This window comes from Strix uralensis, chromosome 11 (genome assembly GCF_047716275.1).
Source record: "Strix uralensis isolate ZFMK-TIS-50842 chromosome 11, bStrUra1, whole genome shotgun sequence".
In the NCBI taxonomy this organism is placed as follows: Eukaryota; Metazoa; Chordata; class Aves; order Strigiformes; family Strigidae; genus Strix; species Strix uralensis.
Genome location: NC_133982.1, coordinates 23,365,892 through 23,510,070, shown reverse-complemented (window position 1 = coordinate 23,510,070; position 144,179 = coordinate 23,365,892). Strand labels below are relative to the sequence as shown.

General features: G+C 40.6%; 4 protein-coding genes across 7 annotated transcripts; 3 read left to right on the top strand and 1 right to left on the bottom strand.

Annotated features, from left to right (window-relative positions):
* Positions 1 to 6,160: 6,160 nt before the first annotated feature.
* On the top strand, positions 6,161 to 42,826 carry LOC141948293 (tropomodulin-2). Of its 2 annotated transcripts, none has more exons than XM_074880550.1 (10): positions 6,161 to 6,230; positions 16,780 to 16,978; positions 18,722 to 18,878; positions 30,386 to 30,508; positions 32,740 to 32,826; positions 35,480 to 35,610; positions 36,227 to 36,334; positions 36,595 to 36,738; positions 37,065 to 37,209; positions 39,269 to 42,826. In XM_074880550.1, the coding sequence occupies exons 2-10, from the start codon at positions 16,853 to 16,855 to the stop codon at positions 39,301 to 39,303; spliced, it is 1,056 nt and encodes a 351-aa protein (XP_074736651.1). In that variant the 5' UTR covers positions 6,161 to 6,230; positions 16,780 to 16,852; the 3' UTR covers positions 39,304 to 42,826. The 2 variants fall into 2 exon arrangements, with proteins under 2 accessions (XP_074736651.1, XP_074736649.1); XM_074880548.1 differs by lacking the exon at positions 6,161 to 6,230 and adding an exon at positions 6,528 to 6,654.
* A 26,690-nt stretch (positions 42,827 to 69,516) lies between these two features.
* On the top strand, positions 69,517 to 82,794 carry LYSMD2 (LysM domain containing 2). Its single transcript, XM_074880947.1, has 3 exons — positions 69,517 to 69,859; positions 75,048 to 75,385; positions 82,020 to 82,794. The coding sequence occupies exons 1-3, from the start codon at positions 69,662 to 69,664 to the stop codon at positions 82,069 to 82,071; spliced, it is 588 nt and encodes a 195-aa protein (XP_074737048.1). The 5' UTR covers positions 69,517 to 69,661; the 3' UTR covers positions 82,072 to 82,794.
* A 2,834-nt stretch (positions 82,795 to 85,628) lies between these two features.
* On the bottom strand, positions 85,629 to 114,914 carry SCG3 (secretogranin III). Of its 3 annotated transcripts, none has more exons than XM_074880943.1 (12): positions 114,511 to 114,914; positions 113,774 to 113,826; positions 113,181 to 113,226; positions 112,871 to 113,086; positions 111,633 to 111,775; positions 110,282 to 110,443; positions 109,776 to 109,953; positions 107,748 to 107,864; positions 96,094 to 96,177; positions 95,351 to 95,479; positions 93,163 to 93,243; positions 85,629 to 88,926 (listed from the first exon to the last, which is right to left on the bottom strand). In XM_074880943.1, exons 1-12 carry the CDS (start codon positions 114,593 to 114,595, stop codon positions 88,808 to 88,810), a joined length of 1,413 nt encoding a protein of 470 aa, XP_074737044.1. In that variant the 5' UTR covers positions 114,596 to 114,914; the 3' UTR covers positions 85,629 to 88,807. The 3 variants fall into 3 exon arrangements, with proteins under 3 accessions (XP_074737044.1, XP_074737045.1, XP_074737046.1); XM_074880944.1 differs by having other exon boundaries at positions 93,175 to 93,243; XM_074880945.1 differs by lacking the exon at positions 110,282 to 110,443.
* A 5,210-nt stretch (positions 114,915 to 120,124) lies between these two features.
* AP4E1 (adaptor related protein complex 4 subunit epsilon 1) lies at positions 120,125 to 142,296 on the top strand. Its single transcript, XM_074880918.1, has 21 exons — positions 120,125 to 120,326; positions 120,834 to 120,905; positions 121,761 to 121,884; positions 124,035 to 124,108; positions 125,502 to 125,623; positions 126,446 to 126,605; positions 127,106 to 127,272; positions 127,895 to 127,968; positions 129,987 to 130,109; positions 130,199 to 130,308; positions 130,596 to 130,739; positions 132,176 to 132,284; positions 132,397 to 132,542; positions 133,268 to 133,570; positions 134,289 to 134,403; positions 135,786 to 135,921; positions 137,057 to 137,312; positions 138,062 to 138,637; positions 140,117 to 140,301; positions 141,114 to 141,271; positions 141,744 to 142,296. The coding sequence occupies exons 1-21, from the start codon at positions 120,165 to 120,167 to the stop codon at positions 141,902 to 141,904; spliced, it is 3,477 nt and encodes a 1,158-aa protein (XP_074737019.1). The 5' UTR covers positions 120,125 to 120,164; the 3' UTR covers positions 141,905 to 142,296.
* Positions 142,297 to 144,179: the final 1,883 nt, after the last annotated feature.

The following is a 144,179-nucleotide window of genomic DNA, read 5'->3' as shown; positions in this document are numbered from 1 at the left end:
GTAATATTGAGATACTGATTTGTTCAGAGTCACTGGAAACTCTGGTAGATTTGAGAAAAGAAACTGGGGGTGAAGTGTTGGCCCCACTGGCATCAATGTAAGTTCTGCTGTCTGCTTCAGTAGTGCCAAGATTTCATTTCTGTAAGATATATAGAGTATAAGGCACCATACGTAATCCATTTTATTTAATATAGGGTTTATTTAAAATGTGTAAAATTCTAGTAATTGATAATTAATACATAAAGATATTTTGCAAAGTCCTGGCTGTGCTGAAGTCACTAGTGAGGCTGTCATTAACTTTAATAGAGACAGAAATTCATCTGATAAATTATATTAAAAACAAAATTGTGCAAACTTAAAATGGAAGAGTCCAATATGTTGGGCTGAACCGTCTAAGTGCTTCGCTTCAAAGGATGAAACTCTCAATGTGTGCAAAGCAGGAGGCTGGGAGTGGTCAGTGAGTGATGGAGCTGGGCTTTTGACCAGTGTGAGATTCTCACTTGTTCAGCACTGGAGGCAAGAGACCCACAAAGCCACGCTGAGCCCTTCTGGCACCGAGCCTGCGGGTGAATGAAGAGACACTTTTATAACCCAAGAGCACTTTGGCAAATGCTCAGCAATAGATTCATAATCCTTCAGTCATTAGAAGGCTGGTGTTTTCCAAGCTGACAGACCGATGCGTGTATCAGAAGGCAAACATAATGTTCCTAAAAGGATTAGTAGAGGGATTTCTTTTTCAAAAGCTGAGATATAATTTAAGACAATCATACATTCATGAGGGAAGTGCTGCAAATACAAAACCTCAAAGGACATAGAAGACCTGGACAGGAGTGGAACTTCACAGAATCATCTAGGTTGGAAAAGACCTTGAAGCTCCTCCAGTCCAACCATTAACCTCACACTGACCGTTCCCAACTCCACCAGATCCCTCAGCGCTGGGTCAACCCGACTCTTCAACCCCTCCAGGGATGGGGACTCCACCGCTGCCCTGGGCAGCCCATTCCAACGCCCAACAACCCCTTCTGCAAAGAAATGCTTCCTAATATCCAGTCTAAACCTTCCCTGGCGCAACTTGAGGCCATTCCCTCTTGTCCTATCACTTGTTACTAGCTTAAAGGGACTCATCCCCCCCTCTCTGCACCCTCCTTTCAGGTAGTTGCAGAGGGTGATGAGGTCTCCCCTCAGCCTCCTCTTCTCCAGACTAAACCCCCCCAGTTCCCTCAGTTGCTCCCCATCAGACCTGTGCTCCAGACCCTGCACCAGCTCCGTTGCCCTTCTCTGGACATGCTCGAGTAATTCAATGTCCTTTTTGTAGTGAGGGGCCCAAAACTGAACACAGTAATCGAGGTGCGGCCTCACCAGTGCCGAGTACAGGGGTAAGATCCCTTCCCTGTCCCTGCTGGCCACGCTATTTCTGATACATGCCAGGATGCCATTGGCCTTCTTGGCCACCTGGGCACACTGCTGGCTCCTGTTCAGCCGGCTGTCAATCAACACCCCCCCCATCTGACTGGCAGCTCTCCAGCCACTGCTCCCCAAGCCTGTAGCGCTGCTGGGGGTTATGAAACAATGCATATGCAAAGCAAGAGCAGATACAACATGAAGCATCCTCACTGCCTTTCTCTGAGCTGTGTGTGGCAGGAAAGGAACATCCAAAGCCTCAGACATAATCCTAAACTGATTAAATCATAATATATTTACTTTCTACAGTGCTGGTGTGGTACAAATGAAGAACAGGGCTTGAATGTATGTGGCCTCAAACAGAAATATATCTTCCTGGCTGGGAAATTCCCACAGGATATAGACAGGAAGGATATTGTCAGTAAACTAGATGATAATAAAAAGCGATGCCTGGACCCTCTGTCCTATATAGTTTTTTTATGAGAGTGGCCAAACTCAGATTGAAACAAATTATGAGTGAGGAAATCATATTCCTTCCAGTGACAGCAAAGAGGATGTGGTTCAGTCCTGGTTCTCTTGAGACACAACCCTAATGCTTCGAGAACTTTGTGCTCTGACATGAAGGGTTAAGACGAGCCCATTCCCATGAGCTCGCTGGCTTACATAGCCTTTGGTGGGAGACCACAGCAGTAGCTACCTACATGTGTTTTGGAATTCTTCCTTCTTCTTGCAGATGGCTGCCTTGCCCAGGGCCAGCCTGCTGAGGCATGTCTGGAGATGAGCTCAAGCACCGACTGTCAGACTCGCAGCATTCTGAGCCCTATCTGCAGGAGCCCACACACTGTCCAACAGATTCTCTGCCCAGCATCTGGGACCACGCTGCACAGGGTTTTGCTCCTCAAGTGCACCGTTAAGACTGTTTAGATGTATCCAAAATGATCCAGTTCACTGTGAACTGGCTGTATAAAAGAAATAGGTGTCAAGAGAAATAGCCTATTGGTCAGCTGCAGAGGGCCTCTGTCTGACCTTGGGCCTCAGGCTCTTTAGGTAAAGAAGGAAATCCAACATTGAGCAGGCTGCCCTGCAGATCCATCCATGGAGAAAGAGGTGGAGCAGAAAGATCTTCACGATTAGCACTGTCTGTAAAGAGAGGACAGTTTCTGTTAGCTCTTGCTCCCTTCTGAGAAGCAAACCGCTTTAAACCAGACAGTTTAAAGGAGGAGGAGAGTTGGCCTGTGCCTCCAAAGCCTCCTTCTCATACCAGCACAGACAGCAGAGCTAGGGCGGGTGGACCAGCAACCGCATCTCAGCGGATGGAGCAGAAGTCATGTTGCCTGTACGCAGGAGTGGCTCCAGGGATCTAACCCGAGGCACGCTGTTGGACACGCTGCCTGGAGCAGAGCGGTGCTGCGTAGCTCTGTAAGTGGGGCGTAGAGGATGGTGAGCTGCTGGGGTCTGGTTCCAGGATCAGCAGTGGTCTTCCAGTGTCCTTGGGCAGTTCCTCTGACCTTTCAGCCTTCTGGAGCCCTGTGTTCCTGTCCCCGATGGCATGCCCACTGAGTGGGCCCCAGACTTAAAATATCCATCTGTTCAGTGCCTCACTTTCCACACCAGCAAAATGGAAATGGTGATTCAATTTGAGATCTAGCGCTGCAAATTAATTGGTACAGATGAGGTACTTATTATTACTGTTACTACCATGGCAAGTGCGTTGTCCAAGTCTAAATGCATTTCTTCAGGATTTAGAGTACTATGGATATAGAAAAGTCCACAGGGTTTGGGTGAAATAACAGATGGCTTGAAGTTACTGTTATTTAATGTATTACTGTACTCTGCCTTATTAAACAGTCCAAGAAAATCCTATTATCTGTCACACCAATGTAATTAAAAAATTCCAGCCTAAATATAGTTGGGATTTGACCACTTGAGATGCTGCTGGCCGGAATTTTAAGGCCTGAACCACTAGGCTCTTATAAACCAGGGATGACCACATAGCTCAGGTTTTTTTCAAACCTATTTCAGCATGTGTCACCACAAGTCAGTAATTTTACATGTGAACAAGTCAAATTTTATCTCAACCCTAGGTCTGAGATTTGCTGATCAGGCATTGAACCAAGGGGTTTTATATACAGGTCACTGAATTTGATCAACAGCTGGTCTTTAAGGGAAGAGATGAAAACATGCACAACACAGTAATCAAGACCAGATGCTTGTCTAAAAGACAAGCTCCAGCTCAAGCAGGAATTAATTAAGCAAAGTCTTACAAGCTGTTTTATAAGGAAAACAGATGAAAAGATCACAACAGCCCCTCTGCTTTTTTATTAAAAAAAGTAAAACAATTTAAAACAACTGACCGCATTTTGGCTACAAATAGCTCAGTGAAATAAAACTTGCTTTTGGATGCCCCAGTTAAAGATTTACTGGTGCAGCCTGCTGGCAGTAAGCTCACTTTAGGCTGTACTGGAAAAATGCCAAACCTCTACACTGCATTCACCATGCAGCAGCTCTGAGCCAAACCCTCACTGGTCAAAGGGAAGGCAGAGCCAGGAAATACTTTGTTTTGGGATCCACAGGCTCGCTCACTCTTGAAGATGCCCCTCAGAGGGGAGCAAAATTTTTTCTAGAGTAGTTGTCCCCACGTATATTGTATCCTTAGGATGTTAACTCCACCACTGCACTTCTTTCAACAAGTCAACTTAAAGACATAAATACATAAAAAGCTTAGGTGGGCAAAATGTTACGCAAGATTCCTGGCAGAGAAAAAGGACTATTTTGGAGCCTTCCCTGCACTTTTAGAAGTCTTTCAGGGTGTGAAGTCCTTCCTATACATTGGAAATACAGTCAGTCCAGGTAATCACAGTCATTTGATGTAAATGCATCGTAGCGGGCATATCCCACGCGACGGATACATCTTAGATTTGTGAATTGCATTGTATACTTTTGTCTTTCAATTTTGCAGTTTGGGAAGAATGAAAAATTGTTTAGAACACACACTCTGTACACAAGATTGAAGTCTGATACGGTTTACTTTGTGGGCTGTGATTTAAGTAGAATGTTACTCCTTAAATGTGGATATACTCTTCTGTACATCTGCATTTAATATTATTTATCATGTGTATTTTTGTCTGTCTGTCTCATGAATACAGGTGACCTGTATCTTTTCTTAGACAAAGACTGATCATGTTTCTATTTTTTGATTGCAAATTCTATGCATGAGGTAAAAGGAAGAAAGAAACATGAAACCACAGCCAAAGAAGAGAAGAAGCTTGACTGTAGCCAAACTCTGCGCTCCCTGCAGAGGTCTTAGATTGTTACGTTTGTAACAGAAACTAGTATGAAGTGACTGTCAGGAGATACAGGCAACTGCAAATGGCAGTCAGCATGGGAGGGGTTCTTCCCATTCATACCAACTGAGAAAGAGTTTCAACTTAACAAATACATTTTAAGGCATTACAGGAAAGTCTGAGTGAAAAGCTTGCAGAAGTTTATCAAAAAACAAACATCCCAACCTTGAATTTCTCTCTCTCTTTGTTGATGTTGTACATTTCCCTTTCCCAGTATTTGTATAATAATTCGAGTAACTCATTCCACCCCTGATCCTACAGACCAAGATTAAAACACCAAAAGAGGGTTTAATCCATGTTAAGAATTAAATCCACATTTCTCTGTCTCACGTCTGAATCAGCCCTGTTTGCAGTGAAGCTTCAACCCCAACCCCGAACCAACAGATTCATCTTCAGCCCGAGCCACCAAGATGCCGAGCAGCAGATTTCAAAGCAATTCAGTTCAGCTCCCCTGACAGTTCTGGTACTGAACAAGCAAAGCCACAGATACAAACCCTGTTTTCCCTGAATGCTTCAAGGCAGAGAGAGAGAGGGGGGAAGACAGTGGAATAAACACATCTGTTTCTTCTCCATTTCTGTTGATCTGATAGCATTTTGGATGTTTGGCAAAAGCTTTGTTAACTTACGGTTGAGTATCCGAGGTTTGAGGGAAGGAGGTTACAAGCAGATAACTGCAGCTTTGGAGCATCTTTGTGCATTCTGCACATTATTGTGGATACAGGTGTTTTCCTGAGCAGCAGTGGCAAAATGCCCGAGGTAACCCTTCAGTCCCTGATACTGGCCTGAGTTTTCTGCTGTAAGTCTTGCTAGAGATGCCTGAGGTGTTTGTCAGGGTATGGAGTGAAGCCGAAGGCATTGTATTTCCTAGTCGTACTTTTTTTTTTTCCATAGGAAAATTCATCTCTGGTGCAGCATCTGCTTCTTAACAAGGCAATGCCTTGTTTTCCTGCCAACACATCATGAAACTTAAAGACATTTTAATCACGGGAATAGCTTTTCTGCTGCTAGTGACTCATCACTTGGTGCTCAGAACCAGGGGACTCAGTTCAGCTAAAACAAGTACCTGCCCAGTGAAGGCAATCTGATGAATTAAATTATGGACATACTTGATTACAGGGGCACATTCAAATCGTATTCCGTGTTATGTACAATTTCAACCAACGGTTAACTGTAGTATAGAATAAAAGCACAAATATAAATTGAATTGTCAAAACTAAGTAGAAGACGAGAGGAAAAACATCAAAATGGTCTCAGGGACCAGCACCCTCCGCCCCGACGGGACGGGTCTTGGAGCAGGGGGATGCGCAAACGCCATCTGCGCCCAGCGCTGCCCGCCGCGGCCCTGCGCCCCCGCGCAGCGGGTGCCTGCGCAGCTGCTTAGAGGCGTGCACAGGGCAGGGGCGACGGCTGCAGCTGGCGGAGTTTCCAAGCCCCAGCGCTGCCTGTTTTCGGGGTTCACATAGAGAGGGGCTACACAGGGGAGGGGTAAGGCTGAGGCTGCGTCATGCCGAGCCAAGGGCCCGGGGGGGACAAACGCGGCTGGGGCGGGGGCGGTGGGATTTCACCTGCAGGCTCGGGGCAGCGGGATGGAAAGGGGGGAGGGAGGACAGGGGGGCCAGGGGGTGCCCAGGCCAGGTGAGGGCGGAGGGATGCTGCAGCTGGAGCTGGTGCTGGGGGGGGGCGCTGGGCGCTGGCTGCGGCTGCCGGTGCCCGCGGAGCCCGCGGCGGCTCCGGCGGCTGCCGGACTACGAGTCCCAGCGTGCCCAGCAGGGCAGGGGCCGCGGTGCGCAGCCGCCGCGCCGGGCACCCACCTGCCGCCGCCGGGCTCGGGGCGCGGAGGGGCGCGCAGGCGGCGCTGGGCTCGGGCGCGGAGGGGCGCGCAGGCGGCGAGGGCCGGCTCCGCGGCGGGGTAAGGCGGCGGGCCGGGGCCGGGCGGGCCGCCGGGACATCGCCCGCGGGCCCCGGGCGGGCGGCGGCTCCGCGGGGCTCCGCGCACGGCGGGGCGGGGCGGAGCGGAGCGGAGCGGGGCGGGCGGCGCATCCCCGGTGCGGAGCGCGGGGCGTCCATCCCCGCGGCGGCCGGGCAAGGGAGCGCGCAGCTGTCCCCGCCAGCGTGCGGGGACCGGCGGGGCTCGTCCGGGGCTCCCGCGGGGCGCGGAGCGCCTCTCCCCTCTCTGCCTTTGTGGTTTTAATAGCGCGTTTTGCAAGGGAGGGCGTAGGTATTTATTTCCATGGGCTAGCATCCTTTATGTCAGCCGTTAAATGACAGCAATTAGATGAAGCAATTTCATAAAATACGAGAGGAAGGTGTTTTTGTAAATGAAGTTGAGCCGTCTCTCCTTGGAGATCCCACGCCTTTTGTATGTCAGAAACACAGCAGGGCTGATGGAGGGTGGTTACGCTGCGCTGCCGTGGAGCAGGTCGGAATAAATGTACCAGTGACAGGTTCAGGAACGGGATGCGGATTTAGTAACATCCAGTAACATTTCCAAGCTCTCGATGAGCAAAACGTATCCTCAAAACCTGCACGTTGGCGTTAGGGTATCACACGTGCTTTATTTTGTCATCTTCTGATTACAAAATTATCAGGGTGGCCCTCTGCTAATTCAAGGGGGTTTGCTTTAATGGAAGCTTTGGGGAGTAAAAATCCACAGTCGATCAATGAGAAACGTGTAAAGAAATCTGAGGACTGTAACACTGCAAAATAAATGAAAACTGCTTAGATTTATGTGACCACCTTGAGCTTAGGAGTAACAAATTCATGAAAAAAACACTGTAACATCAATAATGATGAAACAAATTCAAAAATGTATCAATATCAATTTAAAATTAATTAGAAGAATTGATAATATTTTTATACCATGAATGATACACTGTGTAGATCTATGCTTCTGAAAACGTCTAGTAGAGGAAGTCTTCAGTAAGTTATGAAGTTCTGTATTTGTAGTACATAGGTGCAGTCTTTCAATTTCTTAGCATATGAAAGCTTTTCTTTAACTGATTATTCTCATAAATTGTCCTTGAACTTCCTCTGCTCTGCCCTCCACTTTCAGAGACAGGAACATGTAATGGGAAGGAAACACCTGGGACCATTTGGCCTAATACTGCAGGCATTGCATCCTCTAATTTCTTGCAAAGGATACAATTATTAGAAAAATGAACTCAAACTCAGGGATGTATGGAGGTGTCTCACTAAATTATACCGACAATATTATGATTTTTTCTGTGTTATTCTGCATTCATTTGCTATCTAGTAGACTGTGCCTTTGCTGTGGTGCTCTATGCTGAGCAGCTCTTAACTGGCTTCCACAATATATATATATTTAAATTTTTACCACTATGTAAAAAATGAAGAAGGTTATATCAGTAATTTTAGTGACTATGCCAACCTAAGTTCCATGTGTATCTTTTCTCCCATTCATCTAGTTTGGCTGGATTTGTCTGAATTTAGCCAGTAGCCTCTCTCATCTTGACAATCTAAATAATTCTGTTCAAAATGGTGCTCTTTGAGCTCTCATTGCATAACTTTTCTTCCTTCCCCAAATTATTATTTCCAGTATTTTACAACTTCTGGTAAGCAATGTTTATGCATTTCTGCTGTTATTAATCTGCTCTAGGTTTTTTTTATAGCATTCCTAAGTTATTGAATCTCATAGTTTGATGTCTTCCTGTGACCGAGGCTGTGGTAGCTGTGCAGGGTTTTGCATTGAGAGGCACCAGGTAGCATCCTGCAGCCACGTGTATTTGCACATGGTAGGTTAACACCGGGGTGAATGCATCTGTTCTCTTTACTGACCGTAGCCCACAAGTGCAGAGGTGGCTTCTGTTAAACAGTGGAGTTTCCTCATCATTATTTGGTGCCACAGAAATCTGTAAACTTATTTTTTAAGTCCTTCTTTATTAGGATTATTTCAAGAAACAGGTGGGTCTGAAGGTCCAGCTGCCATTCCAAAATAGGGAAATCTGAGAACAGCAGTGACAAAAAGGTAGCATGCCATTTGCTATCTGTTGGCAGCACAGGTGGAACAATGCTTTTGTTAATGTTACCCAGCATCCTTTTTTCCTATTGATGTTTCCAACATGTGAAAAACAAATACCAGTGTTCTCTTTTCCAGGGCTGGTCTGATCTGTTTTGTTGTAAAATTAAAAAGACTATTTCCAGGTACAATTCCTTCTTCTATCTATTGTTTTAGCTGTCAGGATGTGCACATCATGGATGGTTTCTGGCTTCGGTTTACAGCTAAGAAGCAAAAAAATGTAGGTAGTTAGTTATGATGGCTGTACGTTATAAGGAGAAAAAACAGTGTAGGAAAGATGCAAAAGGAGGTTTTTTTAGAAGTTATCTAACAGTGATCATTATTAAAGATCATAGTTGTGCAGTCAGTAGTACATGTTCATAACTCAGCCTTTGGTTCTCTCTCTCTGCTGTGTTTTCACTTGGTGTATATTGTTCGTTTAAAAGAGCCACTTAAATGAACGAGGCTGTTCATGGAAGAATGAATGCGTAGCCAAAGGAAAAGCCGTCCAACGCTTGATACTTGAAAGATGATTCAATTCCTTGTCTTGCCACAGACTTTCCATTTGACTTCAGACAAGGCATTCTTTCCTCTGACAGGACAGTGAAGCAGGGAGGCTTTTGTGTGGCCGATGGTGTTTAAGGCACCACAACAGCTGGTTCTGTGGAAATGTGATCAATCAGTGAGGATACCAGAACCTGGCCTTTGGCTTCCTAAGGATGCCTTTTTACAAAGTCCCAGATAATTCATACCCCAACATATGCTTTGTTTTGCATTGATGGTGACAAGAACTACAGTTCTTCACACAACACAGAATCTGGGATACTGAACTGGATGAAAACACCATCTTATAAATGTCACAGCTATTACTGTAATGTGCACGATACAGGAACTGATTCATCCATGTTCATCTGGGAACCACAGAGCCATGGGCTGCTGTGTCACAAGACAGGGAGCATGTATGCTCCGGGGTGGTGCTCACCAGGGGAGGTACAGCCTCTTGTTCTGAGGTAAATTAGCACCTATCTACTGCAGAATCAAACCTGCAGAGTCTAGTAGTTATTGGAAGAGGTTAAAATGTCATTTGGTGCCCACAGAAAATAATGAGTCCGTTTTCTTCCAGTTGCTGTCAAATGGGCACTTATACCACTGATCAGCATCATTACTGATGGTTCCAGTCAGTTGTGATATTAAGTCTTATCTGAGGGACCACCGGTACAGCTCAACACCAGGGTGTTTCTGTTCACGTCGGAGCGGGAGCCTACAGATGACCAATTGTGGGTGGAGCTGCCATTTCATATTCCATCTTGTCTGTATAAAAAGACTCTGCTCTCCAGGACGTTCAGCCTAGCACTTCACACCGCCCTCAGTTTTAGACAGTAACTATGTTATGTTTTCATTTTAGAAATGCTAATTAACCTTCCATAGACTTTCAAATAATCACTTAAGTTCTAAAGATGGAAGAAGCCTACCTTCTAGTTCCACAAAGTTACCAGTTGCAATGAGCAGAAATAGAAGATGGTTGCTTCGTTATTTTGTAACTAAACTTTACCCTCTAAAAGCAAGGGGGACTCTCTCCCTGCAGGGGACATGACAGACAGACAGGTCTCCCCGGTCTCTCCTATTTCCCATACTTGACGCATCACTGGAGTGTCAGAGCATCATACACAATCCCACTAATATCTGTAACACTGAGGTATGTTCTGTCGTCCTCTCCTGTAGGTAGGAAGTGAGTGATTTAAAGGTTGCTTTTTTAAGGTAAGACTGGCTTAAATCATCATATGGTCACTGTATAATTAGTGATAATTTTTGTGTGGAAACAATTCTAGTGGTTACGATCTAAAAATATGACGATACCCAGAAACAGGTTATAAATTCATCAGGCACTGTAAAGAAATCTACTTCCTTCCCAGGACTTAGTTTCATGTTTTAAATGATTATGAATAATACCACTAATGTTACTTTAGAAACAATCAGAAATTAGTTATTTTTTAGCTTTATAGTGCACCAGTGCGAGAAGCATTAATGTTTCATCGCCAGTGAAAAACCTTTCATGTTATCTGAATCAAAAGGAGTACATCCCTTTATATCTTCTATAAATAACAGTACATTCATATGGATAATTTTGCAATATACACGATGGTTATTTTCTTATAAAGGGCATGATAGAACTCCATTAAAGTGAATTGATGTCTCGCATTTTATTTGCATAGGAGTTGTCAATCCCTCGGTAAAGAAGCCAGCTGTGATGTAAACTACAGAGTGGCACAAGCATTACCAAGGTTCAGAAAGGCTCATCCAGTTATGAAGCGCAGTTTCTGATCACTGAATTATTATCCTAAAGGTTCAGGCCTAGTCTAATATTAGCACAACATAATTGTTTATTAGTCTCTATATGGGACTAAACCAGTTGCTTGGAACAGAACGTGAAATAACCCTACGTTAGCCTCGGAGAAAAACAGTGCTTTAAATATACAGGGATTTGTAGGGATTCTTTGCTACAGTATGACAAAGAATGACAAACTGGGCTGGGAATGGAAGAGGTTTGGCCACGTCATTACTTGCCCAGAGCCAGCCCTGAGCTCAGTGCCATGTGCAGCTGAGCATCTCCCCTGCCAGCCCCAGAGCCACCCTCACAAAGGACCTGGTTGTACAAACCTTTGAACAGGTTATTCGCTTTGTTCCACCAAGTGATCATGCTGTGTCCTGGATGGAAAGGGTTAGAAAAGGTGACTAAACTGGAGCAGTTCAGTGCTCCTTATGTCATGAGTTCTTCAGCTTTTTCAGGGAAACAGGCAGAGAAGTGGGGTGGTTCTAGAAGACCAAATCCTTTTCTACAGATCTCTCTTCCATTTTCTACTCATGTGTCTACTGTCTCTATCTACATCAGGACCTGTAGCTAATACCATTTTCATCATATACACAAAAGTATCAGTTTCACAATGCTTTGCTGTATGTTCCTGTCATACTCCTGTGCTGTGGTGGCCCTAATGCATCCTTTCTAGGTTTTCTGAGATTTCCGAACCTCCTAGTTCAAAGCCAAGAAGAAATTTTGTACCACAAAACATGATCTCTGAGTATACATCTCCCATATGTTCATGGTTAAAAAGTACATATTTGTCTTCTTTGAAGTATGAAAATAAAAAAGGAACCTTATTTATATGTCAAATAATGGAGTATTTATATCTTTTTTTTTTTTTTTTTTTTTTTTTAAGTCTAAGTTCTCAACAGCCCGGCCTTATTTTTCGTAGCAGTTCCTTGGCAGCAGAGAGGTCCCCTGTCTGGCATTGGATTAAGTGCATTGGTGGGACCACTCCATTGCCTGGACAGTGTGGGACAGTCACCTCCTTCTACTGAGCATCTGCTTGTGTTGCACAAACACTGCTCTTAATCAGAATGGCCCCAATCCTATTTATTTGGTCCAGTATCAATTTAACTTGAAATTTATTCCACCTGTTTCTTATTTTCATGTTTAGCTACTTGAGACTATTTAAAGAAAGGGGAGAATTTTTCCACATTTACAGATCAGTTACAACTGCTTTTCAAAATACAAATATCCACCACTGTGGATACAGAGATAGTTTAAAATAGATCATGCATCAGAATTTCCTTTCTAAACATCAGTTGCCATGATCTGGAAAAGTGAGAACAATTTCTCAAATCTCGTTATAAAAAAAGATTTTTTTTTTTCTATAAAAATGCGAAGAACTCTATTGGATTATTTCCCATTCAGCACATCTCTTTTTACATCATAAAAGCACATTGCCATGCAGCTTCATTCTTAGCTCGTACACACTATCAAAAGGTAGAAATTCAGATCATCTGTTTCACAGTATTCTCATCTCTACAGGACCCCAGAGACATTATATTTTTCTAGGTGTACAGCCTGTGTTTTAGACAGCATGAGCGATCTGATGTGCCTTTGCAGCTGCTGGTCCCTAGAAGGTTCTATAGTTCAGGTTCTTCCAACGCCTCTCAAGGGATCCAAGCAAATGCAAGTGGGACCTCTCTGACATCTAACGTTAATTCAGCAGAGGACTGATTCCATCTCAGAAAGAAACATCTGTATCAGCAGTAGAAAATTATGACAGTATTATGGTGTCAGCAGAAACTATAGCCTAGCTACTATAGAAAACCCTTTCAGTAGTGTATAAGGATTATAACCAAAAAGTACTTATGGAACACAGCAAAGTATAGAGGCGTTACATCACAGCGGGTGTTCACTACATAGAGAAATAATGATTTTATGCAAGCTGACTAGCGATACCCTTTTTGTCTTTGAAAACATGTTTTGAATCCTGATGTTGACAGGCATGGGTGAAAAAGCTGCCCCAAATAAAACAGAAATAGGTATTTCTTTCTTTAGAAGGAATCAAAGATAAAAATACAGCAACGGAGTCTTTGAAGCTCACTGCAAAACATCCATGCTCCACAAAGATTTAAAAGTAGCACACGGTTAGCAGAAATGCTGCCTCTTACAGTTCTGCACTGTCCTGAATCAGCACAGAGCTTACCTGTTGGGCACCTCACAGCGTGCTTTGCTGTGTAACGGTGGGTATTTGAGCCCATGGTAAACTGTGATGGTCCATATTGAAACTAAATGGGAAAAAAATAATGGGATTTGTGCTCCTCCATTCCTTACTCTCCTCGATCACTCTTCCTAGTAAGTTTGAAGGGAAACTCCATAGTCTTATCCATTCATTCAGCTTCCCTCGGTGTCCCTAATGTAGTGCAACATTCAACCTCTGCAGTTAGATTGAACACCTCCTTTCTACTGTGTGACACCTGATCTTCTTTTGTACGCTCAAAATAACAGTAGCTAGGCACTGTTGGTTAGTTGTGATTGCTTTTTTAACTGATTAAAGTTTTCATACAGTAATCATAACAAAGAAAATCCAGTAGATATGTAAAAAGTAAACAGTACATGCACACTCAGAAAAGACAAACCACAATAAGAAGCAGCACAGACAGCATATGGCCCTGTTTACATACACAAAATTAACAGTATAATAGCCAATTAGGAAGGTGGAGATTGTAATCACCACATCAGACAGCAATTTCCAGAGTATGTGAACTCAAGACTTCAGCATTTCCTTCCCAGACTGAATGATGCTGAACTGTTAGATTTATCTCGTTCCCCTGGTTTCCAATAATGTGATTGTGGTGAAAGGTCAATAGAGAGCATAAAGCCAGGACACGAACGATAGGCATTTCAACAGAGCTTTCTGTAGCCTGTACAGCAGGGTGCAAGCTCCAGAAAAGCTTTACTACTAACAGGGATTGTGGACAAAGAAATTCTCTAAGTGGTGTCTTCTGCTTTTGTTCAGTCACAGAAGAGTAGGATTTAGCTGTGAAAGGGAAAATATCGAGGGAATTTCTGTTGCAAATGTATGTGTGAAAGAAAAGCACGATTTCAAGCTCTTCCATGCACCACTAATCTAACAAGGGTTATCCAACATAGTGCTTTATGCCACGAGAGAACTTAGACTGATACATCTTTAATATCTGGGTTTATATTTCTCTTTGGGTATCCCTGTTGTGCATGGTCAAATCTCTTCCTGATAATGAAAAGGAAACCGGTACACTATTGAAAACTGTCACCTGTTGAAAAGTGTCTCCTGGCACATCTTCCCTTTATGGCTAATTCATGAAGATATCAGAAATGTCTGGTACACACAAATCATACTCTGCAATAATTGCCCATTAGCACCCGGATTCAACTTTACAAACCTTTTCACAAAAGCTGTTACATACATGGTCTTACTGCTGCCAGTAAAACCTGGTGGGAATCACGCAGTACCATGCGACCGAGGAAGAGGTACTGGTACCAGGCATCCTGCAAAACAGAAGTGCTGAGCCTCAGCCAGGGAAACTGTTATGTACTGTTACTAGTTACTTTTCCAACAATATTTAATTAACCTAACTTTGGAATTACATTTCTATCTTTTCCAAAGATGCAATTAAACTCTAACAAAATAACCATTTAAACTGTTAAGTAGAGTTTTAAAAAGCTCTAATCCCCTCAAAGAAGTTTTTCAGCCCAATTAATGACTGCTAGCTGAAATGTTATGTTTATAATGAGTTTATGCAAAGAAACTTAGAGAAAGCGCCTGATGCCTTATTACAGAAATGTACTGCAGCTGAATTTGGTTTTGAAGTTTAAACAAATATACTTATCACTTTTAAATAGAATGCTTTCGTTATTTAACAAGCAGTTTTGGTAACAGATTGTATCAATTAAATGTCTGTAGAACTAGTGTTCTCTTTAAGCACCAAGTACACAAAAACTTTAGCTCTTTTGGATTTTTTTTTGCCAAAATCTCTCTCACACTCATTGTATATGATAGAATTTTGATTAGATAAGAATTTTTCACAACTGCTGTAACCTTGTGAAACATCAGATGCTGACTAACTCCCTGAAAGAAACTCACAATTTAAAGAACAGTTGAATTCTACCATGACATTTGGAATGGCTTGACAATGATATTGTGCTATGAAAGCAGGGAGAACAACTAGAGCAGTAATAAGGAAAAAAAAGAGCATTTATAGGGGAAATAATGCTTTTTCTTGGAATAGGATGTTTAAGTGTTTCAAGTCAAGGCTTATCATGCCTTGCAGTATTCATAGAATTTCAGATTTTTCAAATTTGTTATTCTACTAATTATTCTCTTCCCTTTCTAGAAGTTGCTGATTTCTAGTCTCTTTGATGAATAGAAAAATGAGATATGTTTTAATATTTAGTATTTTAATAGTGAAACTCTAAGTAAATGCAACATTTTCATTTGGATTTTGAATAAAAGAAAAATAAAGATCAGGCTTCCAGCTGATATGAAGAGCAACAGAACCCACATGGATTTTGTTAGCTTATGACAACTAAGGACCTGGCCAAAGGAAATCAGAGTTTGGGTTGATACATAAGCCAGATGTAGGTGCCAGTTGGCTTGTTTCCGTATCAACCATAACTCTGAAATTTGTGAATGCAAAAACTCAGCTGTAAAACTGCACAGCTAGCTGTGTAATTCAGAGAGCTCTGGTGCTGCTGTGGGAAACAGGGCAGACCTGGGAGGGCCTGGAGGACAATTAAAGTCCCCAGCTAATGCTGTTTCTGATCATAGATTAATTCTCTTTCAGTCCATCCATTTACAGGCAGATCCTGACTCTAGAATTGGTTCTGGACAGGGAAAAAAAGCAAGTAAACACAGAAAGTCCTTCATTATCTGACAAATTATATGACAATTACTATTGTGGCCATGCATATGACACTTTCTTGTTACAGGTCAGTTGGGATCATCTAGCAAGGAACCACATTCAAGTTTTAAAACTTAAAGAGTTTGTGAAATACTAAGTCCATATTTTTTTTCATGACCGTGTTTAGAATGCTTGCAGGTGCTTCATGCAGCAGACTAATTCATAGATGATCTTTGGAGCTGTAGCATATCCTCACTGCAAGAATTCTTTTGATGATAAGTGCTATCATTTGTAGCCAGACATTTTGAAGTAAGACTACCAACCAGCATACTTTAAAGCTGCTTAGGTAACCAGAATGTACCAAAAAGCCAGCCAAGATGATGTGGGTAAACTTTCAGCCATCAGCAAAGCTGGGATAAGATAGAATACCTCAAGGCATAACATTTTGTTTCTTGTTTGTCAGCGTTGGACTGTTTTCTGTGACTCTACCACTTTCTTCTGCCTTTAGCCAAAAGAACAAGCAGGTACTGCTGTTTCTAAGCAAATTAAATAAACCAGATTTATCTCTATGGAAAAGGACAAATTCACAATATTTTTTCTTATCTATTTTTCAAAGCTTCACTTTGACACTGCACCCATGAGGTTCCCGAGTGTATAGTACCCCTCCTTGCTATTCCTTGGCTGCTGCACAGGCAGCCCCAGCACTTCCCACACCCCCTCAGCTCAGCCAGGACATCTTGCTGCTTTGTTTTCATTAGCAGCAATGAAATGCCGGCTTTTTAGGACTGTATCAGCTCAATGGAGAAACTCATAATGCTTTATTGTTAACAGCGAGTGAAGCCGCAAGAAGCTCAGTATTCCTGGATGGTTGAAATCTTGACAGTGGAGCAGTGCAGCAGGAGCCATGTCTCTGCCCTTCCGAAAAGAGTTGGAGAAATATAAGAATATCAATGAAGATGAAATACTCAGCAAACTCTCAGAGGATGAACTGAAACAGCTAGAGCATGTTCTTGATGACCTTGATCCTGAGGTTAGTGATGGGGGCCAGGGGGATCAGAGTTCAAAAGCTGCCTATTATAAATACCCCATACTGCAGCATTTTATATTTGTCTGTTACAGTAGAGGCAGCGTATCCCAAAGTATGAGCAGCTCAGCTAGGGGCATTTTGGGTTTATTCCTGCTGTGATGTGCTCCTGGCTTTTGTACCATGCCCTTTCTCCGTCCCTTGTCTATTTAGACATGAGCTTGTCTGCAATCTGAATCTTTAACCGTGTTTGTACGCTGCAGCACGATGAGTTTTTATGGCTGCTATTTCTGAGCACAGCAATAAACAAACAAACATAACGTGTGTTTGTGAAGATCAGATCTTCTGAACTTCTGAGATCTGTTGACTATGTCATTCAGCACAGATATTTTTAGCTGAAGAGAATATATTTAGGCACGATTAAGAAAAATAAGATTCAGCTACACAACTGTCATCTTCTAGAGAGCAAGGATAATTTGGATGTTAGAAGACACTCTCACAAAGAATTTAAAGATATCTGTCCTGGGAACCATTTGGTCCTACAATAACAAGGTTACAGTCACAAGATGCTGGATGAGAATTCTGACTGTACCTACCCCAAAACCTTCCAAACTGATGAAGGAATTTGAAAAACTGGCTGATAAACTGGCAGATAAAATCCATTCACTCTGGAGGCAAATTTGAAAAAGCACAATAGATTTATAGCTTCTAGTTTAATAGCACAAATTTACCTGGAAATTAAAGGTGGGCTTTACTGTTCTCTCCCTCCATGTTGCCACTTCTGTCACTACTACCACTTCTACAGTGCATTTTCAAGTATCTGGCATCTCAAATGGAGGCACAGAACATTAAAAACCCCACCAAAACAGGCCATGGTGCATATGTAGCCAGGCTAAATACGTGCAGTAAATTTGTAGCGCTCTGGGCACGTTTGTGCACGCACAGATAAGATGTCTAGTGACTTGAGTTCACTGGATGTGTTCAGAATTCACTGGATACTTGCCATGGATCAGATTTACTGTGTGTGTTCTGGCCAACGGTGAAGTGTTTCTGCAGTACTCTGGGGCATCTTCAACATGTTGGCTTTACTGCACATGCACTCCAAACTCCATGTACTTGTATTCCTCTCTGGGATTTCCTGGACTGAAATGTGGGAGCCTTATCCATCTCCCTATATTATGGGATGCAGATGCAATCACATGGTCACACAGCTACATGTTTAAAGTGGGGCTTCATCTGCTTGCTTCCCGCATAGTCTGAATAGCTGAAGTCCACATCATTCACCAATTACTTTCTGTGCGTGCCATTCATTTCTGAAGTCCTAGAGACATCTGCATTAGAATGAAAGGAATTTTTGAAAAAATGAAGAGAGAGAGAGAAAAATGGGGAGAGAAAAGAATAAATGAAGAAAATGTGTAGAAAACTTATCCTGGTCTATTTACCTGGACTCCAAACTCTGTGGTTACAATATGTGTAACACAAAGGGTTCTGATCTTGCTTAGTTCTTTGGTGCTGTGATTGTAAATATGGTTCATAAAAATATTGATGGGTGGTACAATCAAGAAGCCTGAAAGATATACTGGTTTTAATGGTTACACTTAGGTAACGTGTGTTACTGCTGTCACCAAAGAGCATTATGTGAAGTAACACGCAAAGAATGATTTCACTTAAAAAACAACATGGAAATGAAGTTTGGAACACTATATGAAATTGCTTCATCTCTGTTACATGCCTCCCTCTCTTTCACAGAATGCCTTGCTTCCAGCAGGATTTCGGCAAAAGGACCAGACCACTAAACCTGCCACAGGCCCTTTCGACAGAGAACGCCTGCTCTCGTACTTGGAGAAGCAAGCGCTTGAGCACAAAGACAGAGAAGACTTTGTACCATTTACAGGGGAAAAGAAAGGTACTGTCCATCTTCATGTCGGTGTTGAGTAATGGACTGCCTGGGCACAGGCATCCACTGCTGCCTGGCCTTTTTGTGAAATACGCTGGGACAGAAGAGGTGGAGGCTGTTACTGTGCAGAGTGAATCTCAGGAGTCAGATCTAGAGCTGTTGTAGCAGGAGATGAACTGGTGGTTTTATCTGCTGCATAGTGGTCTGTCTTGCTACCCTGGAGTTATACTGGCAGATTTAATCAGGCCTATTGGTGGGTATGGGAACACACAAATGCCAGTCCAGCAATGGGCTCAATCAGCAGCTCCCAGATCAGCAAATACCTCTATTTGCAGTCAAGGATGGGCAAAGGTGGCCTCACTAACCTCACTGGGACTATTCCCATGTTAAGCATTAGGCCCATGCAAGGGTACTGTAGTGGGGGAGGTGTTTAGGAGGAAATATATAAATGCTTTTATAAGTAAGTATTGCTACAACTGCTGTAAGTAATAGCTCAGGGAATACGCTTACAAAAAAATAAGTATTTTTCCACTTGTTTACTAGCGCATCTGGCAATGCTATTCATGCAGACAGTTTCTCTGCTTCCCCTTGTCCTACAGCTACAGGAACAAAAGGGAAAAACAGGAAAACCTAATTCTAATCATTCAAACATTGGTAGGATAACCTTAGGGCAGGAACAGTCATATTTTTAAGCAAACAGTGTCCCTTTAGCACCATTATCTCCTTTTCCTTGTTTATATACAGTGGATAAAAACGCCTACCTCAGGCCACTCCTTCGTTCAAGAAGGAACTTACTATGTCTGGGTCCATTTCTGGCCATCTAATGAATTTGCCATTATTTCAATGAGATCTGCTTAAGGGAAAGCAGATATTTCAAGAAAATCAAAGGCAGTGTTTTTTACTTTATGTGTCATTATCAAAGATACAAAATGTTATTTGCAGTCCAAGAGCTGTTACTATCATTTCATTGTGTTCTCAGTCTTTGAAACAATGGGTTTAGACAAAAGAGGCATTTTTCAGCTAGATCTGATTCATGTGTTATTTTATCATGCAGCATATTCTTTAACCTACTTTTTCCTCCATCGTAACTTGCACTTACTGCTATTCACAGGGTTGACTCTGAGCCCACTGAAATGTAGTGACACTGCAGTGATTCTGCTGGTAGCAGAAGTGATCAAGCACATACTGTAGAGAAAGGAAAGTATGGATTTATTACCAGTTGTTTCCAGTCTCCTACACACAACTGTGTTAGAGCAGCTACCACTTGCAGGTCTCTGCATATTTCTACCAACTCCTCCAGTCAGGTCTCACCTTACTCATAGTTACTGACTTAGGGCTAAGACTTTGCATTTTGCACTGTAGTCATGTCTAAGATCTCCAAACATGCTGAAACATAAGTACACAAAAAAACAGTCGTGCGTGGAATCGCATAGACCCATAGGACTAGCACTTGATCTGCACAAAACTAATCCCTGTATTGTCCCTGACAGTGTTATTGTACATACTGGCCTGTTTATTCTATTTCAGTTTTCTTTTGATGAGGCTAAAGCAGTATTATTCCTACGCTTGCTTCCAGACGCCCTTAAAGTGCTTATTAGTGCTGCTTATTCATTGCTGGTGTCTCCGGTGTGGAAATACCACTGCTTTACAAACACTAATAATCAACATTTCATTCTTCCCTCAGCACAGAATGACTTCAGCCATGCTAGCATTTAAAGCTATTGTTATTTTGGCTTTTGATTCACTGCGATCATTTACTTCAAAATTACAACTTTAAGAATTATCACAACTATGAGGTTATGACAGCATTTTAGGCTAAAGGAATTATCCTCTTAATTTCTCCCATTCCCTGTACACCACCAGTTCCTGACAAAATCCTTGGTATCAACTTTAGCAGATTAAGTCATATGAAAACAACCACATGTTCTGTGATTTCTGCAGTCAATTTACAATTATAATCTAAATGCAAAGAATTCTGCTAAATTTGCTATGAAGTCAAAGGCCAAATGTTGTGGAAATACCCTTTGTTTCTTTGTTAATATTAGAAATAACTCAATCTGAGATCTGATGAGGTCCAGTACCTTAACAATTGGGAACAGGATGGACTGCACAGTGTCATCTTTGTGCTGCTTTAAGGGAACTGGTTTTGAGAAAGAATCTCTTTATTCTGAGCTTGGCATTGGTACCTGAGTATCTCTTCTGCTGCCCCTGGCTTGCTTGGCAGGAGGTATCCTACAGAAAGACCACCAAATTTGAAGCACTGGGCTTTGCTGCCTCCTTTTCTTGTTCTCCTTCCCCCTTGCTCTGCATTGCAAAGACTTCATGCAGAATCTGAGCTTTATAAAACATATGACTGAAATCTCCATCTGCCAAAGGTACTGAAATCTTCCCATGAATCGTATGATAATCCTGCTAATTGGGTGAATCTGGTGAAATGTGATGAATGTTGCACAAAGGCCATGAGTGGCTGGCTCTGGATCCTAGAATCCATGCTTGTAACTGCAGCATTACTTATTTTGACACCCTCAATTGGAAAAACAATAACAGAATCACTGTATTAAAATATTAATTACTTGATTTGCATTTATGAGAAGATATTTTTCATGCAAGGAAATAAAGCAATCCTGCAAAGACATTTCCAAGATATGATACTGATACTACATGCTAGATTTAAAGTCACATTAATTGAATAATAATTAGTATTCTTCCAAGCTTAGTAATTAGTTCAGGATAAATAATTTACATTTCTAAAATGTGTCCTCAAAAGAAACTAAAGAAGGATATTTCTTGAGGAAAAGTTTATTCCTCATCTTCTGTATGCTGATGGTCTCTAAGGTGTATTTACAGATTGGTAAATATTTATAATATTATATATCCCTGTTGAATTATTTCTTTACGTTATAGCAGCACTGTAATCTAGCCATACTGTAAATAGCCTCAAATTAATTTTACACTAATTCTATAATTTAAAAATTTAGTTCTGGGGCAGCTCTAAAATGCATCCGGTTGCGTATAATTAGAAATGAGAGGTGTTGATGCCAATGTACCATTTGGCACTATTTACCACCTGAGAATATTTGTGTGTCAGTAGGATTAGAATATGTCAAGTGTTGTTTAAGCTTTTGCCAGTGTTTTGTATTTTGATATTTGTCTGCCACTGGGAAAGTATTTATTTTTTTCAAATTTAGGAAGTGGAATGCTTCTACCAAACGTTGAGCAACATTTCTACCAGTTCCTACATTTATTGTTCAAATCTGATACTGGCTTGAAAATTCAGTGATGAGCTGAAAATAAGGTGGCATTTAAAATATCCTCCTTCCAGAACAGTCTCTGCTACATCATTATTTTTTATCTACTGTCTCTGCCTCTTCTTTTTTGTTGTTAATGCCTTATTAGAGTTCTTGACCGAAAAGCAATACCAAACAGCTGCTGAAGGACACAATTCAGTTGCCTGCGTTGGTCTCTATATGCTGAACACAACCATAAGGTTTTGATTGTGCTAGAAAACAAGCCAAAACAAATTCCAGAGCTGACAGGGATATTCAGAGTGGTTAAAACACAGGAAATGTTAAATATGAGCTCAAGGTGGGGGGTTGATTGTGCAGGGAATTGCCTTGTTTTTGATTGTAATCGTGGTTTCGAGAAGTTGGAAATGTTTGGCAAAAAAAAAAAAATCAAACGTATGGCATGTATTAGGGTTTTGGCCCTCTGCCATATTTCAGCTTGTTAACGTACTACATTAATTACTATACAAAAGAAAGTTTTAAGCCTGTAGGGGATAGCTCTCACATTTCAATGAAAACGCAAGTTTCGCGCTGACCCAGGGCCAGAATGGTCACAGCCTGACAGGTGCACACCCAAACTGTCCACCAAGCAATTTTTCCAGACTGCTTTTACCCCCCATCCTCCCTAACACAAGTCAGGGATGAGGACTTCATTTGGATGTCCCCATGGTGAGCGTGTGCTCCCATTGTGGTATTCAAATGATCTAGTGGCCTTCAGGAACTGTTGTGCAACACAGCTGTTAATCGGCCATTCCCACAAACACAGGGTTTGTTATTAATGAGCAACGGAGGTATGGGGGGTTAGGGCTGATAATTGTAGCCATAGTGAGTGGCAGTTTGTGTTTATTTTATGTATTTTTGGATCAGTTCCTACTTAGGATAGATATTCTAGAAATCCTTATATAGAACCTGATGAACTACCAAAGTTACTTTTGACGCACTGCGTTCAACACAGATAGCTGGAACAGCCGGTTATCACACTTTGATCACTGTGAAGCCTTTTCTGTATAATTTTCAAGTTCAGGAATAAAAAGAAAAGGTGGAGAAAGTAAGGGGCAGTGCAGGCACAAAATATTAAAGAGCAACGTCAGCGCTGCATGTTTTCTCTCACTGAATGCAGTATGTACATCTGATCTTAGTTAAGATCCGAGTACTACTGTAATACAAACATAAACTATTAACAACATTTCTGTTCTTGCTTTGTTGCAGTGGTTCTCTTAACTAGATGATACTAATGAAACATAATTGAAAAAAGTTCTGTTGTGAAATATCATTCGATATGAAAAGTTGGCCATGCCATTTTTAATTGCTATGAGAATTGCTGTTTCAACCCTTCACCACTATCCCCGTTTTCTACAAGGTCTTCTGCTCCTTGCCAAATCATTTCATTTTGGATCTGATCCAGTTCTCATCAAAGTCATGGAAAAACTCCAGTGGATTGGGCTATTATTATTTGTGGCTGGAAAGGGAAAGGGAACATGCTGGTATGTGATTAAATGCTAACATTTTTAGCCAACTGATAAAAAGGAAAAGGAAGAAAATAAGGATGATTAAACCAGAGAACTTCTGGCCAAGCCCCTGTTTTCAGTTGCTCTGGCACAGACCATCTATCCTGCGTGTCACGCTGTGCCAAGCAGAGTATCAATACACACCACTAGTAATAACGACAGTCATTTGCAGAAGGTCAAAGTATTACAGTGGATGCTAATGAGTTCCAATTCCAGTTTCTCTGACACACTCTATTTAAAAAAGTTAGGGGCTAGTTTAGAGACACGATATCGTTCTTGGATTGACAAAGGCAGTCTTTTCACTCACAACGCTGAAATGGTTTGTTTAGATTTTTGCCACCTTCTTCCTGTTCTTCAAGGCTTAAGTTTAGAACCGAAGTTTGCCTCTTAAAGCATTGAAAGTGCTGCAGTTGCTGACAGTAATGCCTCTAGCCAGTGCCTTTCACTGCTTGCTTTTGTAAGACCCTGTTTTAGTTGCTTATGACTTTGCCAAACTCGCACAGTTCATGCTGAAATTTCCCATGCTGAGAGTCTGCCTCAGGCTGAATTTTTGGAAAGTGTCAGCAGAAAGGACTTAGCTGTTTCCAAGAAGAAGATTAGGAGAAAACACATTGTTTTAGCCATCTAGAGTAAATTTTTCCAGCTGTTTTTTTATGAGCTGCAGTGCCTCCATGCTTTGAAGAGGGGACTTGAAATGTGTGCCCTTTGCAATCTCAAGAGAAATACACTTGAATTTGGCATCTTCAAAATATTGTACTTGTATATCCAGTTTGTTATAGCGTTCTTGAAATAGTCCTCCTGCAGTGAGTATTAGTCATGTCCTCAGAGCTTCTGCCTGCATGTGCAGACAGCACATGTGACGGCACAGCAGTGCCCAGAGAGACCTGGCGTGGCTGGCTGGAGGGTGCGTGGGCTGTGCGGATGCTCTTTGGAATGGCTCATCTGAGGGGCCACTGTCACACCAGAACCACAGGCAGGAAGACTCTCTTCTGCTCTCACAGTGCTTCCCTCACTTTGTAAGGGCACTGTAAAAGGAGAAGAAAAGAGTAAACAGCCAACAGAGAGGCTAGTGCAGAGAGGTGGTGGGATTTGAGGAGCTGTATGAATATGTTCAGGATGAAGGACTAGATGTGGCAGCTCTGGGGAAAGGAGCTGTAGAAGAGAGCAGTGGTAAGGAAGAGAGGCCACAAGGAAAGGAGATGGTGGGAAGGGTCAGGACTCAAAGATGTGCAAAACCAGGAGACAGAGGAGATGGGAAAGGCACAGGGCAATGAGGAAAGGAACAGAGGAGAAGGATATGCGGCATGGGAGAAAAGAGGCCAGAGAGGAACATAACTAGTGTGACATCTGGCTCTGCCCAAGTTTCAAGGTTCTTTGAGAACCTGAGACCCAGCGGCACAGCTTGACAGCACAGCTTGACTCTCTTCCTCCTCTGCTGCCATTCCACATCAGACATAAGAGCTTTCTGCTCCGTTGGGGAAGCAGGTTAATCCAGGTGGTAATCCAGAGGACTGCTGTAGGACTGCGGGGATCCTAACTGTTGTGATAATCCATGTGAGGGTCTGATGAAATTCCAGGCTTCCTTCTGGTTTAAAGATTATAGGTTGGCTTTTGTCTATTTTTATTTGAGAAAGTATACTTTTCAGAGGAATACTTTAAAGGGTATCGCTATGGTGGCAGAATCACAGCACGCTGATCAAAGTCAAAGATGCCGGTGCAATTAACCTTACACCTTCTGTATATGCACAATAGATTTAATAACTTTGGAAAGCATAACTTTGCAACCTTACTATTCCATCATCATAATTTTTAAGGCATAGACTATGCAGACACTAATCCAAGAGTAACAGTACAGCAGCAATTATGATACTGCATTTTAATTACTGCTAGCTTTCAGCTTCACACTTGTTTGAACTTGGCCTGTTTTCTTTTTCATAATACAAATTTATTCCTGGTAAGAACCAATTTTGTAAGGAGGAGTTTAAGTAAGCCTCAAAAGAAAAGAATAGTGCAAATGGAAAAACTGAATCAGGTGCCTGTGATTTATGCAAGGCAGATTTCCAAGATTATTGAATTTCACTTCTAAGGTCAGTGTAGCATTCTGTAATTGAGAATAAACAGGCACTCACTGTAGCCAGTGATTCATTGAAAAGTAAGAAGTAGTAAGTGTAACCAGATATTTTCTTGAAAGTACAATAACACGAACTACAGTTTATAGGAAAAGAAAGTACATTACTGTTTTACAATTATGGCAGAAAATGCATTTGTATTATAAAATTAAGTGACTATCCTTAATAAAACTGATGCTAGATAAAAGGACATTTTTACAGCTAATACAAATGGGCTTATTTCCCATTGCTCAGTGCTTTGTTGAGTTTTGGCTTGTACAAGGTGGGAATTAATACTAAGTATTTATACTAAATAAAAATGGTGGCAATTTATATTTATTCACAAAAGTCTAATGACAGAAGGAGGAAAGCAGGGAGAAGACATACCAAAAATGATGTTCCAAATGCTGTAGACTATAAATGCAGATGAAATCCTCAAAATGTTTTTTAGATTGGACACACTAGTAAAATCCTATCAACTATGCTATTCAAATTCCCTTTTTTCCCCCTTAGATAACAATAAACAAATCAACTTACTTCAAGAAAATACACTTGAAGTGGTTCCCTGCTCAGTTAACACATTTTCCTGTAGATGTGCATATGTGGTTACGTAGTTAAGTATTATTGTATAAGGAGATGAAGTTAGGGATACATCTCTTCCTTGTTTTACTCTGACATTGCTTTTATGGGGGCGATTGCATAGTGCAGGAAATCAGAGCTTGCTGAAACCAAGTGGCAAAATTACATCTATGGTTTTATGACTGTACCTAGTGTATTTCTTCTTTTCATAGAATTTGTTTTCCTTTTATCTCACTCTGCATTACTATGTCTCTCTGTAGTCTTTTTTACTGAGTCCTTCTCTCCGGTTTTCAATGGATTTTTTCCCCAAGCCTCTTTTGAGTCAAACATGAACCATATCATATTTCAATTTGAATAGAAGTTTTGCAGTGTGTGTAAAGGAATAGGCCTGCTGCTAGACTGAGCCAGCACAAATCTCTACTCACTGCACTCACAGTCAGAAAGTCTCTGGGTTATAATAAGCTGCATCAGTTGTCATCCAGGTCACCCCAAGCACTTATCCCAGTTTCACAGAAAGAAGGGGAGAATTGCATTGATTTACCCTTAAAATTTCATATTCAAAGAAAGCACTTTGGATTCCAGATGTTTTGGGTTTCTATGCCCGTGAAAAAATAAAATTATATTTAATGCTTTCTTCTTTTTTACTGGAATTTAATTTTATTTTGCAGTTAAACATGAGAATATATTATTTTTGTACATAAATGTGGTTATCTGTGTTGTTAAAGTTTGATATGTATAAACATAACTTTTGTCACTGTGTTTTTCATTGGTGGAAAGATAAGCTATTACTATTAAGACTTAGCACAGAACACAAGCGTATTTTGGAGGCAAAATGTATCACAGCCAACATTAATTATACCACATGGAATGTTATAATAAAGTACCTTCTAAAATACAGTGTGAATGGAGAGAGCACCAAGAGCAGCAGCCTTTCTTCATAAATCTCACTTTAAAATCATAAAATGTCACTATTCTTTTAAGGCTTCTTCCAAATAATAAATTTTAAATTTAAACTGGACCACTAAAAGAAGCAAGCCACAATCCATATTTTATTTCATCAGTGAATTCCATGATGGCACTATGTAATGAATTTACAATGTATGGATGTGGAACTAGGAGGGACCTCCTGAATCTTCAAACTCTGTCCTTAGAATAATGAAGGAAAACTGGTTGACAGCCATCTATAAACACAGACACACAGTTTTGCTGTTGGTGGACAGGTAATGAATTCCTAATAACATGCTAAATGCATAAGCTTTTCTAACCTCTATCTGCTATACTACAGCATCTCTTCACAGTGGGATAATGCAAAAGAATGTTCTTATCTAGATAGCAAAAAAAAGAATATTTTTAAAACGCCACTGGACGCCAGCAAGGCTTGCATATATTAAAGATATATATTACCATCTTTGACATGACCTTGGCCCTTTAAATATTTCATAGGACCAGTAATAGAATTTTTTTCTAAAACATTTGCCAGGAATGCTTTAAGTGAAACTATCACTGGGAGTCATATACACATTTAAAAAGATTTGGGCTGCTATCCAAGAATTACATATGCCTGAAATGCTTAAAAACTGTATTCTTATATATGTGAACTGCACAGAAACATTATGAGCCAGTACTGGTTTCCATTACCCCTGGATTTCTTGCTACACAAGATACTTGGCTTACTCACATCCAAAGTTCATAGAGAAGGACCAACTGTCTTACATATTATGTCCAGTTTACATCAGACTCGAGGTCCCCTGTCCCCTTACAATGTTATATGTGAAAGTATAGACTTCTGTCAGTATTTGTTAACAGTGTGGCTGGGGTTTGGGTCTGTGAAGAATCACTTAATTGCCTGATGGAGATGTTTCATGCAAGCTATGGCTCTGTGGAGTATAGCTGTTAGGGGATAGTATTATCAGTCAGGATAAAGATAAGTAGCGTTCCCTCAAGATATCTCAAACAATCTACAGATGACTTGAAACTCATGTGGAACCTCCAGTGATCTGAAAGGAAAATATTTTATGGACAGTACTCCTCACTATTGATTGTTTACTCAGATACTCTGATTACTTTGGTCTTCTAGCTTCCAACATAGTAATGAATTTTTTTCCTTATGTGTTACCGTTCCCAGTCAAGCTGGCATCAGGTTAAGTCTTGGTCAGCGATGTCTGGAAGCTGCTATCCCACACTTCAGATTGAGTGGTAGTACAAAGAGAGCCTGAAATCTTAGCACCTGTGCTGTTATGAAATCTGGAGAGCATGACTAATCTATCTTCACAGAGTATTTCTCACTCCAGATTTCCACTTGACTTTTGTTTGATGTTGCTGAGATGGCTGTGTCTGATTCATATTACCCAGTGCGTGGGGAAAGTTAAAATGATTCTTACCTTTGGCCCACAAAGGCTTTTATCTTCTAGAAGCCTCTTCTTAAAAAGTTACTTAAAATATCACATGAAAAATGAATCATAATATGATACTACTTTGTCTTTCTAGATAACCTTCTGTCCAGTTTTGTACTCAGAAATTATTTAGCCTTGGTACAAATATCTGTAGGGTAAATAATTCAAAATCCAGCATCAGTAAACCTTGACAGAGTTTCAGAAATTTCCATTAAAATTTTCTTCTGAGCTTATTCAGTGACCTCAGTCATGGAAGCTGACAGTACAGAAATTGCTGCAGACAAACTTGTATGAAAGAGATAAATGAATTGGGTATTATGTACATGAAAATGATACTTTGGACCATAACGGGGAAAAATTTAGCCACAAAAGGATGACAAAGCATCTGTAATTCAGCACTAAATATCAGAACTGCATTTATTAATGGTAACAAAATAGTATCACTAATATAGTTAAAATTAAACTATTTTAGAGATATTTCAGAAAGCCACAGGATATGCTTCAAGCATTACATGCAGAGTTAAAGTTGACAGTGGGCCAAAGCCACCTGCATCCAAAGGTCATCACAGCTTCATTACAATGGGATTAACTAAAGCCTGCTTGAGAAGTAGTTGTTAGGGACAAGGTGAGGGGAACTACTCCACGGTGGACAGTAGAACATAGGAATTCACAGAATTATCAGAGCAATGACACCGTCTGTTGCATGTGGCATCACCTAATGTATTATTGACTGTGTGCGTTTGGTACAAGAAAGTGTTGAGTGGAAAAAAGGCCCAGCAGCGCTGGTGACTGAAGTGCAGCCCTAGCTCTGATTTAAAGGGCCTCTCTCCAGGCATTTGCTGTTACATCATCACACTACTGAGGTTAAGTATAATAGCAGGCTAAAGGAGTAGTGGGAATTTTTGTGTTGTTTCTGGATTTGTCCTACAGTTTTCTCATTTCAGCAGAAGGGCCAGGGATCTCAGTCTTGGGGGAATATTGCATGGAAACACACACCTGCTAACCCCAATGTAACAGCAGCATACAAAGAGAGACAAATAGGTCAGGAGTCTTTCTTGGGGAACATGTGGTTCAGTTCAGTTCAGACTTTTCAGGCCTGCACAGATGATCAGGATATGCCTATTTATGTGAATGATCATCAGGAGACACAGAGGAAGAATACTCGTGGAGAGGCTGGGAATTAAACTGAGTTACTGGAAGAGAACAGGTTTGCTGAGCTTTCAGACACTTGCATGGAATTTGTTAAACTGAAAGGTTCTTGCAGTAGAGTGGTTTTAGCTGCTTCTAGTGCCTCTTTTAAATATAAGGATGAAATCTCTGCAAGCTTTTTGTGAATACCTGATGCTGCCTATTTAAGGCCACAGCAACTTCAGAAAAATGCTGGCTGTGACTGCTCCTGGGGATTTATTTTAGGAAATTTGCTTCCATATCAACAATCACCAACACAGAGCAAAAGTCTGCACCTTTTATTTTTGCACTCTTATTAAGATCCTGGTGCAGAGGATAGCATCAAGAAAGGAAAACATGCACTTGATAATATTTCCAAGCAGTTCTACTGTCACAGACCTATTCCCCCCCACTGCCAGGAGGCAGAGGAGTTGTTCCAATAATTCATTACTCACTCTGGCTTTTTTCTTCTCTTAGGAAAAATATTTATTCCTAAAGAAAAGCCCATAGAAACTCGTACAGAAGAGAAAGTGACCCTGGATCCAGAACTAGAAGAAGCCCTGGCCAGCGCTTCAGATACTGAGCTCTATGACCTTGCAGGTTAGATAATATATAGGTATGATACCCCTACACCTCCAGCTTTTCTCTGCCTAGACCTGCCACCAGGAGTGTCTCATGATCATCTCTCAAGTACCGGCTGGTTCACAAGTGGCCAACCTGTGGGCACACATTGCCCGTGATGGCTTCAAGTGTGACTCGATAGCTGCTGCATTTTAGACTTCTCTCATCTACTTAAAATTGATGTGTCAGGCAAGGGGAGAAGATGAACCAGCTAACATGATTCGGGGAAAGGAAGGGTAGATGGTAGACTGAAGGCTGGGATGCTTGCATTGTGGTGGAGACCATTGATCTTACTGCATTTGCATTGTTCTTAGAATACTATTGCTGCCTCCTCTCAACTCTGACATCCCAAATGGCAGGATAAACTTGTTAGAGGGTGCAGTGAATGAAGATCCTGCATCCATGAGGAAATCTGGAAGCTAATCCCTTCAATCAGAAAATTGGTTGCCAGCTGATTAGACCTGGGTATCTTCTCCACTTTTAATTCTTTTCCTTTAATCCAAAGTATAATCTCATGTTCTAGAGTGTGCACAAAGGAAATAATTTTGAGGTGTATCCACTTGCATAAATAATATTTGAACCTACAGTATAACAAAGGCCAATCTACAGTTCTTGAGCCGCCTGTGACTTTCAAGCAGTTTCTATCATGGGTGTGTCACATATTTATGCTAGTAGAAGAGAATGATCTGAATCCCTCATTTGGGAAGAAGCAAACCAGCCAGAGCTGCTGAGATTAATGTCAATGGGCCATCCTAAAATCCTGCACAACCTAGTGTTGAGACCTCCCTGTGGAACCATTGACATCTCCTGCCTTGTCCACCCACTTCAGAGTGGATCCTATCCTTCCCTGGGCTGAGATCCATAGTGTACCTTTTTTGGGCCTTAGTCTCTACGAAAATTTTGGTGGGAGAATTGGAACACTATTGACATTTTTTTTGTTTTCATTAGGAAAATCTAAATGAAATATTTCAGCATATTACATTAATCCAATTCTGGGTTAGATCAACATTAAACTAAAAACTCTTGCAGCTACTATATTGTCCTATTGGAGGATGTGATCTTGCCATTATCTTTGTAATTCTTGGCTACACCACCCATTTCTGAATGCATTAGTCTTGGCTCTGACTGAAATGTGAAGCATCACAGGAGTCACAGAATTATAATGCAGCTGGCACTTCTCAAACAGTCTTAAGTTCATGGAATGAAGTTCCAAATTTTGCTCAGCTCTGGTCAGTATCCAGCCATTCACAACAGAATTTGTAGGTATCAAAGTCTAATGAAAAACAGTGAGTAGCTCATCTACTGCTGAGAGTTCTGAAAATAGACTGTGACAGCAACTAGAGATATTTGCTTACAGAACAGAGTATTTTCCATAAGAAAAAAATGGTAATAAATGTAAAATCTACATCAAGTTAATAACTTTTGATTAATGCATGATCCTATAGACTAAAGTCCAGTTAGATAATTTCTGGGAAAAGTATCAGCAAACAGCACGATTTATTCTCTGACACCATGGAAGTTCCACAAAAGATAATATTGCAGCTTCTTTTATGGAGTTTTGGGTTTCTCTTGTCATTGCTCTTGTAATAGTTTATATACTCACTATTTATTTTAAAGTCCTGGAATACATATTTTTTTTCCAAGCACAGTAGCATCCATGTGCTTCTATAAGAAACTCCAGTGTGAATGCCAGTTTATTAAGCTAACCACACATACAGTCAAATTCTTCTCAGATATGCCAAATGATACAAAGAGCAATAAGAGGTTTAGGTCATATATTAGGGGAAAAAATTATTGGGACTGTAGCACTGAAACAAGTTACCCAAAGAGACTGTGGGCTTTCCATCCCTAGATATTTTCAGGATCCAGCTAGACAGAGCCATGGCTGACCTGATTAGTGCTGGCAATGCTCCTGCTTGAGAGGGAGGCTGGACAAGATGACCTGCAGAGGTTCCTTCCAGCTGACATTTCTGTGATATGCGTACTATGTTGATTCAGTTGTTCAAACATCGATACTAAAAATGTCTGTATCTCTAGTATTTAGACCCCTAAAGACTCTCCCTACAAGCAGGCAAGCATGACTCAGAGTTAATATTTTATAAGGGGGTTTTGTTTGGGGAACTAAACTCAAATTTGTAGCAGGTATTTTTCTTCAGTCGTTGTTCCTGCCATTAACATTGTATCCTATTGCTGGTATTTACATATTTTAGCTGTTCTTGGAGTGCACAACATGGTCAATAACCCAAAATTTGATGAAGGAGGAGCCCGCAGTAAAGATGGAAAAGGAACCGTGAGAAGTAAGCAAGCAGATTTCTCTTATGTCATCTTTATGGACTTGTACACTTATAGGTTGGGTGTATTGGTCTAATTTAGTGTAATGTAACTGGGCCTTACCTTGATTGATCTAATTAATCATGAGGGGTAGCTCTTTAAAGTAAATACAATCTTAAAATTCATTATAATGACAACAGTACTGTGCAAATAAATCATTCCTAAGGAGCTTTGTTTTCCTAGAGAGCATTATCTGGCTCTGCAGAGGTGCTTGAAAGGATGGGAGTATTTAAGAAGCCAAGACATACATATTTTCATTCCACTTCACTTTAGGCAGCAGACAGAAAACATAGCCAGCTGTAGCTAAGAGGTGGCCACAGCGCAGGCCAAGCCATCTCACCCCAAGTACCTACATTTACACAACTGAAAAATGACTTGTAATCACAGGGCAGAATCCCTGGCAGAGTCACATCTGTGACCAGAGTCACGTCAAGCTGCATTCACAGGGAGGCAAAGGCCGCATGGATGTGCTCCTGCCCCGGCTACTCTTTCTGATCTGCTGCCTCACCTTAGTCCTGTGGCAGCGTGTTTAAATGTGGCCCGTTACATGGTTCCTTCAGTACGTGGGAAGCATAATCGTTCAGGAAATCCCCCAACAGAAACAGCTATAGTTACTAGAAACAAATCCAGAAATGTTTGCACTAAATAAACAGACCTTTGGTGAATCAGATCTTAGCTCAGCCACTGACAGGAGTCTGGATGGGGGGAGAACTGGGTACGTCTGAATTCCAAGTTTTTCTTGAGAGCTGCCAAGCCTTGATCCAGAGCTTCACATTTAAGACAAAATTGTGGAATGCCCTTTTCTAGGGAAACAGTACTAAAAAAGTGTTTTCTTCTTGTAATGCCATGAGAACAGCAGCTATCTTTACCAAGCACTTTCATTTCCATCCTTCATTATTAAGGGGAGGTGGGAAAGTAGACAGGACACCGTGTCACTTCATTTTTCTCAGGATTAAGACTGCTCTACAAGCCTCCCCAGTGGGGCCCTGTGTGAGCTGCCATCTATCTCATAACAGGCGACTGCATGCATTACTAATCCACATAGATTTCAGAATATTTTTGTTGTACTGAGTCAAAATGTCAGCTATGTGAGTCAGCTAAACTATGCTCCAATCGCAGACTTCAGAACCAGAAAAATCACTGTCACATCACTATATTCTTTGGTTCAAAAGCAATATCTTTCCTTAGCCAAGTGAAATGCTTCAGTAAAAGAGGGAGACATCTCAAAAGTTCCCCGTCAGTGTGGCAAAACAGCACCATGATTAAAGAAACAAGATAAAACTCATGGGAAGCAACAAGAAATAGAAAATGAAAAATACTGCTAACTCTAGACTGAGTGTATTGTGATGTCTAACCTGAGGACAGTGTGCAAGTCTGTCCTTAGTCCCAGCTTGGCAGGGTGCTGCCACAAGTGCAAAAAATGCTTTGCTGGTTTTTGTTTACTTCCCATCGTTGCATCCAAGGTGAATTCTCTATATGCATTTTACCAGTAGTTTTCAATTCCCTACTCCCTAGGAAGGCTGGCGTGTTACTCAGGGACATGTGAGGTCTCTTGGGGAATTAGTGTTTTAAAAAAAACGGTTTGGAGTGAAAGGGAGCAGAGTGAAAACCAGCTCAAGGTTTCTGTATGACTTCATCTCTACTAAGAGTATGAGTTCTAAAAAAATATTTGGTTTTCTTTTGGCCCATGATATGACATGAACTTTACCCACTGCACTGAACAGCAGTCTGTAGTACATTGAGACCTGAGCACAAATCTTCAAAATCACTCACTGTCTGCAACATAAAATAAAAGGGTTTAAACATATTTGTGGTCAGTAACATATTCCTTTCTTGCCTCTAGTGGCTTGGGTGGTCAGGGTTTATAAATTACTCTCCACAACTACATGCGTGGGAATTAGAAGTACTAATTGTGTTCTAAGTCATCATTTTAATGCATTTCTAAGAATATTTATAGCTCATAGCTTCCAGCAATAAAAACTGTATCTGTTTGGACCGTGAATACTCAAAGACTTCATAAATCTTGGTGCTGGCAGACGGACTTGCTTTTCATGCTTTGATAGTTTTATTATTTAGAAAGTGCAGATGTTGCAATTTTACAAGAGCTAATTGAATTTATAGTAAGGCTGATAGCATCAGCCGAGAGAAGGAAACTGAGGGGCCTCCTGATCACGTTCCTTTAGCACAGTCTATTCATAGGTGCATGGACATTTTCTCACTAACGTAATGGGCAAGTTCTGAGCACACCTTCCTTTACAGATGTTAGACAAAGAAGAAAGCAGCCCTTGCAGTATATTACATCTTATACAATAGTCTTTAAAGCTGCTTTGGCTCAAATTAATTGTACTGGGACTTTTGTACATAAATGAGGAATTTGCCCATGATGATACTGCCCAGCCTCTGTGACCACAGCCTCCAGTGACATGCTTCTGGGTGCACAGAAGGTGCAAAGGGCATGGCAGGGATAGCAGGGCTAATACTCCTGTTTCCAAGTTTTATGGTTCATAGAAACCCTTTCTTGAATGCTACAGTACAAACGTAAATGGGAATTGAAAAGCCAGACTGTTACTGATGATGCCTGTTCCTCACGTCAACATTTCATGAGATCTTGTGTTGCAGATGTGGTGAAAGGTGAAAAGGTCAAGCCCATCTTTGAGGAGCCACCTAATCCTACCAACGTGGAAGCAAGTTTACAAAGGATAAAAGCAAATGATCCTAGTCTCATAGAAATTAATCTCAACAACATAAAGGTAGATACTATGGTTTCATTTACATCGTCATAGGAGGGTTTACTCAAATATTTCCAAAGCCCTTGCCTTTTATCTTCAAATTTTGTCTCTACTGTTCAGAAGAAGCAAGACACGCAGGAAAGGGATGTGGAGGGAACTGTTGTAGAGGCTCCAAGGTCGTCAGTGCCTGATATTGAATTAAATGCCAATTAAAAGCCCAAGGGGTGACTCCCTCTGACTGCCTGCCTTTAGCAGACTGTAAAGCAAGATATCTCATGGGCACTATATAATCGTGACCGGTCAAATTCAATTAGCCCGCACAGGCAAATGGAGGGGGAGCTGGCACGTGGGGACTGAACAACCAGCAGCAAAACAGGAAAGTAGCTCAGAGACTGGTCACGTGCTTACATTGGCCTGACCCAATTAAAGGCAGTGCTGACATCACATCCTAGTGCAGGCCTCCACGGGTCTCTGAAGCAGAGGATGCTTTGTCCATTCTGAGATACTCTTAAAAGCATCGGGGATGTTTAAATTACATAGACTGTGGCTATTAGTCAATCAGTTTGATAATAATTAAAATCAGTGTCTACCAGTGTGACCGGCTTTCCTAATTACTGGATTTATCTTCTTAATGTAGAATATTCCTATTCCAACACTGAAAGAATTTGCAAAAGCTTTGGAAAGCAACACGCATGTGAAGACATTCAGCCTTGCAGCTACTCGAAGCAATGACCCTGTAGCTATTGTAAGTTTAAACACTGCTTGGAAAAAAACCCACAACAATTTTTAAGTAGGTCTGTGTCTGCTGTAGGATGCATTCTTCATTTTCCCTCGCAAAATTTCCCTGTGCAAAGAAGTGTAATCTCGTCTGATCTACCTCTATGTTCTTCTAAGCCTATTTATGTTTTATTTCTTTGTAGGTACTAAGCTATGTTTTGCAGATTCCCTGTTTTTCCATGAAACTCTCAAGATGTTATCTCATATTCTCTCTTTTTGACCCCTCAGGCATTTGCAGATATGTTGAAAGTGAACAAAACACTGAAGAGTCTGAATGTAGAATCCAACTTCATCACTGGGACGGGTATTTTGGCACTGATTGATGCACTGAAAGGGAATGAGTCCCTGACAGAGATTAAAATTGACAACCAGGTAAAGAGAGCATTGAGTGAGTCCACTTTTGTTTCCCTTCTATATGGATTCCTGGAGGGTTCTCCTAGAGGCCTCTGGCAAAGTCAAGGCAGCCTCTGTGGCTCAGTCATTCTGAAGCTCACATCCTGTGCCCATGCAGCCAAGCAGTGGAAAACTTCTAAATAAAACTGGTCAAAGCCAAATATAAAGCCCAGAGCAAAATCTCCAGGGACAGGATTCTCTTTGTAGTCTACAGCACAGTACTGAAATATAACCACCCATTTCTCTCTCATATGAAAACAAATATTTTCTTTTCTTTTGGGGACATTTCATCACATCACCAACAGAGGCAGCAGCTGGGGACAGCTGTAGAGATGGAGATTGCCAAGATGCTGGAAGAGAACTCCAAGATTCTCAAGTTTGGATACCAGTTCACAAAGCAAGGTCCAAGAACCAGGGTAGCAGCAGCTATCACTAAAAACAACGATCTGGGTAAGATGCCACTACATCTACTCATCATTTGTTTATGTGAGCCAAGCCCTGACCATCCTAGACACAACTTTTCCTGTCTGTACATAACATTGAATTTTAACTCTACAACTTTCAATCTGCTATGTGAGGGGTGATGCATAGCTCCACGGAATCTAGAGTAGACAACAGCAAAGATCTCTACTGTATTTAGGAGCAACTATTCTTCTTCTGCTTCTCCCACTCCTGGGAAGGGAAGTTACTTCAGTCTTTTTCCAGTCTTTCCTGGATTTCCTGCTGCCCTGTCAGCTGTTCTGGCCAGTAGGTAGAGCGCCAAACCCATCCTGTTTGTTCAGTGAACACAGAAGTCCTCACTTCTTTGCCCTGCCCATGATAGACCAAGCCTGCCCAACCAAGGGAACAAAAAAAATTTTCCTGCCTGCATGACCAAGTACAGGTGAAAAGAATAAAGCTATGCAAGTCTTACCTGAGCGTGACATGCTCTGCTCTGTGTGCTCAATACACAGAATAAGAAGGACATGACTAGGCAGGAGTCATTTACAACAGAAGGGAAAGAAAAAAAATTAACTATGTGTTTTTAATCAATTCTACTTCAAAGTGGGGTGTCGAACCACGATGCCTTTGCTCGCTTTAGCGAAAAACTATTTCTTCACGCATACTTTTATTTTTCTGCAGTTTTAATTTTTAGTAGTACCTAATCATAGCAATGATAAACTGTTGGTCCTGAAACTGTCAGTGTCCTGGAATGGTATTTGAAACATCCCACCAACAAAGAAAGAAACCTTTTTTCCCACTATTTAACCAGTTGCTATTAGACATATGTCCTATACCTAGTCTTCATTTTCCTGCTTTTGTATTGTATGGTTTTGGTCAAGATTTAGTAGGACAGAATACCTAAAAGAATTCAATAAAATAAATGAAGCAACAAAACACTGAAAGCAGACACAAATGACTGATGTTACACTGTAGGCTTTGGAATAATGCAGTCTGTTTGCCAGGAAAGCACTACAAAATAAACCTCCTGAGAGTAAAGTAATGGGATGTTTGTAGTAATATATTGTTATTGACCTTCTGTACTGAAAAGCGTTCATTCATCCAGTTTTACTGCTTTTGTTCTGTACTTCAGTTCAGTATCAGAAACAGGACATGACAGCTTGATCTAACACCAAATTTTGTATCACATGAACGGAAGAACCTTACTAATCTTATCTGGCCAAGTCAGAGGAGACTCGATACATTTTTATTAGGGTATGGAGTAGCAAATGCTGCCAACTAGACCTGCTCTGTATCAGCTGTAATGTATCCTAAGTGCTGTAAAAATTCACATGGGGCTGCTTGTCAAAATAATCCCGCCTGTAACACAAAGCTCATCACTCTCTGCTTTGCTTATGGCAACTTCAACCTACTTGGTTTCTAGTGAGAATCCAGAGTTAATTAATTTATTATTGGTTGATGCAATCAGTGCATGTGAAGTTTAAACAGATAATTTAAGGTCCAATATGATGTTTGCCTTGTTGCCACTACTCATTGATATCAATACTTAAGAGTACTTCAGGTTTTTTTTAATAGGGTATGATTATTTCTTACCAATAGTATACACTTGTGCGATTACAAAAGTTTTTAATTTTTGATGCCCAAGGCTTAAATAACCCAGAGCACTGCCATGCAGGCTAGAGCAGACCAGTATCAACTTAGCTGGAACACAGTGGCTTTTAAAATAACAATAAAACTGTAACAAAAAAATCTAAATGGAGCCATTGGGAAGAAGCACTGGAAATGGTGATTTCATCATCATCTAAACCCTTTAGCTCAGAATCTGATTTTTATAGAAAATGTATTGATATGAACACTTGGTGAAATTCTACAGTCTGTGATATAGAAAAGTGCAGTTCAGATATAATTGTTTTGTTTAGCATTAAGATCTGTTGATTACAGCATTTATGGACATAATTTAGCTGAGTATTTTTTAGAAGCTTCTTCCTTCATATTCATGTTACAGTGAGAAAAGTCCTTAGGCTCTCAGGAAAGCAATGACTGCTCTTTTCTTGTTTTATTGGTCTAGTTCGTAAAAAGCGAGTGGAAGGAGAGCGGCAGTAGCCGTGTCATAGAGGATGCAAGGCAAGATTGGAGGCCACCAACAACTGCAACCTCAGAGTGCCCACTGCTCAGAAGGGAAGGCACTGGAAAACCATTACAATGGGAGTTACTCATTTCTGTTACTGTCTCCGTTTAACCTTGAAAACACAGCCTGTTCATTTTTAACTTTCACAGATAATTTTTATGAGAAAGATTCATAGTTGGTTTGATTTTAATGAAAAAAAATGTTTTGCAATATCTGAAGCCAATACGCAGAATCTTAACTGTGTTACTGAGCATAACATATAGTGACTCTGACCCTTACTTTAGACACTTCTGGTATGTTAAAATATGATCTTGTGTATGGATAAGGGATTCTCTGCTGAAAATAGAAATTTTAGAGCCAAGTTCTGCAATGCCTTATGTTTGTGAATAATCCTTACTCATATGTGTATAGTCCTGCCGAACTGAATCCTGCCATGGGATGCTCCCAGGAGTAGAACTAGTAATGCCAGGATAGGTTTGCAGGATCACACCCCTGAGCCTCTCTCCTGCAGTGGGATCTGGGCAGCTGGAACCACATTGGAACAGCACCCTTCTACCTTCCTGGGTCCCATCCAGGTCCAAGTGCAGGATCACACCTAGACGTATAAACATTGTCAAAGCCTACTTGTTTACATAAGCTTAGGTTAGGTGGATCATTTTGCAATGTTACACTGATATTTGTTATCCTTACTCCACACTGTAAAGTACCATTAGTGCTGCCAATCCTATAGATTTTGAAAGGTTTGGGTTTTTTCTAGACCAACAGGTTTTTATTTGCTACTAGAATGCACAGTTTACAGCTATTAATCTTAATCTAAACAAGTATTCTGAGCAATATTTGTTTTGCTTTGAGCCATATGTTTGACTTTTTTTAGTTCTGGTATTTATGTACATTTGTTAGTATTATAGAACCATTCTCAGGACCTTTTAGATGAAGATTAATTAAATAGTTTATCCAGGAGAGCAGCTGTGCTACCAGAAAAAAACATTAAAAGCATGGTTGTGACAGCTACATAGCTTAATTTATAGGCTCCAGTTCAGGTTTGTCCCTGTATCACAAGGCACTTAGGTAGTCGCATCAGTGCCCAGCTGAATAAGGGCAGATTTAAGCATATGCACAAATGCTTTGCTTAATCAGGGCCTTAACTCAGATGGTGGATGTAATCTTAACGCAGTGGAAAACACTTATGAATCAGCAGCTAACCCCAAGGCTCAACAGCATCAAAATGTTAGTACGAATTCAGTCTGATGTTTCATAGTCTAAATAGTCTAAAACTATTCTCTACCACTGTTTTATCACTGCCAACAGTTGTCTCTAACAGCCAGAGGGTCATTTTGGCTACATGTATGCATGCTGTAAGAGCTAAGGGAGACTCCGGTTAGGTGTGTCACACATACCAGTGCTTTCAGAAAGCTGCAGAAACACACCTGGGGCGAGCGCTGCTACCCAGGAGCCACTTGCCTCTCCCCTGAGAGCTCCTTCGGGACAACAGGGATGAAGCACTGCTTCCTTCAGCCACGTGAGTGGACAGTGCTGGAGGTCACGGTCACTGCAGCGTACTCATGACCCAAGGGGGAGAGCTGTGAGCCACTGGGCACCTGGGCATCCAAGGATTAGACACCAGGGGAGCCCCAGGAGCAGCCGGTACATGTTTGACATACTTGAAGTGATATTTTCATAAACAGAGCTGGGGTGCAAGCTCACAGGATGAATCCTCCCTCCGTGCCTTTTAGAATGGAAATGAGTAGGTCCAAGGCAACAAACACTCTTCCTGTTGGATACTGGTCATCATACTGGGTTCCAACCTGAATAACATACACTTAAATCCCGCTTAAAGTAGTTTGCTAAAGTGGTCTGCTGAGCTGGGATGTAAAGTGCAGTACCCACAGTTCATTTCCCTGGATTGCTCCCAGTCTTTACAATTTCCACCTCTCCTTCCCTTCCTTAGAATAAGGTTGAAATCTTTGCTTTGCAAGTAAAAACCATAACACACAGGGGAATCTTGCTGAGATTTTCCCTGGATCCATGCAGGATTTGCTGTGAAAAACTTTGATATGCCATTAAAAAAAAGGCAAGTTCTGTAACACAGTCATAACTCTGCATGGGCTTAAATAAACAGTCCTTAATAAACATGCGGATTACCAGGGGAATACTGGGCTTTGCAGCATCAAATCTCATGGGTAGGAAGAATCCTCATTCCCCAAACCAAAATATTATGGTTACTGACAAACTTCAGTGATTAGAATCACACTACCCCTATTTTATTCTTCTTTTCCTTTGATCCAGCCAAAGGAATCCCAACTACCAACCTTTTTTTTAATGTATTTTGAAGATTTTTTTTAACAGTTACTTTTTTTTTTTTTAAAGAGTGATACATATATGTTTAAGGGAAACAAGTGCAATCCATTTCTAGTCTTAATTGCCATTTAAAGCATTGGTATTTGCATGCAGCAGCTTTACAAGGATGGATTGGTCTGACTGCTTCATGATGTCTGCAGCACATCATCCTATAGCTTTGCTCAGAGCCACACAAGTGGTTATATAGTCAGGTGGCTCCATCCATGTCAGCTACAGTTTGCATCACGGACGAAGGTAGTTGGCTGGGGAAGGCCCTGTGGGCTCTCCATCCCTTTACCTGCCATACTCTTTGCATAGGCATGCTTTCTCTACAGGGAGGATTCCTTGGGCACTTGAGAGTATCATCTCAAACACCAGCCCCACCATGCGCTAGCAGACAGTGCCTGGAGCTGTGTGCCCCATGACGGGGGACCTGGGAGGTCTGGCTCCTTCCAGCATGCGTGAGGAGAACTCCTAATCCCTGGCCATTTTCTCCAGGCAGCTGCTGCCAGCCCCTGCCAGGGGCCTCGGTGACCAGGGACATCTCTGTCCTGCCTCTTCTGTGTGCTCCACCCAAGGGCTTGGTTGTCACCTGGCCTTGAGCTTCACAAGTCAAACATTGCAACAATATAAAGATCTGTTCAATACAACAACAGCACATGATGGGGATGGTTGAAGGCAGATTTTCATATTAATATAGAATTATTTAGCTGGTTAAAAATCTCTGCAACTAACATGAAGGAGGTCAGGATGTGAGTAGTTATTTAAAATTCTACTTTCAAGCAACATCTGGCATATTCAATGCTGAATGAGGAACAGGGACAGAAGAGTCCTTTTTTCTTGGGCAAACATTCAGGAGTAACTGTCTATTTTTGCACATTGCTTCTTGTGTTGACAGCTTCAGTTTGGTTTGTATTTTTTATACAGTTTTTTCATGGAAAAGCTCAACTTTGTGCGTGTCCTAACATACATGTGAATCATAGCGTGCACTAAGGACCATATGTGTACATGTATAACTCTAGATGAAGATGTTATCTCTGGAACAAAAGTAATTGCATGCGCACAGTGTGGTGCATATTACTCAAGAAGAAGTGAATTACCACGCTATGTAACAGTGACTCCCCAGCATTGTGGTTTTTCTAAATAAATCTTCATAAAGGATTTGGCTGTTGCAATTTCTCATGATTTGGTGCCTCGAATCAAGCCTCCCTTGATGCTCTGACATGAGATTAAGCAGCTTTCTCCACCATGGCTCTTGCAGCTTTCACTCATCTGGATTATCTGCTAGGTTTCACCTTCTCTTCCACCCACATTACGTGCACTGGGCTGGACTTTGTGAATGATGGTTGGGTGTTCAGAACCAGGACTGGGAGCAGAGAAACCTAGATTCTCCCAAGTTTAGCAGATCTCCCAGATTTACATACATAAGTCTATGGGACCTGACATGATGCATCCCAGAGTCCTGGGGCTGATGTAGTTGCCAAGCCGCCCTCCACGATATTTGAAAAGTCACGGTAGTCAGGTGAAGTCCCTGGAGACTGGAAAAAGGGAAACATTGCACCCAGTTTTAAAAAGGGTAGAAAAGAGGACTCTGGGAACTACCAACCTGTCAGCCTCACCTCTGTGCCTGGGAAGATCATGGAAGAGAGCCTCCTAAAAGCTATGCTAAGGCACATGGAGGACAGGGAGGTAATTCGAGACAGACACCATGGCTTCACCAAGGGCAAGTCCTGCCTGACCAACCCAGTGGCCTTCTACAGTGGAGTGACTACATCAGTGGACAAGGGAAGAGCTACTGATGTCGTTTGTCTGGACTTCTGTAAGGCCTTTGACATGGTCCCCCACAACATCCTTCTCTCTAAATTGGAGAGATATGGATTTGATGGATTGTTCATGGATGAGGAATTGGTTGGATGGTTGCATCCAGAGAGTAGTGGTCAATGGCTCAGTGTCCAGATGGAGATCAGTGACAAGTGGTGCCCCTCAGGGGCCCATACTGGGACCAGTACTGTTCAATATCTTCATCAGTGACATACACAGTGGGATCAAGTGCACCCTCAGCAACTTTGAAAATGACACCAAGCTGAGTGGTGCAGTTGACACACCTGAGGGACGGGATGGCATCCAGAGGGACCTGGACAAGCTCAAGAAGTGGGCCCATGTGAACATCACAACAAGACCAAATTCAGGGTCCTTCACCTGGATTGGGGCAATCCTCAGTATCAACACAGGCTGGGGAACGAAGGGATTGAGAGCAGCCCTGCTGAGAAGGATTTGGGAGTACTGGTGGATGAAAAGCTGGACACGGGCTGGCAATGTGCTCTGAAATTATGTGACAAAGCAATAATAGATCTCTGCAGGCTGATCATCTTTTTTGAAGTAAAAAAAAAAAAAAAAAGAGTGCAATTATAAAAGGATGCTGCCATTGGAGCTCCAAAGACTAGATTTTATGTTTTGCAAAATTTAGAATCCAATTCAACTGTGAGCAGTTGTGTGCATAAAATCACTATTGTCTGACCAGGATCTTGCATCCAAAACATAGTAGAAGCACTATATCAAATTATGCCTCATCAGCTAGCTCCTACTCAGAAAGCCTGCAAAATGGGCTTTCTGTGAGCTTCAGGTAGACACACATGTATTTCTTGCCCTCTCTTCACACAGTGTCTCAGCAATTTTCCATATGGTGCCTCATTAGAATTTGACACTGAGGACGTACACTGATTTCTTCCAGGGTGTATGGACCTCTAAGCTTCAAGGGAATCAAGCGCCTTGTAGAGCGCCTAAAGGCATAGACTGAGTTAATGAAATGGTTAAGCTGACCCTTAGCATCTATGCTGCACATTAAAGAACACTGCAAGATACAGATAACTATAGATGCATAAGGATAGTTAAAAAAGAAACCTCAGAACGTCTCTGCACAATGTGCCCTCCGTAATCCCAGAGTTCAGTTTACCCCCATAGAAACAAAACATCTTCCCTACCCGTTTAAAGGCCTTCTTATGTCAATACTTTAATTCCTAAATCTTGCAGTATCTTTCTTCTTTTCCTCTCTTGCATGCCAAAAAAATGGATAAAAGTCTTCAAGAAAACGAGGACATTTCATAGGAAAGAAGAGGAGGTATCTGTGTCCCAGTATGTGGTTCTGCTGGGATCTGCAGAGCCTAACATCAGAGGGAGTGCTCATAGGAACTATGCAGCACGATTCCCAGATCCTCACTCAAAAGGGAATCAGAGAATACACAACTGCAGAGAAGCTCATGAGGTCACACACTCCGTTTCTTATCTCCAAGATAAGAGTTTTATTTCTACATACTTGATAGCTTTTGCAAAACGACTGGGTTTGGTCCTGCATCCCTTTCATTACAGGGGTTGCGTTGAAGTCCCTTGGGATTTTGACTATAAACGCAATATATGTCAAGGAACACAGATACTGTATCCCACCTTCTTAAACTGAACCCGTATTTTAGGAATTGGCTTCTTCCCTTGCACTCATTTCTTTTCAGAATGAAAATTTCATGTATGAACAGTTGAAAAATAACTAATTTACAAAAAGATGATTGATACTATTCTTACAGTCTGAGCATGCATCTTCATAACTTTCCTATTCCAATCTGTTCCCAACCTGAGTAACAGCGGTTCAAACTCCAGGTGCTTCATTTTCGACAAAGAATGCCAGGGCAGTCTCCCCATGAATGTGATATGGAGTGACAGCCTGAAGTGCAGCAAACTGCATTTACCACTGGCCATCCATCTCCTGCTGCTGCCATACAGAAGGTCCCTTGCTTGGCTCTTTTGATGCATCTACCCAAAAGTAAAATCTCAATTTTGACTGATACAGACACTCTGGGAAGTTTTAATACAACATCAAAGAAAGAGGTGCAAGCTGACTATATCTTCTGCCATATTGCAGTAGCTTGGATTTATCTGTGTTTCTCTAGCCCCGGCCAGGAGCTCTGCACTCTGTGCCCAATGTCAAACTGCTGCCAAACCTGCAGAAGGCTGGCATCCAAATGCAGCTCTTGGAGAGCACTGACTGCTAGGGAGAGAAACCACAGGGCAAGTACTCTGCTGGGTGTGAGGACGTTGGACAGAAACAACTAAACCATGCATCTCTCAAATCAACTTTTTAGCTATTTTAATAGAGGACAGCATTTGCACATTAAAATCAACAACCACCAAGGAATCTCTGTCATTCTAATCCGTTTCAGCTATAGCAAGTGTTTGTCTATGTGTGAATGGCACAGCATGGCCAATGGCATTTGAGGTTTCCTTTTTGAGGAAGAGGAGGGGAAAAAACCAGCAGAATTGTGTTCAGCTGGTTCCCAGCCACAGCAAAGTGCTTTAAATATTCATGCTTTTCTTGTCCATTCCAGTAAAGCAGATGAGCACAAACAAAAGCAGCATGAAGGGCCTCCCTTAATGAGGGTCTGTTTGTTCCTTACAGCCAGCTGCCTAAATTCATTGAGTCTGACATTAGGTAGACTCATTCAGTGAGCAAGGGAGGAGAAAACAAGGCTGTCAGATAAAGCAATTGCATGTAGTTTCACTCTCGATCTTTTCTGATGACTGCGTTGATAATATATTGAACAGAATCTGGAAGTAACATTTCATACTTGCAAACTGTTTATTTTCCCAGGTGTCACCACAGGTGCAGGTCACCTAAAAGCTGTCTAGACTCTCAGTCTATATTGGTGAGCACTATATATAAAGAATTCCCCAAGCCTGAAAATCTTGCATTAACTCTGCCACTTGTCAACAAAAAGGTTATATACTCGCCGGCTGTCTAAATCAGCATTAAGAGCTTTCAGATGATGATGGTGGAGAAAGAGGTCACTGGGTACAAGTGTCTGGTGAAGCGAGGTGTTGGCATTCTTGGTTAGTTTGTACTCCAGCAATGCTGGCACACACCGGTGTTCATCATCTACATTAACTAGGTTGCTTAGAGGTCGAATGTGTTTTCTTGTCATTATAACAGCTCACTTAACTCTGCGTTCAGGAACAGAAAAACCACCGACACGGGCAGAGGCTGCTAGCCAGACTTTCCCCGCAGATGCCCCCCCGGCCGCTGCCTGGCAACACTAGGCGGCATAGTCGCTCTATTCCATTCCTGTATTTTTTCCTGCATTCTTTTAGGCTGCTTGGGGGGAAAAGAAAGTGTAATTAAATGTGTCAAGCTCACTAGAAAATAAGGGTAGGCCCTCAAAATAATCTCCTTTAAATTTTGGTCTTCAGAACCGATTGCTGTGTGGCTGCTGATTAAAGCTCCAGTTAAGCGCTTTCTGCCTTTACACTCCAAATGCGCTGGCTGATCCAGGTTAACTACTGTGACAGCTTCTTAAATGCACCACAGGGAAGTTTTAGCATCTCTTCTGAGCCTGGAATAAGGTCAAGAGCACTCATGAAATGGGACCTGGTTACCTCACGTTTAAGTTGCTCTCCTTACCATGCTTTTTTGCAGAGTACTGATCTCATATGCATTTGTGGAAAAAAACCAGAGTGCCTAACAGAAGGGAAATGGAAGTTTGATTGTCATAAGCGGACAGAAGTGCTCAGCAGCTGTGACAAACCCGGCCAGCAGGGACATAAGCAGTTATGCCACCTGCCAAGAGCTGGAGTCTCTTCCAGCATTAGAGATTCATAGAGATTGAAAGATCATTTCCATTATAAAAAAGACTGAAGGTTTAAACAAAGATTGTGATGACATTTAAATAAAAATGCATTTGCTTCCATTTGGTATACATTTTTCATTAAATGAGACAGTTGTACTTAACATCTTCTAGTTATTTCCAATTTCATTTTTGTACTAATGAGAAAATCCAATTAAAAACTTTATTTCCCTTCACTCTTCTGAAGCTTTCAAACTGACTCCATAATTAAAGGAACAAGTCAGAACAAGTTACTTTTAGTATTTGTACAATGGAAAACAGACCATTTCCAAGGAGAAGGGGCATGATCCTGCATGCCCTGAAGTCAGCTGGGACTCAAACCTGCATGCAGCCAGTACTCAGAAGAGCAGCAATCCCCAGAGACACCAGCAGAAGTACCTGCTGGTCCTGTGAAGGACTCACTTGCTAGCTTGGAGTCGGAATGAATCACTGCAAGAATATCCAAGGAAGTCTGTGTGCTGAGGAGGAGACTTGCAAAAGGTTTTGCTTATTGTTTTTCCACTGATGCACAGTCATTGTAGCATCCAGCCATGCCACTCATGTCAGTGTCAGATAAGCTATCGCAAAGGCCACGTGAGTACTGCATCACCCTGGTGGTACATGTCACAGCTTTGCCCATGACTTACTGTCAGCTCCTGGTGCTCTGTAACTTCTTGATGCTTTATAATAATGATCCTATTGGGTCTCATTCTTTCTGTAAGAGGGACTATGGGGCTACCCTAGTCTGGCCTCTTGTGTATCTGATATCCTTAAATTGCGTGCCAGTACCCCACCTATAATTTAATCAGGCCAAATACTTGCATCACCTAGAATAAAAGAAAAAAGTTGACACTAGAACTTTATTCCAGAGAGAATAAGTGATGCAATGGCAGCAATGAATTAGGCAAAACATATGCAGGTATTTCTATGTGCTGAAAGTAAAATCCACCTGCTACAGAGGAAGTGAAAAGCCTGAGGTCTCTATCAGCTCAGCTGGGGTGGAGGGGTATCAGCTCAGAGCTGGCGATTATGTTTACCTCTGGACACATGATCAGTTTGGCACGCAAGATCTGCCAGAGATACTAAAAAAGCATTGGCACCAACTTTCTGGATCCTTTTCCGGATGTGCACATTAAGCCCAATCATTCGCTCTGCTTGGAACTTAACAAAGGAGACCTCAGCAGGCTAATTTACTTGAAAAATGTTTAAACCAGTGCCAAGCTAATCAGCCCTCTGGATGACCCTTTGAATCTCTTTCCCTGAATAAAGCTGCTCTGAACTTAAAGAGAAATTCACCGACAAAAAAATTTAGATACCACAAAGGGTACATGCAGTAAAACTCTCATCCCAGCTCTAAGGAATCTGGCACTGCACAACCAGAGTTTAACCTCATCAGCATTGAAGTTAACAAGCATCTTTTAACTGCTTTCACTCAGAGCATGCCCAGGACCTGCAGTGTGCTGATGGTGCCTAAGCAGGCTGCATCTACCTTGTAGGAGTTTAGAATAAACACTGCTCCTAGGCCGAGCTATATTTGGAAATCCTCTCTTATCTGCTGCACAGGACAGGAACATTTTCCTACACTGTGAAGAAAAGCCCAAGCAAGCAGCAAATTACTGCACATCATCACAAAATAGGGTTTAGTCCACTGGGTTTTAACAGGGAACACACATGTACTGTGCTAGAAACACCACAGTCACCTAATATTAACTAACATGGACTTACTGCAACGGCAAGTGATGACATTACCCTCAGCAAGTTTTACAAGCAGCAGGAATGAGAGAGCAAGCTCTGAAACAAGTGCTGGCATTCAGTGGCGTGCCCTGCATGGTACAGTTCCCACTCTCCCTCTGCGGCTTTGGGTAGGTTAGTACTGGCAGCTGCTTTGCCAGGGACACAGAGGACAGCAGGTTTGCCTTCAGTAACAGAGAAGTCACAGGACAACAAACAAGTTACTTATGGTTAACTGAAGAGGGAGAGGATGCAGGAAGAGACTTGGGCTGAATGTGTGGGTCTCACTGTAAATGCACCGAGATTTTTGCAAAGCTGAGGAATACATAAAGCACATAAAAAATAAATACTTTGGAGGTGATGCATCTTTATACATTTCTCTAAACTGGGCATTAATGGCTACCTCTCAGGTAACTGATCCTCAGAACATCCCCTCCAATGTCAACGTTACACTTAAAAAACAAGCCCTTTGTAATACCTGCTTTAGAAGGGGTGGCTATCAATTGCGCTCCCCCTTGGACTGGTACAAGAGACATTCCAATCTTTGCACCACCCTCAAGTCAATAATAAAATCATAGTTTACTGCATTTTGCCAAACAGTTTTGGTGCAAACATTTAAAATTACTCATCAGCAAGTACCATACATACCCTTCACACACTACAGAGGTGGAAACTGAGGCACAGATACATTCAATACTTTTTTCCCCATTCACCCAATAAAATGTTAAAAATAGAAGTCCCCTTGATGTTTTCTGTAGCAGCTCCTACAAAGCCTGACGCACTACCCTGTCAATGAAGATTTATCTACTAGTCACGCATTTGTTTTCCAGTGGAGCTCATTGGGGCTGCAGTAATACTTCTCCTTCCCCTCTGATCTCTGCTGTGAGTCACTGAAGCCTTCGCTCACTGTCTGGGTGGGAGCGAGAGCAGCGTCACCCTCTCCGCACGATGCCACGCACCCCAGCACAGCAGAGGGGAGCAGGAGGAGCGTGACTCAGGCTGAAGCATCCAGGGGCAGTGCTGCCATGGCAACTGTGCTTTAACCAGACCAGGCAGCCTTTAATTAATGGCCTGATTCTCGCTCCTTCCTTTCTCCCACAGTCGTAGTATTTACCACACTTCCTAGGCAAGCCACTGAAACTGCAAACAGGCAGCAAACAGCAGAGGCTACAGCCAGTCCAAATGGCACATGGGAGAAAACCCTGAGCTTCAGGGAGCACTGATGAAGCAGGGCCAGGTACAGCTGCTGGTGGGACCACTGCCTCAAGAAGGGCAGTGCCAAGGTGATGGACACCAAGTAGATATGCCAAGAGCCTGTGTGCTCATCACCAAAAGATCTGAGATTCAGTGCCAGCACCTCTCAGCCTCTAACATTCAGAAAGTCCCTTCAGCATCAGAGCAAGGAAGGAAAAGGTATACTTGGAATCAGAAGCTCCCAAGCATGTCCTCGGTTATATCACTGATCATGGGAAGAAGAGGTCAGGGTTTGTCCACTCTACTCCCCGTGGAATGACTGAGACCTACCACAAATAATTTTGCATCTTCTGATAGAGGGACAGTAGGCCACTAACCTTCAGGAATCCAAAGATCACGGGCTAGAATTCACTATAGTACAGAGCTCAAAACTGAAGACACAGTTGGAAATGTTGGGTTTTTTTGCTGTTTCAGTATTAGGTGAAAGTCTATACAAGCGATCATTCAAGAAAGAGGGATGCAAAAAATCCAAACCAAGAAAGGCTAACCCTCTACATGCTTGTAAACGTTAGCAATGACACTTTGAATCACCTTATAACAAAGGAAATTCCAGTCACAGCATGCACTATGGGAACACATGAATCCAGAGTGGATGCTAAAAGTAATTTTTTAATAAAGAAAAATCACCTTGGGACAAGGTATACAACAGGTACTGTAAAAATCCACTTGTAATGATGAGGAACTGAAATTCACAGCCTGGAGTAACAGACCAGCCTGTGAGTTCTATAGAGTAAATAACTAAGTGTGCAAAGACAACAATAAAATACTCAGGAAAAAAAAAAAATTAAACATGAAGCAATTTGCTTTTTCAGGTGTGAAAACCAGCACTCCCACAGGTCTGATTTGAGCATTTTAAAACTCATCCCTAAATCATTGCATAGCCAGAACAGCCTATACCCGTTGTAAGTATTCAGAACTGTTCAGCTGTACCCTGTTCTTCAGTGGAGCTGAATGGAGCAACACCACCATTCCCTGAGTACGTGGCCTTTGCACAGTTACCATTCCAGGTTTTTAGGACTGGCTCCTCAGTGATGACTATTTCTAACAGTTGAAAGATGGATTCATCTGTTCTTAATCAGAACGTCATTACATACACCACAACTATACGCATATGGTCACTGATGCTCATCCCACCTTCAGATACATCACCAAAAGAAGTTTCTAGTCATATTACAGAGCCCAGATCTGCTCACTAACTCTTTGCACTACCTTTCCAGGTAGTGCAACTGCTGCTCTCAACCATTTTTCTGCTGCTAGCAGCAGAAAATGGCACTGCATTGAGAATGTCCATTTTCCCTTTAACTAAAAGCACTCAAGTTGATCTCTGCTTTACATGGATAAAATAGGTTTAAAAATAAGTGGTACTGCAAATACAGACAAGGTATGCAATAAGAAGCAGGAGAATGAGACCAGCATTGTCCCCCTAATTGCCTGACATCCACAGCAAGAAAGGATCTGCAGTGTAGGGCAAACAACCACAGCTCTGTTCTTTCAAGACTTTACAATACGACTTCAAGGTTCGAAGTCTGAAGTGCTTTTCCCTTAATGTAGATAGCACAAAAGACTTCTCTATATACAGCAAAGCCTTTAGCTAAAAGCTCTGACTTGTGAAGAGCTCCCTATTTTAATCTCTGCACTGAGTGATGTAATTCAGCACCTGGACTTCCCCCTCTACCCCACTCCTCAAATGCCACTGATTCTGTCTCCCAGAAAACACTTGCCCAAGGTTCAGGGTTCCTGTTGAACTTGCCTTACTAGGGCCAAATGACTGAACTGCCCAGAAGAAATTCCTGAGGATAGTCTAAAGAGCTGAGGACTTATTTTGGCTTAGGGAGGAGCAGGGACACATTCTTTCACCAGAACATCACTTTCTCTTGAATGAGAGGTATAGAAAAAAACTTGTCTGGGTACAGATGAAAAACATGACTAAGAAAATGTTCTCTCCAATGAGAGGACATTTTCTTGTCCTGTAGTTCATAACTGAGACACAGTGGGGTTTGACATTAACAAGGTAGAACTAACCTATTTATGAGTATTGTTACCAGGATGACACAGAGATGATCATACTTATTTCTCAAAATGACCAGTCCAGTTGTAATAAAGAACACTGAGCTTCTGTTGTTTTGATCTCATCCATTTACATATGCAAATCAGGAGAAGAACCAGGATTTTAATTTGAACCCAGTTCAGACTGACTTGAAAGATTGGTTATATGTCAGACCACAGACTAATCAAAGCTCATGCTCTTGTTAGGAGACAAAATACAAAGATAGGTATAAACCGATGCCATTCATGGTGATAGACTGGCCTGAGTCTCCTGAAATTCAGTGTACACAGTAACTGCCATCCAGCTACAAGGAGCATCTATGCTGCTCTGTGTAATGGCACAGTTGAAACAACAGCAGCCTCATCCCCAGACCAGATTTAACCATCCTAAACAAAGCCACATGCAGGGAAGACTGAGGGAGATAGAGGTCACTATAAGGAAATGGTGCTACTCGGCCAAGATCTGGGTTTATGAGAAGGACTAGAGAGCCTGAGAGAACACAGACATCACAGAAGACCAACATGGATATACTAATGTAATAGCTGATACCTGAAAATGAAACTTTATAGACTCCCAGTGAAGCTAAGGTAGATTTTGTGCACAGATATGTTGGCAATAGAGACGATGAGCAGAGGTCCTTGCAAGCAAAAACACTTGGTAAGAGAATTCCTGATTAGTGAATGTAGTTAGAAAAGTGACTGAATTACCAGTATGGCACGATGTTGTCCACTGCAGAGAAATAGGTTTTGGAACAATCTCTTTTGGAAAAATAAATTCAATCCTAGTCTAATCCTCATAGGCTTCACCTTTGAAATGTCAGGTCTGAACACACATTCTACTTGATTTACTTGTTTGCCAGATTTAACATTCAACAACAGAAGCCTGTCTGTTTACAGAGCCAGGTCAGGAGTTGGTGATGAAGGAACAGAACTATACAGGATGTTACAAAATGGACCTAGGGATGTAGTCCAAGTGAGGATGAGTAATGGTACCTACTGCTTCAGATGTGCGTCAAAACCAACCATCATTAAGAGGTTTGGACTGTTAATCTTAAGATTTGCAATGCTGTTAGACTTTAAGTTATTCAAGGACAGAAAGAGTTATGATTCATAAAGAGGCTTTTAAGAAGATGAGTCTAAGCCCTGCACTGGAACAGCTCAGGTAGTGCTCTCATTGTAGCTTAGATAATCACTCAGGTCAATTAAAAGCTACAAAACTAGCTCTAAAGATTGCATGTGCATTTGTAACAGCTATTTATATTTTACAGAGCCTAGCAGCCTCAGCTGAATGGGAGTGTGCCATGCAGAGCCCAAATATCTAGCAAAAGAATAGTTATCATTGCAAAAAGATTAGAAACTAAACCAGCAGTTTTATTATTTCTATTTTAGAGTTCAAAATTAGAAATGCATGGCTGGCTCCACTGCACCTAATGTACAGAAGTCCAGCTTGCATTTACCTTCGTGTATGCTGCTCTCTCTGGTGACCTCAAGCCCAGGTACCTCTTAAGGCACCTGCGGTCAGACAGGACCGGCCCAGGCACGACTGACTGCCCAGGGACCTCACGCAGTCTCCGCAGCAGAGCAAGGACTCCTCACCTCCTGCTCTCCACAGAAACCCTTCTTTGTTTGCAGGTGCCTTCCCCACAGAAATCCCATACAGGGGACCAGTACCATCACAGCCACTGAACTACAACTCCTAAGCAGCTGCAGCCCTACTGGGGAGAAAGATCTGCCTGAAAAAGTTTGGGTTTCTTGTTTCCACCTTCAGATTTAATGTAAATACCAGACATCAAGTCCTTTTAATCAAGAAATAAAAGTTTATGAGTTTATAAACAAAAGCTGAAAACTGCTGTTTTTTCTGGACACTGAGGCACTGGAGCACGTTATGGGTATTCATGGTGTGGATTACACAAAGAATTCAAAAGTCAATAACTGGAATGTAGCATTTCTTTAATAATTGGGGGGGGGGGGGGGGGGGGAGAGAAACATTTAAACCATTTCCAAAAGGTCCACTACTGAAAGTGTTTTCCAACTCCTACTTTGAAGCAAGTCTAATAGCTGCAAACACCATGGATTTAAAAGGTCACTGCATAATCCAATCTCAGTGATTAACATTTTCCTTTGTACTTATGACTATACTAAAATAATGATCCCAATTCACAGGACGATTAAACACATCTATTAATTTTACTTCAGTAAAACAGGCTGAAGAATCTTTGAATAACCAAGCTAGCTGAAGTGTAGTTCACACCACCTTTTCCTTCAAGGAAGATAATTTTGCCAGTTAAAACAAAAAAACTAGCTCTTGTTCAAACCCAGCTTTTTCCTATTCAAAGCTGTGAAATGAGAATCCAATTTTAGTATCTAATTCAGAGCCAGCATCTCAGAGCTACTGCTGAACACTATCCTTCTGCTTGCTAATTTTAAGGCACTCATTATTGCCCTAGGAGGCATATAATTGTTTACTATGAGAGTTACCATGCTGTTTGAGCCATTTGTACAAATAGTCACTGAGATGAGCAAGTGCACTTGATAGGAGGTGAAAAACCCTGCAACTTCACAAAAATTATGCCCACAGAGCCACTTGATATCCACGGTCATATCCTTCTGTAAGAAGGATGACTTTAGCAGACCTCTCTTTTCTTAGATTTCAAGTTAGTGCTGAGAAATACATGAACTGATTACATGAACAGACCTCTCCCTTAACCATAAGAGCAATTAATTATGTAATATTCTACTTTTTAAAAAAAGTTCTTTCTTTCTTGTATATTTTGTACTCAATTTACATTTCATATTAATCAGTCATATGAGTGAGCAGAAATATACTGATAGTATGAAATGCTACTTTTAATGAAGGAAAATTAACCTTTTACCCTGACAGACAATTAAAACAGTAATTAATGAAAGCAGATGGCAAGTAGGTCACAACACTTAAGAGATTAATATATTCGGTACTACTTGTTTCTCAATTCATGCATTAAATACTGGCGGTCAGCTTGCCAAGTTTAATCTATATGACTAAAAATATGGACATGGGGTGAGGAGGAAAAAAGCCTAGTCAGCAGTTTTTGCAGAGTCACATTATCTCACATTATGCTCAGAAGAGGACAGAGGCAACAAAAGGGTCTGCATACCCATTCTAATCCCTCAGGTTCCATGCAAGACAAGGATCAAATCATGACAATAACCATTTAAAATTTTTTTTCTCCTTACACAAAGTCATTTGAGAGGCACAGAGACAGCTTTACAGAGACTCTGGGTCCAGAGCACTGCTCTGACTCTGCTCCTGACATGTACTTGAAGCCTTTGAGCTTTTGTTCCCAGCTACGGAGCTGCAGAGTTAAGCTTCATGTTTTGTACATGCAAAGTCAAGACACATCTCCTGACCACTCTGCTCTTCTGATGGATTCCTTTACCCCTTGCTCCACCTCCTTCACCTTCTCTTTCCTTTATGTGGCATGCTCTTCTAGAAGCAAGATACCAAACAATGCATACAGTGAGGGAAGGCATTACTTAGTGATGCTACGTTCATGATCAGTCTGCATTTTTTGATGAAGAAAAGCATTCTGGCAGCTGTAACCAGTGTAACAAACAGGTAGGCCTCGGGAATTTTATATAATTTTACAAGAAAGTCAACCTTGATACTAAATGCTAATTAATTCCATTATTACTTCCTAATGAAACAAACCTGCCAGGGATGCTCACCAGAAAACAGTGGAAGACTGATTCTGAGTAACTGAAGATACCTTTTCAGGCTCTTCATGCAACATGGACTTAGGAAATGATTCAGAGCAGCTAGAAAGAAATGCTTAACAGGAAAGAAGATGTGAAGCAAGTTCCAGCAAACTTGTATGACTAGGAACAGTACAGGTGTTTGCATAAAATGTTTGGGCTCTTCCAGGTAATTCCTCTCATTGGCTCACTTGCCATCTTGAAAATATTTGTTCAGCTGCTGCGAATGACAGGACACTCACAGGACAAGGTAGGTCTCACACACTGCTCTGTTCAGGTGAATTAGCTGATGGCAGCAGTTTGTTCCACAATTCTTCCACTCTGTCAGGTTGGATGGCCAGCAGTGGAGTTCATCTCAGGAAAATGAAAATCCCTGGTGCCAAAGAATGAAGTGACAGATTGGAACAGTCTATTTTAGAAAAGAGCTGCCATGTCTAGTTAGTATCATATACAGATTCGCTGCGCAGTAACAAATGGATGCTGGACTGTGCTTGGAAAATAATGCCAAAAGTACATTGAGGATTTCAGCCAGGAAAGGGAAGGAAAAATGTTCTTCTGCATTGAATTGGAGGGAACAAGCATTCCTATTTTACTAATGTCCTCTATTTTGCTCCATTTCCTTTCAAGTTATCTTTTTAAGGACACAAGACACTAGCACAGATGATGCTACGCATGACCAAATTTGAAATTCAAGGCAAGCAAAGATTATTTGATGTAAGCAGCAAACAAATCAATGGGTCCCTATTCCAATTCAGGTTTCACCATCTCACATGATCTTCTGCCACGATACTGCACCTAAACCCTGTAGAAAAGAGTAATTGCTATAGAAAACTGTCATAGAAAAATCCGCAATTCACCTCACCCACCAAGCAAAACATTTTATTTTCTTTGATTTCATTTCTTTTACAGAAGAACCAGGCAATTTAAATATGAATCCTAATGAAACTACTAATCATCTATTTCTTTCCAACTGATCATATTAATCTATTGTTCCTATTTATTACTCTATGCCAGTGTATATTTTACTGCTTTTGTTTGCACCCATTGTTTCAGTGTAAAAACCCCAATCTGATATACTCATGGGTGTCTGGGCATAAATCAGCATTGTTACTGTAAGATTATCATGGCATTATATAGATTACCTGCCCACCAAAACACATCTGTGAGCAGATATAACTGAAAGTTGTAGGGTGATAGTATGCTATTACAGCTTCATTTTCACAGTGACAGCAAATTATTTTCTTTAAATTTTTTTGTTTCATATATTGGCTTTCCATTTTGATACATATGATTCATTCACATTTATTGTAAGCTGTTAATATATCAAAATTAAATGCATCAAATTATATGTAATATATATTATTAACATAACTAAGTACAGTCTAGCTGAAAGAGAATCTGCCTCTCATTGCAGCTCTGGCTGGCTAAGTACCTTCAGTTGCAAGTCCACTGAAAATTAACTGCTTCCAGGAACTACTTCCATTATCCAAACCTCCATACACATACAGACTAGTCATTGAGATTTAGCGTTTCATCTATAACTAGTTTAATATTAGAGATAATCACTGCTTCAAGAACTCCAACTTACTAACTTCTGCTCTAGAATTAGCTGTCTGTAACATCTGTTTGCAAGTCTGGCATTTGTGTTTGCCAATTCAGAGCATAAACTAGAGGGACCTGGACAGGCTGGAGAGGTGGGCCCGTGCAATCCTCATGAAGTTCAACAAGGCCAAGTGCAAGGTCCTGCCCATGGATCAGGGCAAGCCCAAGCACAAATACAGGCTGGGTGATGAGTGGATTGAGAGCAGCCCTGAGGAGAAGGACTTGGGGGTATTAGTGGATGGAAAACTGACTGTGAGCCAGCAGTGTGCACTCGCAGCCCAGAAAGCCACCGGTGTCCTGGGCTGCATCAAGAGAAGTGTGGCCAGCAGGTCGAGGGAGGGGATTTTCCCCCTCTACTCCGCTCTCCTGAGACCCCACCTGGAATACTGCGTCCAGCTCTGGGGAACCCAACATAAGACAGACATAGATCTGCCACAAGGATGCTCAGGGGGCTGGAGCACCTCCCCTGTGAGGACAGGCTGAGAGAGTTGGGGTTGTTCAGCCTGGAGAAGAGAAGGCTCCGAGGAGACCTTCTAGCAGCCTTCCAGTACTTAAAGGGGGCTACAGGAAAGATGGGGAGGGACTCCTTATCAGGGAGTGTAGTGATAAGAAGAGGGGTTACAGTTTTAAACTGAAGGACAGTAGATTCAGATTAGATACAAGGAAGAAATTCTTTCCTGTGAGGGTGGTGAGACACTGGCACAGGCTGCCCAGAGAAGCTGTGGCTGCCCCCTCCCTGGCAGGGTTCAAGGCCAGGTGGGACGGGGCTTTGAGCAACTGGGCTAGTGGAAGGTGTCCCTGTCCGTGGCAGGGGGGTTGGAACTAGATGATCTTTAAGGTCCCTGCCAACCCAAACCATTCCATGATTCTCTGTACCTGGTTTACTACAGTAATATTCTGGGCATTCCCCTTCTCTATTCTTGCCTGCGGTAATACTGCCCTAGACAGTCTTACCATACTTTACTCTGTTTTGGTGGGACTTCAGATAGTGCTGGGTGAAAGCACATCAAGTGCCAATATGATCATTTGAAAATAAATAAATAAATAAATAAATAAAAATCACATTTTATGGCCAGTATCAGAGTCTTAATTAAGGAGCTCTCAGCAACTAGAAATAGAGATGTAAATCATTTCTGAGAGCTCTTCAGTACAGGCAGTCTTCAGCTGAGCCAAATCATCAAGGAGATTATTTTACTGGCAATATTTGACACAGATATTTCACACAGAGGCTCTCAGAGGCCTTCATATACTCATATATGACATATATTCATACACACATAGGGACAACTATTGCAAAGACTAATCACCCAAAGGACGCTGAGCAAGAATTAGCTGGCCATTGAAGCAAGTACTTCACAGAATGAGGGCTGAGCAGTGAGGGGGAGAAACTAGCTGAAAAAAAATTAATCAGACTGGCACCTAATTAGGTTCAGAAGGAATAGGGAAGTAGGGAAGACTCAGGCACTTAAATAACCAGTCCTGAAGGACTCCCTGGAAGGGATTCTGCAACTGAAATTCTTTGAGGAGGAAGAAGCTATTGTAATTATAATGACCTTACATACTCACTTATATCTGACTCCACAAACCATACTGATGCTTGAACAAGCATAACCTATCCCTAATTAGATGTCTTAATGCAGAAAGAAAGTATGGTATTTGCACATTGTGCAGGATGATAGAATTTTATAGTACATAAGAAAGGCACTATCCTCTGTCTTTCAGAAAAGATGAAAACATGAGAATATTTCCAATAGGACACACTTGGTACTTGCCAGAAGAGTTAATAACATACAGGCAGGATTATATATCCCTTTGGACAATTGGTCTACAATGAAGCATGGAAACATGAGGTATTCTTCAAATACCCTGGGAATACTAAAAACAAAGTCCTCCCAACAGATATAACTCCCTTCACATAAAAACCCTTTCTCATTTTTGTTTTTGCTTTTTAACTTGCAGGCAAAACAAGTCACACACTGACAACACTTTTCAGTGGCCCAGAAAAACAAGCATCTCTGAGTTAAATCAGTACTCTAAACTATAACTTACTGACTGAGAAGCCAGCATCCTTATGCTTCTAGCAAAACTGCCATAAAGACTGTAACCTCTGGCAGAGAGGCATAGTATAAAACTGAAAGCAGTAATGCCTCAAGTTGCTTTCCCACAAGCCACCTTTATCCCTTTATTAACTCTTCATCGTGTATTCTGACTTCATAAACCGTTGGGGTGCTCTGGAGCTTGTTCAGAAGCTACCTTCATACAGGCCCTTTGCTACATGACATTCCTTCCGTAAGCATCACATTGTCAGTGACTAACTTGAGCCTAATCAGAATAACAGAAAGGGAGTTGTGAAACACTGTGGGGAGACCCAGAGAGCACAGTGGAAGTACTGCTTAGACAAGCTCAGAGATCTTTACCCTGTCACAGAAAAACACTCTTCTATAAGGATAGAGTTTCTGCGTTGAAACCATGAACTACAGTCCAGAAACAGCGCAATGGATGGAGTTACTGGAAGAAGCATTTATATAAATGAAATTTAGAGGGCTTATGGTCAGCGTAGCACCTCAAATCATTACATTTCCTTCAGAACTACAGTTCTCCATTTTCTTGTAAAAGCTGAAGACACTGTTGGAGTCCTGCTGCCAGGGAGTTCAAGCCGCTGTGCTGTAACATCACTTGAAAACTTTGCCTTGGTTACTGCCCAGAGCCGGCTGAGCAGCTGGCTTCAGCTGAGCCTCGGTGTGCTGGGGGCTACCTGGGCACCCGGAACATTTACTCCCCGAAAGGGGCACGCAGGGCACCAGCCAGGCAGGAGTAACAGCTCCATCTCCAGCTGGGATCAATCAGCTGTTCGCCACTCGAGGGCAGCATTTCAGTAAAAAACCATGGGAACTAAAACGAAGGCCACCAAACTGCCAGACTGTTTTAGCTCACCATGAAGATTTTGTTTGCAGGTTGATCTCAAACCTTTCTGTATCTATATAAACAGGGTGGCAACATGAGCAGAGTCCTGAAGTGCAAGCAATGAAGGAATAAGAGGTCAATACCAGATAAATAAGAGCAGAGACTGTACGGCCACTTGAGATTGCATATGTCTTAGCTCCTGGAACGAAAGGCAGATGCGCCCACACTCCTCCCCAGTGAAAACAATTCACCTGGGCAAGAGAAAAATTCAGTTTTCATTCATATAAGCCAACTGTCTTCTCACAGATCATAAAAAGTTGTTCACAGTTGTGACTTTAAAAGCTACAGAACAGCACCCAGAAACTGTCAGGATACGAAACCATGACCCACTTGATCCATCATCACCTTCTCACTTCCAGTAACGCCACTGTAATATTTCTAAGGCCACCTCCTCAGTGCCCAAAGAGAGAAGCTTGTAATAAAAAGCATGAATGCTGCTGGTTTAGTGCCCTAATTACACTTGCTAAAAATAGTCACAGGCCAAAAACATACTCCAGTTTTGGACACAATGACAACATGAGCTACAAGGCCAATTAGGCCAAATTAAAATATTCCCACAGGAAGAACGTATACACTAGTAAACATCCTGGAAGGCAAAGAGAGTGCTCTTGGAATAAAAATGTGCTACACAGCTTCAAATGCACCCTTGTCACTGTTTTGTCTTCTTATCCTTCTTACCAGTGACAGGCTGTTCTCAGAGGAGCATCACAAGGGCCACCACCTTCAGGCCTGGGGAAGCTGCATTCTGAGGCATCCTCTGCACTCAATGAAGACATGTAATTTTGCAAGTGACTCACAGCAAAAACCTAACCTGAGTTGCTCTTTCCAAGGCAAGTGTTAAGCTTTGTTTTCCTTTGAAGGAAAATATACACAAACAGAACCCCTTCTCCCTTATTTTCAACCACTGCTCTAAGCTCTTTTTCCTCCAGTCTCACGTATACCCTGCAAGCATACATTGCAAGAGCAAGCATCTGTATGCTTCTCCAAGCTCTTCTGTCAAATGGGCTGCTGGGGTATCTGCAGGCAGCTGAAGATCTACAGCTTGAATTTCAAAGTTACACTCTTAATCACCTAAGTGACTCCATGGATTGAAGCAAACTGGAGTCTAGAGGACAGCCCAAGTCTACTGACAGTTCAGATTCTGTCTTAGACTACTTCAACTCGATAGCTCAAGCCAGATCCAATCTGAAGAAGGAAAAAAGGCAACAAAAAGATGGAGATGTAGGATGAACAGTTAAGAGAAATAGGATCAATGAGCTGGCATAAGGAAGAATAAGTACAGTTTAGTAGGTAGCACATGGAGATTAAAAGCTTGATATTCTGATCTGGATTTTTGCATGCCTGCTGTCTTCATTCATGTTCTTGGGGAATTTCTGGACAGCTTCTTTGGATTCCCTGATGACACAGTTTGAAGAACACTTTGATAAAGGTGAAATCACTAGTTGATTGCTGTTGTACTGAACCCTAAGATTGAGGGAAGGGTTAAAAGGGCTGTTTGATTTTTTTTAAAGTCTTCCTGAGGCAAAACAAATCTGAAGGCATGTATAAAAATAATCAAGTTATTCTTGACCTGTTAGAACAGGTTATACAAAACTGTTGGTAAAAATAAGCTTAAAAAAGGAATTGTAATAACATATAAGTAAACCAGCCTTTTCCTCTGTGATTCTTTCACTTAATTAAGAAAGTTCCCTTTGGCTCCAGACAGAGCTGTGACTGGAACTACTTTGGCAAAGTGAGGTGCATGACACTTTAAAGAAAAAACACTGACAAATTAATATTGATTTTTTTTAATATCTGTATGAATAAACCATTTTAGTGGTGAAACACCTGTTTACAGATTTTCCAATAAAATATTCTCCAGCCAAAAATGCTGAGAGTGAAAAAGCCACCCAGGGAAGTCATGGGGTGAAGACATTTCCTTACTACCATCCCTCTGGCTACTGTGCACAGCTCTCTTACATGACAGAGCTGTCTTTCTTATGCTCATTGTTGGCTTTACACATCAGTGGAGGTGCCATTAACAATCATATTACATCCAGATTTATTGCATTCATTACTTTTTTTAATTAAAAGAGGCTAAAGCAGGGGTTAATTGCACTGAATTTGAATTCAGCAGGGGAAGAAGACATTATTGTTGACTTGGCACCAGAAGGCTCAGCAGTGATGGCAGAGTAGGATAATGGTGAGGATCCTGCATATAGAGGCCTTAGCTGGGGTGCAGGTGCGTGTGAACAGAAGCAGCTTATAGGAAGCAGCAGTTAACACGGACAGGTGAGGCAGTGTGAATAGAAGCGTACAGAAGCTAAATTAAAAACATGTTTAAACTCAGAAGTATTCTGCAATGACTAATATTCCAACGCAATATGCAAGAACTGATTTTGACATTAATTTCATTCTGGAAACTGTAATCAAACATGGTATCAGGAGGTCAGATGATAAAGAAATCACTCAAAAAGTGGTCTGTTCTTCACTTATATTTACCTCCATGTTTTCAGGACTTTACTTTTGGCATCTCTCTCTGCACTCCTCCCCTTCCAAAACGAGCATGACGTGCCGCTGTTGTCTTGCAGCAGGGTTTACATGGCTAACAACAGACAAGCAACATAAGGCATCACCACCTGCAAATCTAAGCCATCTTGGGAGGTAAAACATACGTTGCCAGTATCTCCTGTCACTAATACGCTGAGTAAACAGTGTAAAAGGGACCATGCTATTGACACATTATGAAGTTAGTCAACATGTATCCGTCTGCTAGATGTAATTTGAGGTGGCTTACATCATCAGCAAGGCATGAATTTAAGGAAGGCTATAGCCTGACATTTTAGTTATAAACAATACATTTAACCCAGAAGTCACTAAAGGACAGCAGATACTGTCCCAGGGCACCTTCCTAACAACTGCTTCTTAGTGTAGAACAGCATTTTATGTAGTTTATGTGGTTAATGGATATATATGCTGCTGCTCCAAAAGTTCCTCCTTCTTTACTGTTGGCTTCACTGTCTGATAACTTATTATATCAGAGCTGTAAACAGTTTGATTTCAAGGAATTTATGACCTAAAGGAAAAGTTGACAAACAATAAAAAGGCTAAAAAAATATCTGAGCAAAAAAGAGAGCCTGAAGGCCAGAGGCTGTCCCTGAAGAGCCTCTGGGCAGCTTGTCCCACACTCCTCCAAAGCAGTGTCAGCAGCAATTCCCTGCCTGCCAAGTCCCCTGTGCTGTGCTGGGTACTGCCTGCTGGCCCCATGACCCGATATCTAATACAGCCATGGACAGTCCCTTCGCAGATGCAGATGTGCAAAACATGGTGATTCCATCTTGCATGTTCAGCCCACCCATTTTCAGTGGAAACAACTATGAATTGCCCAAGAACTACCTGCCCTTTCAGCACGCACAGGTAGAAAACAAGTATCAGTCAAAAGATATTGTTAGGAAGAAGAGGCTGACTGGTATCTCCAGCAGATTAAACCAAAAACCACATGGTTGGAGGAAACAGAACACATCTGTGATAGCACAAACCAGCCCTCGCCACGGGACCCAAACCACTTGCATCCTTTCCTGTGCAAGACTGCTCCTACCAGCATGGGACTTGCAACACTCACATTGCTAAGTAAAGGTGATATAAATAAAGATAGAGGCAATGAAGAATGGATAATCCCACACTACAGTGCATCTTAGAAAGATATTAAGCCTCTGCAAATAGTAGGGAAGGGGAATAAACAAAACTTCACTGGCACTTTATACGAAGTCAAAAAGCTCTGAGAATGCAAACTCACAGCACATGATATTGCAACACCATCTTGTAACCTTATTACAGAAACCCATAGTAACCCTTGCTAAGAGTGTTAAATATTAATAATGGCTCACAGCTGCTACTGCTACATAATGGGCTTATTTTGATGAGGAATATGTGCACAGCTTAAGTAATGTGCATCAGTTGAGACAAACCTACTTTCCTTTTGAAATTCATGCAAGACCCTTTCTCCTTGCTGCAATTAATTGCAGAACCCAGGGCTATTATGCTTAAAAGGCAGGATTTGTCTCTGATCTTTGTCCTACATTACATCTTGTTTTTTCTGTCAGAGGTTGCAACATGAGCAGAGGTGGATGGCATAGCTTGATACACCGCTCATTACCAGGGGGTAGCCTTCTTTTTGTCTATTCTGTCCTAATTACTGTGAATCTGCCCACGCATAGAGCCCACAAGGATAGTTTTTTATTGTTCCTGAAATTAAAACATCCCTGTCCTACATCAGTACAACTATTATAAATGGTAATATCCCTGGCTTACATCATCATAAACATGGAAGTTAGGAAATGCTCGCTGTTTCATTTAGTCCTTTACTAAGCAATTTTGGGTTTCTTTACTGACAAAGTAGCTGATGAGTATCTGATCATTAACAGAATGATTACCTAGGTAGAAGGCATTCTCTTCTCTACTTTGCCATTAAATCATATGGGCCCTTTTAACTAGACTCAGTTGATACTTATCTCTATTTTAGAAGATTGATGACTTTAGTCTGTTAACCTATATAATATTTAAAATAAATCAAGACCACTGTGGACTTACTGATCTAGATATGGATAATTTTTAATGATAAAATGGCAGCTAAGTATCCAGTACTAACTGGAAGTCAGGGGTCTGCATAGGCTTGCATACTGTTGGTTATTTAGAAAATGCGTTATGAAGCTCTACTGAAAACTCTTAACCTCAGAACAAATTCGGAAAGACAGGAGAGGCAGTGAGAGTTCCTGAACTGAATGATTCACTAGAACTACCTTTAACTACTGCTTCATGAGTAAATATTGTAGTATTAGCTCCCATACATCTTTTCTGACCTTATCCAATTCCTGTACAAGGATTTTATATAAGAATGCAAAGCTAGTATTACCTAGGTCTGAACATGTCCCTGAGAAAAAAAAATGCAGAAAGGGATCTTCCCTCTTCAGACTCAGCTCTAAGGGACCCTTACGTCAGGCAGGCACTCCACAGTGCTTAATTGAGGTCTCCAAAATTCGAGCTTTCATTTTTAAAAGTATGTTTCTAGCTGCTATAGTTGCAGCAATAACCTCCCAAATGCAAAATGAGCAGCAGATGTAGTGACATCTGCAGCCAGCCTTGGAACAATGACTCAGAGGAGTGAACTCCTCTGTCCCATATAAGTCTGAGGACAGTGTCAAGTCCAGACCCCAGTTATGTGACTTCAATGCTAGCATTACCTAAAGAATTACTGATTCTAATGCAAGAAACAGGTTTGGGCAAGTACAGCTCCTTGGAACTGGAAGCTACTGTGGGGAAAGAAATCACAGGAGCAGTAATGAGGAAACAGGAGAGAGAGAAGAGAACAAGGAGGAAGGAAGTAGAGTCAGTAGTGCCAAGAGACTTCCTTGCTGAACAGAAAATGTCATGATGAGGCAGTAAAGCAATACATTAAAGCTAATTGACAGTAAAGCAATAAATTAAGACTAAACACCATATAGCACCTGCCTGTCGGGAAATACCCACGTATGTCAATAAGCTGCTGATTCAGAGATCAGGAGGGAGAATATTGCTTTGGGGAAGTTAGAATCCCAAAGCTATAGCAGGGACCCTTTCTAATGTGGCAAGTTTGACATCCCTACATTGAATGCTCACACCTTTAGGGGCAGGTAACCAGTGCAAACTGTTCCTTCCTGCAGCCTGCCAGAGGAGCGTGTTCGCTTGTCTGGAGTCAGTCACGGGGAAACCCAGCAAGCAGGCAGTGCAGGCACAATGCCAATTTGCACTACAGTGCTGACCCAAGCCCTGGTTAGTATGACACTGTGAAGCAAGTGAGCTCCCACTTCCACCAAGGTCAGACAAGGGTTCGACAGCAAACAGCCTCTCAGGGCCTCTTGTCTTAAGCTTAAAGCCAAGAAACCCTAGGCAAGATTGTATTTCCCTTAGCTTTCACAAGATCATAGACCACTCCATGAAAATATTTCAGTAGCATGGACACCACATTCTCACACTGCTAACACAATCTTCTTCGACAAAAATGAAGTCTCATTAGCAAGACACAGTTTCTTCTGTAACTCATTCTGAATGCATATTAAAAATGCAGGTAAAAATGGGTTACCCAATTTAAGCTCTGGCTCAGACTTTTAGAGGATATTCACTTTATGTAGAGAAAAGGCAGACTGCTAATCAGATTAAGTATCTTGGCAACATCCCAGATCCAAACGTTCCTCTGGCTATAATATGGATTTTGGGGTAAGAAACAAACATCTCCACAAATTGCTGATGCAAAGAAAAGGCAATCCAGCAACTCCAGAAGAAAAAACTCATACATATCCTTGAAAAGGTTTATTACTGAAATAAAGCTTTCAACATTAAAATATCTGTGGTATCTTCATACTAATGCAAGGAATACTTCTGCTGTTCTCAGAGTTGTGACAGCTGATTTAAAGTGTATTGCACACACCGCATATAAATAGAGTTTAAGATAACATCAGAGGGAATAATACTAATATTAGTGCACCTGTCAAACACATTTGCAAACTAATTGATATTGCATGCTCAGTTCATTGTATCAGTAATGTTAAACACCACTTCCACTTTATTGAACTGCAGCTCCCCTTTACTGAAAGCCACTTTAGCTGAAGTAACTGGTCTGAGCAATTCCAGCTCTAGGCAGGCATCCAGATGTTTGTAATTTCCATTGATCAGCCTTAAGAGGCTGAAGCTGAGCCATGACTCCACACTGCACACACAGTAGACATTTTTAATAAATGCTGACCCACAGCTCAGCTCTTCTGCTAGGTGGGTCATGGCTGAATTGCTGATGCAGCTCAGCAGCTCAAGTTCCACAAGGAATTGAAAGCACAGAGATGTCACAATTTGGTGCTCTCCTTCTATAGCTGGTATAAACTCAATTGGACGTCCCTGGGGGAGTCTCCAACTTCCCAAATGTATTGCAGACTGCAGTGAAAATAAAGCGAACCTTTTCTTGCCATCAATTTGTATAATCTCTTGTAATGCCCAGATCTGCCTACCCATTGCTTACAGTTCCTCTGTTCGGACACTCTAGGACTGTCACATTGGCTTCTCTCATGTGATGGTGGGGTGCTGATGGGTGGTTCTTATCAGTAACTCATGCATCTTGCAGGGCAGCTTTTATATTTTCCTAACTTATGTCTGGAAACTGGCAGTGCAATTCGAAACATTTGTCAGATCTGCCTTGATTTTTGTACTGTATTCCTTAAAGAGACTCCATGAGCCACCCACAGAACATAATCAATCTAAAAACCACAATTAAATGTCACTTGATGCATTTCAGTTTTCCAAATAATTATGTGAATGCATACTGAACTGAGGAATGCCGAGGTTATCACATGTATGTCTTTTCTGCTTAAATTTAAGCTAGAGGTCTGTCTTTCTAGGACTTCCCAGAATAAAGGTCATACCACACCAGAAGTTTGTTACGCATACACCGCTTCCCAGAACCCCAGCGTGGTTGAGGTTGGAAGCGACCTTTGGTGGGCATCTTGTCCAATACCCCTGCTCAAGCACAGTCACCCAGAGCAGGCTGCCTTGGGCACTTCTTGGTATTTTGGTGCATACTGTGCCTGTAGAGAATGCATTCATGTGCACCATCTACACGTACCACAGTTTTTCTTAAAAAGCTCCAGTTCAGTAATAATGGTTCAGCTTTCAAAGAAAGCCTATACACAGGTCTCTTGGCAAGAAGCACTCACTTGACAATTATTACATTTATTTTAAAATAACATGGATATTCCAAGACGTAAGTTATTAGTCAGGAAATCTACTTTTTGTTTTTTCTTAAATGAGTTTTCATAGAATCACAGAATCATTCAGGTTGGAAAAGACCCTCGGGATCATCGAGTCCAACCACCAGCCCTACTCTACAAAGTTCTCCCCTACACCATATCCCCCAACATCTCATCCAAACGACCCTTAAACACACCCAGGGATGGCGACTCCATCACCTCCCTGGGCAGCCTATTCCACTCTCTGATCACTCTTTCTGGGAAAATTTTTTCCTCATGTCCAGTCTAAACATCCCCTGTTGCAGTTTAAAGCCATTCCTTCTTGTTCTGTCACTAATCCCCTGTGAGAAGAGACCAGCACCAACCTCTCTACAATGTCCCTTCAGGGAGCTGTAGAGTGATGAGGTCTCCCCTCACCTTCTCCTCCTCACACTGAACAGTCCCAGCTCCTTCAATCGCTCCTCACAGGATTTTTTCTCCAGGCCCTTCCCCAGCCTCGTTGCCCTCCTCTGCACTCGCTCCAGCACCTCGAGATCTCTATCTTTCCTGCTTCTTACTGTTCTAATAAATTTGGCATAATCACTACACTTTTATATCCGTGCCCTTATGCCATAAGTCATTGCTTTTTACACTCTTTGCTTCCCAGTCTCAGTGACAAACTGCGCTACCGAGACTCCAGCTGACAAATGGGTTGAAGTCTCAACAGCGCTCTGCGCTTGCTCCTTCCTAACTGCTAAAAGAGCAATCACAAGTTTCTACTAGAGCAGTGAAGACTTTGGGACTCAAGCCCTTCCCTTGGCAAGGGACTCCGCCGCCTTGCCGGTCTCCCCGCTCTCCGTGCTCCTCGGGCCGCAGGCGCACCGCCGCGCCGGGGGCGGCCTCTGCAGAGCAGCGAGAGGCCACGTCACGGCGCGTGGAAAGCGAGAACGGCTCCGCCCGGTGATTTTTTTCTAGAAAACACGAGCCCTTTGTCCGCTCGCCCACTCGCCAAAGGCGTCCGCCCGGCCCCGCCCCCTCAGGCGCGCGGGCCCACCACTGCGCAGCCGCGGCGTCGGGCCGCCAGTGCGCACGCGCGCTGCCCCCGCGCACGCGGCCTTTCTGCTGCCGGTGGCGGCGCATGCGCGGCGGGTCCGCCGCGAGCCGAGCCGGGGCCTCCGCCGCTGCCGCCACCGGGCGGACGGGCGGCGCCTGAGGGGGCGGGGGCGGCGCGCCATGCCCGGGGGTGCGGCAGCGGAGCCGGCGGGGAGCCGCGGTCGCTGAGGCGCGGCGGGAGCATGGCCGAGTCGCTGCGGGAGGAGCCGCCGGGCGGGCCGGAGTCGGAGGCAGAGCTGTCGCAGCGGCTGGCCCGTACCAAGGCCCGCTCGTACGGCAGCACGGCGAGCGTGGCGGCGCCGCTGGCCGAGCGCTACGTGGAGCACCGGCTCAGCGCCGGGGACACGCTGCAGGGCATCGCCCTCAAGTACGGCGTCACGGTAAGGCGAGCGCCGCCGCCGCGGCCTGCCGACCCGGGGAGCCAGCAAGGCGGCGGGGCGAGCCGGGGAAGGGGCTCAGCCCCGCGGGCTGCGGGGCCGGTGGCCGCGATTGGCTCCCGTTGTTAGGCTCGGAAAGTAACGGAGCCAGGGGCAAGAGGCACTGGAAGTGGAGAACGGCCGAGAGATGACAGTATGAAGTTGTTCCACAGGGCACTGCCTACCCATAGCGGGCAGAAAATTCAGTTCTTACCGCGGACAGGGTGGGTTTAGTTTTGGTGTTTGAAATGCTGAATCTTATGCTCGGAGGGGTCAGCGCCCGGTTCTGATGGTAAATGGCTGAAGTTCGCACTGCCCGAGACAGGACACATGGCCTTGTGCAGCACGGGCTTGAACCTGACTACTGCTGGGTTGGCAGGACTGGCCGGTGGCCTCTAAGAAGGGAGATGTACTTGCTCCCCCCAAGTAAGCCTGTGCTCATATGACAATTCACCACCACACTCACTTTAGATGAAAAAAGCAATGTAATTAAACTTATCTTGAATCACTGGTTTGAGATTGACACATAGGCTATGACAAGAAGAAAGAATTTTTTCCAGTAGCTTCATGGCTAAAAATTCTTCCATTGTCATCTACTTACCAGCCTAGAGATGATTTGTAACTGGGAAGTGTTGCTGCTTTTCTGCTCTCCCTATGGAGAGGAAAGTTGACTTCTGTGGAAAATCTTGAAAGGCTTATGCCAGCCTAAGACATGCAGGGCCCAACAGTGGCGGCCAGCAGGCCCTAACACACTGCCATTCCCCACAAGACAGAGCTCACCTACCCCACCTTCATTCCAGCTTATTTGGGGTACAGCAAGCTGCCAAGCGATATATCTATATGCAGCTTCAGTAATCCCAACATGTCAAATGGCTTGGGGCCAAGCAGCTGGTGAGCATAGCCAGCAGCATGGTGCTAGTACACAGCATCACTTTCACATCAGCTGCAGAGAACACCTTCCAGTTGGGCTCTTTCTAGAAGAGTTACAATGCAGTCCCCAATTCATAGTTCTGACAGGAATCCGTTTCCTTTCTTTCTCTGGTTCCAAAAGATCTAGTAAAGCCTTCCACCAACTTCAGCAGCATTCAGCCTTTGCTGTGAGAAGGGTTAAAAGTCTGTTCCTCATGCCTTAGGAAAGATTAAGCCACTTTTACCAAGTCTTGTTGACAACGGGACTAATGGCATTTTGGATTTACATTGGTCCACATTAAAACATAGTTTTGCTCACTACAGTAGGGGCAAAGTGACCTAGCAGCTCAGTGAATTTGTTTGAATTTTTATTTTTATCAATTATGGAAAGTGATGTCAAAGTCTCTGAATGATTTAGCTATGTTGTTCTTCATTCAGAACTGTATTTGCTTGCTGCATTAAGTGAAAAATCTGAACAGATTACTAAAATAGTTTTCTAGAAAAAAGGCATTTATAAACACTTTACAACTGCCTTTCAGCTAAAGTGATGTTGTGGATCAAACCTGTACAGTCTGAAAAAATAGGTTTAACTTATGAACCATAAACTTTGTTCACAGTGTGAGTTTAATAAGCTTTTGCTGCACTAATGATGCATTTAAAGTATAAATGCTGAATTTCTTAAACATCTGTTTTGTTATTTGATTTAATGTTGCTAGTATTCTGCTTAAGAAACCAGGGCTGCATCATTATAGACTTCAGTTGAGAAAGGGACATTTCATGTCAGTTTAACCTAAGAGCAATGACAAGTTAGCTGAAATCAGCCATTGTGTTTCTGCTTTAATGGGTTTCAGCCCAGGGTAGGAATGTATGCAAACATGTTTGCTTTTAGCAAAATGAATAATCTTACATGTTCACACAATGACAAGGACTGACTTCCTCTAAAGAGTCATTACATTTGCTTCCTGTATACTTGGCTAAGAAGTGAGAGTTGCTCTAATGGGAACATCAGAATTATCTTTGGCTGCCATTGCCTCCAGTATTACTGTTTTTAGAAGTTTACCCCAGTGGTTTTCCTCACTGGGAGTTACTTTGCAGCAAGAGACATCCTGTCCAGTGCCTGCCTTGGCATGACATAGCTAGGCAGTTTAAGATGGATGAAAATACTGGGGAGTGGGGGGGGAAGAGAGAGGGAGATCAATGTGCTTTATTTGGCCTCGTCCTCTGCCCTTCACCCCTCTCCCCCACGTACTGTTTATTAATCTTGTATGGCTTGTGTTCATTAGATCTTCCTTTAAACACGGGTAGATGAACACTGGGAATTGATGTTCAGTATCATATTTGTGGCTCAGTTGGAGTGCTGTTTTCCATCAAAGGTATGCCATCCCTTTTGAGGGGAGAAGGAAGAGAACTATTTGTTCATCGTCAGTAGAAGTGGTTTTGATGCATTAGTGCAGCTTCAGTTGAAGTATTAAGAGCAAAGGCTTTTAGCACATGCTGTCACTATTATAGGTCTGTAGCTAACAGAAATTAGTTCTGTTTTCCTAGCACTACAAAAACTAGTGTTAAATCCTGCTCTCCATACACCTATGAATGTATGGAGTCATACTGAGTTTTAGAGGAAGCAGCATATGTTACACATATCAAGTAACCTGCTCAAGGCTGAGAGATGTTCTTTTTTAGAGCCAAGTGTTTCCCATTTCATTGTTACTCAGTGCAGAGGTGCAGTCTTCCAAATGCCACAAGATGGTATTTAAAAGGTATTTTAGGAAAAAATAACCAGAGGTAGAGTTACAGTGAAGTAGGGTAGAGAACAGCAGTACAGTGCATTATTTATCAGCTGTTGAAACATCACCTTCCAACTCCCCTGTAGTAGAGATCTCAGTTTTCAGCTTTTGTATTGTATTTTTAGAGAAAAGCTCCAGCTAGCATTTTAAACATTTTTTGATAGCCATCAAGATAGACAACTTTTAGACATTTTGACAGTTGACATTTCAACTAACATCTGATGGCCGACACAGGTCTCATTACTAAGTCAGGTGAAACTTCCTTCATGCCCTTCAGATGGTGCTCAGCTTGGGAGAGAACTTAGAGATGCACCATATACTGCGTAAGGCTCACTAAAAATAGTTTCCAGGCTTCAAGAACTGGAAGAGTAATGAGCTTCTTTTACTTGAAGTAGTAGCTTACTATCTGACACTGGATATTAGTTATTCAGCTTTTGAAAGTGATTATTAAATCCAGTCATTCCATCATCTTAGCTATCTGCAGCAACAAGTTGGGGTTGTCTTTAAGTAGAAAATACCATTTTTGTGTATTTAATGGATAGAAATAACTTACTGCTGAGCTTTACTGCACCATTTTCACTACTCTCACTCTCCCAGACACCTAGCCTTTTTAGACAGAATCTCCTATTTATTTTTATGGAGAAAGGTTTCATCAGGCTTCCAGGACCCAAGCAAATGCATCCATACATGACACCAGATCTATAGTGGCACCACAGCAGATACTCTTACCACACAGTGCAGAAGTTTATTCTGGTTCTGCACATGGTCACACAGTCTGACATCTGCACAGAAAAGAAAGACTAATATCTCTACTGTTTTCCCTTGGGTTTAGACAGTTTCCCCTGCTAGTGTGTTAAGTGTAAGAAATGCCCAGGCATGTTAATCCAGTTATTATCCGTTAACAATGATCTTTTCTTTTGCAATTGGGAAGAGCTCCAAGTAGCATCAGAGCAAAGTTTTAAAGGGTTTAAGACTGACAGGCATAAGATGGTAGAGCAATTTTTTCATTATCCGAGCGCTGAACTGAAGATACTTCAGGCTTTGAAGTAGTGAGTGGCTAGTGCTTAGAGCATTCAGCTTTTTCTGGGTGATTCTACTAGCGGTAAGACTCCTATTATTACAAGACTTACAGTCTTTATTCTTACTCAGTTTAGCTCCATTTAGTTTAATAAAAATGAATAACACTTCTGATGCAGGCAAGAGGTATTTTCAGTTCTCTTTATACTTGTTTTCAAGCAGGTTTTTTGTAAAGTGCATGTATCATTGCAGTACCGTAGTGATTATTGCTTATTGCAATCAGCAGGGGACCAGAATGGTCATCTATCTTTCTTTCACTTAGGACTTTTCCTAATGAAATCATGAGGTCACATTATAACTAAAAGTCACATAATCATAGTTATGGATTTTGTGCTTTTTTTAAAGCTTGCAATTGAGAAATAGGAAACTAGTTTAACTGTTACTGACTTGGAAGTGAAATTTTGATCAGTAATAACTTAAACAATACTCTTAGTAGGGAGATAGTATAAATATTTACTGGGAGCTTTTCTTTGCCTGTAAAGCAGTGGAATTTCTAATAGCTTCACAGAACAAGTGGGGCTTTATGCATTAGTATACTAAGATGGGGTCATCTTGCTTCTGTCATGAGATTGTCTGGACTGATGAGTAGGTTGTAAGTAGCACTTCAGGTAAGAGTTGCATTAAAAGTATTTAACAGTTGTGGTGGCTGTTACAATGCATTATTACGTACATGAGGTTGCTGTTGATCATGGTGGAGATTTGGTTTACCAGACAAATGCAGCCACTAGTCTATGCAGCTGCATTACAAAGTGTTTGATTTCCCCATTCTTTTCATTACCTGACATCTCACTGAAAATCAGGACTTCATCTGAAGTCTGAATTTGTCATATCAGCTAGGGGGAAAATACTATAGATGAGGCATACACTGCTCTTCCAAGACTTGTGGTGCTCACTGTTCATAACTAGCATGTCCTAGAATGCTCAAGGTAACTTTATCACCCCTTGTTTGTATTATGCATGCTTTTTACTAGAGAGTTCACCTACACAGGTGCTAGCAGTTCTGAGCCTTACTCTAACAGAAATCCAAATCACCAGCACTTTTGAAATAGAATTTTTATTCTTTGAAAGTTGTTCATGTAAGCCTGTATAGAGATTGGAAGACTGTTCAAGAAAAGCATCTTTAGGTAGTGCAAGATTTTAGAAAGACCAATATTTTGAAGCCAAGTCTACACGAAAGGAAGAAGGTTTTGAGTTAGCAAGGCTAAGACAGAACATACACTCTGAAATCACTTTGAATGCAAAAAAAATCCTTTCCTGAAGTCATTGGTGCTGCAAAGAAAGTATAGATTTATTGTAACTAAGGGTTACTGTATTACTGGAGAAAGGTAGTACCTTATACTTTGCCAAAACCTAATAACTTACATTTTTCCTATCTTTTTCAGATGGAACAAATAAAGAGGGCAAATAAACTGTTCACTAATGACTGTATATTTCTGAGGAAAACCCTGAATATTCCTGTTATATCAGACAAACCATTACTGTTCAATGGACTTAATTCACTGGAGTCTCCTGAGAATGAAACTGTTGACAGCTCCCCTTCTTGTGATGAAGGACTAGTGACAGTTCAGGAAGAAAGTAGTTCTTCTCCCAGTCCTCAAGAGCCTGACAATCAGCCCACTGCACCAGAAGAACTATCTGCCAAAGATTTCCTACAAAGGTTGGACTTGCAGATTAAGTTGTCCAAACAAGCAGCCAGAAAACTAAAAGATGACAATGTCAGGTAAATGCCGCTTTTAGTATTAAGCATCTTTATCTCATCCTGAAGGCTTTTTAGTCCAAGCCAAACCCTCTTTGTGGGTTCTCAGACAGCATCTGTAGTTTTAATTTGTCAACAGTAAGTCATGTACCAGATTCAGAGCACACCGTTAGCAGATGCCTTGATATGGCAGTTATAAAGGCTGCCTTACAATACATTCTTTCTAGAACAGCAGTAATGTTCCATGAAAGCTAGAAGGCCAGTATTCTCCAAGATGTCTTGCTGTGTAAGTAGGCAAGTATTTAAGCAAACCCATAGTTTTCAGTAGAGTACTAAACCAATGCCGATGCAGAAGCTGATTTGCTGTGCGACGAGGCATGACTGCATTTTTCTTCTGTCCCAAATTGCCTTATAATTGTCTAAATATTCTCCATGTTGCAGTTTCAGTTAAGCTGTCCTATCTCCCTATGCAGTCCCCCCCTTTGTGGATCCACCTATGTAGACTTCTATCTTTTTTTCAGTATTTCTTCTACAGCTGGGAGCTCCCACACACTTTACATAGAAAAAGCAGTACCTTTTGACCTCTCTGCCACAGTGGTTATCCCCTCACATATGTAGGCATCCCATGGAGAGTACAGAGAGACTCAGAGCAAGAATAGACTTCAGTAGTGTTTTCCCATGTCCTTGGCACAAGGTTCCTCAGCTTGTTCACAAGCAGTCTCTTGGGCTGGTTGTCTGGCCAGTTTATTCTCTGCAGAAATTGCCTCAGGGGGTGATGCTGAGGTGGCCTTTCTCATGACAATAAAAGGTACGACTGCCAGGGGACTGGTACTGCATCTCTTACCAGAGAGCTGAAGACAGGTTATGCCTGCAGATATGTACTTTTGCAAATTTAATGCAAAACTTCTTCTGTCATCCTGGTTCACTTCACATACTAATTTTTAGAGTGCATGTAAATATTTTTCATGTTAAGATGATAATCTTTCAGGACAAAATCTATTGAACAGAGAGTCCCATAATTTCTTTAAGAAGTTAAGGGATTATTTCAGCAACTTAAAAACTTTGTTCAATAGGCAAAAATTTGAGGGAGAGCAGTATATTGCATTTAGCAATTGGACAAGCCTCATTTGGAGAAATACCCCATAAGACAGTTTAAGATAATTCATTACCTATTGCACTCCACATACAACTCCCCATTGCCAGAAGGACACTGGTTTAGAGTTACAGTCTCAGGGAAGACTGGAACGCTTTCACATCTTCTTAACACACTTGCAGTTATTTTGTTTTGAGCTGACTGTTAGATACATATCTAACACAGAGGTGTTGACCCAACCGTTAAACTGGGTGACAGGAAACCGCAGTCCCTGCCAGAGGAAGGCAGTTATTTTAACATCCCCTCAACAAAACAACATGCTAATTTACAGAAGGAAATTCCCTCAGACCTTGCTGCACCATGAGCAGAGCCAATATAGTGACACTGCACAAGTAGTACACTGCTACTACTAATATCCATGTCCTATATTGCTTAAGTTACAGTTTGGGAAATAAGGGCCTGGTACCAAGTTTCCTCCCAAGGAGTAATGGATACAGAAGGATGAGTTACTTCCCCACCTCCTGTTCAGATTTTGTTAATTATACACGGAGCACAGATTTTTAATGGTCATGATGCTACAGGAAGCATGGAGTACAGAGCTGCAGGCTATCTGCTGAGCAGGATGTTACCCAGAGCTTCTGAAGAGAAAAGCTTCCTGGATGTCTGATAAAAATCTTCATAATGTCACCTTCCACCGCACCACCTCTGGCTTTCAGTCATGGCTCACAAAAGCCATCCTTGCCTTGTTTTCTCCAACTGTGTTCACCCCTGTACAGTCTGACAGGCAGTGCCAAAGGACCAAAGTGAATGTTTACTCCTTGCAGAGAGCAGGAGTAGAGGGAGACCATTACCAAAAGCCCTGGAGGTACTTTTCAGCTGTGTACCATCAGTGGTATTTCTGGGCCCACGCTGGAAGGTGGCAACATTACTGTGCTCCAGCAGCTCCCCAGGAGGCACCTGTTCTCTCTCCTACTTATACATTCCTTGTCCCTTGCTTGGAGCAGGAGGCCTTGGAAAGCCATCATGACAGTAAACCAGCCTCATGAATATGCAAATCTCCAATTCTTAGAGTGAAAGCCATTTATGAAATTAAGAGTGCTGTTTCCAGCTAATCTGGGTATTCAGATTGCTTGTCAAGGCCTGTTTAGAATGACATGCACCAACACTGCAGTGTACTTAAGTGCTTTTTTGAGAGTAAGAAAGGAACACCTAGAGTTACATCTACTACCACCAAAACAGACATTGGGACTAAGAAGACTGCAAGCAGAAGCAGACTATCAGTTCTGGAACTTGAAGAGTCATAACTTCTCACCATACCCATGAGCCTGATTTGACAGATGGAGAGAATCACACTTTGGTCTCCCTTAAAGCTGCCAAAAATGCATGCACATACATGCACTGATTCTGATCAAACGGTACAGGCAGTTTCATAGTCAGAAACTGTTTTGTGCTACAAAGACAGCTTAAGGTGAATTACATTGTTTAATCATAAGTCTTGCTCTCAAAGGAATAAAGTATATTAATCTCTAAAGTCAGCTTCTTCCCAGCTAGAGCCTCTTGCTGTTAGGTAGAAAAATTGAGGAGCACATGGGCGCAGATTTAGACTAGATACTAAACTTTAATAGCCATGCAGGTAGACGAGCATTAAAGATTATAGAATGTTTGTACAGTTTGTGCCAGCTGCCTTTCACTGTTGGAGTTTATGTCAGCATATGGCTAGATCTGCATGTAATACTACTTTTACTAGAGAGTTTCATTGAGCAAGAAATCATTGGTTAATGAATTCTCCAATCAGGCATATTCAAGATGTAGCTCTAGGTGAGCAGCTTAAGGCAATAAGACCTGGTTTTGTTTTGAGCAAGATTTTTATAACAGGCTAAAAGAAATGCAAAAGTATTAATATAGTTGTTTATAGCATATGTTGCTAACTCATGTATTTGCATATTAGGGAAGAATATGCATTATTAGTTTTATCCACACGCAGAAGCAACTTGTAATAGTTTGAGAAAATATGGTCATGCTTTATCTTGCCCAAAATGCTGTTATGCATGTTTCAGGATGCCAAACTGAAGTTAAGTTTAGTAGTACTTTTTGTATCAGATAGTTGAACACCAGAGGTCTAATGCCAGGTCTTTACAGAGCCCCTAGTATTTTAGGGTGGTACTGTGGTAGGCTAGAACACTAGGGCCATATACTGTGCTTCTGGATCAGGTCACATCTTTCTGCATTTGCCTATAGTGACTCATTTTGAAAACCTTGTAACTGAATAAAGCCACTCTAATTGCTATTGCTTATACGAGCCAATATAATTAACTGGTGTGCAGCACTGGAACACAACCATATATTGTCATCTGCTCAGTTGCCTTGACCCGAACCTAGGAAAGAGTAGAGTGTTGAAGCATTCGAAACTGATAATTGAGTTAATTTGCCCAATAATTGTTCGCCATCATTGGCTATCAGCTAAGAAAACAGATACCTCAGTAAAGGAGGCTGCCTGTGGAGAATCCTGTTTTGAGACTTTCAAAAGCTATTAACTCACAAACTCAGATTGCTGCCTTGTTTAATTATGGATTCTAGAAGCATCCAAGCGTTGGATTTGAGTTTACTTGTTGACACTCAGGCGCGCTTGGTCTTACAGAAGTGCTTATTAGCATTTTTTATTGTGGTCTGATGCATACAATAGCTTGCAGTAGATGTCTTTCAGCTCTTGTAACCTGCAGAGCAAAGTGGCAACAGCCAACAGGAAGAGACAGCACTACGAAGCACTGTAATGCTCTGCTGTTCATTTCCCTTCACCTGAAGGAGGATGTTGCAGTGATTTACCACTTTGCTATTTTAAGCATCTTAAAAGTGAAGAAAATTGTTTGGTCATTAAACATATACACAGTACCATGTTGTTGCTTGTGGGCCATGGGCTAGAGCTATTACTATGTAATTTTATTTCGTACAAAGCTTGACTTGGTTTTAAGCCATCAGAACAGACTTGTACTTGCTATGTACAGTCTGAAGATCTACATTAGTAATATTTTCTGGCCATTACCTTGGTTTGGAGTGATGCTCTGTAGACCTCATCACATAGCCTAGTACTACAGCCTTGGTCAGAAGGTCAGAATCTGTTCTTACCAACCCTTACTTCCAGCTACAGCACGGCTGAGCCTTGGTCAGAAATCTGTTTTGCACATTACAGCCAGTCACTGCTTTGCTTAGGTTCAAGCATAGTGAGCTACTATGTGGTTCTCAAGTCCCACCACATACAGAAACCCCTCAAAGGTGGCTGTGACTCAAGGGCCAGTCTTCTGCTCCCTACTGATAACTGCCAAGTAAAAGCCCATAGTCCAAGTGCATATTTCACAAGAGAAGTAGAGACCACAGCTTAGACTAGCTGTTTTGTTACTTTGATGTCTGAAGACCTGCTAATATCACTATTTCAACTCTTCAGTTCTCCATATTCACCCCTACTATCCACCATAATCACCTGCAGCTAATTTCAGTGCAGTGTTTGGCTGTTGCCATGTCATAATGGATGTTATTCCTATATTAAGGCTTTCAAGAAAAAAAAAAAAGACTGAAAGGCCAGTTCTGCCAGCCTCTGATTAGAAGGAAGATCTTTTTGTTGTAACTCTGCCACATTTAATTCTCCTAAAAGGGGAAACATAAAACTAAGTAGTACAAAGTAGTTTTCAGTGTAGAGCATAGGAAGCAAGCTTCTCCCCTCCTGGACAGTCTAAGCTCTGAAAATATAGTAGTTCTTCATCCTCAAACTACCTGGAGATTGCTGTTTGCAACTCTGTTCTGGCAGATGTGGCTAGGCACCCATTGCCCCAGAAGGGCATACATCAGAGCTTCAGAATATACTTTTTGAAATATTTAGCTTCAGCCAAGTAGTTAGGTTGAATTTTACAGTCCTGCAGCCCAGTCTTAAAAGCTTAGTATGTTGATTAGGTTTCAATTCTGAAAAAAGTTTTAAGATGTATTGTCTTGAGACAATTTATAGATCAAAAGTGCTTTAGTGCTTATTCAACTACACATGAATTGTTGGCAGGTATTATGAACAGCATCTGCAAATTATAGTATTCCGTGGCAGTGTTGCAATGCTGAATTGATGATATAAGAAAAGGTACTACTTAAATATACACAGATCATCTGTATCTTAAGAATCATGCTTGGTACTGGGTCTGTAGCATCACTAATGTAAATAGATGTAGTATGTGTAAGAAAGGCTAAAAATCTGGTTTTTGTACTACTGTAACCACACATCCCTGCAATAACTACCAGCTTTATCCAAAACCTGTTTTTTTTGGAGGTTTTACTTTTTTGACAAGATTGCTTCAAGACAGAAGAAATATTATGTCTTTGGCTTAAGAAGATAATTTTGCTGGACTGCCCAAGAACAGGGAAGGGCTGGGAAAATGAGTGCAAGTTACTCAGCTGCTTGGTCAGCTTGTAGGGTTCTTTCCTCTGACTCTATTCTGGGGGTCTTACATGAAATTTAAATTGTAGATAAATAATCACATTTAGAAGTTAGTAGGGAAAAGTCTGCATGATTGGGGTTTGGAATACTGTTGAAATATATAGTTTTTACCTTATACCATTATTGGACTATTTGAATAACTGTACCTTTGTATGGAGGCGTATATAGTATTAAAAGTAACTGAAAATCCTTTGCAGCTCAGAGTGTAGCAACTGTTAAGTCTTTTTGTTCTCACCAAAACACTAAAATTGGCAGCAGCTTTAAGAACAGGCTCTCAGGAACATAATTTTGAAGCTACAGTAGTAGAAAACAATGATCTTTGGAGAACTTGGCATGCTTGAATTAGTACTGGATGCTGCACTGCAATAGGTTTACATAAGCACTTTTTTTTTTTTTAAAGGCAATATTGTTAAGTAAACAGTAGGCAGACTGATTCTGCCTGAGGATTTTTTTAATAGCAACACTACTTTGGTTTATCCAGTCATTGCATTAACAATAGCACTTGTGGGCAACTATTAACTTGTCAGAAAATCCAAGTGATCAGTCTCAATATTGATCGATGACCAGGAAGTATACCTGGAGCCCAAGGAGCCCACTCAAAGAATATCCTTGCAGCATCAAGACACAGGTCCAGCTACAGCTATGATGGACTGCTCCTGTTCTTGCCTCATTTGGTCCATCTGTACCCCCTAACATTCAAAAGGCTGAAACAAACCTACAACTGAGCTTGCTTTTTTAAGAAAAGAAGTGGAAAGCAACAGTACTGGAACTCCAGCACACCCTCCGCTTGTTTATCCTTTACAGTATTTCTTATTGATTTGGCACTGTAGTGTCAAGAATAGTTCATTAAACTGTAAATACATTCTGATGCTGTTGAGCTTACACAGCTTTAGTTGTTTTCAGCATTCTGTTCCTGAAACAACATAATGAGAACTCCAGAGATGTGTAATGAACAGTAGTATACTGCAAGTAGTATTCCTGTTGGGCAATGCCAGTCTTACCTATTTTGATCCATTTAGGAGAACTGTTTGTCTGCATTACTGTTGCAACATGGTATGTTCCTGGTCTGATGGTTATGATCATTTTCTTTTTAGAGAGGAGGAGAATGAGGAAGGTCCCTATGCAACTTCTTCGTATCACCAGTAGAAGACAGATGTGGTGGCCTGAAAACTTTCCATGAAATCAGTTCTTAAAGAACTAAATGGTCAATAATTCAAAACCCAAGTCTTTTGGACTCATCGTCTTGATGTACTTAAAACAAGTCATGAATGGGTAATTGCACTGAAATTATGACCTCTTCTGCCTTCCATAGGTTAATGTCCTTATGCTATATCAACAAAGGGTTTAAGCCTTCCAAAACTAGCAATGGCCTTTATACCCCTTCTGTGCAAACTGTAGCATGGTAGCAACAATATATCCTTGAGGTCACCTTTATGCAGGATGTTGATCTTTAGTAAAGATTTTGTAAATACTTGTTAAATGAAATTTGTTTTAAGTATTCAAAAATATTAAATAAGTTTGCTTGTAAATGACAAACTATGAAAATAACAGAAATTGACTTATTCTGCAGACAGGCAAGTTTGCTGTGGAAGTTTTGTCTACTTCAGGGCTGCAGAACTTGCCTCTGAACTCTGTGTGTGTGTCTGTGTGGTTATGATGTATTCCTAGAAAGGGGAATTCAGCTTGTTTTGATTAGTTAAAGCCTTTATGGTTAGACAACTGTTTGCAAAATGGATTTCTGCTATTAAAAGGGAAGAGTTACAGCAAGAGATTTTTCTTTGTGAGATACGGCATTGAAATATCAGATGTGTGTTCTTGTGTGCAGTTATATTTTGTGTGGTTTTAATTTAATAAATACAAAAATACCAACGTGTCTGTTCGTAATGAAGTTAGCTTGGTTCTAGTCTGGTTTTTGTGAAGAATGGTTTGTCTAGTCCCATGAGCTATTAAATGCTAATTTCAGGGCAGATAATGTCCTTAACCTTTACCATATAGCTCACCTTCCTAAACAAGACCTATAAGAACTATTTGATCTAGTTGTGCAGTCAAGAAGACTGGATTAAGCTTAATAAGAGCCACAGTGGCAAGCCTTCACTCTTCTGAGAAGAGATGCCAGTATTCAAGCCTGCAAGTGGACCCCACCTGAAGCTCAGGAAGGCAGGGTGCAGACTGCATTCACTCGGCCTTGCAAATTCTCGTTAGCCATCCTAGTTTTTCCTCAAGTATTCAGTAAACTTCACAAAACTGTTGTCAGTAAAGAATTGCTGGATCCCCACTGTGACAGATGCTGTTTGCTACATACCAGCTCATAGTTTATTGCTCCCTTAAAGCAAAAACCTTCTGCAGTATGTTAAGAGGGATGGAATATAGAAAGTTACATTAATTTACTAAAACTAGAAATAAAAATTCAAAGCTAGACAGGAATTGGTATTTCCCTAGAGCTTGCAGAAGCTTAGACCCGCCAGGCTCATTCAAATCATCTCTAGCTCTGGTCCTAAAGAGGAGGTCTGCGGCAGCACACAAATTAGCAAGGACAGGGAAAGCTTGGAGTGAATAAAAGGAAGCATTGATTTTTCTTGAAGAGACTGGTGAATTAGTTTTAAGTCTTGTATCTTTCTTAAATTGGGATTTGTATTCTGTTCCTTACAGGATAGTAATTTCTATTGTTGTCAGTTAATTTCAGTAGGACATTACCAGAGCCAGTATAAACTACTTTTCCAGAGGTGACCCTAACTTCAAGCCCAGTTCTATTTTATAATCCTACAGAAAAATTTAATTCTTTTCTACCACAGGCCTGCTGTTTTAATACCCTCACCTATCCAGCACGAGCAGGAGCAGGGTGCTTTGCTGAGCAGGTCAGAAGCAGAGCTCCCCTTGCACAGCCAGCACACCTCCTGGCAGTCACACGAGGCTGACCCCGCTCCTGCCAGAGCCACGTTTCGCTCCATCCTCCCACAGAGCGCTGCTGTGCTCCAGGGCTGGAGGGCCTTCAGGACAAGCCACAAAAGATCAGTGACACCATTTCCATCTACTTTTCCTGACTGAGAAAGGCACACAGAAACGCAAAGGAAGAAGCAGCTGTACCAGCCTGTAGACAGTTGGGCAGAGACCTACCACTGCACACCCTTCTCCTCAGACACAGACAGAATTCAGCCCAGCACCACAGCTCAGGCCAGCAGCACCCTGATTGACCTGCAGCACCTCTGGAAATCCCACCACACCAGCACTCAGCACCGTTAGCATAACCCATCAGAGACACCTAGCCCATCTGTTCCACACAACCATCTTCCCACAGAGACAATTTCAACACCACCATTAACCACAACAAAGGCTGCCTGCAAGAGGACTTACCTTGCTGGCCACAGCCCCAGAGCAGGTCTCCGCTCCTTGCCTGTGACACACACTCCACACAGTGCCCCAAGGGCACACTGCTCAGCTGGGGGGCCCTTTTTCTTCCACTCCACCTTCTTTAACACTTCCAGTCCTCTTCACCAAAACCTGCAGCAGCCCCTGCCCTGGGGGGAGGCAGCTCCTTATGGCCCCCAGGCCTCCCAGCAGGCTGTGGGGCCTGACGAGCCTCCAGGCCACCTGGGTCTCACAGCTGCTGCCAACCTGGCTTTTGCCTGAGTGCTGATCCAACGGGGTTCTTTGCCCTGGCAGCCTCTTGCAGCGTGGGCAAAATGTTAGATTTTGTTGCATTTAATTAATGCCTGTTCTGGTTTTCAGGTAGATAGATGTGTGGTTTCATAATTCCTAGGACAAAGACAGGAACCAAATGCCAATTTTTATGGGTAAATTATTTTTAGAAGTTGCTTTACTGTGCATCTGCAAGTTTCTGGCACCCCTTCATTGGCGTGAGGTCCTGTGAGCTGCGTGGCTGGGCTGCAGCCCTCGTGTGGGGCGGCCGGTCGCACACACCTCCGGCAGGCACCCGCTGTGCCCCGCGTCGGCTCAACCCCGAGGGAAACCGAGCAGGTGACCGAAAATGGTGCCTGGGAATAGGATCTGTAATAGATTCAGCGTCATTCAAGATGGAGTTTTCCTACTCTGGAAAAAAGGGGTTCTTAAGACTCCAAAATAACTAATGTTTTACATTGTCATATTATTACTCAACAAAATGACAGTTTTCCCTGTACATTTTATATATTGTTTATATATTATCCTGTATATTTTGCTTCTCACTCTACCTTTATTCTTCCTACACTTGTAACTTCATTCTTTGTTTATATATTTATACCAGTCCTACAAGGTGTGGTTCAGGGCTGGAATAGGGCAATTTCGGGCTGAAGTGAAGCACAGAGTGCGGATAAAATTCCATGGTTTGCACCTGTTCTGTGGTGGAAAACCTGCATATTTGTGGTTTTGTTTTTACATATTTCTTCCGTCAAAGCTTGAAAAGTCAAAACCCGAGCAGGCTTGAACTAGGATCTTTTTTAAATGAAATGTGGGACATAACTACTAAAAAGTTTTCCTTTGGGACTCATTTGTAATGTGGCTGGAGGCTACTAAACCCCTGTAAGCCCAGTTAACTCAGCCATCAGGTGCTGTAGTTGCATGGAACATTCCCAGAGCGGGGCATCCCCCTTCCCGCAGACGTGATGAACTCCTATTGCTCCGTGGTGCCGGACATCCTCAAAAAGCTGGGCAGTGGATAGAAAAGATGCATTCTCTTTGACACACAAAAGCAGCCTTGTACTACTGTAGCTTGTAGTAAAGTGTTTAATAAAGTACAGTATCAGAAACAAGAATCTAATAAAAAAGCTCCAAAGGTGAATACCATATATGTTGTACTTGTTACATTTTCAGTGATAATTTAGGGAGTGAAGGATTTCTGAAGGATCCAGCAGAAATACAAACAACATAGAAACTGATTTTTGTCAATTTAGAACCAGAGATATGCAAGTGTTGAAAAAACTGGTGTTTCTCACCAGGAAAAAGGAAAGCACTGGCAGAATATGATTTACTAATTATGTACTAAACACACTAGCAGCAGATGTCCAGTGCTAACGTGCTCCAAGTGTTCCCTTCAAACTAAGGACTGATCTGTAGCGCAGGTTGAAACTTGCGTCACTCAGTTTGCTTTTATTTAGCGTAAGTCATAGCCTTTCAGAAATGCCGCGTGATTCATCAGGCTGGCTGTGTTTTTACTGTCTAGTTCTGAAAGGTGTGATTTACCGATAGATGTTCATTTGATGTACCAGCAATGAAACCAGTATTTGAAGCATTCAAATACCAAGTTTAATAGGCTTGGTCAGGATGGGGAGTGACTCTAGTGTGAAGAACGTAGGTGAGGTTGCTCAGCTGCCCCTCAGAGGGCTTGCTCTGTTCTCAGCTAGTCATCAGGCTGGTCTGATTGGTCTGTGTATGTACCCCAAGTGATGCACAGCAGCAGGGTAAGCACAGGACAGGTCCAAGGACATGCATACTCCGAACTAGAATCAGGTCATACCCCTTGTTTGGACTTTTTTTTCCTAAATGATGTCATCTATGCTTTGTTGATGTTACAAAATTTGCAAAACTGAGAGGTTAAAAAATACTGTACTAGCCTTTCTGTGGACACAGACTGTTCGTAGTCACATCTTTCCAGTAGTACCAGACTCCCGCAGAGACTCCTGAGAGGCCAAAGTAAGAACCTAACTTCCAATGAAAATTAAAAATATTGTATTACCCATTATATTGACAGAAGAAAGTTTGCTTTTTTTTAAAGTAACCATTGGGGAAGGAAAGCTTGTCCTTTTTGTTTTTTAAGTGCAGATCTTAGATCACTATCACTTCCCCAACTGTAAAGCTCTATGCTTACCTTTCTCCTGATTTCTTTCATAAATCCAAAAATCCACTTTTCCAGTGTGATAGTCACATAAGAAAGTAAGTCACAAGCTGTTGCAGAAAATAACTGAGATCTATAGGGACGAGAAGAAATTCTGTTCTTTGGGAATATTGGCAAATAATAATAATAATAATAATAAAAAAAAGATTAGAGGGTTTATATGAGAACAAATACACTGATTCAAAATAACAGGAATTCATTTTTCCTAATTACCTGCAGTGTTTCTAAGGGACTATTTTTCAAACAGGAAGGTTACATTGACTACATTTCTGGATACAGTTTTTAATCTTAAAATAAATACCACCATTAGTGACTGATACTGCAGTTCAATGATCCGTATCAGGATGTGTATGAGCAGTACTTTTTGTATGCTAGAAAGCATTCATTGGCTTATGTATCATCAGTTTTCAAATAGATATGCTGTTACCCCTCACTGCTATCACATTCATTTAATATTTGTTACCAATAAGGTTCTGTTGATAATGTTCAGTTGATAATTTATGTTTTGCAGGAATTCCAAAGTTTATACCTCAGCTGGCTAAGAAACATTGCTCAAACCTCCCCCTTAATCTCCAACTGTGCTGAGAAAGTGAGGAAGGAAACGACCTGCCAATTTAACATTTACAGAACTTTGTGCTGTGCAGGCAGTGCTGCAAGTCAGCATCTTCCTTCATTGGCAGGCAGATGCTGACCTCTGCATCAGCTAACATTTTTCGACTGTATCAATCTCAGAAATGTCATGAGCTTTTTAAAAAAATCAGAGCAGGGATAACCCCAATTATCAATGAAGAACCTGTAACTAAAGAGAACAGGGCTTTCCTGGAGTTCATTTAGACAAATGACTGCTGCAGGGGATAAGTCTCAGGATTTACATCTTCTGGAACTCAGTTTAAAATTTGCTTTTCTAAAAACTTTTTTACCTTTGATCTTGCTTTATGAGTTCTTCATGCATAAATTTATCCATTCACTTAAATATAAAAGATCTTATAAACCATTCTTCAGAAACTCTGTAAGTTGAAGAATGAGGTCAACATTTTCGGTTTCGTTTTTCATTCTTTAGGAGGTACCAAATTCTTGGCTAGTGATAGCATATATATGCCCAAAAAATAGTTTTCCAAGTAATACTGCTCAACACAGATCAGAAGTCAGTAAACACACCACAGCCTTGATATTCAGAGATGCTGGAGATATGATAGGTTAAGTCTTTCTGAAAAGCAGGGTCCATGTTCCTAAAAACACCTCTAGTTGCAAACTCCCCTTCCCATGCAAAATGAGTTGAATCACTTTCCTTTTTTTTTTCCCCCTTTAAAGAAAGTAATGGCTATTTACACTTGTTATCAGGCTACTCACATCAGGAATTCAACTAATTATGCATGCACAATCATCAAATGGTGCACCAGAGAGAATGTTTATACATGCTGAATGAAGCAACAATGGGAAGAATACAGCTCTGTAATATGGAAGGCAGTTGTAGTGTCAAAGATTTATCAGTTAGCTAAAGACACTATAGTTCAAGTTATAGGATACTACATAAAGAAATAAAAAAGGGTCAAGGGAAAAAAGGCATTAGGATTTAAAAACAAGATTTCTCTATATGAAATCATATTAAGGAAAACTTTAATAGGTAAATTATTTTCAAATATTTTATTTAGAGAACTATGAACTATTTTCTAATAATGCCCTTTACATAGTTGCATCTATAGAAAGCTAGTGGAGTGAGAGCAAAAAGATGTAGCATTAAAGGAACTTTCCAACAGAATGATTGGCTTATCTACAAAAGTAAACCAAACACAAATAATAAATCAAAGAGAACATTACATAAATATTTACCCTATCAAATAGAAATTCAGTGTCAGAATTTGGCGTTTAGGGTGGATTTGTGAGTATGCAGTCAGTGTGGAGCACTACAGCTCTTCATTTCTGCCTAGAAAGTTGTCAGTACAATGTAAACAGAGCATTTCTAGTGATATCCTCAAATTAACAGATCATAAGTCATTGAGCCAGGAGTGAGGGAAGCTATACTAGTTTTCTACATGTTTGGCAGCCACTAGCTTTTTACAGGCTGCTATATATGCGTTTAATTACATCAGCCTCTTCCTTGTCCAGGATGCCCTTGTCCACATAAGCATCAGCTTGCTGATCAATGAAATCTCTCAGCTTTGAAAGATCATAGTCTGAAAAATAAGAATTCATTCGCACAATGAGTCATTGCCATTATACTGCTTCACCTAAGAAAGAATGTCATTGTAAAGTTTATCCAACAAATGCATTTTATCCAACACGAAGAGAATTCACTACAAGTGCAACTTGCAAAATGAATTTAAAAAAACCCAACACCTTCACGAAGTCTTTTTACATTTCATGGTGCTTTTAGTATTCAAGAGGAATAATCATCTCTTGCTCTTGATTGATTGCTGGCAAATGCTAAAGTAAGAATATTTTTGGGTCAAGAGATTTGGTGTTCTAGTCTGCATGGCAAAAGCTGTTGTTAAAACCCTATTTTCACAACTGTCATGGATTCAAAAGATAGCATTAAATGGACTGTTTCCTATTGAAATCCCAGTAAAATTCCCACTTACTACAAACACCTGTAGGGAAAATTCAAGAAAACAACTTCCTGAAAATAAATCGAAATAATACAACTCTTTACCTTGATACAGAACATAATATCCTGACATGAACAATACTGCAGTGAGTCGTCTTTATGACAGTGATAGTGTCAAAGTAGTCTTTGACAACCTTTGCATGTCAATCTGCAATACAGTGCTGAAAGACCCTCTCTCCTTTTCTGATAGATGGCTGCATCTATGCAGCATGATTCACACCACATGCATTAAACAGACATTTCCTATGCTGGAAAATAGCACTATCTTCCATGAAAATAATTCCGTTGTAGAGCAATCTTTCAAGTAACATAAAAAGGTAACCAACCTATTGTGTAGTCATAACTCTGGCAACAGATCCAGTATATTCAGACATAAACACAATACAAGTTTCAGTTACATAGTTTACTGCATAAAATGTAAAGCTTAATTTGTTAGAATGACAAGTTAGTAGTCTGGAAAACAGTGTCTTAAGGGTTCATAGAAGGTAAATGAATTAGTATCTTTCACAAAAACAGATACATCCTGAATATTCCAGTATAAATTACTTATTCCAGAGAGAGAACCTTCAGAATATATTAATACCAATTTTGTAATGTAGTCCAATGTATATCATCATACAACAACAAATGGAAGGACCTTCTTTCAAACTGTACATTCTCAACAAAACCGACAATAATGACTTTCTGTCTTTTTATGGCTGAGTGACCAAAATTGCATAAAAATAGAAAGACATTAAGAAGCAAATTAATGCTTGCAATCATTTTTATAACAGTATAAGGCAATTTCAAGCAAGTAATACAGAAAATTGATATTCAAAACTCCCACTTCTGCAGAGGTGTCCTCTCCATATCTGAGTTAACAGGCACTTTGCCATTTGCTGTACTGAGGCCAGGATTTCACGTCTGGGCTGTTACTGACATTACTTGAGAGAATGTAACTTGTTTGTCTCTCCATCCTGTCTGAGTAAGAGGGACAAATAGTACCCAGCAGTTTAAAAATAAGGTTGGGAGATTTCGTTCATGTTGACAGAATGAGAGTCTCCAGTGAAAGGTACCATGGAATGGAAATGAATGGAAGAACAAATACTAAATTAATATAATATCCATATTATTCACATTAAAATTCCTGAGCTTATTTTTCTTCTAGAATAATACAACTCTAAGATCATTACGTGGAGATGTGAAGGTTTAAGTATTAAACACTGCGTATGGGATTACAACCATTAAGATATTGTTCAATTCTGGCTAATTTGTATATCTCATGGCAATTTAATTTGTTTTTTTTTTTCCTAGAAATTGATAACTGTTAATTTCTAATACTTATTTGCAACCTATTAAATTGGACAAGTAATTAGAAAAATCAGCTTTGGTTTATATTCACCACAACAGCTGCAGCATTACACTGAGCAATGAAACTGCTACAGTAAATTAAGTGAGGTCATATTTGCATACTCAAATCAAGCTATTTGCCATTGCAATTAATCATAGAATTTACCTTCATTCCTAAATGGCTACTGTTAGTGTTATGAAACTATAAACTACCTAAGTATTTTCTGAAAAATCCGAACATGCTATTTGCATGTATTAGTGAAATGACTCACAGTTATGTTCTTTGGAGACTAAATGCAATAGAACACCCAGCAGCTGACGTCTATTGGTGGGAGTGATGTTAATTTACACAGGAGAGCAGCTGGTCTTAAAGGGCATTGGTTTCAAAGATCAAGCCAGGTCTGGGAGATTACTAAGGAGAGGCCCACAGAGCCTATAGATTGTATATATGCAAAACAAACTTTGGACACAAAAGCCAATCAGGCCAAAATCTAGGCTTTTGACATGTTTCCCTTTAAATCATCCAGTCCACTCAAGTTTACTCACCTCCTTAACAGGCAATCGATATTTTTAAACTGGAAAAATGCAAATTTACATTTCCAGGGTCATTAGACATTGAATCAATAATAATTTCTACTGAAATTCATACAAAGTTAAGGATCTACAAACATTTGCCTGAAGAAAACCTAAACCTCTTCAAGTATATTCAGTGAGTAAAACAATCCATGAATAGGGGTGGAAGAGACTGGCCATTCACAAATTTGTGAATCACTTTTCTGCTGTCTCTCAGGTGCTAGCTGGAAGTGGAGAAATGATTGACGAGCACATCAATACCCCCTAATCTTGTACTGAAGAAACTCAGCGCAATGCATTCATGGTTAGATAAGCTTACCCTGCCTGCACTTCCTTTAACATCATCCCAGGAGAACTGAATTAGCATTTTACAAAAATAAAAAGTATGGAAAGGCACAATAAAGATAATGTATCTGAAGAGTAAGAACGCTATGCTAATTCTGTTGTAACTTACACTCACTTTAAGGCCCATTTCCATTGCCAGAGGACAATAAAGATGTTTTAGTGCAAATGAAAATCCATCTACGCAGAAAGTGTGCATCTTAATGCATTCACAGGCATATAAAATACTATTGATCTGCAGTCACAGCCATTTTCAGACTGTAGCAGTGCAGAGGAAATGTTACTATGAAGAGGAGTGAGGGGCTGCCCAGTCAGTATTGTGATACAAAGAAGTAATCATGCATGACTGAGATCTAATTACTATAATGAGTACATTGATAATCAGAAACATTTATTAGAATTGGCAGGAAAACTCTTGAGCAAATATGTATGCCTGCTGCTAATTGCCATCGCTGCCATTGTGTGGAAATGATTTTAGAGATGGAAAAATTTTTTAAAAAGTCTTTTCTATTACAGAGTTTCTGCATAGGAAAATGAATGTGTTGGGCTGTAGGCATGCACTCATCTCTGAAATGTAATTCATATGCACTTCAGCTCACAGAGAGGGTGGCTAGATTACCCAGGGCTAATCTCATCTCAGATCCCCCTCTGCTTGGCTGGTGCAAGAAGGATCATTCTCAGCAGGTGCCAGCCGTACCCCAGGGATGGACCCCTCAGCTAGGGACCTTCACCTACAGAGCAGCTGATGGCAGAGACAAGGGATAGGAGACTGGTTTTATGTAAGACCTTGAGGGCAAAAATGATATGGATAAATAAAGATCTGTGAAAAATAAGCTAGAAGTCCTGCTGCTGTTAGCTCCCTTGCTACAGCTCTCACACAGCCCCGCCTTCAAGGAACAGTCAAGTAGTGGGGCAGCTGGCAAGCATACCCTGTGCAGCTGCTTCAGTCACTGCTCCCCCTCTACACAGCTTTGTGTGTGAGAGCTACAAGTCATTAGAGTTGATTTGGGCTGTAATCCAATATATTACAGTGCTAGTGACATAAGTTTGTGTCTTAACTATTTATGGTTATGAAACAAAACTCGCTGCTGTTTGTGCTGGCATGCACAGTGCTAGCCAGATGCACTGAGCTTTTCTAGACACATCCAGTCATTTAAAATGCACTTACCTCATGTATAAAATCATAATTAAAAGATATGTTGAACTAAGAAATGAAGTACTAGACAAAACTGATGTACTGTTGCCCACCATGACTATCTGGACAGCACAGGACTAACGTCGAGCTGGTTAGTCACTGTGTGTTTTGTGCCCAATGGATGTTCAAGTCAGTTTACACGAATTTGCCATCGTTTACTATTTTCATTCATTGATTTAACTTTTACATAATCTGTATTAGTTAAATCTAACACCACTAATTATCACTATAATCTAGACAAGCACAATTTCACATTACTATTATTTAACTTACAACATAATGCGAAGTTATACAATACAATATAAATTACATGCTTTGTAATGCATATGGTGCCCACCCCAATGTTAAGGCTTTTTTACTTCATACCTTCTTGGTTACCTTGTTTGTTGTGTTTTTTTAGCCATTCTATGTTCTTCCTGATTGCTTCCAGATATGCCTCAGCTTTCCCTAGAGGAAAGGATGAGAGAGAAATCAGGCACTTACATCAATGATTGATGCAGTTTGCTTAACTGGGTGAAGTTGGTCACAGCGAAGGCAGATTAAAACTATTCTTAGTTTCTGTTTAAAAGCTGAGTCCTGTCAACCTTAGTCAGGTAAAATTCCCACAGATGGCTAGCAGGTTTTGCCTGTGCAAGATTAGTCATCCACAAACTGAGGATCATGGCTTTTTTGATCTGTATACATAACTTTTGGTGGTATCTGCAGATACTGCATGCATAGATTAAAGACAATTTGTAGCTTTTTGATCATAACAATTGTTCAGTGAAGATGAAGCTGTTAAGACAGCAAGAAATGACTTAAATTAGACCAAAAGCTTTGTGCATCTGCTCATACACAAAGTGTCAGAAAACTCCTCCATACAGTAGTACTAACAGCATACGGCAAATCTAAGATTGTGATATTTTGGAAAGGCAAGTTGAAATATGGCTACTTATATTTACTGAGGAAAAGGATGTATTAACACTACCATAATAACCCCTTGTTATAGCTGAAATTTTAAAGTGATGGATAATTTTGGACCAGAAAGCACACAGGACAGAATTAGTTCAAGGATTACCTAATAAGGTCCCTAAGGAAATATTTCAGCTAATGGATCTTGAATTCTTAGCTTGGCTGGAGCTTTATTGATGTAATGTTCTTACATTTGTCACAAAAAACCCCTAGTCTGATTAGCATGTAGAAGGCTACTACTGCCAACTGTGCATGTCTAGTCCCATTAGTAAGTGGATACAGTATTAGATATACCATCATTTTTGAGCTGGGAGTGCAGAGTTTGCTTTATAGTAAGTTACTCTGTGAAAGAGCAAAGGGAATTGCATGATGAGATAAAGAATTAAATACTGATCCAATCTAAATTTCTAAAAAGCTATTGGGCTGAACATTTTTCTGAAGGTAAAGGAAAATAACCTGAACCAAACTGAGCAGATAAACCTTCAGTAGACAAGCAAAACACATTATTTACCACGTCCCTCAGCTATTGAGAGAGTTTTTCTTTACTGTGAAATTAGACAGCCATCTTGAGCTATTTTCCTCTTCTATGCTCAAATAACCACTGCTGGAAAAAATGCCACCTCCTATCTGTGAGTGGCTAATAGTTTCTATGTCTGCATTGCCCACAGGACTGAACCAGGTGACCAACGATCTACAACCTGCTGTAGCCTTGATTATTGCAATTCATAACTGAGCATGTTGCAGTGAAAACACATGCATCCAAAAAAGTACGAGCATAAAACAGCATCAGGGCAAAACAGATTATAAGCAATTCTTTTAGCCAACTGTCTACAAAACATAGATGCTTACGCTGGATCCTTATCAATAAGGACCCACTGAAAGGTTTCTGCACCAACAAACATCCTCCTTCAAAAGTTCGGCACTGTAAGGAGGTACTCTGTCCCCTGCAGATTTGTTTTGAGATATAGCAGCTGATTTGCACCCCATGAACGGAGCAATTTCAGCTAGTACAGTCTAAAGTAGCATGTGGCATTATGTGTCATGCTGAGGCAACTAGGATAATAAAAGTACTACTGAGCTAAGTTTGCTTATTGAGACACTAGCTTACTGTAATAAATTTTCAAGTTATGTAAAACAGGTTAATTGCTGATGACCCTTAACCTCTGGCAGTGAGTAATGCAAATTGCTTCGCTTTGCAGAACTTTTAAGTACCTTTCGGTACCAGCTCATTCTAACACAAACTAGAGAAATCAATGGGCTCACTCAGAATATTGAATATCCTGATGATCTGATTTCACTGAAAAGCCACAGATGCCAAGAAGCAAAATCTCTCTGCGCTACTGTGTCAAAATGCATTTTGCCCCTCAAAAGGGGCTATGAATTCTGTGAAAGATTATGGCTTTACTCAGCAAGAAATATAGTTTCATGTATTTAAAAGTAAGCAAATAAGTACACTTCCGAATCAAGCTGTTGTGTGCTGACTCCCAGTAACTATAAACTGAAGATATTTATGCTAACACAATGGAAAAAAATACCAAAGACAGGAAAAGATTCCAATCACTTGGAGTGTACATATGTAGCAAAAGCAATGTCTATTTTGTACCTCTGGGCTCTTCACTGTTTCCTGCTGCATTTTGTTCTTCAATTTTTGTAGAATCCTTTGAAATTTCATATTCCTTTTCCATTTTAGCTGCTTCTTCCTTTGTACTGTCTGCTTCTTCACTACTCTTGTCTAAAGAAATAACAGTAAGAGCAATTTTGTATCAAATGTACCAAAAGCTCTTCTAAATCACATCAATACAATCTTTAGGAAGTAAAACATTTTGACTGATGATTGAGGAAAAACCTTATTGGTGTTTGGCTCAAAGTGGTTTCTAAAGGTCATCTCTACCCCAGACCTCTGGAAACAGGAATGCCTGTTTCTGCTCTTATAAACAGTAGCTGAATACAGGTGACTAAAATGCAGTAATAGATAGTTCATAAAGGCACATCCCTCTGTGCAGAGAAAAATGACAGGAAATTTCCATTCACTAGATCCAAAGTCATCATAGAATGATTTTTTTATTATTTGAGTCTTAAAAAGCATTGATACAGCTTGCTTTTGTATATGTGTAATTTCTAGACTGACTGAAGAAAAGGACAGTGAATATACTTCTCAAAGACAAAGACTGGACAACTAAATAAAAATTCCTCTCTTGTTGTGTGTTTAGACATCCGAACTGTGGCTACGGGTCCTTGAGGGACTGTATCGTCAACTAGCACTCTGGCTTCTAAAGCCATTAGCACACTAGCTGAATAGATTAAAAAAATGTGTTATTCCAGGAGAGAAAATTGTAGAATAAATACCTGCTGGTAGCTTTGTTCTGGTTTGAGTGGAAGGGTTCTCAAGTTTCTTCTTTGTCTGCTCAGCTATCATTGTATCTAAGTTTTCTAGAAATCAAGGCAAAACAAAACCAAACCCCAGTTATTCTTCAACAGTTATGATGCCAAATCTATACTATACTCTCTGCAACAACAGTTTGAATGGTAAGTACAAATCTAAAAGAACAGTCTTCACCTCATGCCCCTGAAGAATTGATGCAGAGCCAACATTAAAAGAACAAACAAATAGTTCTATGGAACTTTGATCAATCTTATTAAAAAACCCCAACTAAACCATGACAATAGGTGTACCTAATAGAGCCAATATTCATAAAGACAGTAAATGTGTGCATATATATTCTGATTATTTAAGCCACATTAGTCACAAAATATAGATAACAGTATCTGTAGCAATTTATTCTGATGAATATATACAAGACTGTGAAATACGTGCTTCATCCTGGTGGGAAAATATTATCCGAAACTGCTTATCTGTCTGGATTTTATATGGTTTCACTGGAAAAGAAGTCTAATAAAAGGTTATAAATCGTATTTAGATGAAATAAATATGTAATATTTAAATATGTAAATTGAACTGATTAGAACAAATTTTTTTTAAAGTTGCTGAAGTCAAGCATTTACCTGAAAACCCAGTAGACAGCCATGGCCATGTATACAGCTTTAGAAGTCTAGAAAATGTTTTTCTATGCAAACTTCAGGGCTGAACTCATCTGATTTGAAAGTAAAAGCACTTTTTCATCAAGATGGATGTTTCAGATATAAACATTGTATGCTTATGTGGGGAAAAAAAAAGTCCTTTTGATACAATACTTAATAGACATTCACAAATACATCATACAACCTGCTGTTTTCCCTCAGTCGTATTATGGACATGGTGTTGAATTTTGTTTCCCTTTATCAGCTCTCTTTAAAGGATCAGTTAAACATGGATCCAAAATTTGATAGATGCCAGCTAGTTGGTGGGGTATTTTTGAGAGACTTGGTTTTGAATTGTCAATATTCCCTTTACATAAACAGCTAAAATATTCAGTATGAGATGTAGTAACTGTGGCAGAATAGATATTATAGGGCTAGTCAATGGTTTAGATCATATCTTCTGTGTAAGGCCAACATTTTTTCCATCAGCCAGGAGCATCTTTTTCCATCAGAAAGATACTCAGCACTGAAAGCTAAGGATTAACTTTTTAGCAAGCACATTTCTCTTCGTGGCAGATCACCATAAGCAATTCTGCCTACCATCTGATGAGAAATCACATAATCCTGTCTGCCCAAGTCCTCTATATTTTGTTATTTACATAGAATTAAAATATAAGCAGCTTTTGTTGGCACCCTGCCTGATTGCACCCTGTCAATTCTACATTACATTAAGGTTTTTTTGTGAAAACTATTTTCATTTTGTACATATCCTTTTAATGTGATTTCTGACCTTGCCATATGCCCTAAACTAAACAGGTCTGGGCTGGGTTACAAGCTGGATCAGACATACTGATGAAGAAAGAAACCAGTTGAAATTACAGTGGTGGTACTGATGCCTCACTAATCACTTGATCCAAAGCTTATTGAAAGGACTGTAAACATTCCTTTCAGCCGAGCTTAAGATACTATTTTTTATCCTGAAACAGTACCATACTAGTATTCCAGCAGGAATATAAGGATTTCTCTGTTGCAAGAGGCACAGTTTTTAGGATAAGATTTTACAGCTAAGAACTTAAAAACCCTTTGTAAATTCAAGTGAATAGATTATTCTCCTTCACTAATTCATGCAAATGCAAAAATGTTGCTGATTTGAGACCTTAATGCAGCAAAATCTATTAAATTAGTCTTAATTTTAAGTGTAAACATGTTATTTTAAAATAAATAGGAGCATTTAAATGTTTAAAATGCCACACATATGTAAGTGCATTGATTCATAAGTGCCTTTCATGTTCTGTCTTAAAAGTGTCTGCATTTAGGCACTGCTGCAGTAAGCTTGCATTAGCGGAGAACAAAGACTCCACCACAAGATGGATTTATAACCTGCTTAGACATTTTTAGATTTAAATGTCTGCATACTGATAATATTTCCAAATGGTTTTGTTATGTTGATAGACTGTAGTGTTTAAAAGTTGTTCACATATCCACATACAGCATATGCTACTGAAGGCAATAGGATTTATACTCCTCCATTATTCAGTTACTTCTATAAATCCTATCAGGAATTCTACGGTTTGTCTGAGTCTTTTGATTCGGCTAACAATGTCATTTGAGTTCAGTATACGAGTAATAAACAATATTTATTACTACTTTGTCAAGTACAGTAACATGGTAATATGCATTGTTTTCCAGCCATATGCATTGAACAGCTACATCTGTATATGAAGCATAATATGGCAATGCTGACCACTAATGATCCAAGCTTTGCGACTGAAGCCAGACTGAATATGATATTCCATTTTCGGAGCTTTATTTTGTCAGTAAAGATATGGACAAATTTATATGACAGGCCTTTTAATAAGGACTGCATTTTACAGGAGAGATACTGAAGCTATCTTGCTAGCTGGATGTCACATCAACATGAATCTCAAGATTTCATAAGCAGCCGTTATTTTCTGCACGACAGAGAGGAGTTAATATGTAAGCCTGCTCATGTTTATGGGGATCATCTGGTGTACCTACATATATATCGAGAGAATATTATTGCCCTTTTCCCCCTTCAGAATTAATGTCTTTAACAGCTGGTATTGTTTCAAAACATGTTTGTACTTGTCATATGTGGCTAGGCCAGGGCTGAACAATGTTTGCTCTGAGTTACACTGATGGAGTGAGTCATCTTCTCAAGTGAGATGTGCCTGGCCAGCAGCTAAGCAACTGCATGTCGTATTTGGAGGTCTAACAAGAATTGATTACTTTTCTGGTATCGTTTCCCTAGCAACGTAATTTTTACAGAGGAAGAGTTTAGAAAGGTACTGACCTTTCTGCAGAGCTGGCCACTTATTTGAAATGGCACTAATTAAAACAACAGAACAATAACTACTGGGCTAATGGAAGTGCCCTACGTTGGTAAAATAGGTCACTCCTCTGGCGGCCAGCTTTCCGCGGAGCAATATAATCTCATCACTCGAACCAGACATCAGGAGTCAGAAGATCTGGTTTCTGCCTTACCTCGCTTTCTAACTTGCTCTTTGATCTGGGATGACTCACTGAGGCATTCATGCTGCAGGAGGGCTCCTATTTTGAGTAGGCATTCTGAGATGTCCTAGGCCTAGTTTCTGCAGGCACCGATAGATACTATTAATTGCATCTGAAAATGCAAATTCCCAGCACTTTTGAAACGCTAAAGTCCTTCGAATTGGGCATCCAAAAATCTGAATCGCATAAAAGCAGAATGCTTGTCTTTAGTCTGGGAGAATGCACTGCGGTAACACCCTTTAAACCCATGGAAAAAGATTCTATGTGAAAAAATAATACAAATTAAGTTACTTTGTTCTTATTAGAGAGGCGGAAACTAATGTACCCATCTGAATATTTAATGGAATTAGTAATGGGAGCCTGGAATGGACCCTTCTCTACAGACAGATTCATGGTGTTTTCTGGACTCTTGCAAATTTTCCTGCAAAGGGTTTTTTCCATCTGCATAATTGGCTTGCACCTGGGAGGCAGTTTCACATTCTATCCTCATCAAATAGACTGAAGCTGAGATTTTACATCATTAAACTTCCACAGAAAGACCTGCTTTGCTGTTCTGTTTTCATACAGCATAGAAAGGCCATGTTTATTAAAGGAGGAAAAGGGATGATCATGGTACCTGAAATCAGTCTTAATGATAGCTAAAAAATCGGTTTACTTAATGAGTTCATACGCTACAGTAGCTTCAGTCGGAAAGCTTTGTGCTGATGACTGCTTGTACAAGACGCACATATTTCAGGCATTAAAAAAGCACAGTTCTCCCAGGGCTCTTCTGTCTCCAGCAGCAGATGATCCTTAAGAGTTTCTAAGGTCTTTTTCCATCTGTGACAAAACTCAGGACATCTCAGCATTTGCTTGTGACTATTCTGTGGGGAATAGCGTACCTGATTAATTCTTTGGCCAAATCCTCCTTTTAGTTTGCATGAGTGCAGGTCCAAGAACTGTCAACACCCACCGTATTTTCACCAATGTAGCCAAAAGCAGAGCTTGACTTTTAGTCAGCTCATATATGTATCGTGCATATGTCCTATAAACTCTTAAACTGAGACGAACAAGAGAAATCCCTCCATTATGGAATTACAGATGGGTCTCAGCCTTGCAAATCCGCCCTGCCTTACATGTCAAGATATGGCATTTTCTTTCTGAATCCTCCTGTTTGACTGATTCATCATGATGGTGTGTCTGAAGCCTAATGCTGCCATGAGGAATGACATGTCAGTTGACAAGCCCCAGGTAGTGGCATCACTTGTAAATGGATTACAGGCAAGATGGTCAGTGATTTGAAATAAAACCAGCACCAGTATTGCTTGGCATTCAGATTAAAAGCAAATAAAAAAGTAAAACACAATTAAATATATGTGTTTTGAGGTGAACAAAGCTCTGACCAAGCCTCCTTTATTGTCCTTATTAAATTCCCTACCTCACAGACTATTTCTCAGATTTATCCTTTCAGTATTCTACAGGCATTTCCTTCGCATTACTCTAGGTCTCCTAGAGCTGTGTAGTGCAGTCCTTTCCTAATCCTTTCCCATCTTGAAGTTGCTACGTGGCCTGTGCACACATTTAAAGTATTTTGATAGCATGCACTTTACAAGCATGACGGTTTGGGACTGAAGCAGCACACAGCCGCCTCTACTGCAGGAGTGGGATGGAGCTTAGTTTTGAAAGTTCAGTGACACCCTCTTTACCCTGCACCCACACCTTCATCTCAAATCATAACTTACGGTCTTAGTGCTCAGCTGTCAACAGAGAGATACTGAATGCAGAAAGTAAGGGGTTTTTTATGTAGCTATTAAATACAGTGAGAAAAAATAAAAGCATTGCCCTCCTTTCTTTAGAAACACAAACCACTTGGTAGGATGCAACACCTAGATCTTCAGGAACTAAGCAATATACTTGTCAAAAGAGATGTTACAAGGAGATGGAGATTTCTTACAAAGTATCCGGCTGGGAAAGCATAGAGGAGCCAGTGAAGGGAAATGGAAGAAGAGGCAATATATTTGCAAGAAATAGCTGCAGATTTAAAGGGTATGTAGTGATAAGCAAAGGAATGAACTGCAATATATTTTGGTTCTTGTACACATGATTTGATAGTCATGTAATATGGTAGGAAAAAGTAATACTAAAACTACTGGATCTCTCCCCCCAGAAAATCTGAGAAAATTTACATCCTATCAATACTGGAAATACTATGCTCTCACATATATTGTCACCCATTTTACTGTAATGTGTAATGGTCCTGGTTTTTAAGAACTTTTCACACTGTATCTACCCATTTTTTTTCTATGCAGCAAGAGTCTGAATGGGGTAAAATAGGAGATAAGATCTAAGCAGGTGGGACAAAAAAACATTCATGTGTTTGTGCTAATGCAGAAGTAGCATGGGACAGACATGGATGAGATATGGGATGAGGCTACAGAAAGAAAAGCTATGAAGTTGCAGTGGGGTCTGCGACTGACATACTTCCTAGATTCCAGTCTTGTCTGGGACCTTTGCACACTCTCTGTCCCCACGTCCTTCTATCTTACCTCCACGCAAATTCATCTTGGTTTTAACTATTCACATGTACTTTACACCATCACTGCTGCTCCTCTGTATTTGGCCCACTGCCCCCATCTGAGGTGTCCCTGATTTGTACTTTTCAGATATGTGAGAGTCCTTAATCTTCCTAAGAGCAGTACAGTATACTGGCATCTGTGTCACCTTAGTTCATCAGATACGAAATAAATAGCAGAGAAAAGAGCTGCCTGAAATTAAATAACTCCCACTGGCAGCTGTATGCCTCAGTCATATGATAAAGTAATACTGGGCAAGGAAAATCACCAAAGGAAATTCAGATAGGGAAAATCGATTAAAGATTTTAATGTTTATGATGAAAACCCACAGTAGCAACAAAGAGCTCTTGGAAAAAAAGGACATTAAAAAAGAAAAAGAAGGTATTATGCATGAATAGTTCCTGTATGAAATACTGTCAGTGCCCTTCATCTCCCAGGCCAAAATGAAGGAAAGAACAAAAGGTCCACATGACACTGTCCATATATCACTTGCAGCCTCCGGCACTGGTTTATCCACACTTTCCCTCACGCCTTTGAAATCACACAGTCTGCATCAGGGAGCATCTGCTTCTGGAGACAGTGAGTAGGGGAAGGATGATGCCAGGCTGTGCTGTGATCTGCTCTTTGCCTCTCACTCTTGGCCCTATGCCTGTTCTAGCCTAACTAAACAAATACCAGGATCAGACCTTTGGCCTGCAGCATCTGTGCTGATGAGAACTTCAGGGATTAGTCACAGTATTCAAACGAGTCCTCTTCTCCCAAGAAAAGGCCAGATTGTGTCTACGATGCACTGGCCCACGTCGCGGAAATTGCAAAGCTTTGCCTTCATCAGAAGTGGAGCTGTGGAGGGTACCAGGCGTGAACGCGAGAGACAGAACAGGTATTCCATATTTCTTTGCAGGGAGAGGCGGGGACATGTTAAAAATCAACACTGGGGACTTTCTGCCTCTTCTATTTCCTCTGGATTTTTTTTTCATGCAGCCTCAGTCTGTCTAAAAGAGGTATTATAGTAAAACAATATCCCAACAGTAACTTTAGAAAAGGACCGAACTAATGAGCGTACGTATACCTTGGCAATAGTTCACCAATAAGCCATCCATCCCCCTATTGCTAGTGCGCCCTGCAGTTTGCTCTACTTTCCAATTGTCCATGGAGAACAAATGATGAGGGGGTAGAAGAGGTAAACATAGAGACATCTGTTCATGTCCATTTCTAACCAACACAATCTCCTACTCAGTCACGGGGGAGAGTGTGGATTCTGACAGTGAGTCAGAGCTAAGGGGAGGCGGTGTGAGAGGTGGCTTTGGTTTGGTCTATGGAGGGAGGCAGCTGTGACTCAAACACTGCATACTGATGAGCTGGAGCAATTTCTCTATTTCCCTCCTTATTAAAGGGGGGTTTGCTCCCCAACCAGTCTGCTACGGGCTGTGTGTTGTGCACTGTGGCTCCAGTAAGCTAAACGCTCTACTACAAGGAGGCAAAAAGTGGGATCCCCCTCAGAAAGAACAAAGCTACAGAGTGCTTAAACTTAGTTTTCCTCCCACTCCTTTGCCCCTTTCTCTTCTTCAACATTGTTTGGTTGTGGAAGATACAGAAGTGCTGGTTTAGAAGCTGAAAACAAAATGACTAACCTCAACCATAAGATGTGATAAAATACGTATCATATGTACAGTATCAGAGTGAAGCTTCTATATATCTGTGAGATAGAGAAGTACTGATGGCAAAAGTTTGTGCTCTCGGTACTAGTAAAAGAGAACTCCACACAAGAATACAATGTGCACATAACTACATTACATTTCTAGGGTAACACTTCATTGGATAACGCAACTTTCATTTGGCTGGGGTGGCAGTGGATAAATTTGCTACAGATCTATCTTGTAAGCAGCATACAGCAGGAGAATATAATCAATGTACTGTGTAAAAAGTATTCATACATACACAGTGGTGCCTCTTAAGAGTCTGGCGATCATCTTTGAAAGCTCTATTTTTGTTATGGTCCACTAGGCTCCAATTACAAATATTTCCTAGAACAGTTCTAAAAATCACTCATTATTTTGGTCTTATTAGTGGGAGATGACTTACAAATGTATCCGAACAAACTGGCAGAAACCATTTGTTCCTGCTTCTAAGCTGACAACAATATTATTAAAATAAATGTATTACAAAACCATAGTTAACTTTACATAATTACTATAAGTAGAGCTTTTACCAGGATGGTTGTGGACTGATATGCTTTCATTTTAAAATTAGCTAGATAGCCTGGCATACACAGGAAAAGTCACTGAGCACACAGAAAATTCTTCTTTGTGTGGTGTAGATGAAGCTTTTCCTTAATATTTATCTGGTCTGTGATAGATGGCTCTGACAGAAAAGCTATCAGACTGAATCTCCACCATGAAACTACTCAACAGGCAGAAGGAAAATGAAGGAAAATATGACATTATTCACAAACTAATATTCAAACAGTGTAAGTATCTATGCAATGAATTCCTTATTCTGCTCTGCTGAAATCATGCTATTGGCTCAAACAGCACTTTTACTCTTGAAGCACTCAGCACCATAAGGATATAGTCCCTTCAGTTCTGCACGGAAAATTCAGTATCAGCTATTTATGCAACAGAAACAGTATGAATGCCATGAATAATGAAACATTTTATGCTGAATCAGTCATAACTTCTCTGAAAGCTTCTTGCTGCTTTCCACTGGTCATTATGTGGAGAGATTCCAACTCTTTCATTCCACTCTGTCCCTGCACCTTTGCCAACAGCAATCGTTGTTTCAGTAACTGTCCTAAGTCCTTCCCAATACTCAACCTGTTCAGGAAGAACAGCCTGTTCCTCTAGCAGGCTGAGGCAAGCAAGAAGAGTTCAGCTGTTTGGGCAGCATTTGTTGGGTGCTGACGACCCACCCATAGGTGGATAGGTTGATACCACAGTTGGATCCAGATCCACCTCTGTAACTGTGATCCTGTGTCATATGATTAATTACCTTATGCTTTCTGTACCAACAACGTTTGTCTACTCTTTTAATTACAAAAATTATTTTAAAGCAGCTTTCAATCTTCAGAGGGCAGATAGGCTTTCTAGAAAGATTTCTGAAAGCCATTGAACAGGCTAGAAACATATCACGAGGCTTTGACTCCACAGAAGAATTTGCTCCCAGTACACCAAAATACAGCATTCAGAGTTAAGAAAGAGTGATAGAAAATCGTGGCATTTTGCCACAGCAGGGCAATTATCAATATGATGCGTTTCAGCTGAATGCACATTTTATATCAGTTACAGCCTTTCTTTGATGCTTTCAGAGATATACTTTCTGAATACATACCATAAAAGATAGGCAGTACTTTTTCTCCTCTTTGATTTATATGAATACATTGCTTTTGGCTTTCCGGGTTCTGTGTCACAGATTATATTTAGCATATGGAAAGCTTTTAAATATGTATTACATAATATTGAATATGTGTATAAAACATGAACTTCCTCTTCCTTGCATTTGTATGTGTGTGCATGTGTGTTTCTTGCACCACACTGCAGCTAGATCCTTTGTAACTTAAAGCTAAACCTAATAACATCATTCACCGCAGCAGCAAGATACTTTCCCCTAGAGTAGGATACAATGATGATGACATAATGCTGTGGTTTTCAAATCCCAAACCAGCTGTTACTGGTATATGCATTCAAATTCACAGTCTCTGCATCTGTGCAAGAGGCACAAAAGCTTGTGACTTGATTCAGTAAATGATTTATTATTTTGAATGTATAATTGAGGGACATAGTTTACGCATGGCTTCAGCCATAGAGTGGAGAAAAGTAATTTAGGCAGTTTCCTACTGTAGTAAAACAGAGAAAGGATATAATCCATCTGCACGGACCCAGTAGATATTTTCCACCAACTAGCATGGGATCTGCTCACTGATTTTGGACTGAGGGAACAATTAAAAGCTGCCATTTTTAAAAACTGTTTCTTCTCTCTGACCAACATTCATACTGATTCCTTTATCTGCTATAAACAAACACAGCTGGGCATCTATCCCCTAACCCAAACTGCACCAAGAAACACAGTATTAATTCAAGTATTACTGGGCATATTATGTTCTAACTTTTAGTGGAGTAAGGGTGGCAATAAAATTGCTGCCATGCTTATGGATACTGCAAGAAGCTAAGATTCTCCTGTGCTTGCTCTTGAATATTTGAGAATATTAGCTCAATAAATGAAGGTCAGCTTTAAAGTCACATCTCAACAGCAAATCTAAAAAAAGAATACCACAGAACCAACTTGAGACCTATGAGAAAGCTTTTTCCACTACAGTAAGTTGCTTTGGTGGAGTACAAAATCCATTTCTGCATAAATCACTCATCTGCAAGAGTCTGGATGCATCAGTCGATAGTCTTACTTTAAATCCAGACTAAATCAGACCTCTGAAACTCTTAACCTAATCCCTGCCCTCTGTACTATGTCATCATGGCAATTTGTTTCCAGGGTTACAGTATTTATTTACTCAAAGTAAAGCCAATGTGAACAACTGCCCTGAATTTTAGCAGGAAAAACGCATCCCTAGTGTAATTCCATTATCTGAGTGGTCTTGCGTCAGGGATGAATTTAGCTTATTAAGTTTTGGCACAACACTATCAGTGAGGGCAATATCTGCTCAAGCCATATTATCTTCATTTGTAGAATGACACTGAAACCACTGTGCTTGTAATCAACCATTTCTCCACGTGCATCTTTCTCTAAATGTACAGGCAGCCAGAGAAATAAAGTAGCAGAACTGTAGCAGAAGTTGTCCAAATATTCCAGAATTTGAGGACTTCTCATAGAAAATAAAGGGATAATCTCGGTCAGAGATATAATTAATTCTTTAGCGAGGAGGTGCAATCATGCACTGAATGTGAATCACGATCCACTAGATTTTTTGTAGCCAAGTAATTGATAATCAATCCATACAGTTACAGTTGCATCAATCAATCATGTATCTGCAACAGCCCATACCAAACAAGCCAGCAGAAGTCATGAAAGATCATTGACAGTCCTATCTGTGCGACAGGCTGATCTATTAAGCTGAGAAATTGCCCTGATCTAAACAAAAACTTCTCAGCCTAACCCAGACCAGGAATACTTCAGAAAAATAAAAGGGTTGTGCAGAGTTTATGCAGATAAGCCTTTCTTCTGTAGCTCTACTTGTTTTAACTAGAAAAACTACCAATATAATATAAATATATATATATATATATAATATAATATAAAAGAGTTTGCAAAAGCCAGGAGAGGTGTGTAAGAAAACAAAACAAAACAAAACAAAGAACCCAAACCAGGCTGTTCCAAAATCCTTCTTCAGGAAATTATAACAATTTCACAAAATCTGCACAGCCACAGACTTTAAAATGGATCCAGGAAAGAGTGCTGCAAATCTACTCCTGTGCCAAGATGTAACACCTCCCATAGACGGAAGGCGTTTTACTTGGCAGAAGACCACAGCATTAGGTCCCGTCTACTCTAGCTACTTACAGATGACAGATTAAAGGTGCTGAAGTGCTGGATTCTTTCTGGAAAATGCAGGTACCTGATCTACCACAATATAACTGAGCAAAACACTAATCTTCCCGTGACATAAAGCCATTGAAATCAAGTGCGCTTCACAGGTGTGGAAGTGGATTAATCCTCTAAACACGTTTCTGATAAATAACCTTTCCTTCATTAGATGGAAATATTAAAGCAGTATGGAATTCAACATTGCTGTAATGAATGATCAATCATTTAGAAGTAGCGCTTTAACATTTTGAATGAACAAGTCTGAAACAGGACTCATAAGAGCGAGGAAGATGAGAATATAATCACTGCTGGCAGAGTAAGAACATAGCATAGCATAACACTGTTGCATCAAGTATGTACTCTCACCCAGATAGGAAACTCCTTCTTCTGGTGTGATTGTTCCATATTTAACCATCATCTTCACAAAATCAATCAGGGTTTTCATTATAGTTATCAAGGTCTCCTTCTCTTTTGCCTCCGTCTCTGTGTGAGGAGATAAAGCAAAACCAGTCAAAGACTTCAGGCAACTCAGAAGAACTCAGTTCTGAAAACTCTGCACAAACTACATGCATAAAAAATGACCTACTCGCTAAAAAGAAAATGCTGTGCTGGATTAGCAAAGAGAACTCCTATATGTGTTTCCCTTTAAACTGCTCCTGTAAAGTACAGCTGAATATCCTTTAAAATTTCAGGGTTTGGTTCTTTATAGCTTTTTGTCTTGAAGGTCTACGTTATGGAAGGCAAATGGTAGTAATTCCATTTTACAGATAAGAACACTAAACACACTGAAATGAAGTGACTTGACAGAGTTCAAATTGCTGGTCAGAAGGCAGATACAGGCAGAATTTTCTACAGTCTCTGTCTTTTTCTTTTATTTTTCTGTGAAGTACTTAACAGACCAGTCTGGCTCTGTATGAGGAAGGTAGCTCAGAGATCCTTTCTCCTACAAGATCCACGGGTTCAATGACAAAAATATGAAGTGTCTCAAATGAGATTGTTACTCTGCACGAGACCATGATCCAGGTACTGGGAAAACAGTATTACTTGGTTGGGAGAATCATGACTCCAGAATACGATACAATGATTTTTCATTATAAAAATCCATTTTTCTTGACCATAAGTATGTCTGACTATCTTCATGATCACTGCTTCTTAGCTTTCTTTTTCCACCATGCTTATCTGCTGAACAATATAACTGCTATTTCTGCATTAGCAGCATGAAACTCCCCCATCACACAGTTACACAAGCTCTTCCTGCACCCCAGGTTGTCACTGAGGGACCCAACAGAGCCAGGGGCACTGTCAGACAGGGACAGTCAGAAACATACTCCCAGCCTTGGCAGAGGGCCAGCCCCTTTGCAGAACTGCTGAGCACGGTTTTGACTGCTGCCCGTAATTTAACACACATCTGTAGGGTGCAACCAAATCCACTCTCCTCCAGCTTGATGCAAGCCGGCAGGTGAACAGCATAAAGCAGGAGACAAAGCAGAGATATGCAGCCAGGGTGACCCGGTTCTATTTCCTGATAACCTGTTAAACCCAACATGCCTTTCTGCTTTGTGAGTAGAAAAAGGAGAAGAGCTAGCATGCAAAACTACCATGGGAAAATGAAAAGAAGAGGAAGAATATGAAGTTTGTAGACTGGACTTGAGCAAAATATGCCCTCATTCTAGCTCTCCACTCAGGTTTTTATGGGGACAGTCTGAAGCAAGATTAAGGCTCCTGCAGGACAAGGAATCTACAGAATAAGTCATTGCTGACTGTGCTGGAGAGAGCAGAAGATATGCTGGCTGCAGAGAGTGAGAGTGGGTGTGTGGTAGAGCATGCTGACAAAGGGGCTGTGGCGAGGTGCCACAGTCTTGCCTGCAATAACTGGAAGGCAATGATGTCTAGCACCGGAATAGGAAGAGACGTGCAGAGCTTTCATTGCAATAAACAGCAAACCTGTGGTTTGTGAAAAGGCTGGGAGGCTCAGACTGATTTACTGGTACCATCACTGCAAGGATTCTACTGTGGCTTACTCGTATCTCTGTTGGCTTAGAAGACACGGATGTTACTGGAAAGATCTCTGGAGAAAACAATTTGCCAGTGTTTCATCATGTCCTTATGGGAATGAAGAGAATTCAGGACTCCTGAATCATACAGCACAAGATAGAAAGGGCTACCCAGGTCACAGAGTTTGCAGCTCTGAGTGCTGTTTCTCCCAAAGTTTTGCCATATTCACTAATCAAATGAGTTTCTCCTAAGCCTCTTAGGGACATTTTTAAAGCACATGGTCCCTTGCAACTAGGGAAGCTGTGGGAAAGGGAAGGGAAAGGAGTAGGAGAAAACAGAGTGAATCTTAATTTTCTATTTTTTTTCCTAAATATTCCTGTAAACACATGATGAGCTCACCTGAGTTAAGACTTTTTAACAGTGCATAAAAGTTCGGAAAATATTGGAGGTCTTCAAAATTATCTTCAGAAGGCAGCTCATTTCTTCTTTCCAAGATATTAGATGATGACCATGTGTTATCCAGTGTATCATCAATTTCTCCATTAATGAAACTATCTTGATCAGCTTTGCTTGGTGTCTCCACAAAAGACATAAAAAAAAAAAACCAACCTATAAGCACATTGCTTTTGGTGATAGAGTTAGCAGAGCAACAAATAACATCATAATTTTATGCCAACATTTTCCTAATTATGAGGTGAAGCCTATACTATTTTCTCAAAGTTATTTCAATTTGGCATCTCGCTTAAACCTCAAAGTAACTCACGATTCATTTTCCTATTTGATGGAATTTCTTTAAGAACACCTTTAGTTTCCAGATTGAACTAATTATTCCCTAAAGCAAAGCAGTGTATTGATCTACTTGTACCATTTGGCAAGTGAGTCAAAATGATTAGCTAAGAAATTACCATTCTTTCCTGTTGCTTTTCTTTTGTATCACTGTCTGCTCTGCTTGGAGGATAATCAAAATCTTCAGACTCCTTTTCACGATCCTTTGCTTCATTTGCAATTAGCTGTTGTAAAACCTCTGCCACTTCATCTTCCAGGGTATAGGCCTGGCTCTCTGTGATCTGTTAAAAATATGTGTGCAGAGTACTTATAGAATGTTGTGGTTTTCCTAGATTAAACATCAATATGAAACCCAAGCTTTGTAAATAGGTTTTTAAATATGTTTGCTTCAAAGCTGACCACAGCCAAATTAGGTGTAATACCTTCACTGGTGTGTGTGTGTGCGTATACATGTACACATATAGACGTATATACATGTCTATATTTATATAAATGTATATATACACACAAACAAACACACATCAGATATGTGCGTGCACATAAAAATCACTCACCCACCCAGATAGCCTCCGATAGGAAAACAAACCCATATAGGGCTTAACCCAGTGGAGTCCAGCTTGAAAGATGGAGCTGCAAGTGTGGTATACCTGTATGTGTATATATGTGTGTGTATATATAAATATATATGTTCTGCAACATACCTATGTACAATTGAATAACTACAACAGAATACAGTAATACAGAAAGGGAAAAAAGCAAATAGCTTTCTACAGCATCATAGAAATGTTTTCTCTTTGCTTCGTAACAGCTGTCACTTGAACGAGAACTCTCCTGTGCAGCTGTCCCACAGCTCCCTTTGTAATCAGTGGGATTCAGCATGCAATAGCTAATTGCAAAATCTAGTGCAGAAAAGATAAGATAGGTATTTTAAAATATAAGGGTCTCATACTGCAATGGCTAAAACCATTGAGATATCCAGAGGTCAAAGACAAACTCAGTCTTACTAAAAATCAGTAACGATGAGAAATGTATCCTCAACTAACCAGCATCATTAGATGTCTGCTGATGACAGTAATTAGTAGGTGGATAGGAATGGGCTCAGACCTTTCCACATAAACATCCAAAAGAAATTGATGATACAAAAGAACTCAATGAGAACCAGAAGAGAAATTAAAGGAAGAATGAGGGCAGACACGGGAGGAGTACCATCAGTGAATGTTTTCTCAACATCAGAAACATTCTGCGGTTTTGCCTATTCTGTTGCAAAGCCATCACAGGAACAACAGTGTTATTGCAGAACTAAACCAATGTGCCCAAATGAGTCAAGAAGCTTGCATAGAGCCTGAATCCCATTCATTTTTACTCAGCTCAGCATTATTAGCTGGACACAGTGTTCATCCAAATTGTTTTTTCAAAGAGCATTAAACCAATCCACAAAACAGCTAAATGAAGTATTAACAAGATACTTACTAGCCCCAGATTTAGAAGTTTTGAAACGATCTTGTCAAACACTCCTCTATCATTTTCCTCATAAATTCTTGCAGCAATTTTTTGAACAATGTCTTCAGCAGTCAAAGGAGTGCCATCTAATTGGTGGAGGCCATCTGGATCATCTAAAAGGATTACAGTTTAACTGTGTGCTGACTGTCCTAACTCATATGGATTAGACATCTTGTAAAAAACATCTGTCCACATCTTTTTCTCTTCAGAACAAAGCTGCACTTTTTTAGACACATTAGGAATATACTTTGATTTAGATTTGGAATGGATTTGGAATCCATTACATCAGTCCCAGTGAAAAGTTCTTTGTGTCCATTTTCCACATCTGAAAACTGTCTGACTGGCTCCTTTGAAAGAGCAGAGATGAATGCGAGGAGCATACTCTCCTGTTCATAGGAAAAATTGTAAGAAAGAGAGAACACTGCCCACGTATATATATATATCTATATATATCTATATCTATATCTCGCTTATATGCATCTTCCTGGTATCTACTTTCATTGTATGGCCACTTAGATCAAAACACATCATGACAAACAGCATACTAACTTCTCGTTTGGATTTCAGCAAATGAAGTTTTAATTATGTAACCATTACTTATGGCAAATATCATTGTGGCCAGTGGGAGAGTGAATATGATGAGTAAGCTTTGGTCTGTGATCAGCATACTTTGCTATAATTAAAAATATCCTGAGCTAAATGCCTCTCACAACTCTCAGAGGACTCACTTAAACTACAAGTCAATTAACTACTCCTGTAGTAAAGGCAAGTTTTCTTTGGCCTTCAGTAACTTCTTTTAGCTTTGTGATGAGGAGAATTATCTAACATTGCATGTAACATTTGGAACAAAAATATGTAATTTAACTCTATATAGAAGTGCTTCTTCCTTTCAAACCAGAATAACTATATTTCATTTTAAAATGCCCCATTTTCCTTCCATCAAATCTAAATTGCTAAAAAACGTGATGCAAATAACACAGTTGGATTTTCCTCCACAGAAGAAGACTGTGAAAATCAACAGCAATTCTTTTGTATTGTGTTTCAAAACCTACTTGTAATATGACAAGCTTCCACAACAGGAAATAGTTGAAATTGCACTTCAGTAAAAAAGAGAGCTCATGTTTAGTGGTGAGTACAACATTCACGATTGCAATCACTTTGCAAGAGAAGTCTAACCTAAAAGGCACTAAAAGATGATTAAAGAATACCTTGGAATTTATAATCCAGCCCACTTTTAGTGGAATCATAGTCATCCACCAGCCTGCGGTTCTTGGTGGAGTCTGCATCATCAATGGCCAGTTGCTGTTCATACAAAGAGCTTCTAATTGACTCTCTCTCCTTTTCATTCCTCTCTCTTTCTGCTACTGATCTTAGCAAATTCAGGTCATCAGCAAAGGAATAATTCCGGAACTCTGGCTTATTTTCTGGAAAATATATCAATGCACACATGACATAAAATCTCATACCTCTATGAATACCATTATGAATATTGCTATGAAACCAGGAAAGATGTTTTACCTGTGGGAGCTATTTTCCTATTCTTGTCTGCTTCAGCTTCAGCAATCTGATATACAAAAATAAAACAAACAAACAATAAACAGGCAGAAGGAATACACTAAAATGTGTGATCTCTTAATTTATCAATATCAGCAGAAGCATTAATGCCTGATCTTCACTCTTAGTAAGAAGTTTGCCTTAATAAATAGAACATCATTAAGCGCTTGGCATCCTCTGATCAGAACTGGACATTATGAGAAGCTGTGATAGACTTTCCATTTAAGATAAACACCAGTTACATTTTCCTTCTTCAATCCAAGCCCCCACTATATTCCCATAGGATGTCAATACAAAGGGGTGGCACACCTGTGAGCTGTTGCTGCTAACGACCTGCTTTTGGAATGCTGGACAGAAAAACTCTATATGCCAGTCCTTAAAAATTATTGAAACTCTATTTTGTACCCAACCCCATCAATATTTACTTTACTGACAAATCTATTTTTAACTCATTTGTTAAGCCATTAGAATATTCATGGATCTGGTACCTGAAGGCTCAATATCTTATAGGAATACAAAAGCCAGAAAACATTGGAAATATTTTTTATTTCATTTACCTGTTCCTCCAAAGGCCTTTCTACACTTAATTGTCTGTTGTGTATAGCTTTATCTACAATAAAAAAACACACACATATATACTCAGTTATATGATGCATGCGACTACAAAGAGACAGCAGTTTTTTCTTAATTTATAGTTTTCTCCCATAAAACATGGTGTCTTAAGTATGATGCCAACTGCTAGTTCTTGTAAAAAAAATCAGTGTTCCTGGAAGAATAAGAATGCAATTAAAAAGTCAAACATTTAAACAAAGCATGATTGTTTGGGGCAGAGGGAGAGATTCTGCAAAAAATGTAATAGAAATACAGACATAGACCCAGTAGCCCCTTACTGATGAGAAAACTCCTAAACAAATTGGGGGAAAAAATGCTGTAAGAGATTGACTAAAATAGCAATAATCGGATTGGCACAACGAGGAGATTAAAAATCTCTTACATCCAGCATACCAGGGGAGACGGGGAGCGAGGGAGAGCGCCTTGTGCAGAAACTGCTGTGGAATGGATGGAAACACTGCTTGGAAAAGACTGAAACAAGATTCAGAGCTTTTCCCTCCACCAGCGCCTATCTCCTCACTTTAATACCAGATTGCAACTTCAGTGACCCTGCGTTTTGCACCAGGAACATTGTCTCTTTAGGATCTAATAGCTCTTAGCCAAGTGGAAAGAAAGTTTTTACTTTTCCTCTATCTATGCCCCGCGAAACTTTCCCCATCTCGGAGCTGACGAAGGCGCTTACCTTTGCCCCCGGGGTTGGGGAAACCAGGCACCCGGCTTGCCAGCAGCGACAGCACCTGCACCACGACCGCCAGCTTGAGAAACATCCTGCCGCCGCTGCCGCCCAGCCCCCGCGGAGGGCGAGCCGGGCCCGGGGACGGCGCGGCTGCCCGCGGGGTGCCTGCTCGGGGGGTGCCTGACCGGGGGTCCCTGCTCGGGGGGTCCCTGCCCGGGGGGTGCCTGCCCGGGGGGTGCCTGCCCGGGGGGTCCCTGTCCGCGGGGTCCCGGCCCCGGCGGGCGCTGTCCAGCGGCGCGGTGCTGAAGCCGCCGCGCAGAGCCGGCCGCCGCGCTCGGGAAAGCCGCTGCCGCGCGGGCTCGGCCCCTCGTCCCCGCGCCCGCAGAAATGGTCGAGCCCGTCCCCGCGGCCGGCCCCGGGCGGCCCCGGGCGGGGGGCGGGAGGGGAGGAGACGGGGGAGGGCCGCGGCCGGCGGAGCATGCGCGCCCCGCTCCGCTCCCGCGGCCCCGGCAGCCGCAGCCCCTTCCCTCCTGCTCCCGCGGGAAAGGGGCGGCCGCCTCCGCGGCGCGGCTGCTCCGCCGCCGGCGGGGGGGGGCCGCGGGCGGCGAGGGGCTTTGCGGCAGCCGCCGGGGGCCGCCTGACCCGGCCCGGAGCCCAACACCGGCGGCTCAGCGGCAGCCCGGCAAGCTCTGGGCACAGGCCGCCGCGGAACCCGCCCGGCGCGGCCACCCTCGGCTCCAGGCCAGCGCGGAAAGGCGGGCTGGCCACGGGGGGGAGATGGCGCCCTGCAGAGGCCGGAGAGCCCCGTGCCTCCACCTGAGCCCCTTCCAGGGGCGGAATCACACCGGCAAGGCCCAGCCATCAGGGATCCCCTTCACTACAAAGAGAGGACATCAGAAGTTTGATTATAGCAGAGCTTGCGACTTAGAATTTGAAAAAGCAGCAGCACAAATAGGCATGTCAGCTAATTCCGAACATTTTCATGAATTAAAATTTCGTCCTCGCAGACACAGAACATCAACAAATCCCTAGGGATCGGAGGAAGACATTTTCACCGGTTTATGGCAGAACAAAGGATTGCAGCGGTAGCTCTTTGCAGAACTATAGGATCTGCTTCCAAAATGGGAGATAAATCACAGTGGTTTTTCTTTAGAAAGACCTCATCATTTTGTAGTCATAAATGTGCACATGCAGGGGTCAGCTGAAAACACTTTTAACATCAGAAATCTCAATACTTGCTAACTGCTAAACAAAAGGGCTAAAAACTGCTTGAAGAGATGAAAAGGATCAGTGCTTTTACAACTGAAAACAGGAACACAGGGGAACTGCTCAATCCCTTATCAATGTGTGATATAGTATAAGCTAAAAAGAATACAAAAAGAGTAGGAAAAGGATAATTAATTGGACCACAAGCACTAAAAAATTGCAATATCTTCTTTTCCCTCTTAGCAACCACTGTATTTAATAATCAAGCCTTTGCATGTAATTTAGATGAAATAGTGATAAAATCTGATGCTCTAGTTTCCATCAGACTCAATTCTATAAATTAATCTGCCTGGGATCCACAGATGCAGAGCAATGAAAATAACTTTCCAAAATGCACTGATAACCCCAGAATCCTTACTTATAGTCGGGCTCCTATTCTTGGAGCTGTACCAGAGTTAGGAATTATAGGATAGTTTGGATAAAAACCTTTCAAGGATAGTTGTATGTAATAACAAAATAGCCTTATTTTTACATTTCCTGGTGACCTACAAGGAAAATGACTATACTAAAGAGAACCTTGCCTCACTTTGGAAGCACAGAAGACAAGCAGCTGCCACAAGAAAGGGCAGAGTAACCTCTTCCCCTGCCATCTTTAGCATATATATATACACACCCCAACAGGAATCTCAAAACTACAGAGGAAAACTAAAAAATCAATTCTTACTGCAGCGTGGCTTGGTATTCTATCCCAGCTTTGTATTAATTCAACAGTTCATTGCCTATCTGATGTTCTCAATGTTTAAAAAATGTGTACTCTCCCTCCATTTAGCCTTCCTGGTATTTTCTTCTATACCACTTGAACATTTACTGCAATGCATTGTAAACATGCAGCCATTTATAGGACTCTACACATTTAGTCATTCAGACAAAAGTCACCATACAATAGAAAAGCAGTAAATGTATTTTAAACATGCTGAAATCAAGATAGCTGTAAAGCAGTGGGATCAGAAAAGGAACACTGGTGACGACAGGGCAAAGAAGTTGTTGATTAAAAATACACTTATTGATGTGATGTGTCTACATACGGCTTTTTGTGTAGAATGATATGTCTGATTGTGTTCAAATGTGTTTATTTTACATGACATGCTACTGTTTATGTGATAAATGTTTCCATTTATGTGAAATATTTTCTATACTATTTCCCAATTCCATACCGTTTGTTACTTCCTTAGTGCTAAATCGCCTCCTACCTTGCCAAGCCTCTCTAACAAGAAATGATGCAGAAGGACTCTGCAGGGGCTGGGACTGATGGTGGGGAGAGAATTCAAAATCTGCCATCATCAAAAGAGTAGGACTGCAATGGCCACTCTAGTTCTTGGAACTGCAAGCAAAGAAAACACGCCAGGAAAGCCAACCCTGAAACTTCAGACGCAAACCACCTCCCCGTTGATGAAGACACACACAGAGGCAACCAACTCACAGACACTTGCTGTGACAGGCCAGCCCAGAGCACACCTGCAATGCCATGCTCTGGTTTTGCACGTGTGGCCCGCTACTCCTTGCTAGTGCGCTGGTAAACTTGTACAACATGTGGCAGATAATACATAATCTCTGCTAATTATGACAAAATATGTTTAATCATCATAGAAAAATGATCGGGTAAAAGTGCTGCCTTTGTTTCCCACTACATCTCTGTTTTCATTTGGCATCATCTACATCATCTACTACTACACATTCCTCTTCCCAGCGCAGAGACAATACGGTGAAGAGCATAAGCTCTTCTATTTTGGATTCTGTTTTGGCTCATACACAATCAACCCTTTTTCTATTCTAAAACTATTTATTTCCAGTGATGATTCATGAGCCAGAAAGAATACCACTTGCCTATGAGATGCCAAGGAGAACTTACAGGAATGGCAATTAGAACATTTTTTATTGTGGTGAGTGCAGTTGATATGAAGCCTAGAGAACTAACTGAAACACAGCCTTTCAGTGCTATTTTTGCAGTTGTTTTATAACCACACTTCAAGGTTTTTCATCTAGCCGATGAAAACAGAAGGCAGATGAAAGCAGAAAAAAACCCACCAACCCACCATCCCACCTTGCCAAGTTTATACTTAGATGATAGACATTCCTTACTTTTGTGGATTTGCTTTTTCCACTGGATCTGATATTATGCTAAATGATATACTACATATTCTAGGGCTTAAAAGGAAAAAAGAATGTTGAAAGAGTTACTGGTGATCTTTATGCAAGGCATTAGATTTATCTATAATCGACTGACAAGGTCATGTATGCACATGTGTGTGCACCATGAATAGTCCTCTTGATTTCAATGCAGTCATCAACAGTATGAGAAATTAAACACGCACAAGCCTGAGGGCTTGTACTCTACAAGTCATTTTACATAAAGCATTTATTTGTACACCACCTAAGGGGAAGAGAAGGACTTCAGACCCTAGAATCAATAACAATAAAAGAAAAAAGTCAAAGCTACTGAGATTTGAGCATTTATTCCAACAGCTATTCCTATGCTTGTTGAACTTAGCTTTGCAAAGCTTACAAGCTTTTCTAGCTTCTACAACATAGTATGTCTTTACATGAGCAATTCTTAAATGAGATATTCTTAGCCAATTCATTTCATAAAATGAACTTTAAAAATTACCAGTCCAAATCTTTCAACTTAGCTTCAAGGAAATACCAACTTTTAATACTTTAAAAACTACTATTTCAGTTTGTTCCTATTTGGCTTTTTTTCTGATAATAAATCAATATATAGCTTTGAACTACAGCATGATTTTCTGACCAGACATATGTTGGAGATGGAGGGATACTTTTTCCTTGGAAACACATAGCTCAGAAAGGATTACTTCAGTTTCTTCCCCACCCTTTCTAGGAAAAAAAAAAATCACCTTTCAACTGCAATACAAACCAGAAAATGTCAAGTGATTTTGTTTCAGAAAAATATGTGTAACTGGAAAAGGCCTATGTGGGTTTCTAAAATGGAATTAAGCATCCAAAACTACATAGATACAGTATTATTTTAGTCTGCTGTCTTTGGCAAGACGATTGAATTGGATATTTTTTTTTTTTTAAGTGACACTACACTTTTCATAGGAAAAAAAGTGAGAGGAAAAAAATTCTGTTAAGTACAGTAAAGACCATCTGAATATATCTTGTTGCAATTCACTAAAGATTTGGAAAGGCACATCCTAGCAGATCAGGTAAACACGTCTGGGTTTGGTGCACCAAATAATGGAAGTTATCTGGCACCCTTCTTTCCCATGCTCATTGCCCTGCTTTGCCGGTGAATGCCCAGTTCCATCCCCGCCACGCAGCCCTGCGGCAGCCGTGTACGAACCAGAAGGGATGTCATGGTGTCAGAGCAGAGCTGAGATACGGCCTGTGTCTGACAAACAAAGGAGGAGCTTTTTCTGTTAATGGAAATCACTCCTCTGGGCACCAAAGGACCACAAGTAACACGGCCTCTGTTCATTTAGCATCTGCAACTACTCCTGTTCAGCTACGGTGACATAAAACTAACCTTAATTTGAAAGGCACAGTATTACAAAATGGCAAAAGTGGTATCTAAAGAGCCAGAAAAAGCTGTAATCTTTAACCTTGTAAATTCACACCTTATGTTTCACGGGTAAGAAATCCTTCATTTCATTTGCAAGAGCAGTGAATCCAGAGGTAGCTGCCAGGGGCTACGTGGTCAAAACCTTCCCAAGACGCCAAACCCCTGCTGCCAGGGGAGCGGGAACCGCCTCAGGAACAGCTCCTCCGGGAGCCTCTCGACCAAGCCCAATCTCTAGATGTTCCCACCCATACTTTAATATTTCTCATAAGCATCTACAACCTCGTGCACTACTCTCTTTCGAAACCCACCCTGAAAAGTTTTTGTGATGCTGACAAAAAAAAAAAAAAGAGCTCCCGCGGGCAGGAGGGCGGTTAGGCCGCTCCCGCCCCCCACGCCCGGGCAGTGCTCCCTCAGGGGGGCACCTGCTCTTATCTCCACGCGACCCGTGACGGGCAGCCCGCGGGCCGCAACCCCCGGAGGCCGGGCAGGGGCCGCAGTCCCCCGCCGCCGGCCTGACCCGCTCTAGACGCTGCTTCAGCTCCACCTCGCGGCGCAGCCGGCGCTATCGCGGCCACGGCAGGGCCCGCTGCCCGCTCTGGAGGGAGGGCAGCGGCGGGCGGGCGGGCAAGGCCGGGGACCGGGGAGCGCCCCTCGCACCGCCGCTGCCGCCACCCCCGAGGCTCCCGCCCGCCCCTCACGGCGCGGTGCCCCCTCAGCGCCCGGGGCGGGAAGAGCTCGCGGGGCCCGGGGCCGCCCCGCCCCTCCGCGGGCCGTGCAGCGCCCCCTGCCGCCGGGCGGCCCCGGCCCCGGCCCCGGAAGTGCGCGGCCTGGCGCGGCCTTTCCCTTCCGGGCGGCGGCGGCGGCGGGAGCGGCCATGAGCGACGTGGTGGAGCGGACACTGAGCGTGTTGCCCGGGCTGCTGGGGCAGCACGACCCGGGCGCCGGGCCGGGGGGCGCCGGTGGCCCTGGCAGGGTTTCGGCCACCTCCCGGCTCGGGAGCCTCATCCGGAGCATCACGGCGCTCACCTCTAAGCATGTACGGGCTGCGGGCGGCACCCCGGGGCGGGCCGGAGCGGACCGGGCCTCCTGCTCCTCCTGCCGCGTCGCAGCGGGCTGGGGCTGGGCCTTACCTCCCTCCCTTCCCGGCCTCCGGGGGGTGAGGCGCGGTGCCGGGCTGTGGTAGTGCCGAGCGCTGTGGCGGTGCCGGGCTGTGCCGTGCCGGGCTGGGGCCCTCAGGCGCGGTGGCGGGGCGTCGGCCTCTCGGCCGCGGGGCTGGGTCCTGGGGGGCTCCGGAGCCCGGCGGGAGCCCTCAGGGCGGTGCGTGTGCAGGGGCTGCCACCGGGTGTGGGGTGCGGCAGCGCGGCCGCGGAGCGGTCGTTGCCTTCAGGGCCTGAGGCGAGCAGCCGGCGGGTACTGCCGCGAGTGAGGCGTACGCGGGCTTTGAGAGGACTCCGCGGGACTGTTAATTGACGTGTCTTGGGCTTTTGCATTATGTTTTGCCTCCAGAGCTTATGCGAGATTGAAATAAGTTAAATTTTTCTAGGAAGAAGAAAAGTTAATCCAGCAGGAGCTAACCAGTTTGAAAACAACAGTTTCGGCCCCCACCACGACACTTGTAAGTTCTGTTAGTTGTTACAAGCTATGGGAACAGCAGAGCAAAGGTGGAGAAAAACAGTGTTTGCACTTTTTTTGCCAGGTGGAGTGTACAAGTCTTCTGCATTATAGATATTTAATTGTCAGCGTTAAAAGGTACCAATGTCTGTGGTTTTGCAGCACAGTTAAAATAGCGAGGACACGGTGATTCTGGTGTGAATAAACTGTAGACATATGGTGCCCAGAGTCAGTTATTCTGTAGTTTCTGAAATAAAGGAAACCAAAAAGCTAGGGGTTGAACTGCTCCCATCAAATCACGTTCTTTGCACGCTGGTTTTGTTCTTAGTTGTGTTGTGTGAGAAGCTGTGCTTTGTTGTATCCACTGTTGCTCATGTCTGAGTTGCAGGAGTTGACGATATATTCTGGTTTGAGTTAGTTAATGCATATCTCAGTCCCATGAGTGAGAATTTTGGAAGGGAAAAATAGTTTTACCTCGCACGTAGTGAAAACCCATCTGAGGTCAGTGTAGTGGTTGATAACAATTTGCATTAGCAGTGTGATCATCAAACACTTTGGATAATTAATATTTTTCCTGTTGTAATTAATCTACTGTTGATCACATGCATGCTAATAAAAACAAGATAGCATCTTTAAGGTTAGTGTATGGGGAGTTCTGCTCTTACAGTCAAAAAGTAATACTGGCTCACAGAAGAGTTTTATAGCAAAGCAAAAATTACGAGTCCCCTGATTTTAGAAAACGTGTGTGAATGTACATATGTTTCTATCAGATAAAGTCCTCTACTTCATTAGAGCAGTGAAAAAGGGGATAAAACATAGCTGACTTAAAATTCTCAATAATTCATTTTTGGTATTTCAGAGACTGATGAAAGAATGTATGGTGAGACTCATCTATTGTGAAATGCTGGGGTATGAGTCTTCCTTTGGATATATCCATGCAATCAAGCTCGCACAGCAAGGAAATCTTTTGGAGAAAAGAGTTGGTATGTGCATGGAGCTGTAGCCTTAATATTCTCAAACTGTATTTTTAAAGTTTCTTAGGATTTATGTAAATCCTAATGTAAATTCATGTAAAAATACAACTAACTTAAAATGTTCTTCTACTTTCTTGGTCTTGTTTCATAGTCTCTCCTCTGAAGATAACTAAACCCATAGTTTGTGATCTGCTCTGTATCTGCTTGTAGAACAGAAGGCAAGGGAATTTAATTTATTTTAAATCATCAGTTCTTTCATTGTTTTTGATTGGAGCACCAATAAACAAGTAATTACGAGAAATTTTGTTAAAAAACACATCAAGCTGAAAATGAGTTTGTCAGGTCTGATTTCTTTAAGTACTGTAGTACAAGATTAGACAAAGATGTTGATGTCAGACATTTGTCAGACAAATATTTTCTGTTTTGGTGCTTGTAGGATTTTTTTTTAGTTTAGAAACAGTTGTAGGAAATGAGGCAAATAGGGAGATCCCTATAGCATAGGTGCAGAAGTTCCTGAGGAAATCTGAAAGGCTAGTTCTTTGAAATTTCATGCTGTTGTGATTTCCTTGCCTGCTAGTGTGGCTATTAACTTGTTTCCAGTAGATTGAGTTTGAAGTAGCTGTCAGCCTGTCTCATCTGGAGAATTTCCTTGCAGTTGCTGATTCAACTGCCTAGTGAAGACATTTCTTCTTGTTTGCAGAGAAAATGGTTTAACTCCAAGCAATACTATGTCTGCATACAGAGAAGGAAGGCAGTGTCTTGCGGGATATGCTTGTTTGATATCCTTTGTTTGAATTTCATCTGGATCATCTACTGAAGTATTGGAGTTTCTGAGAGAATGCGTTACAAGTGGTGATTTAAAGTTGCTTTATCCCTGAGTAATGAAAGCCAGTGCGCAGGTGCTCTGGTAGGGATTAAGAAATTCTGTCTTCACCAAACCTGGGAGGGCAGGTGGTAAGCTGTTTTGAAGAAAACTTTGTGACCTTTGTAAGTGTCAAGAACCAATGTTTCTTATTAACCGGTTTGAGACCTTTCCATGCTAGGGTTCTTTTTAAGAAGGCTTTGGTGAAGCAGCATTTTTGTTTGGTTGGTTTTTATTTTTAAATGTAATGGCTTAAAGTTCTCTGGACACGAAGCGCCCTTAAGCTTTGATCTAGTAAAAGGATGTGTGGGGGTTTGGGTTTTTGTTGTTCTGCAGTTATGTATGATATATGAGGATGACCTTGTCTGTTTTTGGTGCAATGTTCCAAGGTTTGTATTAAGGAATTGTCAGTTGATCCACGCAAGATGGGTTACTCTTTTACCCAGTGTGAGCCTCAGTGAATGAGAGCGAACTCCATTTTTGCAGGTGTGCTAAGCTGATCAAGTCTGTAGTTTCACAAGCAGATAGATCAATCTGATAGCGCAGACGATACAGTTATTTGTATCTAAGTTCCTCATTTTGATCCCTAAGCCCTGAATGAACCAAGATGTTTTTTAAGACCCATCTCTGTAATACAAATATTGTCATGAGCTGTGGCACACCCTCCCTACCCCCCACACTTTAACTCCCTTAGTTTAAAAGGAAGAGAGGTCTTGAAGAAAAAGGTTTCTGGCAGGTTTCTTTCCTGGGGTTCTGGAATTGTTTCTTCCTTGTTAAGAAAGAACAAGGGAGTTTTTGGCATAGGATGGTAGATTTACCCTTCTGTATTCCAAGTTGAATATAAAATTTATTTGAAATGGAACTTTTATTTTTTTTTTTAAAGAGAGAAACAAATATAAAGAAGTGCATTTGTGTTGTCTAGTAAGTAATATACTTTTCTCCCTGCAGAGATGATACTAGTATTCCAGGAAGTGACTTTGCATGGCACTCTTGGCTGCTCTTTAGCTATAACAATATTGTAATGTCTCTCATTTCTCACAGCTTATGAATTCTTAGCTGTTACTTGTTGGGCTTTACTGCAACTTAAATATAACTGGTTTGCCTGGAAATAGAAGGAGGTTGTCTGCTCGTGTCTGCTCGATATTTAAAACACGAGCAACTGTCATCCAACAGTGGGGTTTTTTGTTGGGTTTTTGTAACTGTTTGAGTTAACTCTTCTTGTATTACAGACAATCTTAAGTTTTCTATCTTGAAGATACTGCTTGAAAGTAGTAATGGAGGCTGCTATCTCTTATAGGTTACTTGGCAGTTTCTTTATTTCTACATGAAAATCACGAACTGCTACTTCTACTTGTGAACACAGTTGTGAAGGTACAGTGTTTTTGGAGGTCTGGAGGTAAACTAAACTTGGACCAATTCTTCCTATTCTGTGTCACACAACATCTAAGCTATGTACTCATTAGTTTTCTCTTGCTCTCTTAGGTTGATGTTTCTTTGGTTAACAATGAAAATTTGAAACGGCTTTCCCTGGCTTTTTAATTTAATTTTGGCATTCCTGCAGTTGAAGCCATATTTTTAAATTTTCTCAAAGAAGATACACCATAAAATTTTCTTTATAAAATGTACCAATCATATACATTTTCAACTCCAGGAGGAGCCAGGCATGCATATTTCAGTGTAGACTTTTGCTTTTAGCTGACAGCAGGTATCTGTTTGGCTTCTTTGAGTTCTTTTGGTAATTGATAGAAAGTGGAAATATACTTTGGAGTGACACTGAAAATCTGTTACCTAATAAATAGATGTCATCTCCTGTATTACTACCTCTTACATGGAGCAGTTATGACTTACTATAACTTTCTGTGTAATGATTGCTTTTATATTAAAGTAGGCCAAAGTCACGTAAATTATAGACTGAAAGTGATGCTTATTTTGTTGCAATTAAAAACTGTTTTATAGTCTTTAAAAAGCTGACTTGAAACTAGTAAGTATATAAAAAGAAGTGAAAAATGAGAACAAAGAACTAAACCAAAATGAGGACTACAATCTATCTGGGACAAACGGCCAGAGCAAATAATCATGTCAGCTGGAAATCTTACATGTTTCATTTGTTTTGAAAAATAATTCTAGTCTTGTATTTCATGATTTCATCCATCTTTTTGTAGTTTAAGATTACAGTGAGCTATATCAACTATTTTAATTATATTTGGGACAGACTGTGAATTTTTATTCTTTCTTTTGTAGAACATTGTGTGTAATTTGCATTCGCTCTTAGGGAGTAGGTAATGTCTCATTTTAGTGTACAAATATGTAATTGGCAGTATAATTAAGCTTGCTCTTTTTTAATTCTTTGGGCTAGATCAAAGTCACTAGAGAGAATAGTGTTGAATTCTGTGAGAAGTGACTCATCTCACTGATTGAACTAGGAACTCACCATAGTTTTGCAATCATCAAACTATTGAAGTAAACAAACATTGATTGTAGCTCTATTTGTTGATCTCGCATACGTTTAAAATACGAATGTAGTTTTGTAACACAAATGTGAGAAGCTGCTTGTTCCTTCTTCCTGTATAAGAGATAAAAGAACCTGATTAGCTCAGTGAGAGCTGACACTTCTCAAACACAAGCAGACAACAGGACGTCTGGCACATCATGCTTGCTGTAGGTGGGCTAGATCCTGACCGCTTGTGAAAGATTTGGGGTATGTCTGTGCAGAATTTAGAAGTCTAAACATAAACTTACTGTCTTATTTCAATGATTGTAACAGGACTTACAGAGCACTAATCTAGTAGAGGTGTGCATGGCTTTAACCATTGTCAGCCAGATCTTTCCACGGGAGATGATTCCAGCTGTTCTTCCCCTAATAGAAGACAAGCTCCAGCATTCTAAGTATGTATTCATTTACAGAATTTCAAGTGGCGTTGTACGGTTGAATTACTTAATTTTGTAGGTAGTTTTAGTAAAGTGGTGTTTTTTCTCTGAGTTGTTTTTTCTAATTGTTAGCTCAGAAATTTGTCCCCTCCTACCTTTTCTCTTGGATTCTTGTCTCATTCATTTGCAGTCTTGACTGAGTATTGGATCAGTATTAAGTTTTTCATAACTGGTTTTGATAAGTAAATGTAACTGAATTTATCTGCTGGAGTCCTTTTTACAAGTATGTGGATGAAGAGGTGTTTGTAGAGTAAGTGGAGAAGCAGATGAAGATCCTTGATCCTTTACTGATACTTTTTTCTATAAAGCTATTTATAGAAACCGTGTTGCTAAAAGTGTATCTGCAGATATCAATACCCTTGAATTGTTTGATTCTTAATTTATAATATCCCATTCACAGTGTTGTGTTGATTACAAAGGGAACTGCAGAATGAACTAATTCTGTAGCTTCTAGACAGGTATTTTTTGGAGCTGCACACATGACCACAACAGATTAGCACTGGCCAATTTCACTGTTTATTTGGTGGCCATTCTTCTGAATTGCCAATCTGCTGTCAAACCCTACTATGCTTTTAAGTTTGCTTTGTCACATCCTCACTTAGATGGTATTTGCAAAGACGTGTATGTTCTCATCTCTCTCCAAATCATGAAGTTCTGATTGCTGGCAACATAATTTAACATTGCTGTAGAAATAACAAATGCAAGTTGTTTTGTTAAGACAAGTACTTAAAATACACAGGCAGCTTCATTTTGTTCTGTGTAAATCTCATTTCTCTTCAGGGAAATTATCCGCAGAAAAGCTGTTCAAGCTTTATATAAATTCTATCTTATTGCTCCTAACCAAGTTCAGCATATTCATGATAAATTCCGGAAAGCCTTATGTGACAGGGATGCTGGAGTCATGGCTGCTTCTTTGCATATTTATCTTCAAATGATTAAGGTAGGCAAAGAATTAGGAGCAGTATTTGTGGTTTGTTTTTTTTCATTTTAAATACAGTGTACTGTACAGAAATTTTGCAGAAGAAACTTACTTGTAATCATTAGAAAAGTTAATTTATGTGATCATGATTATCTGTGTTGTGTTTGTTTGTGCTAGCTTGCAATGTAGCTTGACATACCCACTTCTTGCGTGATCTGAATGCTCAGCATTATTGACATCCTTAGCTAGAGGTTCTAATTTCTAAGTGTGTTAAGGGGTTTGCTGAAATGTGCGTGTATTTGAATGTTTGCATGAAATTTGAATGTTGCCTTCAAGTTACATTCATTCCCTCTGCAAATGTGTGAGAAAATAGCATAGGTTTAAAGTGAAGAGCTTACAGATGATTTAAAGAAATGAAACCATCAGTGTAGGTATTTTGATCTTATGCCAGCTGTGGATTATTTTTACTTTTGAGGTGCTGTATCAAAATATTTGAATTGTATTTCTTTTTCATTATGTAGGAAAACCCATCTGGATACAAGGACTTGACTGGGAGTTTTGTAACTATCCTAAAGCAGGTAGTGGGAGGAAAGCTCCCTATTGACTTCAACTATCACAGCGTGCCAGCACCATGGTTACAAATTCAGCTTTTAAGAATATTGGGGCTGTTAGGAAAAGATGATCCAAGGTAACCAGATATTTCTCTGTAGTTAATGTTTAGAAGGTACAAAGAATACAGGCGTGACCTCTACCTCATAGACAGCTTTGTTTTGTTTGTTTGGTTTTTTTTTTTTTATAAGAGGATTTCAGTGTTGAACTTCTTTCAATTTCTTTATTTGTTATTAACCAATACAGTGACCAGATACTTTTTAAACTGCAGAATTAATTACGTAGCTTCTGGATTGGCTAAACAATTTATTATTGTGGAATATGCTTGAAATACATTTTTGCTAGGACTTCTGTTACTAGGTTACCAAAGAATGTGTGAAAATTCAGAGTAAAGATATTTTAAATAGTGGTGTTGTTTTGTGAGGACGTGGTTGTCTTTGATCCTCTTACTGTTGATGTTTTGGGGTTTTTTTATACAAGCAGTGAGGGAAGCGTTTGCAGCTTTCAAAAGAAACATTTGCCATATCATAAGAATAAAAACATCTTGTTAGCTGCCGTTTAGAAACATGTTATAGAGCTCTTGCATGTTAAAGCACACATGTGGATATGAATAATTTGTGTTGCAGATTTCAATACTGCTGTTTGGCAGAATAAGACTACATGCTTGTTAGTGATACAGATATATTTTTTTTTTTAAACAGGACAAGCGAATTGATGTATGATGTTTTAGATGAATCTTTAAGAAGAGCAGAGATCAATCATAATATTACATATGGTGGGTATGGTTATTTTATGTAATTATCAGTATTTGGAAAGATTGAAAATGTGAGTAGTTGATCATGCTAAACTACTTAGCAGTATTTCTGAAAAATCTAATTGTATTCTTAAATGTCCAACTAGTAAATTGTAAAACAAGTGGTACGCTACTGTACAGCGCAATTTTTTATCATTGAAGTAAAACATTTTTATTTCCTGGGAATTCATCTTGACTCAAAAGCTTAAAATGTTTGCATTGTCCTTTGCCCTTAAATACAGAAGGTCAGCTTCTTCCTGAAAGCTCTTATTGAACATTGCTTATGTTGAAAAAAATGATAAAAGAAAAATCCTAGTGATACAGCTAGTTTATTAGCTAGTTTAGATCTTCTTTTCACTGGCCTGAGAAAGGCAATGAAAACTGTGCAAGAGTGACAGCATCAGTTCTACACAGCTGTAAAGGGTTTTTCCTGCAGCCACAGTTAATAAAATTACACCTCCAGGGTTCAGTGATAGTGGTGCCTGCAAAAAGATATTTTTGGCACACATCTCAATTTAAAATTTCTAGAAGATGGTGGGCGGCTATGTTAATTCCATTATGTTCTCAGAGAAAGCTGTATTTGTTGCTAGAACAAAGCAAAAGGAATAATTGCACTGTGAAATTTTTTCTAATAAAAGTTAAGCAATTTATTTGGATTTTTCTTTGCCTTCCCCTCCCCAGGTCTTAATACCTCCACAAACATCCAGATCTGATGTTCTAGAACCCTACATTAAGAGCTGCCTCACTATTAAAAAAACCCTAAAGCCCCCATAATTTTGTTGTTACAGTAAAGCCTCATAGGTGTTGCCAAAGTACCTGTGCTAATGGAATGGAAAGGAAATTGAGACTTTTAAAAAAACACTGAGGGGGGAGGAAAGGAACATGGCCCAGAGCTCTAATCCCTACTTGATAGATATTTTGTAAAGCATTGTGTAAGCTTCACTTGCACTAAAAAGGGGAGCTTTGAGGAAGACTTTCTGTCAGTAAATAATAAATGAGGAAGCATCTGTCAGATGTTTAGTGTATTCAGTGTATTGCTTTTATTCTTTTAGGCAAGAACATACAAGATACTGGGAGGTGTGTTGCCTTATAATGCAGACAATTTGCACTTGCAATTGCTAAGAGTTAAACATTAAATCTGTTTTAAGCACTTAAGGAGCCAAAATGGGTGGTATATTATGATTTATACAAGGACATAGATTTTAGGTGTATAGTTTTGTTCACATTTATAAACTTTCGTTAATGATCCCAGACAAAAGAAGAATGTAATTCTGAGTGATTACTCTTTCTTACACCAAGTCCTTCATTATTGCATATTTCTTGCTTCTTGTAGGAAAATGAGTTGTTAGTCTTTCTCAGATTTAGTTTTGTAATGCTTAATAAGAGTAGGTGGGTAATTCAGTTAGAGATTGAATTACAAGAACAATTGAAAATTACATCATGATTTTAAATGCGAGTTAACTCAGGGAGAGTGACTTGGTCTGAACCTTTGCCTGAATTGTTGCCACAGAGAATTAATTACTTTTTATGTGTTGTTCAGTTTACTTCTAGCTTTTTCTCAAACAACTGCACAAAGTTGGTTTTATTAAAGTAAGAATGTTCTGTGGATGATTTTGGCTGTTGGTAGTAGCTAAAAAATCATGAATTATTGAAAACTATTTTGTCTCGGGTCCTTTATAGTTGCCCATTGGCTTTCTAAAGACCATCCTAGCCCAGCTCCCTGAGTAGGAGACTTCAAGGTTGGAAGAACTTTAAGGACAGAAAGTTGTATGCACAATTGCAAAGCCTAATAAAAAATATGTATATTATAAGAGGTAGTCCTTCATCCTGTTTTTACTTATGTCAGTAGGTACGCTGCAGTTAGATTCAGTGGGGATGGGACAGCACTGCAGTTCCTTGATACAGTCAATGAGCTTGTTTGCTTCTTAAAAATGTTTGCATTATAGAAGTATTTAAGATACATTAATTACATGTCTTTTTCCCCCCCCCTCCCATTGCAGCCATCTTGTTTGAATGTGTCCAAACAATTTATACAATTTATCCGAAATCTGAACTACTTGAAAAGGCTGCCAAGTGCATTGGAAAATTTGTTTTGTCACCCAAAATTAATTTGAAATACTTAGGTAAGGATACCTGATTTCATTAAGATGTTCTTAACTTGGTCATAGTAGTATACATTCTCTTATATCACTTCCAATTACTTATATTCTAGGTTTAAAGGCTCTGACCTATGTTATCCAGCAGGATCCTAATCTGGCACTTCAGCACCAAATGACAATAATTGAATGTCTGGACCATCCAGATCCCATTATTAAAAGGGAGGTCAGTGAATTTTTAAACATCAAAAATTAAGTTAATTTTTAAGATGGGTAATAGATTTTTCTAAAATGAGTAGCGTAAAAGGCATATTATGTCTCAGCTATTGTGAGAGAACAGTTACAGATAGCATTAATGTGACAGCATATGTAGATAAGCAGTGTGTTTCATTTAAGACTTGCCAAATACAGACAGTTGCTCAATTTGGCATCATACTAAAGTGCTTCTGTTTGCCTGTTTCCTTTTTTGAGTCATCAGAGCCAATTAAATACATTTTTTGCTTTCTCTTTCAGACTTTAGAGCTTCTCTATAGAATTACAAATGGACAGAATGTAATTGTCATAGTTCAGAAGATGCTTGACTACTTAAAAGAAAGCAAAGAAGAATATGCTATCATCAACTTAGTTGGCAAAATAGCTGAACTAGCTGAGAAATATCCTTTTATTTTTCTGAACTAGCTGAGAAATATCCTTTTATTTTTCTGAACTAGCTGAGAAATATCCTTTTATTTTTCTGAACTAGCTGAGAAATATCCTTCTATTTTTCCGAAACTTTGGAGTCGGAGCTCAGGCAAACATAGCATTTATACCTTTCAGAGCATCTTTCATGATCTTTTGAAGTGTTACAGCTGTGCTTTCCATGCTTTCAAATGGAAAAAACATACGCAAAGGAAGATGCATACAGCAGTGACCACAGTGTTTCTTGTATTTCACAGAGAGAAAGTAATGGCACTCAAAACACTTGGCTTTGGAGTTTAGTATTAAAACCTTGTGTTTTTAAATTAAAACTTTGACATCTTATATTATTGCATGGAGATGCCTCAGTGCTACATTGAGTGCTGTTCTGTAATTGGAGTGATCTTCCGATCGGGAGAACTCTTTGTTGGTGTATGGGTTTTAAGAATAACACGCTTTCAGAGAAATAAATAAAAGATTCTTTAACTATGCCAAAAAGTGATGATTGGGGATTTGGCATCTGGTGGACATTGCTGTTAGACTCGCCATTGCCTGATTTTCTGTATGTATTGTCTGATAATTGGAGTTGTAAGCTATAACAGAGAGCTGCCTTACCATCCTGTTTGTACACTGCTTGGCACAGACAGTAGTGTACAAAAAAAGCTGTGCTGTCATGCAGCATGCAAAAAGAAGATAATATTTCTGTACTGTTGAAAATTTCCATTCAGTGAGTGCATTTTCAGGATTTGAAGGAAGGCAGAAGCTAACTTCCAAAGTTAGCAAAGGCTGATCAAATCTTAAGTGTATAAAAAAAAGCAATGCTACTTTCTGTGGAGTACTTAAAAATCTATTGTTTTTCAGTACATTGACAGCAAAACACTGCTGAAAAGAACAGCTAGTCTATCACTGGTCAAGTGATACTGGGTAAATCAAAGATTATGCTGGAAAGCTAGCATGGAACAAGTGTGAGCTTAAAATACAGTAGGACAGGTTTCCAGAGCTAAATCCTTGTGTGAACATGTCTGTTCCTACTGCGTGAAGTCTACTTAAACTCTTATTTTTCACTATAACATTTATTCATGCACAACTTAAGATGTATTGGTTGACAAGCCAACAAATTACACGTAATGGATAGCTGTTTAAGTTCATGCACAGGCTTTTTCAACAGGGCAGTAAGTTAAGGCTTCTCTGCTTGACCGCCAGTTTTCACGATGTTTACAGGAAACCCTTTATAAAAGGTACAGGAATATTTCCTCTTCAGTTAGATTGAGCTGATATTTGAGCATCAGACCCCAGCTTACCAAGGAGAGCAAGGTGGGTAGCTTATTTATGGACAATTTGTTTCCTTAGGAAGCACGCCAAAAAAGAAGGGAAAAGTTATGCCTTAGCACTTCATTCCTTAACATCTGGACACATATGCCCCTGACAATGAGTGGTTCATCCAAACAATGAATTCTGTATTTTCAGTTGGAGGTGACGTTGTGCATCCTGATATCCCAAACAACTTTCTGAGGCTGTTGGCTGAAGGTGAGTAACACCTTGAATGCTCTGAAGAATTAGACGTGTTCCTTAATCATCTGGCTTTTTTTCTTAAAATGCACTTTGAAATATTTGATGCGAGGTGTTATTTGTGTTTCAGGCAAAGTATGTATTGTTTTCTATCTAGGATTTGATGATGGAAAAGAAGATGATCAGCTGCAGATGTATGCAGTACAGTCTTATTTAGCATTACTTGAAGAGGAAGATGCATTGTATCCACAGAAATTCCTTCAAGTTATGAGTTGGGTAAGGTAGATGCATGGGCAAAATTGAATATGCAGATATGAGGAAACTGTTAAAGGTGGTGATGCTTTTAATAAATATTTTTAACTTTTATTTTTAGTCATGAATATTCTGTTCTTACTTGAAGTCAAGATAATATGCTGAAATCTATTCTTAGTGTGACCTCTTTTAGTGCCCGAGGACTACTTAGCTTGCCATAGTTTGTGGAAAAGCTGACTTGCTCCCTTTGAGGCAGGTGACTGTTGGAATGGCTTAGCAGCCACATGAATCTGACTGCGTGCTGAGAGCCTTTCTGTCTTCATCAGAGTTAGGCCAGATGTGGTTGTGAAATGCATTTTTAGCCTTGCAGGTGACTGGCCAAGTGCTATGCTAGTATTGTCTGGTACCTGGGTAAGCTTCAGCTTCCACCCAAGGAAGAGTCTGCAGTCTGAGTAAATCATGTTTTGTAAAGGCCTAATTGCTATGTTTAGCTTTCTTTCAAGACAGCTGTTTGATTTTTAAGAAGGTGAAAGTTGGAGTTGACTGAGGTAAACACAAAGGTCATTTCAAGCCCTTGACATTTAAAACACAAAATGGTAAAGAAATAATTTAGAACGTGTTTAAATAACAGGTTCTTGAATGTGAGGTGGATTTTATTGTGTTGCTATTTAGTACTACATTCTAACTTCAAAACTGAAAGCGCTGCTCTGCGTGTCTAAATGCATATTTTGTCTGTTCTTTGTGAATAGGTGTTGGGGGAATATTCCAGCCTTGTTACAGATGTTGATCCAGAAGTTATTTTGACAAAACTACACAGTCTGCTGAAGAAGACCTTTGTTACTTCTGAAACTAAAGCGTGGATAATGGCTGCAGTCACCAAGATAGCATCACGTACCTCCTGTTCAAAAACAGTTGACAAACTAATCCAAGAATTCAGCAACTCTCTAGATACCTGCATGAGACAGTATGCCTTCGAATTGAAGCATCTGTGTGAAGACAAAGCACTGATGAAAAACTTGCTTCCCTTTGATGCTAGTTGCAATGACATGGTGGTGAGACAGCTGCAATGTTTAATCTTCACGAACCTCTTTGTAGTTCGAGGGGTTGAATATTTTGGTAAAAAAGTATTTTCAAAATGAATGATATTTGACTGTTCTGACTGTTGCCAGTTTTTAGTCTGCTTAAAGTGAGTTTTCAGAAACATACTTTTTCAGGCATATGTGATGAATCATAATGTTCTATACTGAAAGTTAAAGAACCATGGTGTTTAGTTAGTAAGCTGGAGTAGCTTTTAACAAACTTATTATTTCATACGCTGGTTTATTTTTTTTGTTTTTAAAGACAAATTAGGCCTGCTTTAGTGATATGGTACTGCTTTTTAATTTAAAGGATTTGTCTCCTGTCTAGAAGCTATTGATCTTGACACTGAAATGTCCATAATAAATGATGGAAAATACTATTGATATTGCTGAGGTTTTTGAGGGGAGTATTTTTAATTCAGTATTTTCATATAACGGTAGGATGAACCATTTTGGGAAAATTCCACTCTGATTTTTTTCTTGTTTATCTAAAAAAAAAAAATGTGGGGGAGTTTAAGTTACAAATCTCTAGCTCAAAGTCTGTTTCAACAATTTCTGATAATACAGCAGATTTACTGGTAGATATGGGAGATGAGACAGAAGATCTTGATTTGTGTATTCTTCTGGTAACATCAGACTCAGGTATAGAAAATATTTTTATTGCTTTCTCACTTTCTTTAATCCCATTTAGGTAGATGCTTCCTTGTCTTTTCTGGATGGGTTTGTGGCTGAGGGACTTGGTCGTGGTGCAGCACCATATAAGCCTCATCACCAGAGACAAGAGGAGAAACTTTCTCAGGAAAAAGGTGGCTGTTAGTTTACTGCACTTAGTAAATAGCTGGTAAATTGCCTGATAAGTACTAACAAACAGTCTAAGTGTACTGTTTATATTCTTTCTTGAAGTAATGTTATCTTAATACATTTCTTGTCTGTAGACTTTAAGTTCAACTTAGAATTTAGTTACACATCTGTCTAGTATGTAGCTGTTCATTTATCATAGGTTGCTGTTCTGAAAATGTTTTACTATAATCTCTGCTGGTCTATGGAATTTGAAATTCATGGTGATTATTAAAGCGAAAGCAAAGGATTCCTGACTTTACTATACTGAGCACTTAGTCTTGCCTGTGGAGTTATAGTTTGCAATAACAACCATTGTGGACTTATGACACAAATCTTACATTCCTTACCTAGTGTAGGTATGTACTTTTATTTATTTAAAAATACCTGAAAACTGTAGCTAGAGTGCATTTTTTTTATTTGCCATAGAAATACTCGTTTACTTTATTATAGCCAGTCACATAAAGATTTCTTTTAGACACTTCTGAATGATTCACTTTGAGGTTGGAAAGCTTTTCTAAAACATTCCTTAGCTTTGCTTTACTGCTGAGGAATTAGAAAAATGAGTCTTGTGCAGTGCATTATCTACAACTAAATGATTATTAAATGATTATTTTTTAAAAGCTTTTTTTTTTGATTATGCAGGTTAATGCATACTTTAAGCCTGCTAGAAAATTCAAAATTTTGGTGGAGAAATGTTGGACAAGGTCGAATATGTTGAAACTGAATATTCTAAACTGTTTTTTCCGTGTGTGTAAAGCCTAATGAGGGATGCAAAGGAGAGTCTGCACTCTGTTTCATATGTAACAATGACTGTTTACGTTACAGTCCAAAACAATTTTTAGAAGCTGTTTAAGCTACATTTTGATTCATGAAGCATAACTAAGGTGGCTGGTTCTGAATCCTGATTTGCAAGTCCTGGTGAAAATGATTTATCACCCAAGGTGTCGAGTATGTTGGCAAAGCAGACAGTGATGTATGGACATAATGCTGTGGGCTCAAAATGTTGTTTAGGCTCATGAACAAATGGAAGAGCTCACTTATTTAGATCCAATACAGTACTTCTCTCTACAAATGCTAAGCATTGGCAAATGTTTTAGTGATACGCTGTAAAGTCACTATTTCTGTTTAATTATGGTATCTAAAAACAAACACCAAATGAATAAACGTTTCAGATAAATCCTCTGTCTAAAAAAACTTGAGACCAGAAACATTAACTTTTAATGAGGATAGGATCCTGAATGGGAAGCCTGAGAAGTGCAACAGTACAGCATATCTTTTTTCAGAAAATAGATTTCTTTCTTACCTTTTTATGCCTCATTATAATTCTAAGATTCTGTCTGTCTTGCAGCTCTGAATTTTGAACCTTATGGATTGTCATTTGTTACAAGCGTGTCCTCATCTGGTGTCACCGGTAGACAGTCCCCCACTGGTTTATCTTTTGGTTCTGATACCTCTGGTAATAGTGCTGAGACAGGGCATAAAGAGTGAGTTAATTTGTGTTTGAAATGAAGTACATTTAAGCCTCTGTTCTTGTCAGTGTCATGTGTCTTTGCTTCTTCATTATGTGGAACTAAAAAGAATACAGTTGGACTTGGAAACCTCTTACCATGTAAAAACAAATACAAATGGTGTCTTCTTTGAAATAACTAGAAAAAAGCTATTGCAGTTACACTTTTTCCACTTTCTTCACAGACTACAAATTAAGTGATAGTTAACGTGGTAGAATTGGGACAGGATTACCTGATGATTACATGATTAAGTTTTTTTTTTTCCTCTGGCTTCCTTATTTTTCTTACAGGCTGTGCTTACATTTTATGAGCTTACAATAACGTACCTTTTAAGGAAACTTTATTAGATAAAAGTGAGACTAAGATTCACAATGTAAGATACTCCTTAAGTTTTAGAACACTACAGATAAATTCCACATCCATTGTTTCGTACAAATTAACAACTATACTCTAGTACACAGGAAACCTTGGAAGCGTTTTCAGATTGTTTAACCAGTTGGTGTAAGAAAATTTGAGTGAGGCTTTTAGGTGTGGGACTTGCGTCATTTTAGCCTGAGTCTGTTGAATGAACCTAGAGTTCAGGGGCCTGAGAACATGAACACTTTTCGTAAGAAATACTACATTCTAGGTCTCTTCTAGTTTTCGGCCTCTTACATTAACTTAAACTATTTTTTAAGGAAAAAGCAATAGAACTATTTAACTATACTTGGAGATTCCCAGAATCTCCTGGGGAGAAAGATAGATAACGTGTTGCTTGTATTCACTTTTAAAAAATGATTCAAATACATTATAAATGTAATCTGAAACTCTGTAAGGACTTGGCAAGCACAGTCTACTACTGGCTGCAGGTGTCTAATGCTGTCTTAATATAGACCTGTACTTAGGACTATATGGCTTAGTCCAAGTTTGCATTTGCAGGGTGTTTTAAAAGTAGTGCATGACACTAGTAACATAGAACTTCATGCAGATGTGAAAGTGTTTATATTCCACTACTTGCTGTGTATATCAAAGTACTAAAGTTGTGAATGGTGTTTAAAGTCGAGCCTTGGTATGTTTTTAGGAACATGATGTTCGTGCGGTTGATCCTGCTTTGTTTTGTTTGCCATTTTAGGACAAATACTCTGAAACTTGAGGGAGTACGCAAGCTGTGGGGAAAAGAAGGCTATCTTCCAAAGAAAGAAAACAAAGTAGGAAAAGAAAATGAGCCACAAACTCTTTCTTGTGGCAGCTTATTAGCAGGACAGGTGGGTGAATCTCCTGCATTGCCATCTGATCAAGTTGCCAGCCTCTCTGAAGAGGACAAAGAGAAGCAGCAGTTAGCATCAACTTTGTTTATTGGGCTGGGATCAAATGCTGGCGTCAGTCTGGTAAGTGGTTCTTTTGAGACTTACTGTTTTAAAGTTTATGTATTGCCTTATTTACAATTGCAGCTATTTATATGTAAATGAAGATCAAATTAGTGTTGTGGTAAAATGAGGCAAAAACCGAGTCATTGGAAAAACTATTGAAAATCACTTTTGTAATCTGATAACATCCAACCCATTTCAGGTTCTTAAATTACTTGATGAAGCAGCCTCTGGAGCAGTTCTGATTCAGTAACTAGAACTTCCCTCTGTTTACATGTTGTGCTTCAAGTTTTAGTCTCAGTCTTCCCTAACAGCTGTTCATTGACCCAGCTTTGCAGAGCTATTGGTGTTCACTTGGCAGTAATGCTAGAGTTTGATGCCCTATGTCAAGGTATGGTAATATGAAGAGCATTAAAGAATTCACCATTAGGTAATTTTTTTAAGACTGGCATTATCATATTAGCCAGCTCAAATCTTACCACTGGTTTAACCATAAAATGTTTACCTATCTTGCTTTTTAATAGGAGCTTTTAGTTTATGTTTTAGAGAACCTAGAGTCATTCTTGCATTACAGGCTAATCCTATATCCTGTAAGAAATACAACAAAAGCATGTTTCTGGATCCATTAGAATGTTTGGAATCTATCTGCATTTGTCATCTGAATTGATTCCTTGGTCATTATTTGTCCTTGTTTCATGCTGTTAACAGTAACACAGCTGATTGCTAATAACTTCCCCAGCCTTTTTTTTTTGTTTGTTTTTGTTTTTCAGATGGGGAAAATGGACACAACTACTCAGAAGTTCAAAAGAAAATCGAAGATAAATGAAACTCAAAGTAGTGAGGAGGTGTCAGACTTCCAAATTAGTGCTGCTTCAGATTTTGGTCCCTTACTTGATACTGTCCCTATTAACATGGAAGACTGTGAGGGAAATACACACACAAGGTTAAGAAAATCCTCTCTGTGTTCTTCAGATATTGTAGAAGATAATTTAGCATTTGAAACACCTCAGTCCCTAAAAAAATCTGGGCTGGATGAGAGACTTTCAGATAGTAGGCTGTCACAGTCATCTTTGTTTGCTGATAGTAACATGGAAATTTTTCAGCCTTCTCCAAGTGCTCAATGTGAAGGTGCCAGTAAACCACCGTTGGTCCCTTCCTTACCGGAAGAGTTAGAAGACCTCGCTCACTCTGAAGTACTGGAACTTTGTCAGAATGATGCCTTAGCTCTGCATTTATGTAAGGTGTGGACAGATGACTCTCTGTTGCTCACTGTTTTTGTTTCAAATAAAACCACTTCTGCACTTCATGCTGTGAATTTAGTGTTTGAAGAAGCAGAATATTTTCAGGTAAGAAACTTTGTTTCCGTTATATTTCAAATTCACTTGGAACTTCTTGCTTTTTGTTTGCAATTAAGTGTCTAGTATTTGGTTTAATGTAATGGTTATGCCTTTTTCCCAAAGCATTTCTTTAAAACCTGTGGTATGGCCATTACATCCTAAAGGGTAGCGAAAGAAATCTCAATTCTAAACTTAGTGTCATTTGGTATAAAAGTTAGCATCACACTTTTTTAATTCACTTTGATTTCGTTTCCTACTGCTTGCCTCTATATAACAAATATTTTTTATGATTTTTTCAGTTCTGAATTCAGCTGCTTCCTGGTGTTTAAGACTGAATGCAAACCTAACCAGTCATACTTACAATGGTATGACTTGAGTAGTTGCCAAAGAAATCGCTGTATAACTCTTTTTTGTCTGGATGTGACTGTGAGGCTTGTGCATTCATTTGTATTTATCTGATAGGCAGACATGATGCAGTTTGTTCCTTCACATAAAATTTGTGTAAACTTGCTTCAAGTTTTGTAGGCTGTTTTAATTTTTTTTTTTTCCCCCCCCAAAGACATCAGTCATATTTCATTCTTGTTCTCCTGCATTCAGTTGATGGGAGAGAGGAGTAGGTCAGTTTATTTTTTGACATCAGCTACATCTGGGATTTAATTGTGGTTGGTAAAAGCTTGAAACTTCAAGTTAAGTTTCAAAAGTCTTGAAATGTCACTTAAATAATTGAAAAGCTATTTCGGAATTGCCTGTTGGCGTGACTATCCACAGGTTTTGCTGAAAGAAGCGCTGAATTATGAAACCTTGGAGACACTCAGCGAGTGATAACTGGATAAAGAGAATTAAGCAGAATGTTTCTTTTAGAATTGACTTAAGGAACTGCTAATTGGTTATGAAGCCTCCTTCCTTTCCATTTCTGGCTTGAATCAAACCTGTCATTGCATTGATAGAAAGTGGGCATCTCATATCTAGTTTTTCCCTGTAATTCACTTAAGTTTCCACACAGACCGCTACCACAGAAAGAATCTGCATTATTAGTTTGTATGGAGAGGCTGGGGGCTGCTGAGTAATCTTGAAATTATCCTTGTTATTAGGGACGATTTCCCAACTTCTTGCTTTCAACATACAGCTTGGGGTTTGTTGCAATGTTGCTTGCTCTTGTGTATTAGTTTATTTTGGGACTGAACTACAGGATTCAGGTTCTTGGTGATGAGCAGTCATTTTGGGGGGGGGGGGGTGGGGAGCCAGTTGACAGAAAGAGATCAATTTCTCCAGTGTTTTAGTTCTCATAGAACTTCTGTAGATGTTAATGATTGATTTGTCCTTGATGAGAGCTGAGAAATGGTAGCTATGTTCACTTGCCAAAAAGTCCAAGAAACACCAATTGAAATAAAAGGCACTTACACAATTTTATAGCTGTATCTTAGCCACTTATTCAACTTGACAGCAAGACTTATATTCTATATTCCTTTTAAAAAAAAAAATATATAGATTTTGGAGAGTCCCACCTACCAGTTTCCTGTAATTGAAGCTCAAAGTGTGGAACGTTGCCAGAAATGTGTGTGGATGGACAAAATCTGTACACAGGGAATTCTTTCTGCCTCTGTTCATTGCCAGTCAGAGATGGAAACTCGCCTTCAATTTTCAATAACTTTATCATTGTTGGACTTCATCAGGTAAATAAAATAAGCTGCACTTTTAAAAAATAAGTATTAGACAAGGGCAGGATAATTTGGATACTGATTATGAAAATGTAAGGCTTCATCTTGAGCAGCTAATCTGTTTGAGATGACTGTTAAAGATAGTAAATGGTTATTTATACGCTTATGAAAAAGGGGCAAAGTTCCAGGAAGACGTATAGAGTCACTGAGAGTATTGATGGTAGCTGCAGGTTAGAATAGTCTTGAACTACAGAATGTGTTTCTGAGGAGGCCAACAGAACTGAGCGAATGGAAGGGCATGCTGTTTTAAAATATGGCATGACATAAACATGTCAAACTGAAATAAGTGATTTCAGTACAGAGACCCATACATTATATGAAAAGGCTGACAACTTTTTCAGGAGAAGAAAGCTCATTCTTTATATTTTTGAACACTGCATTTATTTTAGGAGTAGAAAAAGCAAGTGTTCTTTTTCCAGTAGAATTTTCTGTTTTATAGTGAAATCCACCTTGCTTTCCATAATAAAGTCTGCGTCTCATTGAACTTGTTTAATTGCTTTCAATGAGCAGATGTCTCAAGGCCATTCACTTTGGTCTTCCTTTTACATAGAATAATGTATTTTTTTAAAATGTAGAAATCTAAAGCAAGGAATAGAAACTTTTTAAAAAATGTTAAACTGGGAAGATAAGATACAGGTTGTTTAAACAATCTGTATCTGCTTATTGCTTGCTTTATTGTTCAGTTTTTTTCCACACATGATTTTTTGGGAGACAAATATACTTTGAATAATGCATTTTGCTAAGATATGTGGTAAACCTATTTTTAGGCCAATGGAAATGACTACAGAAGACTTTGGGAAGCTGTGGTTATCCCTTTCCAATGATGTGAAACAGAATATAAAAATGTCATCTTCTCAAGATTCCCTTTCAGCAGCTCTGAATACACTGCAACAAAAGCTGAAACTCCATCTAGTTGACACTATAGGTGAGTGGAAGTATACGGTAAGGTGGCTCACAACCTATAATTTGTCCCGGGAAGATAAGTGCATGGAAGCAGGTATCTTAGAGAATTTAAGGCAGGAAATGTTTAGCAGCATAGTAAACACAGGCTTGTTATCCTGTGGACTTTATTTGACTTACTCAGGGATGCATGTGAAGACTGATGTGAAGGAACAAGTGTACAGCAGACAATAAATTCTACAAGGGAGCAAACTGTTGCACTGTGAAGAGTTTTGGACAGGACCAAGAAATGGGAATGAAGCTATATGACATAGGAAGCTGGGATTGCATTCGGGAGGCATGGTTTTGGGTGACGTGTTAGAGGAGTAGGGGTGAGAGCAGAAGAGAACAGCAGAAAGGGGGTTTGAGAGATAGATACATTTTTTGTGAACTATACTATAGCTATTGTAATTTGTTAATTGTTACTTCATTTCTTCTGTGGCCTCTTTTGTTTTAAGGTAATGAGGGAATACTGGCGTGCCAGCTGCTTCCATCTGTGCCCTGTCTGCTGCACTGTCGTACTCACTCAGGGATGCTGGCTCTGTGGTTCAGATCGCCTTGTTCTGCTCTTCCAGATGGTTTGCTTTATCAGTGTCAAAAGGTGATGGAGGAATCCTAGTAACAGTAGTGCCTGCCTTAATCATTTGGTGTGTGAAAAGCAAATCAAAGACTTGCACAGATAATTACCAAAGCTAAATTAATAAACTGCTGCTCAGAAGTATTAAAAGTTTTCTTCCAACTGGCATATGTCATGTGGACTTGAGGGGAAAGAACAGTGACCTAAATTACTCCTGCAAAAACATGCTCAGGACTGTACAGTGACTAACAAGCAATCCATTAAAGTATTGTTACCTGTTTAAGTGAAATGTATATTTCTTAATTTTGTTGTAAATGACTGAAAGTATTTATTTTTATTATGCAGCTTTTATAGATGCCAACAACTATTCCTCATAGCAACTACTTAAATATGATTTTAAATAAAACATATCTCCATTATGAGGTCAGACTTGATCAGTTTTCCAGAACATCTAATTTTATTTTAATAATTTTTCTAAAGCTATTTTTAAGCACTGCTGGCAACAAGACCTGTATTGGTGGTTGTATAAAGTAACTTATGTAGCAACAAATGCATGTTTTGAAAATTGTTAAAAGATTTTAGTGAGCAACTCACTTCCCATGGTCTTTGGTATTTCCCGTTTAAGTGGTAACATCTAAATAGGTTTTTTGTAGGAGGCAGGCCTGGAAAATTGTATGGAAGCACCTCCTGGGGGATGAACTAAGGCCCTTCAGGTTATTTCCTGTCTGCAGTTCTTCCTGCCTCATGTTTCAGTCACGTTCCCTTTCCTTAGGGGTCTGTGACAGTCACTGAATATTTGTGCATGTCTAAAGATTAGGTTCATGTGGATTGAGCCTGAGGTGACTGAGCTGGGGGTGGTTGGCTGTGGACATGTTCACTAGTTGGCAGTTGACTACGGGATGTGTTCATTGCTCTCCAGTCAATCCTATAAATTTAATCTGGTCAATATCTGTCCATGAAAATTGACACGGAGGAAATTTTAATTTATTTTCACTTCTAATTATTTCTAGCCTCAGTATGACTCTTCAAGCCTTTGACTTGCACAGGTGTGGCTGTATTGTGAGTGCATGGCTAGGAACTGCAGTAAGGCATAAGAGATCTAAATCAGAGCAGCATACATAAATGTGTCTGTCTAGATTGTCTCCTTTTCTTCCTGAAACAACCTCATAGTCTTGAAAATCCAGTAACCTTTATTTAGATGCTAAATGAAAGCTTTAACACTGTTTAATATTATTTATAACTGGTTATGTTTTTTATTTAAAAACATCAAAGATTGTATACATGGTTCAGATGTGGTATAAATGGATTCTGCAGCGGAATTCTTTTCTTTATGTGTTTAGCAAGGACAAGGAAATTCTTTGTTACATTTCAGTGTTACTGTTTCTCTCCTGATAAACACTGGTTGTAAAGCAAAAAAAAGTATTCTGTTACTTTGCTAATGTTTTGGTAGATGTTGATGAAATCATAAGGAAGTTAATGTGCTGGTAGGTTTTTTTTTTTGTCAAGCCACTTGTGTTATCACAAGTATAATCATATAAGCAAAGCTCCTTTTTTATTGCTGTTTCAGTACCCTCTTACTGAGGAATTTAAAGTGCACTGAACCTATAAATATACTTAATGTTCTGCATACTTTAATGTTTACTTGGCACTTCAAGACAGTTTATATGAATGAAAACTGATTTATAGTGGAATAATTTCCAGCAAGCTATTTCCCTGCTGGTAAATCAGATTTGTGTTATGCAATTGGACTGTTGTAATCATATGAACTATAATAGAAGTATCTGTTTGTGGCCTATGCATTTAAACCATTTCAGCAATGGGATGTTAAATGTTCTAGTGTTTAAAAAGAACAGCAAAAGACAATATTGCCTTCTATTGCTCATGTTCTTTATAACCTTTTTCACCTTAGGGATAGTGTACGTTAAGCTGTCAGTATGCACATTCAGAGAGCTTTATGTTAACATCACATAAAGGAGTTTGCAGGGAGTTGTACCTGTGTCAAGGCTTTATTTTTAGATTGCCCAGCAAATATTTTTCTTAATTAGTCACCATCTTTGCGTTTCTTGTAGTTTAATAAAATTCAGTTTCATTTAAAAAAAAAAAAAGCTTGATAGTTGTTAAATATTCTTTTCTACCACATGTAGCAATGTTTCTGCTTGTTAAGAACTAGGTTGTACTTTCATTGTTTCTCTTTGCCATCTGAACAGTGATAAAGAATGTAACGTTGCAGAAGTCTTGAATCCATTGGTGATTTACCTGCCCAGTGGCTCAGGTATAAAAAGAATGAGGGAGTATACTTTAGATCTTTTCAACAGCA

Excerpts from the sequence above, each read along its gene's own strand:
- LYSMD2 (XM_074880947.1), top strand. The coding sequence starts at position 69,662 with ATGGCCGAGTCGCTGCGGGAGGAGCCGCCGGGCGGGCCGGAGTCGGAG. Across the intron at positions 69,860-75,047 it reads CCCTCAAGTACGGCGTCACG|ATGGAACAAATAAAGAGGGC; the intron begins GTAAGGCGAGCG and ends TATCTTTTTCAG. Across the intron at positions 75,386-82,019 it reads CTAAAAGATGACAATGTCAG|AGAGGAGGAGAATGAGGAAG; the intron begins GTAAATGCCGCT and ends TTTTCTTTTTAG.
- SCG3 (XM_074880943.1), bottom strand. The coding sequence starts at position 114,595 with ATGTTTCTCAAGCTGGCGGTCGTGGTGCAGGTGCTGTCGCTGCTGGCA. Across the intron at positions 109,954-110,281 it reads AAAAGCAACAGGAAAGAATG|ACACCAAGCAAAGCTGATCA; the intron begins GTAATTTCTTAG and ends TCTTTTGTGGAG. Across the intron at positions 107,865-109,775 it reads GTTAAAAAGTCTTAACTCAG|AGACGGAGGCAAAAGAGAAG; the intron begins GTGAGCTCATCA and ends CTCCTCACACAG.
- LOC141948293 (XM_074880550.1), top strand. The coding sequence starts at position 16,853 with ATGTCTCTGCCCTTCCGAAAAGAGTTGGAGAAATATAAGAATATCAAT. Across the intron at positions 16,979-18,721 it reads TTGATGACCTTGATCCTGAG|AATGCCTTGCTTCCAGCAGG; the intron begins GTTAGTGATGGG and ends TCTCTTTCACAG. Across the intron at positions 37,210-39,268 it reads CACTAAAAACAACGATCTGG|TTCGTAAAAAGCGAGTGGAA; the intron begins GTAAGATGCCAC and ends TTATTGGTCTAG.
- AP4E1 (XM_074880918.1), top strand. The coding sequence starts at position 120,165 with ATGAGCGACGTGGTGGAGCGGACACTGAGCGTGTTGCCCGGGCTGCTG. Across the intron at positions 124,109-125,501 it reads TTGTGAACACAGTTGTGAAG|GACTTACAGAGCACTAATCT; the intron begins GTACAGTGTTTT and ends TGATTGTAACAG. Across the intron at positions 134,404-135,785 it reads GAAACTTTCTCAGGAAAAAG|CTCTGAATTTTGAACCTTAT; the intron begins GTGGCTGTTAGT and ends TCTGTCTTGCAG.